This window comes from Centruroides vittatus, unplaced genomic scaffold (assembly GCF_030686945.1).
Source record: "Centruroides vittatus isolate TY-2023 unplaced genomic scaffold, ASM3068694v2 scaffold_324, whole genome shotgun sequence".
Classification (NCBI taxonomy): domain Eukaryota; kingdom Metazoa; phylum Arthropoda; class Arachnida; order Scorpiones; family Buthidae; genus Centruroides; species Centruroides vittatus.
Window position 1 is genome coordinate 4,751,537 of NW_027122701.1, and position 118,253 is coordinate 4,869,789.

At 30.6% G+C, this 118,253-nt stretch overlaps 4 protein-coding genes across 5 annotated transcripts; 3 read left to right on the plus strand and 1 right to left on the minus strand.

The window, feature by feature from the left end:
• Nucleotides 1-7,791: 7,791 nt before the first annotated feature.
• LOC136988171 (male-specific lethal 1-like 1) lies at nt 7,792-65,194 on the plus strand. Its single transcript, XM_067286001.1, has 8 exons — nt 7,792-8,202; nt 36,606-36,775; nt 39,732-40,018; nt 41,660-41,715; nt 44,644-44,711; nt 49,124-49,251; nt 53,740-53,812; nt 65,054-65,194. Exons 1-8 carry the CDS (start codon nt 7,900-7,902, stop codon nt 65,157-65,159), a joined length of 1,191 nt encoding a protein of 396 aa, XP_067142102.1. The 5' UTR covers nt 7,792-7,899; the 3' UTR covers nt 65,160-65,194.
• On the plus strand, nt 54,968-57,194 carry LOC136988228 (uncharacterized). Its single transcript, XM_067286082.1, has 5 exons — nt 54,968-55,313; nt 55,391-55,506; nt 55,896-56,043; nt 56,123-56,414; nt 56,521-57,194. The coding sequence occupies exons 1-5, from the start codon at nt 54,968-54,970 to the stop codon at nt 56,843-56,845; spliced, it is 1,227 nt and encodes a 408-aa protein (XP_067142183.1). The 3' UTR covers nt 56,846-57,194.
• Nucleotides 65,195-68,497: 3,303 nt separating the features above from the next.
• On the minus strand, nt 68,498-80,795 carry LOC136988291 (small ubiquitin-related modifier-like). The gene is made up of 6 exons (XM_067286177.1): nt 80,742-80,795; nt 80,601-80,662; nt 78,007-78,057; nt 75,556-75,633; nt 73,921-73,992; nt 68,498-69,265 (listed from the first exon to the last, which is right to left on the minus strand). Exons 2-6 carry the CDS (start codon nt 80,610-80,612, stop codon nt 69,182-69,184), a joined length of 297 nt encoding a protein of 98 aa, XP_067142278.1. The 5' UTR covers nt 80,613-80,662; nt 80,742-80,795; the 3' UTR covers nt 68,498-69,181.
• Nucleotides 80,796-81,030: 235 nt separating this feature from the next.
• LOC136988270 (tRNA (cytosine(72)-C(5))-methyltransferase NSUN6) lies at nt 81,031-113,632 on the plus strand. Of its 2 annotated transcripts, none has more exons than XM_067286130.1 (10): nt 81,031-81,276; nt 81,356-81,502; nt 89,760-89,958; nt 90,045-90,198; nt 97,341-97,501; nt 100,734-100,774; nt 105,596-105,758; nt 106,662-106,819; nt 106,913-107,038; nt 113,356-113,632. In XM_067286130.1, the coding sequence occupies exons 1-10, from the start codon at nt 81,187-81,189 to the stop codon at nt 113,518-113,520; spliced, it is 1,404 nt and encodes a 467-aa protein (XP_067142231.1). In that variant the 5' UTR covers nt 81,031-81,186; the 3' UTR covers nt 113,521-113,632. The 2 variants fall into 2 exon arrangements, with proteins under 2 accessions (XP_067142231.1, XP_067142232.1); XM_067286131.1 differs by lacking the exon at nt 113,356-113,632 and adding an exon at nt 107,826-107,872.
• The last annotated feature ends 4,621 nt before the right edge of the window (nt 113,633-118,253 follow it).

Genomic DNA, 118,253 nt, shown 5'->3' on the forward strand with positions numbered 1-118,253 from the left:
GAGCAGTGGCGTACCGTGACATTTGATGACAGGGAAGCTGTGTTTCTGTAAGAAGCCGACTTCCAGGGGCAATCAGTTAATTGCGCGTCAGTGATGGTCTAGGGCAGTGGTTCTTAACCTTTTTATACTCGCCGCTCACCAAATATTTCATAATTTTTTTGTGACCCCCATTTTTTAATAATAATTTATATTTGATAATTTGATAATTTATCTATAATAAATTGATTTTTTTATTATTGCTTTATTTTTTATACAATAAATGTAAATCATAACTTTATTATTTCATTATCTATTTAGATAACATTCAAACTTCACAATTAAACATGAAAACTCATTAATTTTTAACAGAAAATAAAATAAGAAACATGTCGATAAATCGATCCAATGTCGATGCTAAAACTAAACTAAAACGCCCACTTGTCGTAAGGATTTTGCATATCTTTTGCAAAAATATTTAAATTTTCAAAGCCTACTATTTTTCCTAATTATTTTTAAAATTCCAAGCATTAATAGTTTCTTAAAATTGCTTTGGAATAAAAGAAGTAAATACTGCGGTGTAAGTAGCATATTTACATTTATTTCTTCTGTACTAACAAAGTTGTATGTAGGAAGAAATACAAAATAAATAAATAAAAACTAAATAGGAAAACTTTATCTTTCTTATTTCACTTTTCAATACGATATTCGGATTATACATCAATTTTCTTTTTATTATATTCCGAAGGAAATTTTGCATAATTTGGCGGCCCCCTGCAAACTTCTTATGGACCCCCAGGGGCCGCGGCCCCCCTGTTAAGAATCACTGGTCTAGGGTCCATTCGTATTCATTTGTTCGATAAGCCAGTAAAAACTGTAGACTTCTCTAAATGTATTTTTAATATCACAATTACATTCTGAATCGCTAGCCACGATATAAGGGCTAAAATTAAAAATAAATTATAAAAACTTACTCGGTGAAATAAAATGTGCGGTGGATATACATACCTGGTACAATGTATTGTTCGATTGTATTAATATACTTTTAAAGAAAATTATAATTAAAATATAGCTTTGTAAAGAAACGTACATAAAAATGACATAAAATAGTCTTTACTTTTTAAATCTTAAAACAATCCACTTAGTCAAATATCTTGATACGAGTAGCTAACGGATGGAACTAGTGACGGTCCAGGTAGGTGTGTAGTGAGTGTGTGCGTGCCAAATCCCGAGGGTGCCGATACCGGTCAATGTCAAATGCCTCTTTTGTCGCATCACTAGTATATCTCAAAGGACGCCACAGGGCTGTTGTAAATTTTAAACGTTTCTCACCATAGATGTAAATATGTTAAACTTAATAGTCATTTGTTTTCTAACTACTGTAATTCGTTTTAGTACCAGGTGTACACAGAAATCAGTTCCCCACTGTACTGAGCTAGTAATTGGTTCGGTTAAGCTTTTGTTTAAGTAAAATTCTGGCTCTTTCAACAGGGTTTTATTTAATCTCTTAATTATTTAGTCACTTCTTAAGTAGAAATAAGTCGAAACCAGTTACTTTGTACCTGAATATCTGTAGTCTTGGGAAAACAGTGGAAAGACAAATTTTTATGACAACGGATATATAAATCGTAAATTTAAGGAAAATAAATTCTAGAGCTTTTTTTTTGTACCATTGTATGTACTGTACGTCTCATTCATTAAATTTAGTTGTAAATGATGCTGCCAAAGTAACAGTTAACTTTTAACACTGTACTAGAATTGTACACGTTTTTTCTGCATCCCCTTACAGATGGGACATACTAAATCGTAATATCACCGGTTTAACATCGAAATCCGTAAGTAATATAAGAGGGAGAGCGGAATAAACGCAGAATAAATATATCAAATATTTTAATGGAGTTTTTTTAAACTGTCAACTATACAGAACTATCATAAAAACGTGCCAGTAAACTCCTATCGTTTGGGTTGTTATAAATCTAGTCTAGGGTGGGCAACCCTTTTTATAACATGGGCCAGAATAAATTTTACGTTTTTTTCCGCGCCGTAGTAGTTAATTGACGCCTTCTTGTGACTCGTAATTTTTTTAGTCTGCAAATATGAAATAAATAAATAAAAAGTTAATTACTACATTTATTTCTCTTATCGTTTTCGAAAATTACAAAGAATTGGAAAAATAACTATTAATTAGTTATTTTTCCAATTTAATAATCTATTAAAGATCTCGCGGGCCGGATAGAAACTTTTCGCCAGCCGTAGCTGGCCCGCGGGTTGCCCGCCGTTGATCTAGTCTGCTCGTTATTCACATAATCGGGCGAGGGTGGCCGAATATCTAGCAGGCGGCTAACAGCCCACAACCGCTCCGGGATATAAAGTCGCGTACTCTTCACGCGTGTGTCGCTTCTACCAGCTAAACCGTGACGTTTGTGCTATGTAAAGCGCATGCGCCAATGCCTATAATCTGGCTGCTTGGAAGTTGACAGGCAGGCGGATAACAGCCCACAACCGCTCCGGGATATAAAGCTGTACTCTTTACGAGTGTGTCGCTTCTACCAGCTAAACCGGGTGAGGTTGGAGCACTGTAAACCGCATGTGCTAATACCTATATAATCTGGCTGATTGGAGACTGACCCGGTTTCGACATTCCTTCCGCCACCGAATTATTCGAATATACAATAGCAATCTTATCGTTTTTTTCACATGTAGTATAGAAATTTGTAAAAGATACATAATGCAGTTATAATAAAATATTAATTTTAATTAATTCAAAGTACGTTAAAATATGAAAATTTATATTTTATAAAATTCAAGGGAAGGTCATTGGAAGGTGGAATCGGCGCTTCCATCGCTTCCAATGACGGCACGCCACTGTATTTGAGTCATATTATCAACAGTGAAGGGGTGAGACCTGACCCTAGTAACGTCGAATCTATTGAACGTCTCGACGCACCTAGGAATACGAAGGGTGTCCGCAGCTTTCTTGGCATGATGGGTTTTTTTAGGAATTTTGTCCCATCCTTTTCGGAAATTGCAGCCCCCCTCACCGAACTCACAAAAAAGGGGAGGAGGTTCTTGTGGGATGCAAAATGTCAACGGAGTTTCGAGAAACTAAAAGAGGCGATAATCAATCCTCCCACCCTCGTGCACCCTGACTTTAATAATCAATTTTTTTTGCATACCGACGCTTCCGAGACCGCAGCGGCGGCCGTGCTTGAGCAGCGTAAAGAGGGGGGGTTGGCCCCGATAGGGTATTTTAGTAGACGGTTCCAAGGGGCGGAAAGGAACTACTCAACAATCGAAAAGGAATGCCTTGCCATTATCTTAGCCCTGAGACATTTCAAATTCCTGATATTGGGTCAGAAGACGACGATCCTTTCTGACCACAAACCCTTAGTGTTCCTAAGTAATATTCAGAATGGGAGCAAACGGTTGACTCGCTGGGTTATGGAATTGATGGATTTCCATATTGAGATCGAGCATGTTAAGGGCATAGATAACAAGGTGGCGGATTTCTTATCTAGGAATATTGACGGGGTGAACCAATTCAACGTAGAGTTCGCCAAGACTGCGTGCGTAAGCCGTGATGAGATTCGTTCATCCCAGGATTGCGACGATACCTTTGGCCCCATCAAGAGGGACATAACGCGAGACCCCGATAATGATGTTTTGAAACGGCATCTGCCTCAGTATGTCATGCTAGATGATTGTCTTTATCGAAAGAAATTTCTAAGGTCTCGTGACCAGTACGTAAACCAACTATGTGTAGGGAAGAGTCTCGCCGAAACGTTGGTCAGGGCGGTGCACGAGAATAAGTTATCTGGGCACTGGGGGGTGAAAAAAACTATCAGGAATATCGAAAAACACTATTATATCCAGAACCTGAGAACTAAGGTAGAGCAAGTCGTCAAAGTATGTGCTAAGTGCCAAAAACATAACGTGCATAAAGGCAAATCGCCCTTCCAAGAAAATGAGAAAGCTGAGTCACCCTTCCAGAAGTTGGCAATCGATATAATAGGGCCCATCCGCACGACAAGGAACGGGAACCGGTACATCCTCGTCATTATCGACATTTTCACCCGTTTTGTTGAGGCGCACCCCCTAAAAGATCAAACGGCTTGGTCTATTAGCAATACCATCTTTAATGAGGTGATCTGCAGGTATGGCGCACCTGAAGTTATTATCTCCGATAGGGGAACAAACTTTTTGTCCTCACTTTTCTCAGATTGTTGCAAGTGGTTGGGGATCCATCGTAACATCACAACTGCTTACCGGCCATGTTCTAATGGTATGTGTGAAAGGGTGAATAGATCATTAATCGAGATGATAGCTAAATCATCCGCCAGCGGGGGAGTGGAGTGGGATGAGATGGTTCCCTCAGCTTGTTTCACTTATAATAATTCCCATCACTCCGCTATTGGTGAATCGCCAGCTTTCCTCCTTTTTGGCCTCGACCCCCGCGTCCCGAACATTGATCATGTTTCCGAGGGTTGGACCACCGACGAACGAAGGGCATACTTGGTAACCAAGCTTCGTTCGTTGAGGGATTGCGCGAATATGCGGGCGAGGGATTATAATCGTAAAGGGAGGGACTACCGAAATAAAGGTAGGACTTTAACAAAATTTTTAGAAGGGCAAAGAGTCTGGGTTAGGAAGATGGGCGTTAAGAAAGGAAAATTTTCCAGCAATTATAAAGGCCCGTTCCGGGTCACAAAAGTACTAAGCCCAACGACTTACCGTGTGGAGGGTTGCGACTCGAAAGATGTGGAGACCATCCACGTCGATCGTATGAAGCCCTGTTACGATCGGATGATTGTTAGCAAGAGGAAGGCTAGGAGAAAGAAAGACAAGAAAGTAGAATCGGAGAATGAGGAGGAATTGTTTGACGACAGATTAATGCAGAGACGTGGCGAGACGGTCACTACACAGGGTGACCAACACGAAGCGAACGACGTGACTAACATCGAACCGCGTGTTAGGCCGTATAACCTGAGGGAGCGGGCAATTGACTTCCGTAGATTACACTACGGGAAGTAAGTTTCTTTTGGTGGGGAGATATGTAGTGCTCCGCCACTATTTGTTCGTTTTTTTTTTTATTTGTATATATTGTATATTATTAGACTTAATTCGCGTCACTGTATCGGGTTATTATCGCGTTATTACTGTATCGAGTTATTATCGCGTTATTGTGTATCGGGTATTATTTTATCGCGTTTTCTTTGTAACGGGTTTTTTTTCTTTGTTTCGTCATTCTTTGACGACACGTGTCCCTTTTTGTTCCACCTTTGGGGGACGCGCGCAAAAGGGGCCTTTGGATTGGTTGCCGAAGGATCACGTGGGAGACGGCAACAGCGAACGGTATATATAGAAGGTCCTGACGTAGAAGGGCACCTTTTTTTCCGGATCTTTGGAGGCCGAATGCTGTCCGTTGGGGAAGACCTGTGTCAAGCACGTGAGCGAGGATCGGGAAGCCCCGGAGAACAAAGGAGGAGTGTTTCAACAATCGAATTCCATCGGAGCCGTATGAAAGATTAATGAACTAAAGTGAATCAGTACAGACGTAGGACAGTTCAAGGCAGTGGTTCCCAACCGATGTTCCGCGGAACACTGGTGTTCCGTAAGCATCTCCCAAGTGTTCCGCAGATTTAGTCGCAAATCGGAAAGTGTACAATCGTATTCGAGCCGCCGAATATCAAAAAATTAAAATCATAAAATTTTCATAAACTTAAATATGTATGTACGACTCGTACTTACGGAGTGTACTACTGTTTCGAATAAGATAAAGGCAATGATAAAAACTGAATGAAATAGGTAAATAACGTCAGGCACAAGTTTCCCATTAAAGTTATTTAGGTATATTTTTTCCTGTCTTAGAATTGGCGTTAATAATATGAGTAGAGATTTTGAATTATGACTGCTCAATTCTAATAAAATAACTGATGACAAGCTTATGTATTTCATATTAACTTAAGTAAGTGTTCCGCTAAAGAAAATTGCTCACAAAAGTATTCCGCATCCTAGGAAAGGTTGGGAACCACTGGTCCAAGGTATCATCTTGAACAATTATTTTTTTTCTCCACGCGGGAAAATTGTCGGTACGCGTGATAATTGTATCTAGACACGTGAGGTTGGAAGGGAATTTGTATATAAGTTTTTTTTTTTGTTCACCAGTTGGTGTTAATTACAAATAAACACGTTTTTTTTGTAAGCCGACTTCTTTCTCTTTTTTTTTTTTGTAGACCAGTAGACCTCGGTCTAACCTTAGGGTCATAACAAATATAATCTAGGACCTTGCTTGTACCCGGCATTTTGTACTTCACCTAGCAAAAATATAGCTTTAAATATTTAATGACTTATATTTAAATCATCTTACCTTATAAGCAACTTAGCCAAATAAACAATTACAGAAATATTAACATAAATCACTTTGTTAGTTACAAAATTGCACGAATATTTAAGTGAAAACTAAACATGTGCACACATTGCTATAGGTAAACAAAGCGTCAGGTCTCATGCCAACTTCGCATTCCTGGCTAACATTGTAGAATAAGGATCTGACTATCCTTGTAGTATATAGTCCTTGGACTGGTGGCCTGTCCGTTACGGGACTATGTCGCCCCGGGGAAGGTCAGGTTACGCCACGTACAGTACAGTACGTCTCATTCATTAAATTTGCTGATGAGTAAATGATGCTGTCAAAGTAACAGTTAATTTTTTAACATTATACAAGAATTGTACACGTTTTTCTGCATCCCCTTACAGATGGGACATGCTAAGTCGTGATATCACTGGTTTAACATTGAAATCCGTAAGTGATATAAGATGGGAGAGCGGAATAAAATTATCAAATATTTTAATGGATTTTTTGAACTCCTGTCAACTATACAGAACTATCATAAAAATATGCCAGAAAACTCCTATCGGTTGGGTTAAGTTATAAATCTAGTCTACTCATGATTCACATAATCGGGCGAGGGCGGCCGAATATCTAGCAGGCAGGCGGCTAACAGCCCTGAACCGGTCCGGGACATAAAATTGGAAGCGTTATACGTGTGTAGCTTTCACTAGGTAAACCGTGAAGTTGGTGCTCTGTAAAGCGCAAGCGCCAATGCTTATAATCTGGTTGCTTGGAAGCTGACCCGGTTTCGACATTCCTTCCGCCACTGAATATTATTCGAATATACAGTAGCAATCTTATCGTTTTTCTCACATGTAGTATAGAAATTTCTAATAAGATAGATAATGCAGTTATAACAAAAAATTAGTTTTAATTAATTCAAAGTACGTTAAAATATGAGAATTTATATTTTAGAAAATACAAGGGAAGGTCATTGGAAAGTGGAAGCGGCGCTTCCACCGTTTCCAATGACGGCACGCCACTGTATTCAAGCAGCTAGGAATAAAAATGTATTAGAAAAACTGAAGGGAAATATCTAAAATGTATATAATATCTAGTTTATAGGTACAGTACATAAATAAAGAGATTATTCAAACGATCAAGACTCAACTAAAGTCGTTTACACAGAGCGCGTTGCCTAGCAAAGTGATTTTAATACAGTTGATAAGCAAAACCAAATAAATCCGTTTCATTTGAAACGGACTATCGCTGGCTTGCTTATACATTTGTATTAAAGCCTCTTTATTCTCATTTAATGTCTTTTTTTTCAATTTTCCATTAAAACTTATATCGAAATTAAGACGAATTAAGAAAGAAACCAAATGTTAGATAACAATTTTAATTATTAAATATTGAATTATTATTTGTCGTAAAATAATTAAGATTAAAAATTAATTTATGAAAATAAAGTTCTCAAGAAATGGTGTTTCAGAAATCGACCAATCAGAAGCGATGCTTACTGTTGATTAAATCATAAACGAAGTCTCGTGTTTATGTTTAGCATGGTTCTTATTATGTGAATTCGGAGTTTCATGACGACTAAAAATTGTTTTACAATGAAAGCGGAATTATTAATGAATCCCTGCATACAAGTAAAACCTCGACAACCTATACATGAAGTGAATATGCCGAGAAGTAACAGAGAAAACGACATTTGTTTACAAAAAACTCCGAACAACAATCAGTCTGGTACTACATCCGACGATAATTTACAGCAGCAAGTTCGTCGTTTGAGAGAAATGGTTATTTTACAATTGGATTTGATTCATCATCAACAAGAACAATTAATGAAAAAAGAAAAACAGTTACAAATTATGAGAAAGGAAAAACAAGCAGTAAGTTATTTACTCGATTTCATCCCTCTATTTGATCATCTGTGCAAAATCTATAACTCACTTGAAATATATATTATATTATATTAAATAAAAGAAATCTTTATATTGCTTCGTATAAAGTAATAAAAGATTAATAATGTAATCAAATAAAAGCATTACTTCTGATACACGTGCCGCAAAGTAAGGAGTTGTTTTTTTTTTTTTTTAAATAAAATTTTCTCAAAACCTGTCGAAATGTAAAGGATATTATACGATTTTACGTATAAGTACAATATAAAATTAATTTGATTTATGAACATGAATGATTCAGGAAGATTGGCAATGTTTTGATTCATTCAAATTATCCAAACAAAAACGTGTTTGTTCAAATTTATTCATTATTTTTCGTTCAGATAAACAATTTTGCTTTAATTGCATAATTCATTTATTTAATTTTAAAACAAGTATATTCTGTATTATATTATCTTCATTTAAAATTATAAGCAAATTTCACTCGGAAAACAAATTTTTTACAGTTAATTTACTTATGATGATGTAATATAATTTTTTGATACAATAAAAAAAAATTAATTTTTTGTATAAAGAAATGAATTCATATTATATTTCATATTTACAAAATTCAATAGTTTTTTTGTTTTTTTCTTTAGTCTGATCTTACTGTGATTCATATCTATACGAATCGAGAAAATATCGGTTAAATGACCTGTGATATAAATTAGTTAATGATTAATTATTGATTAGTACTTCAGTCGGTTATTCATTAATTAACAGTATTTCAAATATTTGTTGGTTTGTAGTAAAAAAATTAATTTGAATGATAACTTTAAAGTAATGTATAATCAATAATAATTGATTGTATTGAAATTTTCAATATCAGCATATTTTATGATTTCTTCATATACAATCAATCAATTAATCAATCAATCAATCAATCAATTTATCTATGTATATCAGTAATCTTTATACTAAAAATCAATGGAACTCTTTTTACTAATTTGATTTTTCAGAATTGTATAGTGAAAGTGACAACTAGATATAAAAATTAAATTCAGGCAACTTTAAAGATTATTCCTTAATTTTTTTCTATTTCTAATCATAAAATATCAAATATTTTCAGAAAGTCCAGAAAAAATTAACTTCTAAAACTGAAAATTTTAGCATTTTTTTCAACATGATTGCTATATATTTTTATCTATAAACAGGAAATGAGATGATTATTTCAAGATAGAAAACTATTTTATTTTTTCATTAAACATTTTGATGTTATTAAGAACTACTTCTGTTTTTAAAACAAAGATTTTTGTTAATAATTAGTATTTTTAAATATAATTTGTAATGAAATTTTTAAGTACAAACATACTTTGCTTTAAGTGAGGAGTGTCTTACTAATATGCATTTTTCAATTTATTTTCATTGCTTGCCTTTTACTTTTGGGATATTTTTATTTATTTTTGGTCTAGTGCCAGTACATAGGTTATATACATTACATAGGTGCATATAAAAGCCTATTGGCTTTTATATGCACTGACAAATGAAAAAGCTTGTGATTTACTTTAAGATGGATCTTGAACCTAATCTGCTGTATTAGCAAGATATGCCTATACAATAACAAACTTACCAATTTTTTGGTTCTGAGAAATTTTTCCTTATAATTTAAAAAATATCTTGTATAATGAAGAGTATATTTTAGAATCCATATGATCCTCAAAGTTGAAAGTCTTTAAATTTTAAATGATTAAAATTTTTTTCTGTATTTAGTTTTTATGAATGTGACATAGTTGAAAAGCAGTCCTCGATTTTAAAATCTTTCAAAGTTTATATAGTTACATTAAATTAATAGCGGTCCCTATCCCCCGCATAAAAACAGGTTTGACTGTATATATAATTTCTTTAATATAACACTTTAAAATTTACATTGAAATATTTTAATTCTTATTTTTATATATAGAACAATACTATATTACATTTAATTTTACATCTACCTCTAGTACCAAATTACTTAATATCTAATCATTAATAATAGTAAATTTATAGCTCAATTTATTAAGGTGTTCATTTGGTTGAGTATTTAATTTTACATTATTATTAAAGTTAATGAAATTATTTTTTTTACATATATAAATGAGTTCATACTACTAACATTTATACCGTAAGTAGCATTTTTCATTCAAGATTTTTAATGAATTTTTATTTATTTTAATCATTTTCTTGACAGTAGAAAAATAATAATAGATTTATTATATTTTAGTGTTATTGCAATTAGGGATTGCAATCCAGCAGTGTTTTGAATCCAGCTGGATTTTTGCTGGATTGAAATCATTCCAGCTGGATCCAGCATGGATGTATTTTTGGTGCAATAAAGTGTTATCTGTCTATCTATCTATCCTGCAATTTATGTTTTTTTAATGAAATAAAACATTTTTTAAAAATACTTAAAAAGCTTTTATTATTTAGACTGGTATAAATCAGTAAAACTTCTTACACATTTAGGTAGTAAACTTAACTTTGGTTCGGTTTAACATTTGAGATAGAGATAATTAACTTTAAATGTTTAGTTAGATTATAATTATAATGTAATCTTTAAGTTAAATAATAGCAAAGGTAATTCTACTGATTAATTTATATTAATATATTATAATAATGTAAGGACGGATAATCAGTGGCTAAGTGGCTATCAGTCTTACCAGTTTTCATATATAGGCTCTACATATTAGTCTGTAGTTATTTATAGGTATATAAAACTATGTACTGGAAGTAGAATAAGTTAAATAAACTACACCTTTATCAATCCAGCAAAATTTAATAAAATAATAACATTTTCAATCGTTTTTAACGATCTTCCTCGGTTACAAAAAAAAAAAATAGAACATTAAATATAGAACATAAAATGTGTTCGGAATAAATATGAAAATTAACGAAAAATGCCCAAACAGACAAAATATAGATAAATAAACAAAATAAATAGCGGAAAAAATATATACAGGGTGTTTTTTTTTAACTGACAGTACTCAGAAACATCTGTAGAGCAATCTAGCAGCCGGACTGTCACCAAATTTGGGAGAGTGACTAAGGACGACATGGAAAAGAGATTCCGTGAAGAAAAAAGTAGTACCTAAATTTGCCGGTAAAGGAGGATTTGGCGCTGTTGTAGCAAAAAGCTACCAGCACTTCACTGAAGAAAGGGTCATCAGCCGCTTTTTTCCACTTGCATGGCCGCCTCGCTTTCCGGATCTAACCCCGTGTTACTTTTTCCTGTGGGGTTACTTAAAGTCCAAGGTCTATCTTGGTAGTGTCCCAAACTTGATGACTTTGAAGGACAACATTTCTTGAACTGTGATGAACATTCTTGCGGACATGTTACGTTCGGCCATAGAGAACACGGTGTTCAGGATGCAATGAGTTGTCCAGCAGGACGATGATCACATTGAAGAAGGGAGAAGGTTATTTGCTGATTAATTAAACTTTCGTTATTACACTGAAACCTCTGTCTGATTATTCATTTGTGTGTTTGTTAATTGCAGCTGGATTTTATGCAGATTCTTAGCTGTTTTGCTACAACAGCTCCAAATCCACCCCTACCGGAAAATTTGGGTACTACTTTTTTCTTCGCGGAATCTCTTTCCCATGTCGTCCTTAGTCACTCTTCCAAATTTGGCGACAGTCCGGCTGTTGGATTGCTCTACAGATGTCTCTGAGTACCGTCAGTTTAAAAAAAGACGCCCTGTATATAAGATCCAATGAAACCAGCATTGTCCGTTAATAACATTAATTAATGTAAAAGGATCTCCACATGGTAGACAATGAGTCCGCATCTCTATGGTTTATACAACCAGTTGTCATGTGCGCCTTGCAGATTTCCAATTTCTCAAGATGTTTGACCGTTTGCCTATTCGTCGTCGTTTTTATAATTGCTGCTTGATCCCATTGAACGTTAACATCCTTCTCTCTTGCGTATGATGGCAGCGCAGTGTTGTCAAGGTTCTTACTGATTGTATATTTGTGCTCTTGAGCCTTTGTTTTAAACTGTGCATCGTTGCACCCACATAAACGAGCTTGGAATTGAAACGTTGGTCGTGTAAAGGCACCGAATATATACCCGTTGTTGAATTCCGAACCTCTTTCTTTTTATCGTTTCTTAAAACTTTGAAAACAGTGGGATTACGTCGGTATACAATACGAAAATTATTAGACCTGGCAGTACATCTATGTATCTTGTTTAAAAATGGAATGTAATTAAGCACTATTCTTTTTACATTTATTCCAAACACATTTTATGTTCTATAGTTAATGTTGTATTTTTTTGTAACTGAGGAAGATCGTTAAAAGCGATTGAATACGTTATTATTTTATTAAATTTTGTTGAATTGATTAAGGTATAGTTTATTTATAAGAAATTTAATTATTAGTGTTAGTAAAGTAGTAAGTAAGTAATTAGTTGCAGTTTAGTAGTTAGCAAAGCGGCAACGCGACGACGTAGACTTTTGCGCAATTATTTAGAAAGTTAATTGAGTATTTGCGGATCCGCAGCGCTGGATCCAGCACCAAGTGCTGTGCTGGATTCAGCAGGCCGAAGAATGCGCTGGATCCAGCTGGATTGCTGGATGAGGGATCCAGCAATTGCAATCCCTAATTGCAATCTTACATTTAAAAAAAAAACTTTTTTCAATGTTTAATACAAAAATTAATAGTTTTTTCTTTTGGGCTCTTTTAGACTGATATGTAATGATATCAACTTGAAAGAAAGGTCTAAAAGAAAGAATGGAAATTTTAATTTTACGAAATAGCAAAATCCATTGAATTTTATAATTAAAGGATAATTTTTGTCAGTGTGTCCTTTTGATAAAACCTTTAATGATATTAGATACCTGTGTAAACCAGAATTGCACAGTACTGAATTTTTTTCTATTTTGACATGTTTTTCTGTTTTGAACAGGTTTTAGTATATTTTTCTTTATTTAATCTTTATTTTCTCTATTTAATCTTTATTTAATCTTTAAATCTGGGCAAATATCACTTTTCTCAAATTCAAAACATTGACCAAATCTAGAATATTTAAAAATCTCAAATACACTGGGTGATTGATTAATGAACATAATTTGTTCCAAGACTATGTTTGCTATCTGAATTGTTCATTAACTGATTATTGATTTACCATAGATTTTTGGGAATTTGACTAATTCGTTCTGGAGACCCACAAAAATAAATAATTATATACTATCTTTCTATGTTTATTTACATGTAATAACAAACTAAAAGCAATCTCTTTATTTTTTCATGAATTGCACATCTTTGTTTCTCAGATGTGATTTTCGTTACGCCTTTATCAACTCGAGTCTTTTTGATTATAACTTTCTTAGCTAAGATTTATCTACTGTAGACCTGTTGAAGTCATCTGCCTACAATATCAGACATCTACCTTGGCTATTATCTTTTGCTTAGTTTCTATAGTGAACACAGTTCTTAACACTACACTCTTTTTAGGCCCCCTAATAATATTAGTTTTTGAAATAAAAGGTTCAGAAAAGCACTTACAAAAATTCAGAGAACAGAAATTAACTAGTGCAAAAAAGGTTATGTATACAACTGTGAAAGGCTCATTCCATAAACCACGTATCGATGCCATTAAAAATAGTTTTACAAATTTTATCGTAACCATTTATAGTAACCATCGTAACCAACATGTCCATTTATCGTATACATCTGCCACCTGGAAATGAACAACTCCTCAATAAAGTACGATGGATGTGCTTAAATAGGGCCATCAAAAGCACTAGGAAGTCACTATATTCCAACCTGGCAAAGCTTATAGCAACCGAAGATGCGTTATTTGCACAAAACCCAAGATCCTTGACTGTCAAAAATGCCAAATTATCCAAGATCCAGCAAAGATTGAGCAGTAATCTGAGACAACAATATGACAGGAAGATAAACTGGATATTCAGGTTTTAGGTTCCCATTGAATCAAAAATTAAAAAGTGTCCCTTTGTGCTTTGGGATGATATTTAAGTTCCTGACTTTGCCAAGCATGTGTTATCATTTGGGCCTTCATACACGGCTTAAACCTCCAATGAACCGAGCAGCCTTATCTTATATCCCGGACTTAGAGATTCTCTTGAAAGGACTCATGGAGAACCAAAAAGAGAACTATAGATGGATGGCAGCTTTTAAAATAAGAAAATCCAAAGAAACGAAAGAGGTATATCACTTCCAAGAACAGCTAAGGCAAACCATAAGATGGATAAAATGCAACATCACTATGGCTAGAGCTGACAAGGATAAACTATTAGTAGTGATGAAGCGGGATACTTATGAAAAGGGCTTAAAAGAATACATTAGCATGATTCGATGTACGGAAGTGCAGGGGGTTTATATAGATAAATTGCAATTGCGAGTCAAACATTTTGTGAACACAAAGCTGGCCAAGAGAATGAAAATGGGAAATATAATAGTCGATGCTCTGGAGACACCGCGATTATTTGCATTCGCAAAAACACACAAAAAAGCACAGCAACTCAGACCAGTGGTGGACAAGACTAAGGCCCCCACTTGTATTTTAGAATCTTTTACCCATAACTTGCTCATCCTGCACCTGGAACGATACCAATTCAATATAACCAACCCAGCAGAACTTATAGAACAATTGAAGATGATAGCAAAGCCAGCTTATGCTATGGTCTTAGACTTCAGATCGTTGTTTCCGTCGATAGAACTACCACCTTGTTTTTGCGAACTAAGGGACTTTCTGTTTTCGATAGTTGAGGACAACACAATGCACCAACATATTCTTGAACTAGCCCATTTGTTATGCTATAGCTCTCTTTTCCAATTTAAAGGGATCACGTACATGCAAGGCAAAAGAGTCCCAATGGGCAGTCTGCTCTCAGGTGATTTGTGCAAAATGGTAATTAGGAGATTGGAAAACAATACTCTACCGCACTTCTTGCCCAACATCTTGTTGTACAAACATTACATTGATGACATCATTATATTTTGGAAAGTGGAACTGGACATAAAATTTTTCCTCGAAGCCATAAACAGTAATCCGTACAGGCTAACATTAGAGGTGGAGCAACATGACTCATCGAGGGTGCACTTTTTGGATATTGATATCAACTTTGAAGGAACTAATATACTCACTTCAGTATACCGAAAGTCTAGAACATTCCACACATATATCCCAAGAAATTCATATGATCCTTTTCAATACAAAACAGCTGCCTTCCGAGCATTAGTGAGAGGGGCTCATATGCACTCCTCTACGAAAAAAGCACTCGAAACGGAGCTCCTTCATATCAAAAATATTGCTATAAGCCATGGATACAGCAAAGCTCTGATTGAAAAGTTGTCTAGAAGACATGAGAATTCCCAAAAGGCAAATAATCCGACAGGACAACCATTGAATATCAAAGAGGAAGAAAATGAAAGGATATCTATCACATACAATCCAGTGCTGAAATCCATCTACAACACTGTGGCCAAGCGACAAGGAATTAACATCGTGTACAGAAGATGTCAAACTCTCTTCAGAATATTAAGCAATGGCAAAGACCCACCAAACCCTGAAAGGCTTCTGGGAGTATATACGGTACCACTAGTAGATCACAGGTGCGATAGACAACTAACATATATTGGTTCCACGAAACGTGCGTTAAAAGTGAGGTTAAAAGAGCATGAGTCAGACATACAGCATGGTAGATACACTATGGCCCTGGTGACGTACGCATCGGAAGAGGAGATAATGGCAGACCAGCATGTGGCAAAATCATTATACCCAGCTATAACCCACAGCAATTGAAATGGCTAGAAGCCATGGAGATATTTAAGGCGGGATTACGTAGTACATGCGTTAATCATAAGGAAGAAATGATCCTATCCAGTGCATGGCAGGTTTTGCTAGAAACAGCGTTTAAAGGGAAGAGCATGGAGCATGCGCAATACGAAATATCCAGCTGTTGCACGTAATAATATGGAGCATGCGAAATATCCAGCTGTTGCACGTGATAATATTCGGAAAAGAAATTCAAATCGAATGTTGATTCGAACATTAACGGCCTATACAACGAAGCCTGAAGAAGAGCCCAGGAGGGGCTGTGAAAACGTTTGCAAGTCTAAAAATAGATTGACTCCGGTTAACAGGTTCAAAGAATTTATTTATTTACAAATTTTAAACGCAGAGTCGCTTCTTGTGTTTATTCTGTGAGGTGTTCATTATCTAAACATGTGTTTGTTGTTTGAACATAAGAATCTTTCGCAAAAGTGTTCGTTGTCTGATTTGTTTGTTATCCGAACTGTTTGTTAACTGATCATCCACTGTACTTGAATATCCTGAATACTTAGTGAACTTAATTACCTTATATAACTTTAGTTAATATTTATGTAATACTTATTATTTAACTTGTTTTATTTATTTAAATATACAATATTAATAAATTAATAAAGTAAAACAAAAAAGAAAAAGAAAAACAATTTACTAAAACTTAAGAATGAAACTTCAAATTTTTGATTTTGAGTTTTAAAATAGCTTTTTTTAGGCACTCTTATTTCAACTACAATAGATTAACAATTAATTGTTCTCATTCTCACCTACTGCAGATTTTTATTTAAGAAAACAATAATTTGAAAACATTCAGGATCTAGTCTGTTTCTTTTCTTGTCAGAAATTAAACCAGAGGCATTGTCTATATGCAGTGATGGATACAAGAGAATACCATTGACACAAAAAAAATTAAAGTAAAATGTATTTCAAATGTTTAAATTTTAAAACATTGTTTTTAAAAACATTTAAGATTGCAAATATGGTTTATTGGACTGTCCACAATACAATCGTTGTGCATATGTTAATAAAAGGTAATTATTAATTATCAAAATCTTTTTAATTTTTGAGTTACCCACCTCTTTGGTTAGTTCTGGATCTACTGCTGTGACTGTTCATATGGCATGCCATATGAACAGTCACAGCAGTAGATCCAGAACTATTATTGGAGGTATTTCTAATATTTTAATTTATTATTTTTTATCAATGTACTATTTGAGATTTAGAATCTCAAATTGCTTTCTAGCATTAAAATATTTGCAGATAGTATTCTCCAATCTCTAATTTAAATTGTCATTGGATAACCATTGGATGGTTATGTCTAAAGTTTTCAGTCTAAATTTGGTTAGTCCTAGTTGTAAGTTAGATTAGGGACTCAGCTTGGTTTCTGGTTAGGATATGATAGGTTAGGATTTGTTAGCTTTAGTCATCTGGTTAGGTTCGTCCTAGGTTATGGTAGGTTAGTTTAGTTAGTAAGTTAATGTAAAAAAAAAATTAAACAAATAAAAAAAAAGAAGAAATTTTGGGTCTTGCCCATTTGTCTCTGTCTGTTCATTTATCTTGTCTAGTTTGTCACTGTGTTTGTTTCCTTTTTGTGCTGTCTGTCTAGCTGTTAAGTAGTATTAAGATTTGCGATCACGTTCAGTTTTATTAGTATTAAGTAGATATAAGTCTTCCTACTAACAGCCACTTGGCACTAACTTCTACACTTAACTATTCCTGGCGGCACTCAGTTATTGGTGTTTGCTACACTCAGGTTTTCTTTTAGACCCTTTGGGGGACCATGACCTTGCGGCATAAAAACTGCACGCGAACATCAAACATAGAGGGTACTGTAGCCATACGTATGCCATTCAGAAGGCTCCTATCTTTCTCTACTGTCTATCTCCTCTTATTCGTGGTATTCTTGATGGGGCCGAACACTACCTTCTTCAATGCCCCATGCTTCAAGATACACGTCAAAAAATTATTTCACTTCTACCACCTGGCATGAACTGGCCTTGTCAACTGGCCACGCTTCTCCAGGAAAAAAACCTAAAGGAAACGTTTGAAGAACTGGTTAAAAGGTACTTTCAAAGGACAACTGTTAGGTAACGCACCATGGTACCAGTCTTTGCTGTATCCAGCTGTTCTGCTAGTCTTCATAGTTGCTGTCAGCGCTCCCCAACATCTTACATCTAGCTGTATGTTTATGAACCTGCTCAGCATGTGATCAACATGATAACAAAATGTATTTCATTATAATATAATTATAGCAATTTAAATATTGTAAGTTAATTGTAGCTTAATGGTATTTATTTTAAAACATTGTACTTTATTTGTAATTATTTGTTTATATGTACTACCTGTATTATAAGTGGGTAGAAGTACACCCACCTTCTGTATATACCTTCGTCTTTTTATCTAGGGGTGAACTCTGTAATGTATTGTATATTCCCCCTACTGTTCCTTTGTGTAACCTGTAGTTTTAAGTTTCACTCTTTGTTTTGGCGCTGAACCTACGAATTCAGCAGAGCACTTCATCGACACAACTTCTACTATGTAATTAATGTACATTTTTATCCTTTTTTTGTATTCTACCTCGATGATGCCTAGCGGTATCGAGGCTATTAATTATTTTAATTAATAAAGTTTTATGAAATGAATGAATGTCTATCTCCTCTCCCTCCTTCTTCCTCTTCCCTTTCCCTTACCCTCTTTTCTGCCAGCTAAACACTTCATGTACAGCCGATGTCTTTCTTGTATGTATGTATGTATATCTAAAGTTTAAACGTCTGGAGGGAAGAGTCCAGAAGTGTCTGGAAGGGAAGAGTAGAGTTGTTCAGATATCCAGGTAGCATAACTGGTCAGTGCACTGCACAGTAAGTGAAGGTTGCAGGTTCAACCTCCACTCTGGGCTGATTCTTTTCTTCCAGGCTATTCTAAACTATATTAAAATTATACTCCTATTCACATTCAGATTCTTTAATATTATAAAATCAACACACCTTATTACTGAGAAAGTTCATTTATTCTGCTAAACAAACACTTCGAACAACAAGTTCAAATTTGAACTTGTTGTTTGAAACGCTGTAGATTCGAATGTCTTTAACCTGATGATGGCCCATAGAATGGGTTGAAAATGTTTGTTTAGCAGAATAAATGAACTTTCACAGTAATAAGGTGTGTTGATTTTATAATATTAAAATTATAGTTTCTGCTTTTAATAAGAGATGCCACCTAATGTCTACCTCTAATTTCTAATTCTTAATTGTAGCGTAATATTGCCCAATTAATTTGGCTGATGGTTAGATGATTAATAATAGACCAGGTTATTAAGATGTTTATATATATAATTTAAATAGTTAATAACTACCTTTCATTAACATGGGCACAATAATTGTATTGCAGATGGTCTGATAAACCATATTTGCCATCGTAAATGTTTTTTAAAAATGTTTAGAAATTCAGACAAATAAATTAAAATTTTTTTTGTCAATGGTATACATCCACCACTGCAAACAGAGCTCTTCAGCACCTTTAGTTTAATTTGTGATAAGAAAAGAAGCAGACTAGATCATGAACACTTTCAAACTGTTTTTCAAAAAATTCAAAAAATACTACTTTAAAATTCAAAGTCAAGCTTAAAAGTTTAACATTTCATTTCTTAAAATTTAATAATTTGTTTTGTTCTTACTTTTTGTTTTACTTTTGTAATTTATTATTACTGTATATTGAAATGAATAAAACAAGTTTAATAATTTGTTTAATATTTATTATTTACTAAATAAATTATATAGTGTAATAAAGTTCACTAAATATTTGAGGTTGTCGAATACTCAAGATCTAGTTAATATTCAAATTCAAGAAAAGTGATATTTCCGGATCTGTCACTACAATTACATATGGCACAATTAAATATAAAAACACCTTATCATTGGGGTATTTAAATTTTTTTTTCAAACGGTTTTTGGCTCTATTTATGATCCCTCATCAGGTAAATTGTGTTCGAATTCGGAACAACATCAAACATTTCTTTTTAAAATTTAAAATGGAATTAAATTGTGTTTTCTTGGAAACTCATTTAAATCTTGAAAGTTCTTCATTCTTGAAAGCATCCCTGGTTACTTCTAATATAGACCTTAGCCTTGTTCATTTTATTCAGGAAGTGTACACTTTAACATCAATTTGATGTCATCTCTTCAGTTTTACATTGAACAAGTTTAAAAAATGACATAAAATTGATGCAAAAGTACATACTTTCTGGACAAAACAAACAATTATCCAGTGTTTCTGTCTTTTCATCACATGGACGTCATTTCTCTGAGAAGGTTCGAAATCATTCTCAGAATAATTTGTCATGCTCTGTGTTAAGTAAAATCTCCAGGTATATTGGTTATCTTTTTACAACAAGTGGAATCTTAATTTTCCACTTTATTCAGATTAAATTATGTTCTTTGTACCCAAAGATCTGTTTGTATGTTGGACATGTTTCTGGCTTAGAGTGAAATTTAACGTAAAATATTGTTCCATTCTGAAGTTTTTCATTTAGTCAGGTTTCCAGTTTATTCAGGTTTACTGTTTAAATTTACTAAAACATTTAAAAATTAATTTTAAAAATATTATAGATGAGCATAGAAGAGTTTACAACAAGAGATCTATCTACCATGTTTTAACTGTGTTTCTGTAGCTGTGATTGACATAAGATGAGAATTATTTTGTGCTTGTCTTCATTTAAAATATTTTGTAAATATTTCATCCTGGATATTTTAAATTTTTCAAATTTTTAAAAATTAATTTTATACTTCTATCATATTTTATAAATAACAATAACACCTTAACATTTATTCTCAAACCAAATGTTTTTGACTCACTTTATGAGCCATCTTCAGGTTACGTTAAAGAATATCATAAAAGAATAATTTAAAAATTGAATGCATTATAAACAACTGAATAGGATGTTCAAAAAGAAATGGTTACAACTGTTAAAAATACATTGTAAACAAATTCAAAAGATATATAAATACAAATAAAATTACAATAAATTACTAACTTCTTAGAATAATAAATAAAAAATATAAAAATACAGTAAAATCTATAGTCTGTCACTCACCAGTTCTTGACTATTTCTGTAGCCATCATCATTGGTAGATTGTTTCCTACTTGGTTGATACTGCTGGCTAATACTATACCAGACTAAGGCCATTTTAAGGCCAAAGCATAGAATAACCAAAAAAAGCAGTTATTTTATTTATGTGCTGTTGGCATATGTATTTGTACTTAAGAATTTTCTAAGTGATATGTGTTAACAGTGTTTTACTATGGCTACTTTCTGTAATGTTATTAATTGTAATTTCAACACCGTTTGTTGTTTCAACAATTGTTTACTTGAAAAAATTCAAGTAAACAATTGCTATCAAGTAAATATCAAGTAATTATTAAGAATGTTTTAAACCCTCTTGATAGGCCTGCTTCAGGTAGATCACTGTATTAGAACATTCATCAAAACTACTTTTTGAATGTAGGTGTGTTCCAGTTTGAAATTGTAAAATTAAATTTAAAATCATTAAGCAGCCAATAGCTAGTCACAAAATGCAAATAAAATTTCAAATTATCATTAAAATACATAAAAATTAAGTAAACAATTAATATTACAAAAATAAACTACACAGAGAGAAAAACAAACTTGATATACATCATACTTTCAAAAATAAATAATTCCACATATATAACAGCTATTTGAATTTTGATTTAGATCATTACATTTCTATCCCTGTTACTCTTGTTATCTCTCCTCCTCTTATTTTATGGGGTCATGTAAAGATTACAAAAGTGCATCTTTGTGACAGTGGTCTACTTGAAGTAGGTCTGTCAAGACAACCAAGAACATTTGTAAGTTCACGTAAACAGTTGCTGGAACAATAAGAAGTGTTGAAATTGAAATTATTGACATAGTTTCCAAGTATTACGCTTGTATTTTAATTGTGCTGTTTTAAAACTCCAGTACTCGTGCCTGATTTTTTTTAGTCAATTCAGGCTATATATTCATGTTTTTGTTGTTTGTAGTTTTCTAGAATTATTTTGAAATTAAGAGCTGGTCTTTTATTCTTTGAGTGTTTCATCAATTTCCCTTTTATTCCACTGAAAATAGATTATTTTCTTCCATGTGTTTCTGGATGACATCAGCTAATATCTGTCAACAGTTTGAAAAAAGTCAATAGTTATTTGACATAGCACTTTTTATGGGTCTTTCTGCAGGAGGTAAGTCTTACCTGTTGTCATTCAGTTTATTTTATTAAGCTAGATATAGTAGGTATGATATTAAGCTGCTTAGCTATCCTTGTGTGAAGACTGGTTTAATATTTTAAGCCAGAATCTATAAAATTGATTCTTTTCAGGAGCTGTCTAGTTTTTCATCTTTTTTATTGTTTTTTCACAAGTCTGGATGTTATCATTATAAATAACTGTAATTTAAACAGTACCATTCATAATTTTTCAATTTTATTTAAATAATTTTGATTATGTAACAAGGTTCATTTTCAATTAAATTTACTTTAAGTTTATAAATAATTCATAAAATTCCAGAAGTTTTTTTCTGCTGTTACAGCAACTTTAAATATGGAATCCTTTTTATTTTATTCATTTAAAATTTAAGTGTAAAAAGATCTTTAATTTTTTGTTGTAATTTTTATATATATATATAAGGCACATTCAATAGAAAACTGGAAAAGTGTCATTAAAAGTCAGGAGGATGAGCAATAGCACAGGAATTTTGATACATGAAATTTCCAAGTCAGAGGCAACAGTAATTGTGACTGACAGTGCTGTTGATGCACAAGAATGTGAGACAATAGACCAATAAAATGGCAGTGCCTTTCCAGCAGTGCATGAAGCAAGAGCAACATACTGCTGTCCAATTTTTGACAAAAACCAGTCGACATCCATTGGTACATGCATGTACAGTACATCAAGGAGACGACTACATGAGTTGCACACAAGTGTACAAGTGGAGTTCTAAAATTCCAAAAATAGCTAGTTCTGTGAAAGACTCTCTATGGCTGGGACTGCAGTAAATGACATGGAGAATCTTTTGAGGGACTGTGCTGTTTTTGAAACCTTAAAACTCCACTCATACACTTGTGTGCAACTCATGTAGTCGTCTCCTTTCTGTACCTGCATGTACCAATGGATGTTGATTAGTTTTTGTCAAAAATTGGACAACACTATGTTGCTCTTGTTTCATGCAATGCTGGAGAGGCACTGCCATTTTATTGGTCTATTGCAGGAATGTCTAACCCATGGCCCACTTGATATTTTTATGTGGCTCAATGCACCCTAAATTTTTTAGGTACTGTACATTCTCATTTATTTTGGTAAAGTATATCGCAAAAATTATTTTCATTTCCTTGGATACACTTTGATGTCATAATGATGTAATTGGTGACATAATTTGTAACTGACCAATCAAAAAATTGGTGGTATAGTCTGTCATTTTTATTGTTTCAGTGTCAAAAATTTTTGTAATGAAGTGATGTTGGTGATAAAGAATGGGTATCTTTCATCAGGCAGATAAAAAAAGACACATAATTCTTCTTTTCGAAAGAGTGTCAACCATTTTTAGTGACTCCAGGCTAGGCCTAATGCCAAAGTGGGAGGGGCCAATTTATTCTTTATTTCTATAAAGAATAAATTTTAGCCCCTTCTACTTTGGCATTTTTTCTAATTACAGGTATATAATACAGACATTAAGTCTATACACAAATTTATTTTGCTAATCTATTGATAATAATTGAAATATTTTCAACCTCCAATTATATTTATAATTGTTTCATAAACATTAAATTTATATATTTAATAACCCAGCATTTGGTCATGGCATCTAAAATCTAACAAAAGAAAAATAACAGAAGAAAAGAGAAAATTTAATATCTTTTGGCCAGAAAAATATTTTGTAATTGAAACATGCAATAACATTATCTGCCTTATTTGTCATGAAAAAATTGCAGTGTGAAATTGCATTTTCAGAGTTAATTAAAAAGAAAAGAAGAATTTCATGTAAACTTTGAAAAATATAGTAAATTATGTGAAGTTTTGTTGAAAGATTTAACAACCAGATTTTCTGACCTCTGAAAAATAGAAACTGAATTAAAATTGTTTAGTGAGCCATTTTCATTTAAATATGTGGAAGCACAGCCGAATACCAGCTAGAACTCATTGAACTTCAAAGCAGGGAATCTTTGAACACTTATCATAGAAAACATTCCCTTCTTGAACTTTAGAAAGTTCATTCTTTCAATGAATTTGATGAAATTGTCAATTTATCTAGAAAACTGTTATGCATGTGGGGTAGTACATACTGTTGTGAACAATTTTTTTTCATGCATGAAAAACATCAATGCTGCTGAAAGAAATAGGTTCAGTGATTTCCATTTAACTATCATTCTTAGAGTTAAGACTAGTATCATAAAATTGGATATTGACAATATTATAAAAGAAAGGATATGTCAAAAATTGCATTGAATTTATTTTTATTTTGTGTGAATATAAAATTTGATATTCACATTTTGAATGTTTTAAAAGCATATATTTATATAAAGTACTTTTGTGGCATGCTGAATACACCTAAATTCTAATTTGGCCCATTAGGAAAAAAGGTTGGACAACCCTGGCTTATTGTCTCACATTCTCGTGCATCAACAGCACTGTCAGTCACAGTTACTGTTGCCTTTGACTAGGAAGTTTCACATATCAAAATTCCTATGCTTGCTCATCCTCCTGACTTTTAATGGCACTTTTCCAGTTTTCTATTGAATGTGCCTTGTATACAGTGAAGTATTGAAAATTTAGACTAATTGGGACAAGACCCCATATGGATTTTCAAATATATATGTAAATTAGCCTAAACTCGAATTACAGTGTATTTACACTGTAATTCGAGTTTAGGTGTTCTAAGTTCAAGCCAGTATTTTACAAGGAATTAGAATTACTTATAAAGATTTCAAATATATTTTATAGAATCATTATATTTAAACAAAAAATACACTGATTATAATTTCAAAATTAAAAAATTACAAATTCTGAATGAATGTTAGAATATCAACAATGCAAGGCTGAAAGAAAATCAACAATGACGCTCTCTTTGAAAGAGTTAGTTAATATTTATTTTTCAATGGCCAAATTTTTGAAGTCTGGATTTTTGAAACTTCACTGTATATGCATTCTTTATATCACATAATTTTTAATTTTTATATACATACATTCTTATAAATTGTATAACCTGTTTTTTAATTTTTATAATTTATATGTATTTATTGTTTTTTGTCCTTTGATTTTTCTGTTTTCATGGGGTGTATTGTGAAGACCTCTGTGACATCTTATCACGGACCTGATATTATCTAGTATAATGTGGTTGCTACTCCCCTATTTAAGGAAGATGTGTCATTGAGGATGGCAAGAAGGTGTGAACTGGGTATGTGGGTAGTGGCATTAGACAATCAAGGCAAAAACTCTGTTTACAATTAACACTCGTTTATTAAAATACAAAAGACATCTTACAAAGGTTTAAGAGATTCCTTAAAACTAATTCGAAAGGATATAAGTGTGGACAATGTTGATGATGTTCTTGGTGATACAATGTCTCTGTAGTATGAGGTTCCTGGGGTTTGTCACACCTTCTTAAGGATGGATTGGTGTCCTAGATAGTGCACTCATAAAAGAATTGAAGGAACTGTCACACCAAAGTGTGAATGTTTGTTGCTTGTTTTTGACTCATATATATCACTTTTTCAAAAAAAGGACTGTCTTGATGGAAAAAGCCTCTGTGTCCTTGTGGAACTTTTAAAAACCCAAAACTCATCACCGATCAGATGTTCTGGTTGGTTGTGATCCCCTCTTCCATTTTTTGATTGGCCCTTAGTTTGTTACTGAAGCTATTCAGGACTGAATTTGGAGATTAGACACTGGTCAGAAATGTTTACTGCTTTGTTGCAATTTTCACCTGTAAATCAGAGTTAAGTGTTTTTACTCCAGTTATAAATATTGCCAGCTGGACTTGCATGAAATTTGGTTTCATTAAACACTTTATTCTGTTGTTTTTATATTGTTAGAGAAAAGGTCAAATTCCTGTTTGACACTTTCTCACAAAATGTTTTACCAACCAAAAACATTTGTATATAAAACAATTTTCAAAATTTTCTCTGCAACACTGGTTGTGTAAATGAATCAAACACTTTGAAACCTTTATATGGAACCAGTTAAGAATTTTAATTAAATATGTTAAAGGCAATGTTTTCAATCTACATCTAAGATCTGTTTCAGGTCATTTTTTCAAATATTCCAATTGGAATATTTGGAATTTGGAATATGGAATATTTGGAATATTGGAATATTCCAATTGGAATATTTGAAAAAATGATGACGAATTATGAATTTTTTTTTATAAGGTTATATTCAGAAATTGTCTGAGGACATTACATTTAAGAAATTCTGTGCAAAATTTATGTAATAGCTGTAGATGCAGCTGTACAGCTATTACATAAAGGTCAAATATTAATATAAATGTATTTATGATTTTATGATTATTTTCCATGAGTTGGATTGGGATTGTAGTAATATGCTTAACACAAGATGTTTTTTCTTCCTGAAATTGATGCATTTTCCTTTCTTGTCAGCTTTGAAAATTTTTAAGGCCTCTATTGTTCTAATCTTGCTTGTTTTTAACATATTTAATTAAAAATCTTAACTGGGCCTACATAAAGGTTTTGAAGTGTTTAAAACAATTTTCTCTTTTAAAACAAATTTTGGTTGAGGTTTCAGATTTCTGTTGAGATCTCACAGTATTAAGTGTTTTATTGGGGACAGTAATCTCATGCGGTTAATATATTGTATGATGTAATTAATGATTGTAAATAAATTTTATTAAGAGACAAATTTAATAAATTTATAATATATACTTTTGTAATGAATTACAAAGTTTATTAATGAACAATAATAAAAAAAAATCTGCTATTTCTTTCTTTTCATAACCATATAGTTTTTGGTTGTGGATTCATAACAGAATAAATTATTTGGATATGATGAAATGTCTTATTTTAAACTTTTAATCATTCAGTGATTCTAAAAATATATATTTTTTTAACTAACAACTTTAATTAATTAAAAATTTTTAGCGTACAAAATTGATCTTTAAAACTTAAAAATGTTAATTCATTAGAAAGAGAATTTGAATATAAACAGCTGAAAAAGATTAGTAAACATTTAAAAAAATAATTTTGCTTGTTTGGAATTTCTCATGAACATATCTATTTCTTTTAAATAAGTACTCGAGTACTGCACTGAGTGACAGGCATTCATTTCCTCACTTGATTTGCAGTCTATTCTATATGGACTTTACCCCCTCTTGAGGAGTCTTAAATAGGGGAACCATCACCTTACAGACCCAGTTGAGGTGGTTCTCTGTACCTTTCATTGCAAACTTAAACTTCAGATTATCAATCTGCATGTCCAAGTCATTTTGGGTAGAGATTATCTCTGCCAAGTTGTCTTTGCCAACATCTAGCTGAACATCACATATGGGCCAGTATTTCTGGTGCAATTGCAAACAACTTCCTCTTTCCAGCATCTGGGAGCTTTCTGTCAACTTCTTTAGAAATACTTTGATATGCCATTGGGTTGCATCCTCAAACAGGATGTAGGGTTTGGAATCGCTTAGGCAAGCGATTTCCACCCTGTTTTACTATAACGAACTTTCATAACGGAAAAACCGTTAGCAACGGCCGTTAGAAACGTCCGTTGGGAAGATCCGTTGAGTTTCAAGTCGACGACAGACGGACGATTGGCTGGCGGGAAATGACCGTTGGCGGCCATTGTGGAGACATTCAAATTTGATTGGCGGACGATTTGAACGATGAGACTATTTAAGCAGTAGTTTCGGCGGAAACGGGAGCTGGTATCATGAGTTCGTATCGGGATCGGCTGAGTTCGGATCGGGAGGATCGGATCGGATTAGGATCGTTGTTACCGAAGTTCTAACTGTCTCGCTCGTTGGACGCTACAGAAATCTGGGGAAAGTAACTCCAGTGTTTTAGTACGAACTTGTTCCTGACTCGGAGGTTTTGTTAATTACAAGTCTGTTTGATCGTAAGGAGTTCTTTCGACGAATTTGTACGGGAATAGTCGGTTGTCGTTGAATTATTGTTTGTGCATATTTAATTGTGACTCTAATTTGTATTATTTTGTACATTTATATTGTAAATATAAACTTTGTGTTTCGTCAAACCGACTGAGTGGTTATTTTGAACATTACTCAGGACATCATTCCTTCTGACCCAGTGGACATTCTTAATGCTCACCTTAAGTTTAATGGATTTGTATTCTTTTTTAAGTACTCTTGAACTATATTGTTAGGTCTCTTCCCATCCCTAGGGTACACAAGGAGAATTTGGTTTGGTTTATTTGGGTATGGCAATGCGACATGTGGGTGAAGGGGATGCTCCTGGGAGAACTTTCTGTAGGAAACTGGCCTCTATTCAGGTGTTACAAACATGAAGGAAACCTTGAAAACTCCATGTAGTCAGCTTGATGATGAGATTGTTATGTATGTAAACCTCCAGGGGTATGTGTAATCCACATTGAATTGCCCCTTGACCTAGTTAGGCGACCCCACACCCCTGACCTTTGTCATGTTCCTTTGTCTTCAGGCAGTCATGCATTAGCTGTAGTGACACTTAAACCTGGAGGCACAAAGTTACGTATATATTATCACAAAGTTACGTTTGATTGTAATAAAGTTAATTATATTCGTCACGGACATAACAATTGGCGACAAGGATAAAAAGGATATATAAATGAGTGAACTTACAAAATTAATTTCAATTCTAAATGTGTTCAACAAGAAACTACAGAGTCAGTTGGTGAAAATGAAACCAGAACTATCAGTTCAATGAGTGCTCCAAACGCAAGCCTTAACCTTCGAAACTTACAACGAAACTTCCGAGACCTTTGAAAACTAGGCTATTCCCAATGACTGGATAACTTTTTCAAAATCAAAGGACTCAGTTCTGGCCAGAAACAAATTTAACTTAAAAATATAATCACAAATGAAACAAACTTTTATTGTTAACTGTGTGAACAGTTAACAATAAAAGTTTGTTTCATTGGACAGATTTGAATATGTGGTGATTATATTTTTAAGTTAAATTTGTTTTCTGGCCAGAACTGGTACACTGGCCAAAACTGGTACATCTACCCTATTCCCAATGACTGGATAACTTTTTCAAAATCAAAGGACTAACCGGAACAGACGCCATTACTGAAGAAGCTAAAGTAATGATATTAATAATTGTCTTGGACTGAAGCATTATCAGCTACTGACCAACCTAATGGCACCGGAAATACCCTCTAAGCGAATCTTTGCTGAATTAATGAAGTTGCTACAAAATCACCTAACACCAAAACGAAATATCCTAACAGAACAGCATAAATTTTTGTCTAGAGTACAACATAATGGTGAGTCCATTTCAAATTATGTGATTTCATTAAAATAACTCTTGAAAAGCACAGATTTCTTCAAGTCTAGTTGTGACAATGTGGACTGTATAAAATCTGTCATAGATCTGATGTTAAGAGTACAATTCATACATGGTTTATGAGATTCCAATATCCGTGAGAAAATTCTACAACAAGCTGACCTAACCTTTGAACAGATGCTAGAAATTGCATTAGCCATAGAAGCTTCCAAAATTGAAAACGACGAAGTATATAAAAGTAACTACCTTGTTCACAAAATTACCAAAAATACTCAAAACAAAACTATGCTCACATTCTCAAACACAACCATCAAATTGGAACAGAAGCAGAATAGAAGGTTGCAGTGGAAACCCACCTAACCTTAAAGAACATCATTTAGAAGGACTATGCTTACATTGTGGGAAAAACAACCATAAATCAGTAAACTGTAGAGTCAAAGATTGGCTGAAATGTGAACGATGTCATAAAAAAGGCCATATGGAAAGATATGCATATCATCCTTAAGGAAACAAATGTCAATAATTAACAGGAATCATAACATCTACAATATTAATCATGAACGCATAATCGACTTTGATATAAACAGCATTCTAGACATATTTGTTAATATAATGGGAAATGATGACAGACTCCTCGCAGAAATTTACATTAACAGTACAAAAGTCCGTTTTGAATGTGACACTAGCAGTTGTGTCACCGTCATCAGTATCAACGAATTCAATTGTTTACAACTGAATGAACCCATAGCAAAAATGGAAGTGACCTTTCAAAGTTACACATGAGATATTTTCAAATCTGTAGGAGTAGCAAAAGTAAAAACTAAATATGGTGGTAACTACAGTATAGAGGGCTTGTATGGTGTTCCCTTCCAAAAAAATGCAACAGTAGGAAGAAATTGGATTTGAAGTTTAAAGATTGGCATCAATGAACTCAGCTAAACAACTAAGGTCAACAACATTTTGTCAACAGAAGTAGAAACATCCATTTCAAAAATCATAGAGCGGTACTCGGATGTATTCATTCCCACAGTTGCCCAAATACATAATTATATTTGCTCATTAAAACTGAGAGATGGTGCCAAACCAATGTTCTTAAAACCACACCCAGTTCCCTATGCATTGAAGGAAGAAGTGGATAAGGAATTAGATAAATTAGAAAGTGAGGATATCATTGAAAAAGTGGATTATTCAGAGTGAGGAACACCCATAGTCATTATCCTGAAACCCGATGGGACAGTACGAATTTGTGCCGACTATAAGATCACAGTCAACAAGCAGTTGCATAATTCATGCCACCCAATTCCACGCATCGAAGATATTTTCAATAAATTACAAAATGGATCTTATTTTTGCACTTTAGATATCCACAAAGCTTATTTTCATCTATCAGTTGATGATGACAGTGCAAAAATACAAACAATCTCAACACACCATCAAACCTATCTAGCAAAACAATTATTTTTTGGAATTAAATCTGTACCATATGAGTTCCATAAGTTTATTGATCAATTTACCCAAAATCTTGAAGGAGTGGTAGCTTATTTTGATGACATCATAATTCAAGGAAAAACTTATAAAGAATGCATGAACCATTTACTGAATGTCTTAGACAGGTTGAGAGCTAATGATTTATATGTAAACATCAGTAAGTGCAAATTCTTTGAAAGAAAAGTACAATATTTAGGACATAATTAGTGCAGAAGGTCTCCAAAAGTCTCCAGACAAAATAAAAGCCATCCAGGATGCACCAGTTAGTTAATTAATTTGAGTGTGATGCTATATTTAAATATCAAATATAGTTTTTGCTAACAAAACAGAAGAGCAAGTCATGTTTTTCATTAAAAAAATGTTTAACTTATTTATCTTATATAGTTATGGTTGCCAGATGTCCAAGACTGGATCAAAGGATTCTTAAAAGCGATTTTTGCTACATTCTCCAACTCCATTTTCTTCCATCCCAAAAAAGTAAAATTGACGATTTTTTAGTTAATGTCTAAATATTCTTTTTATATTTTTTAAAGTTTTGATTTCAAAATTAAAGTTTTCATATTGATTATAAATATTTGCAAATTTTAGTTTCATTTAGAATTTAAAATATTTAATACGAAACCATAGCTTTCTATGGAGAAGGCTATGGATTGATGTATAAGGGTGGGCAAAACACAGGTATTGAAAAATGAAAATAGAGGGCACATTGTGTCCATTCTTCAGTAAAGGACAAGGACAGTTTTAGCTAAAATAAAGGATTGTCCTTCGAAATAAAGGATGTTTGGCAATTTTATATACAGTGAACTCTTAAGTTATGAATCCAAATAGTTTACTGTACAGGATTATTTGGATTAGTGAAAAGTTCAGATTAGTGGAGTTATCAGATACATATAAAGAAAAGGAAGTCAAAAAGAACTGTAGACAAGTACTGTACATATACAGTATTTAAAAGCTTTTTATGCTATAAAATTAGACTCACTTCAACCATTAACCAGTGTGAATTACAATTAACTCTTGAATATCAAATGTTTTCGTAACCTTCTGGGTTCTTCCTCAGGTTTCTTTCAATTCTAAACCAGCCAGATCTTCTAAGACGTGAATATAAAATAGGAATATAATTGAATGGTGAGACGAAGATTTCGAATAACATGTTCTTATGTGCATGCAAATTTTATATTCACGTTTTAGAAGATCCAGCTGGTTTAGAATTGAAAGAAGCCTGAGGAAGAAGCCAGAAGGGGTTACAAAAACATTTGATATTCAAGAGTTAATCATAATTCACACTGGTTAATGGTTGAAGTGAGTCTAATTTTATATTCATTTCTGTGTATGGGGCAGATATGTTTTTATGCTATATTTAATGTACAGTACTGTATATGTTATGCTCAAAGATCAAATGATCAAGAAAAAACAACTATAGTGTGTTATGGCTTTACAGAAGCAGCTGAAAAAAGAAATTTTGCATCTTGACTGCCTGTAAAGAGCCATGACACATTCTGACATTTTAAGGGTCCATTTACACACAACAGTGATGTGCTGGGACAGTGACTGTTTCATAACATTGACGTCCGGCATGGCACAGTGATGAGTATTTACACACAACAGTGATGTGACTGTGCTCTTGGTGAGTGGTTATGGATTTTTCTGAGGATGAATTGGCTATGATAGCTATATGTTTGGATGAAGAAGGAAAAGAAATGCAATCAAGAAAGTGCCACAAGTGGGTACATCAAGCATGGATAAAAAAGATCAATGGAATGGGAGTTTAATGCTCTTTATAAAAAATAATGAGTTGATGAATCCATATTTTTTGAATATTTTCAAATGTCCCAACATGCATTTCATATTTTATTAAACAAAACAGAGAAATATTCATTTTGTACCCAATGTCCATGTATTTCAAATGAGATAAATCAAATAAAACAGGGTGTTGATGCATGATTTCAATTAAATGTTCATCATCCATTGGAAAACAAAATTTACCTTCAGTGAAAATATCGTTCAGGTCAAATGTACTTTCACAGTACAGTCATGCCACTTCCATTGCATGGCACTGTGACGGACGAGTCTGGACAGGGTGGTTTAAAACTAGGACGACGATTTCCCACTGGCAAAAAATCAGTGCACTGAGCAGACACTGCATGGTCACATCACTGTTGTGGGTAAATGGACCCTAGACAAGGTCGGTCAAGCCAATCTGATAGCATGCTTCACTAAAGTGAATCAAATATTAATTTTGTTTAAAATAAATTTTATAAATTCTTGGAATCAAGTAGTTGTCCAGAAGAATTTTTCACTGAATATACAGTAAGGGATATGGTTTATAAATTCCAGAGGAACTGGGTAGTTTTTACTATAGCTTATAGTGACCATAAACGAAAATGTTCAGTTCCCTTTTGCACATGCATATGGACATGTGCAATGAATGGATTGAACAGAACATAACTTAACAAAACAATAAATGGATTGAATGGAAGCATGACAAAGTACAATTGAATCTACTTGGTAAATATTTGCATACAAAAATTTTGTATATTATATGCTATAAAATGAAAATTGATTTTCAAATTGTTCTTTGTCATTAATAATCTTTTTGCATGTATTTACTTGATTTTAAAATGATCTCCTGGCAAAACTAATAAATACATTTGCTGTCAATTGCTGTCTCAGATATATAATGTCTGACAGACATACAAAAGTCTTAACATAAGCACTTCATGGCTTTTTATAGTGGAGCATGCCAAAAAAGCCATGATGAAAAATTTGTTTTGGCACTGTTAAAAAAATTGACCACAATGTGTTCCAGCCTTATTAACATACCACAATGCATTGTTGCAGAAGCAGTATGAGACATTTTTATCACACATGCATACAGTAATCTGTCATCTTAACTTCATTAAGAAAGAAGTGCAGAGCCAGTTCAAAGTTATCTCAGTCATTTGCCAGTTTCAATATGACATCACATCAGGAAACATATATGGGCTTTATCAGTTGAGTACCAAAGAAGTCCTACTTGAGCAGTTTTATGCTCACAATGAGTTTACAATTGCTGAGAACAACTTCATTGACATACACGATGTGCTCTCAAGTTCACTATCTCTTTAATCATTCTCAAATATAACATCTAGAAGTAAACAGATTTGTAAGCTGTATTGAGAGGTACTGCATCAATAAAAACTGCAAATGTTGTTTGAAAGATATCAACTATAATTTTGAGTGTCATTCTAACAGTTCCTGCAAAAATATCTGAGCTTAGCCTCTGTTCTTATTATTATACATATTTATTCAAAAATCTTGAACTTTTTATTTGTTGTTACAAAATATAAACAGGAATCAACTTTGAGGTATGTTGAGGTATGTTGATAATGCTGGAATGTTTTGTCATTTTTTTTTAACAGTCACAATATGAATTTCACATTACTTCATTTTTTAAAATGCCAGAATGCATCATGACTCTTTATAAGCAGCCAGGATGAGAAATTTGGTGTTGTTTCTGTAAAGTCATAATGCAATCTGGTCATTTTATTGGGCATTTTTGATCTTTGAGTCTAACATATATATTTATACTAATTTTACAAATTCAGTATGTTTATAAAAATAATTTCTGATTATTTTTTGTTTTTTGCTGGAACATTTTAAAAGGACAAACAGAAGTGATTCAGATTAAGTGGAGTTCGGATTAGCAAGACTGTACTTTAATAATAAAATTTCTTAACTGGAATAAATGTAAAATTAAAAAAGTTCCATTCTGTTCCAGCAAAAATTTTTAATTTTTAAAAATTTTAAAAAGCTGTTCTATTATATGTTCGTTCCTGATGATGACTGCATAGATATCCAAAAATGTTAGAAAATTCAAAATTTTTTCTGGAACAGGATGTAACTTTTTTAAGAATGTACTATTGTATTTGGTATGACATTTTGGTTTAAATATGTTTAATCATCCTTAATAATGTTTAAACATCAAAAACTAGATCTCTAATTATCTTCATGAATACTAATCTAATAATAAGACAAATATGACAGCTAAAGATGTTCTAACCGATTTAATATAAAATGGATTAATAAATGATTTTACACTTTAACTATGAATATATATTTGTTTATAATTTGTGTTTCTAATATAGAATGCATAAATTGTGATTATTGTTGGAAAAATATAATACTTTTATCTAGATTGAGATGAAGATAATTATCTCAGTTTTATCTAGATAAATATATGAAATATTTTATCTCATCTTAGACAAGAAGGTAAAGATAAAATGATGTTTTATCTGAGAAAGAGATAATTTATACTTATCAATATTAAAATGAAAAAATAATAGTCTTGCAGTCTTTGCAGTTAACTGAGTTTATTTTATGGTCTTTGTGGACTTTACACAATACCATATATAACAACTTGTTCTGTTTTATATTTAACATAAGCAATATTTCAAATAGTTTGTCCCCAAGCTGTTTTCACCATGTAATGAAAATCTGAAAATCAAAGCTAAACATTTATTCATTGGGGCAGAAGAAGGAATCCTGTTGCTGTATTTAAAAAAAAAAAAAAAACTTATAGAACAACTGGGAATTCTTTCAACACTTGTACAGATGTAAGTTTTGATGACAAAAATCCTAGATAATGAATCTAAATAAATTATGAAAGTTTGATTAACTTGGTTTATTATGTCATCTACGTCAGTTTTAAAAAATAACTAAAAAACGAGTGCTAGTATCAGTTGTCTCATCATTATTTTCTTCTGCTGCTTCATGCGCATTAAGGATGTGACACACTTTCAAAAATATTTCTATGCATATCTCTTGATACAGTGTTGAAAAGTAATTACAGTATTCTGAAATTTGGAATGTCTAAACTAGCCAAGCCAAAATGAACCATTTTGTTTCATCATTTGTGAAATCCAAGATAGAAAAACATTTATTTACACTTTTTTTTAAACCAGACTTTAATGAGTGGTTCACAATACTTCCATTGCTTTTGAAGGGCATAGTTTCAACTGTTTTTTTAACCACAATATTGTCATAAAACTACACTTAAATAACAATCATCTTCTAAGTCACAGCAGTTGTAATAGGTTCCATGATCATATTGTATTCAGACAAAAACTCGAGATCAACAATAGTAAATGATGCAAATTGATCATTGAAGATTTTGTTTTCTAGAACTGTGCTTTTATTTTGGTTGCAAAAGATTTTGAAAAAGCTAAAACATTTAAGACCATGCTAGTAAGATAAATGCATTTAAATTTGAACACAGCTTTCTTACTATTGAATATTCATATACTAGTCACCCCCATGGCAAATGACTTCTTCAATGCTAACAAAAATTACCTGTATCTCTAAAATTATATAAATGGATGAAATTTTTCTTTCACATGCACATAAACAAAAAACAAAGAAAATTATCTTAGTTTCTAAGGTAAAAAGATAGCATTCCAAAAGTTATCTAGATTTTTCTCAACACTAATCATCGTAATTTTTAAATATAATTATTTCAACATTTTTCAAAATTATGAATAAAAATATCAGTTAACTTAATTTATTTTTAAAATGTATTCTAAACATTGATTTATTATTAATAATTAATTAATTCTATTTAGCTGAAACTTCAAATTGAAAAACTGGAAAAACCTGTTTTCCATCAAGCTTCCATTAAAGAAGAAAACAATTTATTCAACAGTAATTTTAAAAAATCACCTGTTCTAAATCATGTTGTACCACATAGTTTTAATAAAACATCTACAAAGTCAAAAACAAAAGGAACAAAAAGGTAAGAAACATTTTTGTATATAATAATTTGTATATGTAAAATTTGCAAACTTAATTTGAAGATGTAAATGAAATTTACATCTTCAAATTACATATATACTATATATTTCATTTCTAATTTGTGTATAAAGTTTAACATATGAATAATTGGATTAGAATAATTTAAATAAAATGATACAAACTGATTCTTTTGCTTTAGTATACAAAAATGAGTAAAAGGTCATTATGCTCCTAATCAATATGCAATTATAAATAATTTGAATTGCTTACTTGTTGAATGATGGTGTTGAAGTTCTGTGCAACTGTGGAAAAATGTTTCCATTGATTGTGCAATCACTTTTCTTTTGATGAAAACAATCAAAAATTGGGATAAAAAGTTAGTAGTAGTTTAAATAAATAAATCACATTTTGAGTTTTTTTATATTAATTTACTGTTCTGGTTAGTATTTATTGTAGAAAAAAAGAAAATGTTGTTACATAACTGCCCCTTCAACAAATTCATTATATAACTATCAGGGGAAGAAATTTTCTTCATAGGCGCTACCACTAGAATGCTACAGTCCAGATCCTAGAACATTGAGAAGACATTAGAAATAATAGACCAGCAACAGAATTAGCAAAAAAGGTTCTAGACAAAGATTATCTGCCACTTTGGAACCACACTAAATTGCTCAAACATTGCAATGATCGTAGAGAAATTTTCATATGGGAGAACCTTTATATTTTCACAATATCATCATGCAATGCACCGACATTGGATATACCACAGCTGTGGATAACATTATTTAAACAAACCAAGTTATAATTTGCGTTCTAATTTTTACCACAGCCACACAGCACCATTAATAGCTATTTATGTATTTTTGGGGAGTTTACGTCATTACAGCACATTTCTATAAAAATATTTTATTATTACAATTTTAATGTTTTATTTTATATTCCATCCATGTGCATTATGTAATTTGAAAAGTCCGTTAAAAAGCCGATAATTCAATAATAAATGTATTAGATTTTCGCTTGAGGATGATGGCTGTAAGCTGTTGAAAGTACTTGCGAGTACATCTGAATTTTGTCATATCGCTGTTAGTAACACCGCTACATGGAAGTGTTATTTATTTAATAAATATATACTTTTGTACATGGATTATTCAGATTTGTGAATGAATAATAAATAAATAATTTCTTTTTTCTTTTTTTTTTCGAAGCCATATAGATTGTGATGATTGTGGATTAATGTGGCATTTTCTTGTACAGTGTGTGAGCATTATCCCATTCATCTAGCTAAACAATTCCATTTTTTTCCTTTCTATTTAGCTCCATCATGGAATCAAAGAAAGTTTCCAGAGCCAGCAACCCTACATACTGTTATCAACTTCACAACACTAGGACACTCCATTTTTCTTCAATTTAAAAAGTTTGGTTATTTTTTAACAGACCTCGTATTATTAAAGACTGGAGCTAGAGTTATATTATATGGTTTTAATAGGTTTTTACTTTTTTAAACACTGTGGCCATATAATTATGCCATTTAATGTTCATTTATTCTTTACATTAGTCTTTTATATTCATTTATATTAATTTCTTATTGTTTTTAGTATTAAACACTATATTTATTCTCTATAAAATATGTTTTTGGTATGTATTTTGGAGTGTCTAGAATGAATTAATTGGATTTACATTGATTCATATGGAAATACTGTAATTGCCTCAGTTTTCGCCAGCTTTGGATTTTGCTGGTTGTTTTTGGATGGATTATAGACAAAAACCGGTGTATCACTGTATTAGGGTCCAGATTAATGAAGTTCCATCATACTCCAATACCCCTAAATCACTTTCAAATGCTAAATTTGGACTTTTGTACTTTTTCAGCTGACAATTTTCAGCTCTCATGTAGTGGTATTTTCTGTGAGTTTTAGTTTCAGTAACATCAAAATTATTTGTGAAAATTTATTTTTATCATCTGTTTTCTGTTTAATCTATAGTTTTAAAATGTGTTTAAATAATGTTTTATGCATTGTAACATATTCACTGTAAAAAACTAAAACTTTCCTACCTTTAGAGATTTTCTAATTTCTTTTTTTAATGTAATTTTATTGAATGTATGTCTTTTTAACCCGAATAAAGATAAAAAAATCCGGTAGACTTCCTCATAGCTATCAGGTTAGATATTCCTTTATTGAAATTCACAAATGCATTTCGGGCTTATGTAGCATTTAAGCCCCGCATCAATGTGATGCTACAGATATTAAAAGTAACAAAAAAATAGTTAAATCACATAAAATTATGTGCGTAGTTGATCATTACAGACACAACAAAAATATTCTTAACATATCTCAGGAGGCAGAGTATCGCCTTTCAAATTTAACGTCAAACCAAAAAATCTTTGTACTATTGTCACCCAACAATGACTCAAGTTCCGTCAATCTTAACTGGAACGCTGGGCTTTTGTCAATTACACGTCAATTTGTTCTTTGTACTGTTGCCACCTGACATACACCCACATTCTTGTTTTTTAAAAATAACTAGTTGTAAAATATATGTTGTACCAGTTAAAAATGAAACCCCTGATTCCATTGAATTGGGGTTCAACTGAAACCCACCCACCTGAACAATATTGCTGGCACTATTATTATAAAAAAATGTTTGAATATGCTATTGTATGTCAATAAATCCAATTAAATATTATATTAAAATATTTAAGATCAAAAATATTAAATAGAAGTTATCAGTTTGTTGATTTGTTTTTGTATGGTATTTGTATTAAATGATTTAGAAATATTGTTAATATTATAACAACTAATTTTAGAACTTTCAAAGTTGAATAAAATGTATAATACTAAAATTTAACTTCATACAAAAATAAAATATAACAGATATTTATAACAGATTTATTATTTATTATAACAGATAATAATAAAACTATAAAATTTTACTAATAAAAAGTTTTAATATTATAGGCGATTCAATCAATCTGACTCTTTATTGTCAGAGTCCTCTGAAGTAGTTTCTGCAATTAATCAGTCAATAAATTCAAATATTCCACATACAAAATTTGAAAGTTCTTCCTTCTCTAAATTATCAAAGTCATTTACAAAAACAGAAATTTCAGAGAGAGTCTCAAAATGTCTAAATAATAATGCATTAACAAACTCTCTACAAACAAAAGAGTTATATTATTTATCTGCCTGTAAAAAAGAAGATACAGATCTAAATAATTCTAATCAAAACCAAGATGAAATTCAAGGTAATTATAATTGTATTTTTTTATTGTTAGAAATTATGCAGCATATTTGAATTTTTTATAATTATAGTTACAATACAATATAATTTTTGTAGTAATAGTATTATGTTTTAAAATGGAATATTTAAGTTAATTTTCTTGCTAATTATTATTAATTTATTGTAAGTTACTCAAAATAAAATATTAAAATTCCATTTATTAGTTATTGTTGGGATACACTGCAAATCATTTAAGAATAGTACTTATTCTTATTGCTGATTTTAAAAATATAGTTGACTCTTGATTTAAGGAACAAAAAAAATTCTGTCCTAAAGGAAAAATTTATAATTGTTCTTCATTCATGTGAAAAGACAGATCAATTAATAAATATAAATTACTCAATGTACATTATAATAATTTATTTATACTTACACATTACTAGGTATTTTCTAGGAAGATGAAACAGCTCTAACAACTAAACACTCATTAAACCCGATAATATTAATCTAAATTTATTTAAATTATTATAATTATTAATTTTAATAAGAGATGTTGCCTAACGCCTACCTCAAGTGCTAAATTTATTTATAATCTTTAATCGTTTATAGCCCAATTATTTACGACAGTTGGTGAGGTAATGAAACAGCTTTACAACATAGGTTTTTCTGCTTCAGATTTACATGAAAATACAAATGTAGAGAAATGCTTGTAACATTCTGTCTAAAGCAGTTTAAAACATGCAGGTTCTGGGAAGGATATGCATGTCTAATGTCAAAACTGACAAAAATGTCAAGAAACATTTAAAACACTCACATGTAGTTAGTGGTTTACTAACTCTAGCAAAATAAGTTACCATACATTATACAAGAAATAGGGTATAAGTGAGGAAGTCAACATAGACTATTAGTTAAATAGAAGATTAAGCTGTTTAACAAAGAACAGCCGTTCTTCCTAAACAAATGTTGAATCGATAATGTGTAGTATCTGCGAGTGCTTATAGGATGTGTCTATATGTAATTGTCCACTCTAAAAAAGTTATTCTCGTGCAGATGTTTAAAACAACTTATATCAGTAAAAAGGAAGAAGGTTTGTAGGCTTAAGAGACTTTATGAAGGCATGGACACTGAAATTACAAGTGATAACAGATGCTTGGTAATTAATGAGCATTGAAATCCAGATAGTTAACTATCAACAAATGAAGATAAGATCACAATGCATAAAAGAAGAAAATCAAGTGGATATTCAAACATTGACTTATTCCTAAAAACTGGCCAGGATTATAGCTTTAGGGCATTTGACACCCAAGAAGAAATTGAGATTCCATTCTTCTCAAAAGGACATATATATTTATAAAGGATTTGTCAGAATTTGATACAAATATGTTTAGAACTTTACAGAGCTTTTAGGTCATTGTCTTGAACAGGCCACCAAATGGACCCTTATGAGAAACTTAAACATGCCCCCTTCAAGAGAAAAACCTGTCAAGAATATTTTTTTTTTAGAAACCTTTATAATTAATTAAAGTATATTCTTTAACTTTTAATCAATAAACTAAATTTCTTTTGAATGTTCTCATAATATATTATTAATTTGTTGACTATTTAAATTAATATTTCCTTATTATTCCTTAAAAAAATACAATCAGATTATTTTATTTAATTTTAGTTCCATCCTGGAGGTTTCGACCAATACAAAGTTATTATCAATTAGAAGGAACAGAAGTAAGTTAACATATTTATAAACAAATTGTATTTTATTTTATAATGATTATTATGTATTGAGTATGCATGATATCAAATATTAAAAAAATGCTTTCAAATAGAAAACAATTTGTAGAGATGCATATTATAATGAAATAAGTCATGTATGTAGAGAAACATTTTCAATAGACTTTATGTTCTGCATTTTATATTTCAGTTATAAATGTATGAGAACTTACATATCTTTAAAACTTGGAATATTTGCTAACAACAAAATTATAAATATAATCCAAATGAGACTTGTCTACTGAATGAAAAATTTTTTCTTGTTTCCAAGAAGTTCCCAACAATATGCACATAAAACATTGAATTGCAAGGAAATTACATGGACATTGATACAGATTTGAATGTTAGATTTTTATTTTTTAATGTATATTTAAAAACAATTAATCCTTCTGTATCCACAATATTCTGTTTATAAACTCAGAAAATAATTTATCATCACAATTTTTTCTTTTTACTTATCTTAATAAGTGTATAAATGAATACTTTTTGTACATATGAAAATTTATTTTAATTAAAAAATAAATATATCTTAAAAGTAATAATGAACATCATGTTCATGCTAATCCTATTTTTGACTCAAGGTGTGGCTATTAAATAGTTTATCTAATACAATAAAATACTTTGAAAATATTAAATTTTAACTTTTGTCCTTTGATTACATTTCCCTCCTACATCAACTTACTGCTGCATTCTTGTCTATCATTATTTGAAGCAGTATTGCAGTTGCTTTTCTTTCAACTTCTTGCTATTTTTTATACCTGCTCTACTGATTCAAATATACCATTCTTTTGATTTGATTCCTTTTACTATGCTCTTCATTTTCAGAATAAGAAGAGATTGCAAGAGGCTACATTCGATGAATAAGATGGATGCTCATGCACTGTGATGTGTCAGCTAAAAACTGCTTAATAAAAAGTACATTGAGCTATCACATTATCATAATGGAGAATTCAACCATTCTTCCACAAATGTTCTTTTTTCTAACTCATTGCCTTGGCTTAATAAGGACTTTTTTGTAGTTCTGTTGGTTGACCACTTGTCATCCCTTTTTCTGCCTAACATTTTCTTCTGCTTTTAATATGCTCAGTCATCAAGGATGTTCATTGTCAATATTTTCTTGATATTCATTAAACCTCTTGTACCATTTAAACACTTGAGAACATGACATGCAATCTCTTGTACACTTCTTTTAACAGTTGAAAAGCTTTGGTAGAACATTTATTCAATTTTACAAAAAAAACTTGATATATTGTAGAATTCCATCAGATGGCAATTATGTTTAAAAATAAAATTGAAGATAAAGTCTGTTTAAGAAGAAACTACAATTTATTCACTTTCAATGGCAAGTCGACATAGGTTCTGACAAGTAAAGAATTTTCAGAGTTCTGTCACAAATAGGCTACATATTGATGATTGACAATCTGTGACATGCCATAATAAGCAAAAAATTAAAAAACTAATAAGCAAGCATAAAATAATAAATACAAATGTATTCTGACAGTTTATGGGTTAATAACTATACTTTTTATTTGCAAAATTTCCTCAATTTTAACACAAAATAAGAAAAAAGTGAATTTTTAAGAAATTTGCAGGATTTCCTGGGATGAGAAGAATTTTCTGGGTTAAAAAACAGCCAGGATCCCATTTGAGACAGTGACACATGGGTGCATTTTAATAAGGAACATCTATTACATCGGAGTCCAATTCTGCACATTTGAAATATTTAGGAGTGTTTGAAATTTACAATGCTGTTAGAAACTGGAAGGCAGTCATTTCAGAGAGATCGATATACTTTTTATAGCATGTTTCAAACTCCCCAGGACATCTGTTCTGTGTTTTAATTACTGTGCATATGCATATAAGCAATTTAATTTTAAATTTACAATTTTTAATTTATCTTGATAACACTGTATAACTGTGCACATGTGCACTTCAAACTACTTTGAACCTTTATATTTAAATGTATTTGATTGATTGTTCTGTTTTCCTTATGGTTGTTTACCTGATGATGATTGTTACAAACAGACAAAAACATTTGTATAATTAAGTATTTTTACTCCTTTTACTGGTTCTGGGTATTTGTGTGTAGTTTTTGTCAACAGGAAAGTTGTTGCATATTAAACAAGATGAATAGCAAATAATGTAAATTATATCTGTTGTAGGAAGTATAAAATTTCATTCTGAAATGACAGTTTATCATGTAGTAAAGTTGGCATCACTGTACTGTAAATAATTATCATGGGGTGTATTTTTAAATAATAATCATTTGTCATTTTCTTAGAAATACCAAATAGCCATTTTCTTCTAGTTAATGAGAAGTAATCACACCAGAATGCTGAAATGACAATCATTTAAGTTCTAATTAGTTGTAATTATAAATTAATGAATTTTTATATATACAATAAATACTTATACTATAGGATAGACAAAGTATACACCATAAATTTTAACCAGCAAAGAATAAAATTAAGTTATTAATATTAAATAAACAAAATATCAAAAATGTTAAAATCTATTTGAAATATTAAAATTGTTTGTTATTAAAAATATTTATTTAACATCAAAAATTGAATTTTCTTCTTTTTTGAGTACTTTGATCATTTGACTATATCATACGTCTTAGTATTGAGCTATAATAAAGTCTATTTAATAATTAGATATAAAGTAATTTCACTAGAGGTAGGCAGTTATGTGTAAATTTTAAATTGATCATTTGGCTTTAATTAAAAATTGTGTTTGTGCATTTTTTTTACATATATTTATCCTATAGTTTAATTATTATAGATCTCAATTTTAATTTTGGAACCAATAATTATTTTTACTTGCTATATGAATGATAATTATTTGTAATTCAGTTTTTCATTGAAAGAAATCATTTTTCAGAATATAGACGACGACACTTATTATAGAAGACATTTTAAATTAGAAATAGATGAAAAAAGACGCAAAAGGTATTTTTTTTAAATATCAGTTAATATTGAGTATAAAAGCTTCATATGCAATTATAAAGTTTTTAAGAATGATTGATAAATTCTTTTATTTACTTAATTATTTTATATTGATTTTGTAATTTTATTTTAAGCAATTTGTATTGAGATTGTTTTGGATTTTTGATTAGGCTTTTTAAAATCACTTCTATTTATAAATAGTTTTTGAATTTGCATATCCAGAAGCATTTAAATATATCATAATTTTGTACATGTAGCCCATAATGGTGTATAATCTACTGGGGTGTGCACTGGGGTATACCCTACAAAATTTGATAGAATGGAAATAATATCTTTATATGATCTTCATTAGTGTATACCCCACACCTTCAAAGGGGCAGTTGAAGTATGTCTCTTACAGTGGTGTATTACTAAAATAATAAGTACTAGAGTAGTACTTTCTAATCCACCAGTACACATTTTATTTAACAGAAGAATTTTTACAGCTTACTTTTTTTAATTACTTATTTATATATAAAACTTAATTTTGATTTATATACTTTATTATTAAACCAATATTAAGAAGTTGTCAATTTACTAAACGTTTTCAAAAAGAATCAATAATGTATTCTTGTACATTCTATTTTCATCTGTTGGTCAATAGCAGAATAGTGAAATTGAAGGAGATTTGTACTTAATTGTTTGGATTACATGTTTTTAGCTAGAACTGGCCTGATGGATGAGGTGATGAGGTTACTTTACTTTACAAAAGACTATGGCTGTACACAAAGTGTATAGTTGGGAAGGGAAGAAAGAGGGTGAGAAGATAGAAAGAAGAGAAAGAAAAGATCCTTCTGATTGGTGTACATTTGGGGTTATCACACGTTCTACATTTAATGTTGGCATGCAGTTTTTAGGCTGTAAGGTTATTGCCCCTGAAAAGTCTAAAAGAAAACCTGAGTTGTAGCATACACCAATATATAGTGCAGCTACATAAAAACTAGACAGAGAAAAGTTAATGCCAAGTGACTGTTAATGAAGACTTAAAACTAATTCATTAAACCAGAGTCATAACTAGCAAGCCCTAAGAGGCAGAATAATCTGTGAAAATGTGTTATTTTCTTTGTTAAAAGAAATACACGTGAAACCAAAATAAAAATGAAAAAGGTAAATTTTAATTTAGGTAAAAGTTATTAGCTACAGGTTCTTTTAGGATGCCAGTATATTTTCTGTCCCGACAGATGGAAATAATCATATGAGCGAACAATGTTGTACAAAAATTCCCCGACTCATATATAGCTCGTGACAAAGGGAAAATAATTAAAACTAATCTTATGCTAATGTTATACTGTAAAGTACTATTTTTTAGTATCTTAGGAAACCGACTATAATTACGGTCGGTGAAACTTCCGTTAACCTAATGGGTACTTTACGCGGATTCGAGATTAGTTTGCCAGGCCTGGGCTTTTAAGCGTGCACCGAAAAATTAGTAATAATAACGACAAATATCAAGTCAGATCAAAAGTTCAAATATATTTAATTAGCAACTAGAACGTACTACGTACAAATATCAATAATTCCAAACAAAATTTATTAATGAAAATCAACAAGTCAACCCGACAATAAACTTAGCTACTTAGCTTAACTTAATAGTAATTCCCCTTTGAAATTCGACAAATCAAATACTTAGAAACTATGAACAAAATCTCTTACTAATTAAACGTCTATCCGTCACCTCACTATACGAAGAAAACTATTTCCTCAATCCTTTCGATATCGTCAAATCGTCAATCGAACTCCTCTTTAACACCTTGGATCGTCCAATTATCAATCTGGACTTCTATCAGAAAATACTTCGCTTTCGAATTAACCTTGCTCTCACAGTCGCCTCGATTTGGAATTCACCTCGGTTTGGAAATCACCTCTCCTTCTTCGGTTAACGTACGGGTTTTATACTGTGAGGTGACGTCACACTTGAGCTGGGTTACTCCTCTTATTTACATACTTAGTTGCTAACATTAACTTTCTGTTCTGGCAGCTTTAAGTTTCCGACAAAGCTTATAAACCGTTTACAAAATATTTATCATAATTTTCTGGGATGTTTAAGACAGTTTATCAAGTATTTCTCTACTAGTGATTGTGGGGACTCCCCCCTCCATTTTTTTCTGCGGACTGTTACTTCCGCTGGGCAGCGCAAGTGCACAAGATGTTTCCTATGGCGCTTATTTCTCCGTGAGTTGTTTTATCTTCATTTTTCATTACTAACAAGAGAGTGGTGGGGAACCTTCATCCTAAATAAACATAAACCCCAAACAAAAGATAATAAAACGGAAATAATAATAAAATAAAAATAACGTTCGGACTCATTTCCTTACACACAAGTTCCTTATTACAAACACGAATAAAAAATGAAAATTAAAACTAATATTAAACTAAAGGAGGAGAATAAAGGACAGGTAAGAAAATGTAAGAAGTTAGGAAAGGGGGTACCCAGCATTGGTCTTTGAGGTCTTCGAAGAATCGGTCTCTTTTATAACGTCCTTGGCGAGGGTCTTACACAAAATATGTAGAGGGGATTCTCTTCCTTTCAGTTCATTTGCTTGTCGACCATTCAGATGCCAAAATTCACAGTTAATTCTCATGAATCGATCACAAACAAAATGGATCGATCACAACGAATTCTTTAGTCCGTCTATGAGACGCTAATCTTTCTCTTCTGCACACTGCCAGAATGCACCAGAAGCTTGTTTCACTCCCCTTTCTTGAGTCCGAATCCTTTTTGTTCTCTCATTCACGACCCTCCTGCCCTCTAGTTTCGTACTCGACCCCTCAGGGGTCACGCGCCCTTTCTTTGTTTTAGGGGATATATGATGACCATATAAGGAAAGGAATTTCGGACAGACATTCCAAAGAGGAAAAACAATAGGTAAAGAAAAGAAAGGGGATAAAAGCGTGAGAAAGCGAAATTAAAAATAATAATAAAATATAAACTATATACAAACACATGGCGTACAGCCACAAATCTAACTAACTGGATGAAGAAAGAGAAACAGTGAGTAAACAGTTAACTTAAATATATCTTATAACTAACTTATTACTATACAAGAATAGAGACAAGGACAACAACTCAGTCAGGCTAGAGCAGACAATGACAAAAGACTTACAAGCAAGATGCCAAAATGGTTTTTTTTTTTATAGTATATAAAAGGAGACAATTGAAATAAACATTGGAATAGAGACAAAATGGAATCCCAGGGACTACAATTACACAATGGACATAAGAGCATGACTATTTGAAACTAACCTTATCTAAACCAGTAAAAACAAGAAAAGCCATGTGCCATCTAGGCTACCAGGGTGAAAGACCACAAGGGCCTTGCTCTGGAATATGAATGAAAGTAAGTGATGGTACATTGTCCATGTCTGGATAAGTTGGTGCAGTGTGCAGGGCAAGTTGTACTCCTCGAAAATTGCCACTCTCATTAAACTATCCGTAATATTTGTGTACCGTACTATTGCAATGGAAAATCAAGTAAAGTGAAGTCTGTTCTTCGTGCAGCCTACACTTGTGGTAAAATGAACTCTGAAAACTATCAAAGGATGTTCTATGACAACTTAATTACATTTAGGCCATTAATTGGTGGAAAGTAACTGGAAATTGCAACAGAACAATGCTTCAGTACATACCTCAAAATCAACAAAAAAAATAAAAGAAAAAACTGAGGTAATTTATTGGTAATCTAGAAGCCCAGATACGAATCCCATCGAAAATCTATGGGGCTGCTTAACATTTGCTGTCTATGAAGGAAACAAGCAGTATAACAATGTAAATGAACTAAAATTGGCAATTTTGGATGCATGGAAGGCACTAACTGAAGAAAAAATTAAAAAATTAATAAACTCAATGCCAGATAGAGTATTTCAACTAATTTCATCAAAAGGTGGTGTTAGAAAATATTAAAACAATTTTTAATTGTTATTTCTTAATACTGTGTTTATAATTTTGTTACAGTCAAAATCTAAAACAACATCACAAAATCAGTTAGAATTAATACTATACTGTTTATTTTTTGTAGATATCAAAGAAACTTAAATTTTTGAGTCAATTATCATTTGTTCTTTTTTACTATGTTGTAGATCATGTTTTATCTCTTTTTCTACAGACAAATGGAAAAAGGATAAGCAATAGTTTGTATAGCTCGAGAATTACACTTTGTATAGCATATTAAATTCAAGATTACTCTCAATCTTTCTTTGTTGTTCTGCTTTTTAATCTTTTTTTAAATTTAAAATATTATAAAATAGTTCACTTTTTAAGCATTTTTATTTGCATTATATTAATTTATATTATTTGTATTGAGTTTCTATTATATCATATCATATCATATATTTGTAATTTGTATTGTATTTTATTTGTCTTGTATTTGTATTAATAGATGGGATATTCAAAGGATAAGAGAACAATGTAAGACAGAAAAATTACGACAAGGAAGAAACACTAGTAAAGATATTCAAAGAAATGATAGTCAAGATATTTCTTCATTTTATCCTGATCCTAAAAATGGTAATATATATGTTTATATTGGTCGCATATTATAATTTTAAGAGTTAAATGAATACTTTCTGAAGGATAAAGTGGGAAAAGTTACTTTCCAATTTCTTTTACTTATAACTTTTAAGAATGTGGTAAGAGAGAGAAAGTAAAAACATTATTTGAAGTTTCACAAACATCATGTTTATGAAAAGTTGTTTTGTAATGGCTGTCTCTGAAGATTTGAATAAAATTATGAATAATTTGCTGGAAAAGACAAGCAGAAGTGTTATGCAACAAAGGGGAAACTTTACAAATATAATTTTCAGAAATGTAGATAAAACTTGATTATGTAAGAAATTCAAAAATATTTTTTACTTCAGTATTTTCTATCACATATTTTTTTAAAATACAATACATTCTCACTAATCCAAACTGTACTTAATTTGTAACAATTTGATTTATTTTTTTATTAAATGTTTCAGCCAAAAACAAAAAGATATCATAAAATTAAATTAACTGCTACACTAAGATAACTTTTTTAAATTACACATAGATTACTTTTGTAAAATTAATTTGTCTCCAAACTTTGCCTCCCTGAAAAATTTTCTGTGGACACACCATGGCAATTAAAAGCAGTAAATTCAGTGTAAATAAAAGCAGAATTTCCACTAATTATAGTCTTATTTTCTTAAATGTTCATATATAAATGAAAACATAAATTGTTTTCTAATCTCTATCCATGTTACCATAAAATATGAAACAAAAGACAATCATTACATTTCGAACATGCTATATGGATGCTTTTGTTCTTGTCTCTTTTTTGTTTTGTTTTGTTTGTTTTTGGTTGTTGACTTCAAAATGTTCAATAATTTAAGCCTTTGTAAATAGAGGAAACATGACATGAGGCTGTCCTATGTATGATGATCAATAATTTTTCATATAATTCCATAAAAAGATATGATTAAGTCAGTTATTATAACCAAGGCTTGCCCATTTTGCTTTGAAAATTATAAAATTTCTTGGAACTTCTGTTCTTCAAACTGTTTTTTTACACCGAATTTTATACAACTATAAGACGTAATATGCACAAACCATTTTTTTTACAAGAAAAGCTATTTTACATTGTGAATTCATAAATTATAATTATAATTCAATCTATCATACTTAATCATACCTCACAAGCTAAAGACCATAGTTTCTATAGATTCTTACATGGAAGCTGCACAGCTTTTTCTGACATCTCTTACCTTTGAGGGATAATCACTTTAAATAAATAAGCAATTACCTATAAACCAGCAATTAATTCTCTTGTAAACAAACATAATCCATTAAAATGGATGAAAACATTTGTTTACAAGAGAATTAATTGCTGGTTTGTAGGTAATTCCTTATTTATTTAATTGTATACCAGTAATATTATGGTGATTGTAGGGATAATCACTTTGTTATATCAAAAAACAGTTCTTTCCACAAGTTTTGAAAACAGAGTTTGTAGCTAATATTTGGCTCCCAAGTTGGAAAATATAGGAAATTTCTCAGCAGTAGCTGGCATTTTCCAAAACTTTACAACTGAAGTGGCTTCATCTATCTCTTGAACACATTTAAAATATAGATTTCAACCCATGATAAGAGATAAAAATATTCAACAGTTTCTTTTACAGGCAAAGTGGAAAAGCTTCTTTTAGCATAATGAAAGATAAAAGATATAGTAAACTTCAGCAACTGCATACCTGGCTGAGTAAAATTTGGACCTTGACGTAAAACAATGGCAGAAATTTGGCTTGAATAACTGATGTTATCAACACATTGGCAAAGTTTGTTAAATATTATCTCAATGATTGGAAAAATACTTCCTATAAAAATCTGTTTCTTTTTAGAAAACAAGAATATTTCTCTTTGGCAATGAAATTAATCTAATGTAATTCACTTTTAATTTTTTTCATCTGCTAAATGAATTCTCACTTTACAAACTTCAAACCAGATAGTGAGTGACAACCCTCTAGAAGCATGCTAATCAATAAATTTCATATTTTCTAAAATAAATTTGTTATCAAGCATCTTTTCTAATTCTTTCAACTGTTGCAGAAATGATTTCATGTTCTATTTCTATAAATGTAATATATGAAATTTACAAGTATTTTTTTGCTTGTAAATTTCAAAGTGACTGGTATAAGTAACCTAACTGCTACAAATCATGTATTCTACTGAGTCACTGCAGATTTTGAAGGAAGACTTTTCTCTTCCAAGTGACTATTGTTGAGAAGTTAGAGTTAATCATGATAATATAACAAGTAATGTGTTAAACTCTACTCCAAATGTTGTAATATAGTAATAAACAAACACACTGTCAGATGGCATTAAAATCCCTTAATGAAGTTTCCTCCCTAAACTCTGTCTCCTTGAGTTGGTTTGCTGGATTAAGCAAAATACTTGAAATTGTTCTGATGTAGGTTCGGTGACAGCACACCTCCACACTCAAGATAGTTTATTTACATACAGTTTATTTACAAAATATATATAGACTATACAAGTTGGAAAACACAGTAAACACAGGATACACAAAGTGTGGTGCTTCACGTACTGGTTTGGCTTTTGGAACGATTAAGTTCTGGAGAGACCTCTGTCAGCCTGTGGATTGGCTGTACTGCATGGCTCATCCGGTTTCAGCACTTACCCGTCCCTGAGATATCTTGCAGAGAAGTATGTTCGCTCGCTCTCTCTAATCTCAGGAGCTTTCCAAGTGTTCTGAGACTTCTATGTTACCAGTCTCGAGCCCTTTCTCTCCTCTTCTCTCCCACTCGCCCTTCAATTTAAGGACTCTTTGGACAGGTACTTCCGACCAATTACAGATCTTCCTTCCAAACAGCTTTCACCCAGGTCTGCTTGTATCAGATGAGGGTGAAGCTTGCTTTTGCATCTGCCCACTTCCGATGTGGGTGGTCACCCATTTGTTTACTGCCAGGTGTTTGCCACTTGGCAAATTGTTTATGACCAGACCACTCTTGAATCCAAATAGTGAGGTCGGCATTTCCTTTGTTCCCTTTCTGTTTACAAGCAAATATTTTACATCCTTTTTTATAATACAAGTACTTTCAACAATACAAAATTGTCGTTATCAGGCTAAGGAGTATCTCGAATTTGGAACAGAATGTCACTAAGTGCAGTATAAAATTCTCTCAACATTTAAAATTGAAATTTTAATGACAGTGTGTTTACTTTATTATTATATGATAATATGAGCTTGCCAAACATCCCCTACTAATTAGTAATGTCCACATTGCACATCATGTGAATGCAGTTTGGAAATAAAATTTTCACTGCTACAAATGCTTTCTTTCATATACATAGCATTAGCCAAGAAAAACCTTGATGCGGTTTGATTTCATGTATATGTTTTTTGCTTTGTGCTTTTAGACATTGTATGATACAGGCAGTAACTAAACTTTAAATTAAGTACTGTCCATTTACCACTTAAATTTTAAACTTTGAATTGTTTCATTCTAGTTTGGTCAAAAGATTGATCCAAAGTAGAATTCTTTGAATTAATCTTTTTTCCAGAATTGTTTAAATTAAATAATTTTAATATTAAATTAATAAATTATTAAAATTAATACAAGATGGCAGTATAACCGACCACCTTTAATCCAAATTATGTAATATAGCAGGGGTGGGCAAGCAAGAGTTAAGTGGGAGCCGAAATGTAGGTTTTCCAAAATGCATGGGAGCTGCAGTTCTATACTTTGTAATTCTGTACCGCAGTTCTGTACCGCCATTTTATTATATAATATAAATATAATATAAAACAAATATTAAATTTTTTTAATAAACATATTTTCACAAAATTGTGGAAATAAAATAGTAATAATAATAATAAAAAGCAGAAATTAACACTTCCAGCAAGAGCCGCATGTAACTCAAAAAGAGCCGCATTTGCCCATGTCTGTAATATAGAGTGATTCACTCAGGACTGAACACTTATTTTGTTTAATACCTCATAATTGCACAGTCATATTTGAGTAACATGGAATGTAAAACATATCTTCACTGACTCATTATTTCAAGACTTTCATGACAATCATTGTTTGTGTTTTATGTTTATCTTTTCCTTTTATCTGGAGATATTTCATGTAATAAGTGTTCAGTCTTAAGTAAATCACCTTGTGTCTTTATTAATTTATTAGCCTAGTTCTAGCCCAATAGTTAATCTGATTTGATGGTTTGATTATGATGGTTATTAATATAATTCAGGCTTTGTTTTCTTTATAATGATACATTGTATATGGCTTGTTTACTAACAAACAGTAATAATTGAATTGTCATTTCCGTATTAACAACCTAACATTTAGCAGATTTTTCCTTAACTTAATAAAATATCTTTATATTAGAATAGTTTATATTTAAATATTTTATATCAATAAACTTTTCCATTACCTTATTTTATTTAAGAATTTCCATAAATTTTATTATTTACAGCTACTTAAAATGTTTTGAATTAAAAAAAAAATTTTATTTTATTAGTTTTGTATATTGAAGTGACTGATACAGTTCCTGTTTTGGCATTTGGCCATCCTATTCCTCAGTTTCAAAAGTGGTAGGTATTGCAATCATTCAAAAATATTGTTACATCTGTTTAATATTTAATCAGTTATACTTAATTAATTATAAAATTAAATATATTTAAATATATGATTGACTAAATTAAATATACAATAGAACACAATTGTATCAGATTAGTTAGAGAAGTTAAGATGTAATTATCAAATAAAATATACTATACAGTGTGTCCTAAAAGCCACCATACATAGGGAAAATGAACAAAGTTAAGCAAAATGTACCTTTAATTACAAAATATTCTCTAATATTCTCTACATATTGGCCATTTCTTTTGACAGCAGCATTCTTAAAACCCCAAATAAAATATTTTCAAATGTATGGTGACTTTTGGAACACCCTGTACTGTAAAACTTCAGTTCCATAATTTAGAAAAATAATACAAGATCTATTTGAAATTGTTCTTAAATATTTTACTGTTAAAGGTTAATCCCTCTTAAAAGCAATTTTTATATACTTTTGATTCTTATTAAGTAGTGGCATAGCTACATGTTCAACACCCTTTAGCAAGTAGAATCCTTGTTCCTCAGAAACCTTCAAAACATTTTTTTAAATGACTAATCTGAGTTGGTATGAATATTAATCATATTTATAATTTAAAAAAAAAAATGTAAAAGTTTTTTTATTCCATATTTTGTAAAAATAAACACTGTTAAATGGTTAAAGAAACCCCCTGAATATGTGCTTCTATTCTGTGTCGATGTTAATATAAGCTCGTGGGATTTCCCAGATACCAAGTCCATTTGCCCTTTGCAAATTGAATGACAAAAATCTTAATTTCATGAAATTGTATTTTATATATAGAAAATTCATGCTTTTAAATAAGAAAAATATAGAATAAAAGGAAATGAAAAGTAATTATGGTCACAATAATCTTTATGATTTTATGACATCATTGTCCTTAAGCCCTGGTCACACTATGCAATTTCCAGCCGCACAGGCAACCACAACTGCAACAAGCGCGAGTCTTCTTTTGGTCACACATTGTTTGTTGACGTTGCAATTCGGAACACGTGACCCTATAATAAACCAGTAAAATTACAGTAGCTTGTTTTTGTCTATTTTTGTGAATTTATAGACATTTTACGTTCTACTTCAGAGTATTTACAGAATTTTAATCACTTTTATTATTAAAATGGCAAGCAGTTCCTTTTCTGAAATGAATAAGAGAGAAAAGGCGATAATTTTGTTAGAGCTGGTGAGAATACACGAAGAGAAAAATAAGAAAACGTGCTCATGCTGGGTTAAAACTTGGCGAAATGAAAATAAACAGGCTAAACAGTCGTGCTTCCACCAGCTGATGAACGAATTAAGGCTTTCGGATGCTGAAGGTTATAGGGGATATATCCGTATGGTTACAAATACTTTCCAAAGTATTTTAAGGATGATAACCTCCATAATAGCTAAAGAAGATACACATCTTCGAGGTTCTTTTTCACCCGGAGAACATCTTTCGTTGACACTTCGTTATTTAGCTACCGGTAAGAATATAATATATTTTGTATTCAATTTATATTTTATGCAATCTTATGATTAAAATGGTTCATATATAATTTAGGTGAAATGTTTCGTAGTTTGGCACACCAATTTAGAGTGGCCCATAATTCAATATCAGTCATTATCCCAGAAGTTTTGGATGCTATTTATCAATCTTATAAAAGTGAATATTTGAGGGTAAGTGTTGTTCAAAGGAAAGCTTGAATGATTTAATTCATTTTTAATCGATATATTTTTTCTTTAATATAAGCATTTATTTTATTCAATTGTATATTATTAAATGTAATCAAAATAAATCTAACAATAACTTTCATAAATTCAGATTTGATCTATATTGAATATAGCATTTAACTTTAAATGTATTAAAACTGAGTTAATACAAATGTTACTATCAAGATATGTTTGACAAATATACAACATAAGGTATATCTCAATAATGCTAATTTGAAAAAAAATTGTAGAGAAAAAATTTATTTCAAATGCTCTTAAAGAAATTCATTTTATTTTGATTTTTAACTTTATTATTATATTGGCTACATCAATTTAAAATTGTTTATTTTTCTAAGGTACCATCTACAGTATGTGAATGGGAAGATATTGCTAGGGAATTTGATGAAATGTGGCAATTTCCTCATTGCCTTGGTGCAATAGATGGAAAACATGTACAAATCATATGTCCTAAGCAATCTGGATCGGCTTATTATAACTACAAAGGTAGTATTTTTGTTATTAGTCAATTATTTAAGGTTGTACTCAGTTATTCTGTTTGCTAAAACTATTTTTTCCAAATAAGGATTTTATAGTGTGGTTATGATGTCAATAGTGCGTGCAGATCTTTCATTTATATATGTGGATGCAGGAACTAATGGGAGACAGAGCGATTCTTCGATTTGGAATGCATCAAATCTGAAGAAAGCCATTAATGATGGAAAGTTAAACTTTCCACCAGATAGTCCTCTTCAAAGTGGAGGACAGCCAATTCCATATTTATTTGTTACAGATGAAGGAATTGGTATGTCTTCACGAGTAATGAGGCCTTACCCAATGAAACAGTTGACAGCTGAGAAATCCATCTTTAATTATAGGTAAAAGAGCTATTTAATATTAATTATTTAAAACAGTTTATTATATATTATTAGTGTATAACTAATGAAAACTGTTTAATTTAATTCAAATTGAAATTATTGTTAGATTATCAAGAGCAACGAGAGTTGTCGAAAATGCATTTGGCATCCTCACTTCTGTTTGGCGAGTCTTCTCTACAGTGATTTTATTATCCCCGGATAAGGCTGCAAAAATCATCCTAACATGTTGTGTTCTTCACAACATGTTACGGGAAAGAAAAATAAAATCTTATCTCACAGTTGCTACCAGTGACAACTTTGGAGAGCAACATCAACAGTTTACACCCTTGGAAAGCAGTCGTAATTTAAATCCATCAACAGCAATGGCAAAAGCAATCCGTGATGAATCCAAAACATATTTTAATACTGTAGGCCAAGTAGAATGGCAATGAGATGAAATTTGTTTATAAAATTATTAAATAATAAATGTGAAATGTAAAAATATTTAAAAAGTTTGGAATTATTATAATTATGTCATTATAAATGATACACTATTTTGAGTTAAGAAATACAACTTTGATACAATAAGTGAAAGATATTTATTAATTAATTATTATTCATAATATTTTTTTCTTCTTCTACAATAAGCAAAAATATCTTCATCTGCAAATCTAAGGCATTTTTCTGAGGAAGTGTTCTTAGTTTGGCAGCTATAAGATTGCCAAATTCATCAAACACATCCTTCCTCGGTTCATTACAGAGAGCCTGAAAAAATATTTAATAAACAATCATAAATGAAAAGGCAGATCACGTTTTCAGTCATATTATTTAATAATAATCTTTGTATTTGTGTAATATTTATAGTATCAGTTTCTAAAGTGAACACTTACTCAATAATTTTGAGTTTTTTAGTTGTTCACTCTGAGCTGTAAACTATAAATAAATAAATTATACATTTTTAAATAACTTACATTCATTGCACATTTGTAAAAATTGTCTCCTTTTCTGCCATCTTTTTTTCTTCTTCGGTGGCTGTGCATCAAATGTACATGGTGACATTGAAATACTTTCATTAAACATTTCATTATCATCATGTACATCTACTATATTTGTTTCTTCTGCCTCATCAGACATGCAGCCAGAAGTGGATTGTTGTGTTTGATTTAACTATAAATAGAAATAGGCTATATTTAATTAATTTTTACCTACTTTAATATATAAAAATATATACCGTATTATTACAGACTATAAGACACACTTTTTTCTTCGAAAAATTGCCTCCAAAATTCAGGTGCGTCTTATAGTTCGTAGTGTCTTATAGTCCGTAAAATACGGTATAACTTATATAATTACATCGTATGACGACAGTGGTGATATCGTTTTCTTGTATGAATTCAAAAGAAAACTCAGAGACGACCGATGTTCCCACATTGGTTTATATACCTCGTGTTCACCACATCCACTTCGCCTGCTGTCGTCTACTTTTTTTTTAATTCTCAGAAATGACATTCGAAGATGGTGGAATTTTTTACTTAGTTCTTTAGCTATATTTAAATCAATATTGTCGTTACCAAACTAAAAACAATCAACATTTTATATCCAGAAATCTAAAAATGGTACTTACAATCAATGCCGAGACTTTCACTTATCTCACTCCATGCCTGCGCTTTTTTATCTTTTCTTCGATAAAGTGAAGAATTAAAGTCCCACAGGCATTCGTGAGACTGGATAAGTTTGATCAACCTGGATTCTATACACATGTCATCCATATTCTTGTTATGCGTCATAATGAACTATTTTCAATGTTGCCACCGTATGACGTGGCTCAAAGGCATTTGCTGATTGGATGTGCATTTGCAACCGTTGCCAGTAGAACAAACTTTTTGTTTCTACTGGCAACGGTAGGGGCAGTTATGGTTGCAGTCATGCTGGTTTTTGAGGGGGGATTACTAGTTAATGAGACAGCCGTCATGGTTGCAGTTGCCCGCGCGACTGGAAATCGCATAGTGTGACCAGGGCTATATGTGTCCTTATATGTAGCCCAATCCCCTACAAAAGAAAAGATCTTGCATACAGCACACTACACTGCTTCCAAGTTGTGTTTTACAATTTTAGGTGTACAGGGAGTGCAAAGTAGATATACAGTTGTTGTTATGGGAAAAAAAACATACAGGGAGAAAATAAAAAATTAAATGTATTTTCTTCCTATGTACAAATTAAATCACAAATAAGGAATACGAACTAATAAAAGATAATAGAAATAATAATAATGAACACCAAACATTTGTATTTCTACTTTTGCATCCCCCTGTATAAAATGTTAAATTCATAATGTATATTTTCTGAAGCCAAAATTGATAAGTCAAGTGCATGCTAAAATATTTAGGTGCTTATAATCAGTTTTATATATCTAAAAAAATATTTTTTAAATTTTTTGTACATTTTATAGAAAATCTGGAAAATTGAAAAAATTTTTTTTACAAATGTTTTTACAAGTTTCTATTTTGCCCTTTCTAACTTGGCACCCTCATGATTTGTGCACGTGGAACAGTTTGCTCCAACTGCTCCATGGTAGCTATACCACCATTATTAAGAAATTATTAGAAATTTATTGTATATTCTTGTGGAAGTATCTTTTTCAACTTTCCAGTTAACTTTTTGGGTGTTCATCTTTTTATACCTTCTTTTAGCCCTATTTCTTTTAGTTTTAAGTTTAGAAATTGAAATTGTATTGCATTAATATTGGTTTTGATTGATTTGCATGACTTCATTTTAGCCAAAAACTATTGGAAAGAGTGAACCCTGTGTAAGCACTGCCATGCAGAAATGATTTGATATTCTGTGACTTCAAATGTGTATTGAATTGAATTAAAAAGTCACCTGAAAGCTTTATGGATCTAACTGGCAAAAACATATTTTTTCACCATTTCATTGTTTTTTTTTAATCCTTATAGAATGAGTACAGCTTCCTGGCCAATGAGAAAGTGAAAAAACAAACATTAGTTTATCTCGATATTGTATTTCATAGTTTTGCTTGGCAAAATATAACCATCTGCATATAACCCTGAAAAATTGTTAGAACTGAAATAAAACCATTCCATAATCTGCACCAGCATATACCACACTTCTCTGAAGTTGTTGTTGGAAACACAAAACTTACAAGTAAAATGAATACTTCCATGCACGAAAAGCTAAAACTACTCAAACCTTTCACACTACGTTTCTAGCAGTTTTAATTCATAAGAACTGTTCTTATGAAACGTAGTGTGAAAGGTTTTGTCTTACTTAAAATAGAATACTTGACACAGAATTTTCTTACCTGCACGAGTGTTGACAATACAAATGATTGCTGAACAACAGAAAGATTTTTTATTGTTTTTCTTCATTTCAATTTTTTTTTAATCAGAAAATATTAATAAATTATAATAAATGCTAACAGGTATCCATTAAAATCGACGATTTTATTCAAGTAAAATACAATCAATTTTACTAATACATACTTTTTTATTAGAGATTCTAAAAAATTAAAATAGTTAAGAATCACTTATTTTTGAACTAAATTTTATTTTATTACTTTAATGAATTTAAACACCTACACTATCTATTTATGTCAAAAAAATAATGCAAAAAGTCTTAATTAATGCATAATCAGCAAAAAAGCAGGAATTCAGGTTAAGAGCTAGGGCAATGGGTTGTTCTAACAGTAAAAAAATTAATTGCTAGAAGTGCAAGTATTTCAATCAAAAATAGTTGTTGACCTCCTGGAAGAGAGAACAGTCAATGATGACTAATTAATATTGGTCTACTATTAATATTTGAAAATGATCCATGTTGGATAGGTGTAATGGCCCTGCACATGATTGAAGTTGCTAACCTTAACATCCAAAACACTTCATATAAAACTTGATTAAATAAAAGAAATCTTATAAAAATGCTAGAATAATTGCTTTTATGTGATGATAGTGTTTAAATTTTGGCAACAGATTGTATAAACTATGTGGGAAGTATGTTTTCATAAATATTGCATTTATAGAAAAATGATTGAACTGCAATTTGAAAAAATTGTAGACCCATAAATTCTGACTGTCATCTGCTGTCTGTCTGTCTTTCCTTAATCTCAAGAAAGGAGTTAGTTAGATGAAATTCCAGATCAGATGTGGAAAGCTTAGGGGCAGGAGGCCCAGATTAACCTTATATGAACTTCCAAGTTGAACTGGAAGCTATGTTACTTGAATTCACAATTTTTCCCTGAACAGAGTTAGCAATAGAGTCATGCCAGTCATCTAACAGGAAAAGTATGATGTACAGGGGCAAGACCCCCACTGAATTTAGAACATTGTGACAAAAAGTTGCAGCTTGGCATTGTGACGATGCCATAATAAATAATTGCTTGTTAGAATTAGTTTGATTCATTTGGTTAGGCAGTGCAACGCACAAGCAATCTGCCAAGGGGATGCATCTTGGGAAGATTTTTTATGAGAAGCTGTACCCTATTTAGGTGTTACTAATGTGAAGAAAACCCTGTTGCCATTCAGAAATGAAAAAAACCTGAGTTGTTAGATGTGGAAAATGAAATACTTATGTACTTACTATAGAATTTTCACAGGTTAAAACTTTTGATTCCATGCAGGCAGTGGTGATATTCGGTGGGTTCGCACAGGTTCGGCCGAACCCGTTGTTAAAATTTTCAGTTTTCCGAGCGGGTTCGCCCGAACCCGTTGTTAAAATTTTCAGTTTCCCAAACCTTGTTAAACACACGGAACATTTCTCAGTGGGTTTGTTTTTTTTAAAAAAATATATTAAAATATACGTATTATACTCTGTAATACTACTAAACTAGGGCCTTATATATACCCCATTTGCACCGAGCATTTCAATCTAGATTGTGAGCAAGGTCAGGGAGTATGTCTTGGTGCGATCTCTCTCGACCGTTTCAATCGAGGTTTAATCGCGATCGATTCAAGAGTGTTCTTGAAAGTAGATCCAGTCATAAGAGAGATCCCAGAATGCCACGCGTGTGAGACAATACAAGATGGCTGTGAAACACATGTCGGGCTATGGACAGCGAAAGAAAAAGTATAATATATCTCGAGAGATGATGACATGTGCCTATTCCTAGAAGCGCCATATTGCGGTAAAGAATTTCTCTGCCTTGAAAAAAAAATAAAAAGAAAAAAAAGGTCGACAGCTCTAAAATACTATTGTTACCTGGCCTTCTCCCATGGCTCGTTACGTTCTAAATACGCCATTGATTGTTAGATATATGGTTGCAAGAAAAGGTATTGTATTTATTTCTAGCCAAAACTTCCATTTCGTTTGTCGGTGATTGTCAGGGAAAAATTTTCTGTTAGCGAACCCCTTGTTAAATATTTCGAATATCACCACTGCAAGCAGGCAAGTGCTATATGCTAATGTCTCATTAATGATATAGTGCATCTATTTCTTACTGTATCATTGTCACAGTAATTAAGTGAATATAATATAATTTTAAATATATATATATCCTTTTTTGTAAGAATTACATTTAGTTTATTATTTTGTTAAATTTTTTGCCAATAGATGGTGCTATGTGTAAATCAGCAAATCAAATATAGACACAAATTAATTGATTTATAAAAATCCAATCAATGTACAATATTATGTAAGTTAAAAGAATGTGAATGTAACTGCTGAGTTTTGTAGTAATTGGTTGAATGGCCTAGGAGTGTATAGTGAACGAACAAACAAACATCCTCATTTATATATATATATATAAAAATACTTATTCTGTGTTTGAAATTCTGGCAACTGATTGTTTGAGCCTTCATATTCCAAATTAGAATGAATTTTATTTCATGTATATGATTATATATGTATATATTTTATAATTAATCAAATATTAGTAAACTGAAAATTGTATAAAGTGAGATATTGAACATCAATTTATTGCTGTTTTTATAGCTACAATTATATGTAAACATTTAATCACTGCAACTTATTCTATATCATCCTGATATGTGTATACAGTTTATAAAGAATCAACATGCATTGTCTTTTAAGTTGTTGGAATTGTCTTTGCACTAATAGAAACACTTTTTGTAGTTTGACAAATCATTTTATCAGCAACTTAATACTGAGATTTCTAGGATAAGGTTTTTTTATAATTTATGCAATAATGAACACAACCAATTGCTGGTGTAAAGAAAGAAAACATTTGTGCAGATATTGTTTTTTGTCAACTCCCGAGTTCTTCAGGTGAGACAAATGTAAGGTGACCAGACGTCCTACTTTTTAACAATTTGTCTCGTGTCCTGTGGCATTTTAAAAAAGTCCCGAGTTTTGGAAAGTTTAAGTTTATGTCAATTATGTGTCATAAACTTATGTCTTGTGTTTAAGATTTGTAAAGATAATTTTATATCACACTTATCAGTACCAAGGTGTGCATGAGCATCAGAAATAAAGAATGTTGTGCCGACAAAAGCCTTTGTGTTCGTGGCAAAGACAGACAGAAAATGGTTTGGGGCATACAGCTGCAGCAACAGAGCAGCATGTGTTCACAGGCTGTCCAAACGAGCAAATATTTTGTTTATTGCATGTTATGTGGCACAGAGCTCGTCTGTTGCCGCCTTAGAAAGATAAACCGATGTGCTTACTCTCGCTCGTCATTGTATCGTTCTATTGCTAGCAGTAGGACTGGGGTTCATTTTGGGTACAACAATATTATATAATAAATAAATTACAATAATAAAGCGACACTCAAGGCAAATTCGGAGGAAAGTAATACAAGTTAGTATTATTATTATTATTATTTAGAAAGAAATACATAAGGATTAAAATAATTGTTAAAATATAGTTTGTTATAGGCAACAAAAATCTCAACAGAGAATAAATGGTTAGAAATATTTCATCATTTTGAAACAAACTATGTTCCATATAATAATGCATAAAAATTGTGGAATACACACTGTCCTTATCAGGAACTAATGCTGCAACTGAACGCGTTTTTTTTCCTACCATAAATAATTGTGATTTATCAGATGTCCACACTTGTGGACATCTGATAATTTAACAAATTCTTGCAAAAAGTTTCATGACATTTTAAATGATGACAACAATCTACTAAAAAAAATTCACTCAACTGAGAAATATGCTAATGAATAAATGGTTTTTAAAGATTTATAATAGTATATATATTTATTATATTTGTAAATTTTACATATGTTGAAATTTAAAAACATATTATACAATACAATTTTTGCATATTTTGATGATAAAATTTTGTTGCTCTAGAACAATTTTTTCAACAAGACAACCACTCCCCCTGTCAATTTTGTCCCACTTAACCAATGTTAAAATCTGGTCACCTTAGACAAATGGTTAGCTGGTGGAACATCGTTTGGAACAAACATGAATTTATAAAGTTTTATATTTCTTTTATAAACCTGCATTTGTTCAGAACGGCATTCCGTTGACTAAGTTTGATGCTATGCAGCACAATCTGTCTTCAGTTATAAAGCATAATATACCTAATGCGCTTTTTGAGTTTTGGAAAGGATACATGCTGTACAAAAAAAATTTGTAATGTGTTTGAAAATTTTTAAACATTTGATGTGTTTGGGGATGATGTTTTTAAAGTTCCATTCAGGAAGTTTTGAAGTAAAGAATACTAAATGTACAGGTCACTCAAAAGTTGTCACTGAAGAAAAATCACAGGAAGAAATTGTTGAAAATTGAAGACCACTACCAATATATATAACTAAACACATCAAAAATGAAGCAAAAAAAGCATTGAAACAAGAGCATTATGCGAGAGTGTAAGACGATGGGTGCACAACAGATTGCATTTATGCTTCAAGCACATTTTTTCATTTTGTATGCTGTTCAAAGTATGAGGTATCCCTGTATTTGATTAAAGTTAAGGACTTTTATTTGATAATGCAGAATTGAAAATTTTAATTACATTTCCTTCACTCTTAAAATAACTTAATACCATGTGTGTATGTTAAAATGCATTATAAGGTTAACACTATTTATTTTTAATCTGAATTAAAAAAATGCAAATATATTTGAGCATCAAACACAAGACTGTGTTATTTATTAAACACTTGGCACTTTTCCACCTCTATTAGTTGACTAATAGAGGTGGAAAAGTGCCAAGTGTTTAATAAATAACACAGTCTTGTGTTTGATGCTCAACATATAAGAAAACACGGTTTCAAGAATATTTAAATTGCAAATATATTTACTGAACATGAAATATTTTATAGAAGCAAATAAAACAAAAGCACAATAGTCTCAGAAATTAAATAAAAATCTTTATTGCATTCATTCAAATGTAATAAATGAAAAAACTGCTATAATTAAATGTTTCTCAAAGTTCCAGTCAGTAGTAAACACACATTATTTTTTGGATGTTGTCATTTACAAAAAAAATTCCAGCCATTCCGATGACACAATCATGTCATCAGTGCATTGTAATGAAGGTCACATTACAAGATTGCATCAATTGCAGTGAACATGTTAACAAAATTAAAAATATATTTTAGCTTATTAGTCTATTAAAATTTTTAAGTTTAATACTGAAATTGCTAAATTATCCTTAATTTGTTGATTTATGATAAAACTGTTCTGATATTACAATCATTATTGGTTAAAGAATATAATTTTCTTTTTCTTAACAGTGATTTTAACCTTCCTTGGTTTGAAGATGATGAAAAGCATCTCGAAAATTGTGATATTCAGTCAAAAATAAACAAAAAGAGTCATACCAAAAATGAAGATACCTGAGAAGAATAAGTGATACATCAATAATTCAATAATGATATGAGATTAGGTTCAATCAATTTTTTATGTACGAATCATCACCACAGTTTAAACTTCGGTATGTGAACCACAGAATTGATGATGATTAGCTTCTGTACATTCAATATTAATTTAAACAAACATCTTTTTGCACAAGTACCTGATCTAGATCAAATATAGATGCATTCAGTCATAAGACTCACCAATAAATGTTTATTTAATATATTATATTAATATAAAACAAAAGCAGCATTGGTACTTGGGATTAAATACTGTTGCAAATGTAAATTCAGTCCAAAATTATTAATTTTGATTAAGAAATAAGCTATGTTTTCAACATTAAAAATTATAAAGTATCAATTGTCATACAATCAAAAATCATGAAACTTTTTTATGAATTCATAAATTGTAAAAGTAAAATTTTTTAAAAAACCAAATTGTTAATCTTATGATGATATCAGCAAAAAAATAAATATTTTGATTTCACTTTATCAAATAGTTTGTCATTTATAAAAAGATTTACATTATAACTACATTTATATTGATAAACCTTCATACAAAACATTGCACACTAACATATTGCTGTTGAATGAGTGTTCCTAACACTTGGAGTTACCTGTAGGATGTGTAATCTAGAGGTATCTGTTGTGTTGCAGTTTATCTTGGAAAGAACACAGCAAGAATCCTGAAACTCCTCCCCTATAGGCACAGTCTAGACCAGTTATTCCCAAAGTGGGTGAAATCTAGGGGGCAATGGAGGCATGGTACTGAATGTGACTATAGGTGAGAGTTGGGGTCGCTGACCACCTTTCCTTTCCTCTGTTAAAACGTGTAAGATGAAACATTGCATTTAATGGTTTCCAGATATGGAGAACAATGTATGTACAGTAAGGACACAAAGTTAGAGATTTAGAGAAAGGCTTGGAAATATTCTTAGAAAAGCTTTTCTCACAAGGGAAAATGGGTTGGAGCATTGGATAGAAGTTTATGGAACCAAGAGGGCAATGGCTCAAAAAAGTTTGGGAATCACTGGTCTAGACCTCTAGGATGAAGTTTGGACATTTTCCATAGATTAATATGGGACTTCATTGAAACACACAATGATCATTATTAGTGAAAGTCCCATTTGCAGCACATACTGATGTTTTTTGTGTGATATGGTAAGTTCTAGAACTGAATTTAGGATATATTAAATGTCTTTTATCACAGATAATACAAAATGGCAACTAATCCATGTAACATTTTAGAACAATGAATTCTTTGCTCTAGAATGTTAATATTCAAAGTCAACTTGTTCCAGAGGACATTCCAGCTTTCATTCTTCTTTTCAAAAAATGGGAATTTGTTTCTGTTCTGAAGAAGGTTGTTGTTAAGATGACCAAAAACATTTGAAAATTAAAATTGTAATGCATTTCAAAGGTTTGAGTAGTAGTACTGTGGTTTAAAACAAGTGCAGTTTTCAGAGAAGTTCTTATCATAAAGACTTAATGATTTACAGTAATACCCCGAGTTACGTAACATGCAACTTACATAAATTCGTTATTACGTAAAATGTAAATCTCAAAAATTGGAAGAAAATCTGAGTAAAGTAACATTAATTTTCCAAAGAATTATTCTATTCCAAACATTCATTCAATCTATCTCCCTTTCGCACTGTACTGATTTATTACTGTACTTTATTGCTCTGCTAATCCTTTACATTTGATCTAATTGTATGTATGCAAGCATACTGGGCACTCTTTCTTGTAAATAAATTTTATACAAATACATAATAAATAAATACAGTATTGAGTTATTAATTACATAGTTATACTTAAGCAATTTACAAATTAAACTTATGTAAAATTTGCATTATGTAAAGGTCTACGGTCTGTATTTCTTACATAACTCTGGGTATTATTGTATTGGGAATATCATTTTTTTCTAAATATTAAAATTATTTAATAAAGATATTTCTAATTATCAGCAGAGACCTTAAACTAAGAAAAAGATGTTTGATGTATATGTATCTGGTTTATTAAAGCACTAGAAATAAAGCCCATTGAGCTTAATACAATGGGCATCTAGGAACCATAAATATAATCAAAATGTTGTAGAAATGCCTGAAAGATATTGGAAAATGTGATCTCCTTTCACATGATAACCCAGTACTTTAAGCAAATTATTTAAAATATTAGTGTGATTAAATATTACTTTGTGTTTCTGGCTTCATATTATCATCTGTATAAATACTTACTTTCAGGTAGCCAACTGTAAATTTTTATGAAGGAATGTTTTTGCCCTGTTAAAAAGCTGAATCTGTCCTAAAACAGGATGAAAATGTTCCTTCATGAAAATTTAAACATGAAAGCAAGCAATGAAAGCAAGCATTTTTATACAGATAATAAATTAGTGTCATGTTGTGTAAAAAGTTCCTCAATATGTATTTAAATTTAAAATAAAAACAAAAACAATTATTATATAAATATTTCCTTGTATACAATGTTGTTCTTAAATATTTTATCACAACCAGGAATTAATTTGCCATCAACAATTTTCATTTTTACATCATGGTATTGTCCTATCCAAGGATAGGGCAAGAGAGTTGTTTTTGACGAAAGCAGGTTTGGATAAATAAATACCAACTTTGTGGAGGGTTCAGCTTTTACAATTTGTTAATAGTCATAATAAATTCTCATTTTCATTGCAAGAAATGAGTGGTATGAATACTGTTTCACCAATAGCAGATCTGGTCAAAACTTTGGCTTAAGCTGTTTCACAATTAATCATATACTAAATAATCTGTATTTGGTATTCAGATTCCAAAGTAACATAGCAATTACACCAACTTGTAGCATGGCATACTTGATGGAGTTTGGGTTATTTAGAACTCAATTAAATCATAACTAAAATAAGATGTAGTTTCACAATCTGAAAGTTTCAAAAGTTGCCAAAACTTTCTTCCTATAAAATTATTTACCTAGTATGTAAATTCAACATAAAAGGCAACAGTATTATATTATTTATATATGACATTTGAATTTCAATTTCTAAAATTTTTGGGAATTGTTAGCATTGTTAGTCTGCGTGGTGCAGCACACCACAGATTGCCTCTTATAAGATGAACTACTTTTACAATTTATACTTCAGAACTTGTAACAATGAAATTTAAAAAGTGAATTCAAGTTACTCTCTTCAACCAAGAATGTTAAACCAAGTATATAAGCAAAATATTTATTATAAAATATTTTAAAACATTTCATAAAATGAATGCTCAAGTCTTAATAGGAGCATTCAAACATTTGAGAAGGAATTATGGTAAATTATTACAAAATGTCACTTTTAATTTTTTTTAGAAGTTTCAGAAAAAGACTTTTGGAATATTTTAAATTTAAAAATACTTTAAATGAACAAAGTTACAAATTAAATAGTAAAAATACTTTTTGTATTTCTGTCAGAATTAGCAAAAGGTAAGGAAAACAAAATCACACAGGAACTCTTTTTGAGTTGAAAAAGTAAGCTTATTTTCTATAATTTCATAGGATATGCATTTCGGACTTGATGCTCCTCTTCGGTTCTAATATTATAGTGACAACCGGAATAATAATTATTAAAACCATGGGTAAAATAAATAGAACTGTACAAATAAAATTACTTTGGTTAAATCATATAAAATTAATTTTAGCAGTTTTAATTGGTTTTTAAGGTTTTTTATGTTTTACTATCTTTTTAATCAAAAAACTTTTTATACATTTTATGAAATTATATTTATTTTTACAGTTTTACTTATTTTACCCATGGTTTTAAATAATTTAGTTATTCCAGCTGTCACTATAATATTAGAACTGAAGTAGGCATCAAGCTTGAAATGCATATTCTTTTAAATTATAGAAAATAAACTTACTTTTTCAACTCAGAGAGAGTTCCTGTGTGATTTGTTCTCAACAGCCACCTTGTGCTAATTCCAAAGGAAATACAATGAATTGAGAGAACAGTAAGTAAGCAATCAAGTACTAGTAAAAATATTGTCATGAACTGCTATCACAAAAGTTATAATTTCCTCCAGTTTGCTCTTGGTATACTTCTATAACATCATCATTTTCCATTTCAAGCTACATAAAATAAAAATAATACAAGTAAATAAATTTCAGAAATTTAGATGTATTTATGATTTAAAAAGTAAATAAATATACATGAAGTTTTTATTCTTTATAAAAACAAAATACAATTTTCATTCTTTTTGTTTACAATAATTAGAATATCTGTATTTTGTCTGCATTAATTGTTCGCTTAAGAATTCAAATATTGACTTAATCAATGAAAGAGCTTGGATTAGCGATTGGGCTAGAACCTGGCTAATTAACTATTAAGATATTACATAACCTGGACTAAAGGCAGTTTTGCTGCCATCTTGTATTATATTTAATAATTATAGATTAAATTAATTTAGACTATTCTGAAAAAAAAGATTGATCCAAAGTGGGACTCAACCCTGTGACTTCTGCTTCTTATGCAGATACTTTGCCAATTATTCTACTTAGACCTTCATCCAATCATTGCTTCAAGAGTAATTAATTTATGAAATAATCATACAGGACAATTGATGATGATTATATACCCATGACCATTTCTGGTTCTTGGCAATCCATCTGCATAGCAAGCAGGAGTTGCTAGTTCAGGTCAGGTTCAATATCTGTAATTAGTCAAGTTCTATAATTTGATTACTAGCATAATTTGGCCTTGATTTTCTATACAACCCTTAAGTAATAGATTATCAAAATAATCAACTTTACTTTTTAATATTTCTTTCTACCCCACAAATCTTACCAGAAAATTTTTTCATGCTATTGTGGATTTAGCTAGTCCAAAATAGGCTACATGGATGAAGGAGGCTCGACATCCAAGTCAAATTATCCAAGAATATTTTCAAGGATCTGACCCAGACTTGAGTCTAGATCAGTTGTTTCTCAACTGCTAGTCCACGGTCCAGTGCTGGTCTGCAGAAAAATAATCTGTCTGTACTGATGCTGACAGTTGATTGTGGGCAACATTTAAATAGTAATCTAGAATTACTGTACATACTTTGTTACGTACAGTAACTCTAGATAAGCATATATAAGTAATAAAATAAGCACAATTCATAGTCACATATAATTACTGATGCATATAAAATTACCCATGATTTTACCAGACCACAAAGAAAAAAAAGGTTGAGAAACACTGGTCTAGATCACTCAAAATGATGAGCTTATGCTTTTACCACTTTTGGTTTTTTTTTAATATTAATAATCAAAGGACATATCCTGATAATAATCAAATGATATCAAATCCAGTTTTAAGTAATTTATAATTACTTTTCGATTTCGTTACATTTTATAGTGTTTAATAATAATTTAAAACAAACTACATGCATTAAAAATATCCCTCCCCTAAGATTTACTTCTGAATCCTTTCAGCTCACATATAACAATAACAGAAGAATGGAAGGAAGAAAGTAAATAAGATTATAGAAAACAATTTCCACTACCTGCAGACTGATATTAATTATAAATGATTAAAGAAAATGTGTAATTAAATTTAAAAGTTAAATTACTACTAATTAATATCATAATTTTCTACCTTTAATCTGCAAATCATGTATAACAAATTATGTGACATTTGTGACAAATTATTTTGTTGTTAACAAAAACTTGAACCTGTAGATTAGATGCAGGAAATTATGGTAATTCACCCAGTGTTGTTTTCATGTGGGTTTTTTGCAGTACATCTTTCACTATAGCTAATGTATAAGTGTGAAATGCCATCAATTTAAACCACTTCTTTAATAAATAGTCCATTTTTCTTCAAGTTGAGATATTTAAGGGTTTGCATTTCAAATTGATTTTAAAACAGTGATAGTCTTCTAGGTTTGCCCATGTTTCTATAAATTTAAACACAGTCAAACTTCCATATTATGATCTTCTACACAGCAAATTTCTCTGTATAATGAATTTTTGCATTGTACACAGCTCTTTAAGCCAAAAATACAATTAAAATTGCTTTTAAATAACTAAGTTAAAAAAAATTTGTTGTATAGAAATTTAAAATTTGTAAGGACTACTGATCATTAAAAGTCGATTACTCCATCTGGATCGAGTCAAAATTTACGTTCAATTTCAGGTATCAATCTGTAAACCCCTTGTAAAACTGTCCAGGTATGAGAAATATTGGTCATTAGCTTTTAAAACCATGATATAATCTGCTGCCCATGTTGCTATTGGTTGTAAAGAAAGGAGAAAGATGTTATATGTCAACAAGGGCATTTGGATGAAAACAATTTACAATTTGAGTTAAATTTATTTATTTTAATACATAAATACTGTAATACCCTATTACACAGTATTTTTTAGTAATACTGTAACTTATAGTTAACATGTTTTATTGAAAAACAAATTACTGTACAAATTTTTGAACAACCTAAAATACATCCCTATTCACTTCATAATACAGTACTGTATTGCACTGAACAGTATAATGGATTAACTTTGTGCCAATTTCATTTACCCTACCTTCTCTGAAAACACATTCCTGTTATAAAATCAGGGCAGTCTGTACAATATGGATATCTGACATTTTTTATTGTGTACAGTACAGTGTTTAACTGAGAAAGCAGCAGGTGAGATGCATCATATCTAAATTGTTTTACATCAGGGATGTCAAACTCAAATTCCTTGAGTGCCAATTTTTTGTCTTGAGTATGGCAGTGGGCCAGATGTTTTGAGCTTTGTAGCCAAAAATTTTCAAAAAAGTAGCCCAAAAGTAGCCAACTCAAAAAATTCCTTTTTAATAACCCACAATTTGACAATAAAATAATAATAATAACCATTTGTACTTTTCCAGCAATAACTTTAATCACAGAACAAACATTTTCAGCCAATTTACAGGCCTGAAGCAGGTCTGTAAACTAATTGGAAAATAAGCATTGCAAGACTCAAAATACAAGCATAAACTGTAATTTACTTAATATGTTGAACACACTCATTTTATATGCAAAATAGTGCAAATTATGCAATAAATGATCTTGCCAATACAGACTTTAATTTTAAATTCAAAAGATGAAATACAGAAAACAATGTAAACAAAAATTAAACACAGAAATACAGGGTGTCCAAGAAAGATCTTTATCATTCTAAACATTAACAACAAAAATACTAACAGGTGAAATGAAATGCAGTTTGCTGCAAAAGAATGAAGAAATCTAAGAGTTTTTTCTGGTATCAATTACCAGTTGTGATAAGGAAAGAAAATGGCGACTGCTCAAGAGAAAGCGCAGTGTGTATTGTGGTTAGCTGAAACAAAATCACCGATAACTGTGCAAAGAAATTTTTGCCAGATGTGTACCATAAAGACCCACCAAGTGTGCCTTCAATTTATGCAAGGATGGAGAAGTTTAAAAAGACAGGAAATGTTGACAGGATACAATTAGCAATCCTCACTGTTACACCGCAAATGTTAAAAAACACTTGGGGGAAATCGAGTACAGACTCGACATTGTTTGTGCTACTAACGAAGCTCACGTACAGCTACATTGAAGGTACTGTAAAAAAAAACTCTTAGATTTCTTCATTCTTTTGCAGCAAACTGCATTTCATTTCACCTGTTAGTATTTTTGTTATTAATGTTTAGAATGATAAAGATCTTTCTCAGACACCCTGTATATCAAAATTTGTCTATGAGAGTTCTCAGAAACATTAAAATGGAAAAGTTGCATTTCAATTCTATTTTAATTTCAGGTTTGAGAGTAGACAGTTCCTATACTATAGTACAAAAATTCTGTTAATTATATTTTGAATCTTTTAAGTATCTCTATATTCCTTGTGGAATATTGGCTTGAATTTAGAACACACAAACTTGAATTACAGTGTTAATTCATATGCCTCTATGTCCTTATTTTCTACAATTTATTAAATGTTTGTCTATGAGGACTGAGCTTGCTTATTAATAGGACGTATTGCACTGGTGTTTTGGTTTTTGCAATCGAGGAAAAAAACTTATTCAGAGAACCAAACAATCTTTATTTTCACCTTGTATTATCTTCATAGACAAATATTTAACAAATTGAATTACAGTGTATTTGGAGTTTACAGTACTAAAATGCTAATTTATACATGTATTCGAAGATCCCTACAGTAACTGTGTGTAGATGTTTGAGTGATATACTGCAGCAATCTTGTCCGGCAGCAAAAAAGATTTATTAAACCATCAGGTTTATTTATTAACCATCAGGTTTTTGTTCAAAAAATTGAACATATACAAAATATTAATGAAAATCTAACATAAATAAGCAAACACTGAACATGTTTAAATATAAACAATAAAAATTCTATATTCAGCCATATCACGGTATGCAATGTCAAAAAAAAACAAGCCAAAAGAAAAGAAAAAAGTAACAAAATAAGTGTCACATTATGTTGTAAAGATCTCCAAACAAGATTTCCAAGTGCTCAATATTGTGTTTATCAATAAGATATCAATATAGTATTTGAAAATCTGGATGGGTCCGGTTTCAATGCATCACTGTATTTTCTGATGTGTTTTTATGTATACATGCAGAAAAAAAAAGAACAGAAAAAACAACTATTTAAACAATAATTATTTTGGTCTCTAAATTTTACATATGTAAAGGAATATTGTTTTTTTACATTAAAATGTATAAAGTTAAATTATCATCTTGTCAATTTTTAAATATAAAAACATTAAATGGCCTGTATGTATATAAGTAAATTACCTGTTTTGGTGTTTCATCATCATTAATTCGTCTTCCATCAAAAAGAAATCTTAAGGATGTCACAGGTACTCCCTGTAATAACCAATTATTTTGTCAACATTTCAATCATTTAAAATTACCCTAAAATATTTATAAAGGGTGTTTTTTTAAAGGTATACAAATTTAAAATGAAATAAAACATATAAAAATAATGTTAATAGCCATGGTGTTGGCTTTATTTAAAAGATAATTTTATGCCATTAGTGTTTAAACATGATTTCAGGCATATGGGCACCATGGTTGGCTCGAATGAAGCGCAATTGGGAAGTCCAATTTTTGACCACTTTATCGAGCAACTGGAGCTGTATATCAGCAATAACATGGCAAATGTTGACTTCCAAGTGGTCCAACGTCTGTGGTTTACTAGCACAGACTAGTGACTTCACATATCCCCAAAGAAAGTAATCCATAGGTGTGAGATCACACGATCATGGAGGCCAGTCCACAGGTCCATTATGCAGTCATTGAATGTTTCCCACAATAAATTGATGATGTCACACACTGTGTGACATGTTGTGCCATCTTGTTGAAACCAAAGCTCTGCCACATCAATACCATTCAACTGAGGAATGAAGAAGTCGGCAATCATGGCTCTATAGCGCTCTCTATTGACAGTAACATTCTGGCCAGCATCATCTTTAAAGAAATATGGGCCAATGATTCCACCTGCCCATAAAGCACACCAAACAGTGACTTTTAATGGATGTAAGGGTCTCTCAACAAAGGCTTCTGGATTTTCTCCACTCCAAAATCAGCAATTCTGCTTATTGACATAGCCGTTCAACTAAAAATGAGCCTCATCACTGAACAAAATTTTGCACAGAAAAAGAGGATCAAGCTGAATATTGTTTTCGGCCCATTCACCAAATGTATGGCATGCATAATGGTCACACGGTTTCAACTCTTGCACAAGCTGGATCTTGTAAGCTCGTAAGCCAAGATCTTTCTGCAAAATCTTGCGCAAAGTGGATGGGCACAACTCCAATTGCTATGCACAATGGCAAATCGACTCATTTGGGTCCTCTTCAACACTACGCTCCACAGCAGCAATAACTTCTGCGCACTGTATGGTGTTTTTGTGGATGCGTATTATCAACTAGCGTGTGCATGATGTGAAAATGATCCATGGTTTTCTGAATAACTTGCTCGGATGGACGATTATGTTGACCGTAAAATGGACATAGCGCACGGTAAGTTTGGCAAACTGAACTGTGATTCTCAAAATAAATTTGCACAATTTGCAAGTGTTGTTCTGGCATAAGTCTATTCATGGTGAAACGGCAAAACATACTGACCACAAATCAACTGTCAAATTGACAGTCACTAAATTTAAATTAAATTAGAAACAATGTTGGCAATTCAAAAGTTTTGTTTTTGAATTGCCAACACTGTTTCTAATTTAATTTAAATTTAGTGACTGTCAACTAAACCTCTGGAAACACTGTTTCGTTGGCATGTTTAAACACTAATGACAAAAAAATCTTTTTAATAAAGCCAACACCATGGCCATTAACATTATTTTTACATGTTTTATTTCATTTCAAATTTGTATACCTCTAAAAAGAAAAAAAAAAAACCATTAAATCATATACTTACCACTCTTTCACTATAAGATTTCTTTAATTTCCCCATTTGAGTTGTCATTTTCACTCTAAAATGTATTTCATTGTTATCCTAATAAAAGAAAACTTTTATAAGAAATGTGAAATGTCATTACAGATGATTAAAATAAATTTTATATTGCTGATTATTTAGCAACTCATGTTGCTAAATAATCAGCAATAAGCTAAAGGATATCATGTTTTTAATTTATCACATTTATGATATACAGTCAAACCCTGTTTATATACTTTTCAGGGAAGTGAGAAAAACATAAAAGTAAAACTACTTTTGAATTGATTTCAGACTGAATATAATTGTCATAAAAGTATGGTATGACACAAATTGACACTGTGCAACTGAATTGATATGTGTAATTCTTAACAAAAGTTTCAATTTATTCATACTATATGTATAATATATTTGAACAATATATAAAAGAACAAGCAATTATTTATTGTGACATTGTCACAATGCCAGGTTGCAATTTTTAATTGTATTATTAATTTATTTAATTTAAAATCTATGCTTTCCATCTCAAATTAGTAGTTTTGTGCCCCTGTAAATCATACTTTTCCTGATAACAACAATCATGCAGATTTAACTCCATTTTGGAAAAATTTTTTAATTGAAATCACATGATTTCTGAGGTAGACCAGAAGTCTGTTATATAGTTAATTGGGGCCTCCTGCTCTATGCTTTCCATATCTGGTCTCAACTTTCATATATATATAACATTGTTCCTGAGATTAAGGAACAACAGACAGCCAAACAGATGACAGTGGGAATTTATAGGCTACAATTTTTCAAATTGCAACCCAATAATTTTTCTATAAATGCAATATTTATGAGAACAAACTTCCCACATAGTTTATACAATCTGTTGCAAAAATATAAACACTTTTATTATCACGTAAAAACAATTATTCTTGCATTTTACAAGATTATTTTTTAATTTAAACTAGTCTATAAAGTCTTTTAGACTTCAAGGTTAGCAACTTCGATCACATGCAGGGCCGACACAACCTGTCTAACACGGATCACTTTTAGAATATTAATTAATGGTAGACCAATATTAATTAGTAATCATTGACCATCCTCTCTTCCGGGAGGAAATCAAAGACTACCTTCGGTCAAATTACTTCAACCCCCTTCCGCAACAATCCCTTCTTTCTATTGGACCAGCAGTATAGTGGCATTCAAACAGGAAAATTACATAATATGAGGTTACCATCCACCACAAAATATGTTTCAAGTGATTTTTGAGTGCAGAGTTTAAATATTTGGTCTGTTTTCTGCAAAATTTGATTGGTTGGCAGATTACCATTTGATGTTTGGCTGTGAATGGTACAGTTTCTTTGAGTTAACATTAGGAAAGAATGTAATATGTGAAAAAATTTAAGATATCATATTGTCAATTGCTGTCTACTTAACCAATGAAATTGTGCCATTTGGTATTGTCAAAGTATTGTGATAAATGTGTCAATGGTAAGCTGAAATAACCAAACTCCATATATGGTTTTCATTTTAATGTTTATATAGTATAGTGTAGTACTTGATTTATATAACTACAAAAGTTATCTTAGGTAAGGATTTATCGCACCAAGTGACCAATCTAACATTTTAAAAATTCTTTAAATTCAAATCTAACAGAATTTAAAGAATTTTAAAAATGTGTTAGATTGGTCACTTGGTTTGATAAACCCTAAGATAATCTTTGTAGTTATATAAATCAAATACTATAATCTAATATAATAGAAGAGTTAGAAGTACAAAATAATCTATTAATCTTCGGTGTTATTTTTTGCCCAGGCAATTCCGGACTCATCTGCTAGTTTTATATATTTCAATTACATTCCATGCTTACATGCATAAGGAACAATTTTGAAAAATGTTCTTTACCATTTGTATTCCATTTTTCAAATAGTAGCATTCTGTTCTCTGTATATGATAATATTGCCTGAAGAGGACAGTTATAAACTGTCAGAAGTATGGTATAAATAAATCTTTTCTCTACTACTGATAGACAGTTATGTTGTTAATTTTGTACAAAATCAAAGTTTGCATATTTGCATGTATGATGAAAATGTTTTCAGGTTTTATTCCAGAAGATTAAGCTGAATTTACAAATTGTTTTCTATTCTTAAATCAATCTGTTATACTATTAATAAATTTACCATGCTTATAACATAAAATCAATTTTTTTTTCTAAACTAAAAATATGAAATTTTACAGAATAAGTATCAAACTATATTTTTGAAAAGAATCAGAATTGAAAATTGTATAAAAACAAAACTTTTTAATGGAACTGGTATCAGTATCAGAACTGTTAGAAATTTTAGTATTGTTTCATCACTTAATCAAATACTTTCACATATCAATTTACACTAATTATCCAGTAATATGTACTCTAAAATTTATATAAAACACTAAAAATAAAAAACTTACCTGTCCAACTACTTTTAACTTTATATATTCTGAATCATTACTCTCTCTATTCTAAAAAGTAGAAAATTTTATAATTAGAATTATCAATTATGGTCAATTGTATTAAAAACATTAAATGTTTTTGCAAAATATTTACCCAAAGCAAATAAAAGAGAGAGATATATTTCAACAACAAAGCTAGAGAGAAATTCAGAACATATTTTTGCAAAGTTTTTATTTCTTAACATAAAAACATTAGAAAAACCAACTTCTATTCTGGTATAAAGTTTTTGAAAATAATTTAACTCTTTGAATTATTTAGCAGTAATAAATTCTAAATATATTTGTTACATAAATATTTTTTAATAGTTTGATATTGTGTATAAAGAGAATAAGAATCTCAAAGCTGAACTGCAGTGAATTGCAAATAGAAAATAAACAAATTTGCATTTTCCACTTACACTTTCAACAAAGAAATTTGGCTTTAAAAAAATGCTATCATATAATGAAATGTAAAATCAGAATATCTTTTACATATATCAGAAAATATAGTAGAAAGTTAGTTAAATTAGTCTTAATTGTATCAAAATTCATCTGAAAATCTAGGCCATTAATATGAATTAACATTGCTTCTCTGGGAGAAAATATAAAAAGCTAGAATACTTTGTTTTCTTTGTTAATCAGATACAAGAAATGTTAGCAGAGATAATTTATGGGAATGTGAGAAATATTAGCAGCAGTAGTTAAGCAGGAAGAATCCAAGTACAGTAGACCCCCTTATAACATGGGTTGATATAAGATGGATTCGTATAACACGGTGAAAAAATTGCGATTACGTTCGTATAACATGCTAAAAGAGGCTCATATAACACAGTAAAAGAACGAGACAGATTGCCACGGCCGACTCGTGTCTCGACAGGACTGGTCAAATCTGGACCAATAGCAGACATTGCACAAACTGTTGAGTTTAAACGAGCAGCAGACCTACTAAAAAACATTTATTATTCAATGGCCATAAAAATTATATTTCTATTAATGATGTCTCCAAAGTTCAGCTAATTCTTCACAGAAAGAATAACTTATCAGGAAACGTGTCGCCATTTAATGAGCCGTTCCGTGACAAGAAGACAAGCTTAAGCAATGGCGTCTTCGAACGGTGCACACTCGGTAAGTATTCATACAATTTTTTTGTTTATAGCGTAGTTTATATAGATTATTCTCAAAAAATTATACATGTTTTGGAAATGTTTGAGTCAAATTAGTCTAGAATCGATTAATTTTATGGAAGAAAACCTTTCAAACAGCCATACCTCCTAAGCTGCACAAGTGCTGGGCTGTGAACAGCTCATGTATTTATAAAATCTAAGTGACTCGTACAACATGGAATTTATATAACACAGAACGTATCTACCGTGTTATAGGGGGGGTCTACTGTACTTTTTTTTTTAAATAAATAATAATAATAAACACTTAAATTCTAATAAATTAAGTCCTTTTCACTTGTATTTACTAAAATGCTTTTCTCCATTTAATTTTATGAAACAGATTGGCAAACAAAAATTAATTTTGCATGTTTATTATCAACAAAAAATATCAAAATCTATTTAATAATCAGCATTAAAATATGCATTTTATAGATAAAAATTTTATCTTGAAAATCTTCACTTATAAACAAGTATTTAAATTAAAAATGCTTTCTCCGAATGTATTTTTTTAATGGCTCTTAAAAAAATGTCTTTCCATCTGAGTAAGAAGAGTAAAAATTTGACAATAAAATTTTTTAAAATAAACTTTGTAAGCAATTCAGGTATTACTCAAACATTTGTAATTGTTTTATTATAACATGCTCAAATTATAAATGTGTTGTAAAACGTCTTTAATACATAATAGTTCATGTAAATTATTTTTTTTCGTAAAAGGTTATAAAAAGCACAATCATCTTTGTAGATAAATAAATAAATCACTGCTAATTTCATGAAGCAGAAATAATCTATTATGGAATAAACCAGTATTAATTAAACAATGGGATAGTTATACTAATTTACAATAAGAATTTTACAGTGACTTCATTTTTTTGGGACATTATAACATTATTAATTTTGAATTTGTTCTAATTTATATATTCTATACTACACTTTTGTGAACTGTTAATTCTAATCTGAAAATGGTCAGATTTTGATTAAAAAAAAAAAAAAAACTAATAAAAAGTCGACTTCCTGAAATTGGAAGCGATTTCTTTTATTACTTTTCGATGAAAAATATTATTCAGAATAAAATGTGATAAACCCACGTGTTAACCCGACTTGTAATATTTATTAATTAATATTATACTGTTAAAAGTAACTGTTTTTTCTTGTTAAGAATCTTTACAGCTTTGGTGTTAATTATGTTTGAAAACACGTGGAAAAATGTTCAAATTCAGATATATCGTGAAAGATCGTTTTCATTGTACCGAATAAAACGCCATTATATTAATCTAACTTTCATTGACAAAGCAAATTGGACAGCCTCCAAATAAAATAAAATAAAAAAAAAGCATAGATTGATCATTCAAATTGCTCACGTGCGACTAAATGGACAAATAGAAATTGACAAATTTGAACTTAACACATTACCTGTTCTGACATGATTTGATACTTTCTTTCGAAAAATTTAAACGGAATATTAATCAAAATGTCTAAATAAATTCAAGCAATAAATTAATTGAAGATTGACTTAAAAAAAACTTAAAGTAACTCTTTCGAACGATAAATTTCGTTTGAAAATATCTTTCCCGATCGACCGTTAACGCATTTAAACTAAAGCTACACAGGAATCAAAAGGAAACAATGATTAGTAAGCACCGAGAAGATGCGATACTATTTATTTTATAAGCATTACATTTACAAACGGCTTCTTTGTTTTTCTTTTTTTTTGTAAATATATAAAAATTTTCCGTGGTTTTTATTTATATTAAAATTACTATATTTCGTAGCGACATGCGCAAATACGTAATTGAATGATGTGATGTCATCGATGACGTCGCGATTGTTACGTAGCGAGTGTTTATGAAAGTAGTAGTGTTACGTAGTGTAAAATGTGGTGCCGATAGAGAGACAATAGCGTGTTGTTATTGATGATTAAAACTTTTATTTTATTTGAAACGGTATTGATGTGAAAATATGTAGGCGTTAAAGTATATCATTTATAAATCGAGCGATTATGAATCCGGAACAAATGGTTATTAACTCGCCGTTTGAAAAAAATCCAAAATTGAAAGAACAATTAATGCAAGATCTATTAAAGGCGAAGGTAATGCAACTCTGTCAACCATTTAGTTTATTTTCAAATTTTAATAAAATATGGATTGATATATTCTCATATATAACAGGATAATGAAGAAGAAACCCCATTGTTTTTGTTTGAACAATTAGAAAAGTGGCTTACCAGTCCACCAGCTTACACTACTGTCAGAGTAAATACTGTATTAATAGATGTTGATACAGCACTAGAAAAGCTTAAAGCTATCTTGGTTCAGGTAAATTTATGATGTATATAAATACAATTTCGGTTAATGTTACCTATGGTAGCGAACACGGCGGCTCGTCTCTGAAACAGTGGGGACACACGTTCTAATCTAACCTAACCTATTCTAATGAATTACCATAATTATTGCCAACCAAATTATTAGAATAGGTTAGGTTAGGTTAGGTTAGAACGTGCGTTCCCACTGTTTCAGAGACAAGCCGCCATGTTCGCTACCATAGGTAACATTAACCACAATTTTATATCCAATTTCTTTTTAATTAAATGCAATAAAAGAAAATAATACCTTGCTATTAAGTTGAAGGAAGCCTTTCGTTAAATTCTTGATTAGATGTTTTTCAAGAAATTCATTTCATGTCTTCAGATTGAACAAATAACGGTTAAAACTGTTTTGAATCTGGAACATCACTGAGTTTTTTATATTTAAATCTTTAGAATATATGGAGGTGTTTAAAGAAAGGACTCTTTGAATGTAACAGCAAGGTGTTATTTTGTTTATCATTAAATATATTTCTTATTTAGACTTTAAAGTTAAATATATTTTTTACGTTACTTTCTAATTTATAGTGTACAGTGGCGTGCCGTCATTGGAAGTGGTGGAAGCGCCGCTTCCAGCTTCCAATGACCTTTCCTTATAGTTTCTAAAATATAAATTTTTATATTTTAACGTACTTTGAATTAATTAAAATTAATATTTTATTATAAATTCATTATAACTGCATAATATTTTATTATAACTGCATTGTATCTTATTACAAATTTCTATACTACATGTGGAAAAAAACGATAAGATTGCTATTGTATATTCGAATATCAGTGGCGGAATGGAAGCGCTTACAAGACAGCTTACACGGCGAGAATAACTGAATGGTGTAAACCAGCCAGAGGGCATTGGCGCATGCGCTTTACAGAGCACCAACCTCACCTGGTTTAGCTGGTGGAAGCTACACACGTGTAACGCTTCCAACGATTCATAGAATCGTTGGATAGGGATACCCTTAGCGACTGGGTAGGGAGCTCTCTGACTAAGTGAATTGTTTAAGATTTAAAAAGTAAAGAGTATTCAATGTTATTTTTATGTACTTTTTTTTGCAAAGTTATATTTAATTATAATTTTTTTTAAATTAAACTGTAATTATATTGACAGATTTTCAGACACAAAATCTTTAGAATTTTTATCACTTTTAGATGTTAATAATTTTAATATTATGAAAAACAATTTTTCCAAGCGTGTTTTAATTCTTTGAATTAAGTAAATTTTATGGAAAATTTTTTGATTTAACAAAATTACTTAGCGAATCGCAATATTTATATTCGTGTCCGGACTATATTGACGAGTAACTCTTAAACATAAAACATATTATAATTAAGGTCGATCCGAACAAAGACATACTAAAAGAATTATATGATTTAATATCATTAATTTTTATGGTACCATCTACCAGTGCGTCTGTCGAGCGCAGTTTTTCAACCACGAAGCAAATTCATACATTGGCCAGGAACACTTGGTTGGAGGAAAAATTGTCGTCGCTAGCGTTGCTTTCGATAGAAAAAGAGCTTTCAAATACGTTAATGGAGTCGACGACCAGCGACTTATATGATAAAGTAATTAACGACTTTGCGGAAATAAATCGCCGAATAGAGTTAGTTTATAAAAAATTAATAAAACAAGTTTTTCTATCATTGTTTGTATTGTATCAATTTGTATTATGTATGTATTATTTGTATTTTTAAACCAAAATACATAAATTGTTTATTTTTGTCATTTCCAATATTTGTTTAAAACTTTTTTGGAATTGTGAGGTTCCGGACAGGTCTGACCCATCACAAAAGACACGAAAAAATGATTAATTTAGAGAAAAATTTATTAGTTTATAAAAACATAGGTAAAAGTCGTTTGTAGTCGGACACCCATTGTTTATATCAAACTGCCAGGCAGAAACCATAAATCGCGGATGGAAGTCGTCCTATGATCGGAGGAAGATCGAATTCATCTTCGATTTAGACTTTTCTCGCGCTCCAGGTAAGAGTCTTGTTACGTTTAGTAACTAGGGACCAACCATTCGGGAAGTGTGATTGAGGGAGAACGACCAATCAAATGGACGAAAGAAAGAACTGAGATTGATATAATCTCCGACAATCGAGGACACCTGGCACTCGGTTAACGCTCCGAATAACCAAAACGCAGTGTGTCAACGCGCAAAAAAGAAAAAAAAAAAGTACAATTTCTTGTCTATTGTGCCAACCTGTAACCCGTGCCACTTCGGACTTAGACCGTGTCCCCGACGCCAACAGAGGAAGTCTCCCCGTGCCCTACAGACTTGTCAACGCCACTGTCCCGGGGCCACCTTCGATCGACCATCAAAGAACCACATCGACGCCCAGGATGTCCGAACGGCTGATTGTCCTAAAGCAAATTATTTTCTACATAGTATATGTTTATTTTATGTTTCTTTTTAGTCGGTTTTTGTCAGATATGTCTCTTTTGCCACCACGCACGTACGAATGGACCCTAGGCCATCACTGACGCGCAATTAACTGATTGCCCCTGGAAGTCGGCTTCTTACAGAAACACAGCTTCCCTATCATCAAATGTCACGGCACGCCACTGATAGTGTAATTTCTTTACTCTTAGTAATTCATTTAACTCTTAAAATCCATTATGTAATAAAAAATACCTATCTGTAAATCAATGCTTGTATGTTTTTTTTTTATTTTGATGATAAATTTTCTAGATTGTGGTTTGGATGGCCAAAGTTAAGATGTCACTGCTCTGGGGACTGAAGATTAAATTTAGGTGGTCAAAACACTCTGGGAATTTTTTTGGGATGATCTGTTCCAGATATGTTGGGCCTTGTCTCTTTCCATCTGGTTGCCTCCATTGTGGGCCTGGCTAAATCCATGATGGGTATGATTAAAAGGCCCTCTTGGTGCCTACAGGGCAGAAAGATTCAAAAATGAGGAAAAAACTTTGTGGGCTGAGCTGCTTCTGATGAACCATGTTCTTTCCATGTTCATTAGAAACAGCTCTGAGGTTGGCGGGAAAAAATTTAAATGGGAATGTAGGAAATGCACCTTGACTGACATATTGTAACCCAGTGTTTGGTAGGACATTACTAACTTCTCCATGATTTCCTCATAGTTGTTCTTACATTTCCCAAAAAGTTCTTGTTTACATTTTTGAATGCACTAAGTTTTTTCTTGAAACTAGGATCCTTCAAAAGCTGTCTTACTTGGGGACCAACAAAAATTCCATCCTGTACTTTTGCATCACTCAGATGAGAAAACTTTTGCTTCAGGTAAGCAAAGCCTTCTTCTTCTCTGTCCATACATGCCACAAAATTTTTCATCAAACCAAGCTTGATACGAAGTGGAGATAAGAGGATTTTGCTTTACTTCACTAGAGTAGGAAAAGCAATATTCTTCTGACTTTGTACATTTGCTGTGCAGTTGGGCCACTTTCTTGCCAAGTAGTGACTGGTTCTTGCTCAACTGTCCCATTTACATAAAAAAGCAGCAGAATTTAGTATATCCTCCTTGAGGACCTGTTATCATTGCAACAACTTTGAAGTCAGCACACACATTTCACTTATGCTCATTGTATTTTATCTTGTCCTTCATTACCTTCATGTTGTCATAAGTTTCTTTCATGTGAACAGCATGAGTAATCAGAATGGATGGATGTTTGTTGCCATTGTGCAGCAAAATTCTTTAAAGGCCAAACTTTGATAAGTCAATAAAGAGTGTCCACTCTGCAGGATCCTGTGACAGCTGAAGCTCCTCCAAGAAAAGCGGTATATTGTTGCAAAAAATGATATTGTCCTCTGTTGAAAAAATTTTACATTTCCTGATTCTCTTTTTCTGACAATTCTTGACATTAATCAAATGTAACTTCTCTGATTTTATATGTTATTCAAACAATACTACCAAGTGTGTCTAAGAGGCATTTTTCTGCAAAAAATGGTATTTTTAAAAAACTGTGGGTATTAGAAGATTTCAGACTTCAGATTCATATTCAGCACACTAAAATACATAAAAATATCACATTTTCTTTTATGAGAGGGTTTTGATTCAGAACAGTATAATCAACCAAAATTCAATCTGGTAATGTGAAAGTGCCACAATGCATTGTGGATGCTTATTAATGCAGCCATGATGTAATGTGATAAAAACATCTGTGTAAAAATAAGTAACAGATTTCTTTATTATTTAGAATAAAATCAAATTCTAATCTACATTGAGAATTGTACTGAAAATAAACAGTTAGCCTCATTAATCTTATGCCTAAGCCTTAAATTTCTAAGACAGAAACTTTTATTTATCATTATTTTTTACTAATATTAATATAGAAATTTGTTTGGAGTTGGTCTCTTTGTGGAAATGTCATTATTGAAAACAAATTTCTTATTTGACTTAAATCTATAATTTTTTAGATATCTAGGATTTTAAAGTACCATTTGTACATATCAAGCATTCATAAACAAAACAATTGACAACAAATTGTCTTCTGTGAATTATAAAAGACAATAAGGAGTTAAATTTATTATACTATGGTTCTTTTAATTATATAATGTTTTGTGATAGGAACTTTTACTGATGTGTATTTTTCTAATAATAAATGTTGTTCAGAATAAGTCCTTTGATGGAAATACATAAATTATTTATTAAAAATATCTGTGCAAAAATTTGTTACTTATTTTTGCTCAGTACAATAATACCTTGGTTATCATAAGTTTCGGTTTTCATTCATTATTTTCGCGAAAAATTCGTCTCAGTTTTCATCAGCATGTCCATGTGACCTCACTGCTAATTTCACAAAATCAAAGGGCAACTCATGCATTTTCCTGCTCAGTGTGGCATTGTTTCTTGTTGAGTGAGCATTACTGCACATCTAGCCAAACAATGGGCAAATTCGAAATCTCAGCATGTAGCCAGCACCTCTCAGCATTTCTGTTCAAAATTTCAGATGACTTTCGTTGCTGCCAGCATGCTTCCAGCAAACTGCAAGTGTCCTTTTTGGTGCTCGATACACCAGCAAACAAGACGGTAGCCTACATGAGGCTACTAAGAGCTCTATTTTGCATTGACAATTTTGAATTTAATTTATTTGTCGATGAATAAATCCTGAATAAATTAAATATTTAGTTAGTATATTAATAGAATATTTTAATATACTAGTATATTTACGTAAGACATCACATAATTTTTTTTAGTTGTTAAAGTGTAATCTTAGGATTGATTTAATTATTTAAAACTCTTATGGAAACTTAAAAAATCTTCATCCATATTTCTCTTTTTGAAATGTTCATTTTTTCATTAAGCTGTTCTCATTAAATAAGTTCAAAAATAAATTTAACATAATGTGGAAGTTCACATTGTTTGCCATTTTTATTGTTTTTCTCTCCTGAAATTCTCAGCAGTCAGCATTTGTATTTTCTAGAAAACGCCAGCAGTTGCGTTACTTCTGGTAGCATCTTACTGGATTGATGCTGAGATTTTGAATACACCCAATTTCATTGCTTTCCTTTCCTTTTAGCTTCATCATGGGAAATGCCATGTTAAATGTTCATTTATGCTTTACATTAGTATTTTATATTAATATCTTATTGTTTTTAGTATTAAACACTACATTTATTTTCTATAAAATGTATTTTTGGTATATGTTTTGGAGTGTCTAGAACAAATTAATTGGATTTACATTGATTCATATATGGAAATAATTGCCTCTGTTGTCATCAGTTTTGGATTTCACTGATTGTTTTTGGATGGATTATCAATGAAAACCGAAGTACCACTGTATTTTTATCACATTGTGTCATGGCTGCATTAATGAGCATCTACAACATGTGGCACTTTCACATTGCCAGACTATATTTTGGTTGATTATTAAAACAATGTCAATATGAATTTTGCTTTGTGGTATTATTGAATATGTCAAAACTCATTGTGCACATTTTTGAAAGTGCCATGACATGAAATTTGCATTGTGCTGGATTTGAGAAGTCAGAATGTATTGTGATTGATTTTTTGCTCAGTGAGCATTTTTGGTCTTTGATCCTAGCAGCAAGCACATTTTTTTTCACTGTGTACAGTTTGAATGTAGAAGCCTCATTTGAACTCTGGATTGAATTTCTCTTGAATTTAACATTCAAACTCTGGAACATTTAAATTATGAGGTACCACCATATAAAGTATGCAAATACTTGCATTTTTGCATACAATATTTTCTAGTCTGTTTTTTTGTGATTTTAGAAATGTGGTTAAAAACTGTGTTACTTGTTCATTACAGGTACTCCTCGCTTTACGATCTATCTGTTTAACGACCAATCGAGTTTCAACCTGCAATTCGGGGAATCCCCTTTCTCAGCTTGAGTGTCAATCAGTGGCAAATGGTGACATGCTCACGAAGCGTGCTATAATAGGCTAATAGCGTACTATAATAGTCTTTTTATGAATAAATTTGAAGTTTGTTGCATAATTTGTATAATTTTACAATGATCCTATATTCCCGGTGCAAGCTCCTCGATTATCAACCAGTTCACTTAATGATGTAGTTGTCGGAACGGAACTCGGTCGTAAAGTGAGGAGTACCTGTATGTAATTAGAGTAAATGATATTAATTTTTATTTAAAAAGAAAGAATTTATGATGAAAGTCATAAGAAAATATGAGGTGTATCCAAAAAGTAAAGATACATTGCATATAAGCAGAGATCTAATATTTTAGTGCATAAGTTGACAACTGTCAATTTGACCTTGAACCTTTCATGGTCTTTTTGTGATAGTCATTGCTACGTTGAGTCTGGTTCAAGTAGCACATGTGTATAATGGCTGCGCTGATTCAGAAGCCTGTCAAATGTGAAGTGTGTTCCATCATATGTTTTCTCAATGCAAAAGATGAACACTCAGCAGATATTCACAAACAAATTGTTTCTGTTTATAGTAACATTTTGAATAAAAAAAATGTAAGAAAGTGGTATTATGCATTCTCTGGAGGCAGGACCAATGTTTGTGATGAACACAGGAGTGGTAGGCCATCTGTGATCTCTGATGAACTTCTTCAAAGAACTGAGGGAGCAAATCATGCAAACTGGCATCTCACAGTAAGAGAATTGCATGAAATCATTCCAGAAGTGTCTAAGTCCACCCTTCATGAAGCTATGACTGTAGCATTAGAGTATAGGAAATTGTGTCCATGCTGGGTACCCAAAATGTTAATGGACAAACACAAAATGAAATGGATGGACTTTGCATTTGACTTCCTCACACTCTATGCACACGCAGGAGATGAGTTTTTCGACCACATTGTGTTGGGTGATGAAACTTGGATGTACCACCATACTCCTGAATCTAAGCAACAATTGCTGCAATGGAACCATATGCATTCCCCAAAACCCAAGAAATTCAAAACTTCAATTTCTGCAAAAAAAATCATAGCTTCTGTTTTCTGGGACAGAAAAGGCATTCTTCTGATTGACTTCATGCCTCCTGGTACCATAATTAATAATGCTGCATATTACCAAACTTACAATGCCTTTGATTGTCATTCGAAACAAATGGAGGGGAATATTGACAACTGGTGTCTGCCTGCTTCATGACAATGCTTGGGATCACACAGCGGTTGTCACCAAGCTTCTCAAATGATTCAAGTGGAAAGTTTTTGATCATTTGCCATACAGCCCAGACCTTATTCCCAGAGACTTCCATTTGTTTCTTTAAAGAAATATCTTGCAGGACAACACTCCCACAACAATGATGAGATCAAAAATGAAGTTGAAATGTGGTTCCAGCAGCAAGGATAGAGTTCTACAATCCTAGGATAGTACCCAGACTAACAAGTGTTTGGGCAATGGCAGCAGCAATTATATAGAAAAATAATGCATGTACCAGTAAATAAGGTGTAGGGTATGTTTGGTCAAATAAAAATGTTCTGAATGAATACTAGTCATTGTACTTTTCAGACATGCTGCATATATTTAAGTATATATAACAAATGTTGTCCCAGTGAAAAGTTTTATTGTCATACTTATTTTTCTTTGCATTATGCTTTTATGATTTTTAATAATTTTTTAGATATAATTTGTCTGTAATAGTTGTAAATATCAAAGCTTACTCAGTGTTTGATATCAAAAATACTGTAAATCCTTATTACTGAATGTAAACTTTCTTGGATAATAGAGAAATTACTTTATCATTATAGAATATCTGTACAGAGCTAATTTTACTTACTGTTTTCAATATTTTATTTCAGCAATGTGTCAATAGACAACTACCAATGCCATCTATTTTTGTTCATCCAAGTCTTCCTGATTTATTGGTTATTAATTGCCCTCCTGTTACAAATCAAAAAGAACCTAGTAAACATGAAGTTATTGTTGGATGTGAATGTGGTATGTCAGTACTTCGTGGTGCTGATGTGTATGCACCAGGTGTTATTGCTTGTCCACATGGTATGTCTAGAAATAACTAATTATAAATTACATATAATAATGAACATGAAAATGATTTAGATCATATTTTAAATGTTTGTTTATAGGTTTAAAAGTTGGAGATAAAGTTGCAATTTATGCAGATATAGATAATACTTGTAGAAGAGGTTTTGTAAAACCTTTTCTAGGAAGAAAAAAATTTGTTGGAAATGGTGTTTTGGTTGTAAATAGACAGCAAATATTTTGTGTAGAAAAACCTTAGTAAGTGTAGTTATAATAATTTAAAATACAATAGTTCCATAAAGTTTTTTAATTTTTATTTTAGTAGAAATAGTTAATCTTTTATGTGAAAGTGTATTTATTCATTAATTCAGAAAACAATGACAGTATTTGCTCATAATATTAACAAATCTTATAATTCAGAAAAATTGTTTTAGTTAAATTTTACATTATTATATCTTATTGGTGTTTTAATTAGTGTCACAAATGTAAATACGGTAAATAAACAGCAAGATATCACTATAATATTTGAATTATCAAATGATAAATAATGCACTGTTTTTAGACTATGCAAATATAATAAATGAAAAACTATCAAATATTAAACACTGTGTTTATATAGTGAACAAAAAACTTATTTGAATGACACAAATTTTTCAGTTTTAACAGATGAAACAAAAAAATACAGTTCAAAACTTTCTAAAACTTACATTGTATATTACAAAACATATTCTACAGGGTGTCTCAAAAGTCTTTATATAGTGACACAAATCAAGCCCACCAGTGACCAAATAAATAAAACCATTGAACACTTGTAGTTGGTTATTTGTTCATGCCTGACCAATGGGCTGGCCACCATGCAGTGTTCTGGGTTTTCTTCATGTGTCTAACACCTAAACAGAATCCAGTTTCCACATAGGAAGTCCTGCTAGAAGTTACCCCATTGGCAGATCACCCATGTGTTCCATTGCATTACTCCATCAATTCACTAACACAAATCTTAATGCCGATATCTTAATGTTTTGTGAATAAATTTACAACACACCCAACAGCCGTAAGTGAACGGGTTAATTTTAGTAGCGCCATCTCTTGCGCAAACTAATAATTAGAAAAATTTAATTTAGAATAAACTGGAAGAAAAGAATTGGCCCGAAGCGGGACTCGAACCCGCAACTCCCGCTTGCCATGCAGACGTGTTGCCAGTTACACTACCAGGACCTTCATTCCAATCTCCTCTTCCAGCATATATGAGTCACGACTGGGGACGCATCTGCGCCCACGGCCTGCAACCTCCACACAGGCAACATATATGCTGGAAGAGGAGATTGGAACAAAGGTCCGGGTAGCATAACTGGCAACATGTCCGCACGGCAAGCGGGAGTTGCAGGTTTGAGTCCCGCTTCAAACCAATTCTTTTCTTCCAGTTTATTCTAAATTAAATTATTCTAATTATTAGTTAGCGCAAGAGATGACGCTACTAAAGTTAACTCATTCACTTACGGCTGTTGGGTGTGTTGTTACTTATATTATCGGGTTTCGTTGGTGTTTATTTGAATAAATTTACATTTTACCTTTTGTATGTATGGAAACTTTTGGGACACCCTGTATATTTATATACATTTATTTCTATTTTAAAATAAATACAATCTTCAAAAAAACATCACAAAACAAAATACCATTGAAAACTATGCAAAAAAATTATTGGCATGGTACTGATTTCTTTGTTTTTATTTTTCGTAAAAAGGAAACTGCAATTATTTTCAAAAATAATGGAAGAAGCAAGATTGTTAAAAGGTAATTTATGATTTTAAGTCCCTTTGTTTTTTGTAGTGCTGTAAAAAATATGAGTGATTTAGTGACATTAAAAATTGTGTCTTTTGATAATATGAACATAGCATGTCCTTGGGTAAAATTGATGAAAACCTTGGAATGCCTGTCTTCTGTCAGAAATATTGTTAATAAGTTTAAATCCACTGGGAAAGTAGAAAATAAGACAGGAAGAGGAAGAAAGAGAAAAAACAAATTCAGCACAGGACAAAGTAATTGAGAAATGATGTTGTAAGTACAGTTAAAATAGCCAATGAATTGGAAATAGGAGATAATATCAGTGTTATACCTCAAACTGTTTAAAGTAGATTGCATGAGTTTCCACTGTGAACAGTCCGAGCATAACTCTATGAAAATATATAAAGAGAATATAGAGTTGCTTGGAAGAAACCGTGGATAAGCAAACAAAACAAGAAGAAATTACTTGTTTGGACTAAAAAGTATCTTTAATCTCAAGTACCTAGAGCAGGGATGTCCAACCTACAGCCAGCACGCTGCACTGCAGCCCACTTAATATTTTTATGTGGCCCACTGCACCCTAAATTTTTTAGGTACATTTTCATTTATTTTGGTAAAGTATGTCGTAAAAATTATTCTCATTTCGCTGGATACACTTTGATGTCATAATGACGTTATTGGTGCTAGAAAACTATTATGCATGTGGGGTAGTACATATTGTTGTGAACAATTCTTTTCGTGCACGAAAAACATTGAAACTGCTAAAAGAAATAAGTTGAGTGATTTCCATTTAACTAACATTTTTAGAATTAAGACTACTACCATAAATGCAGATATTGACAATATTATAAAAGGAAAGCAATGTCAAAAATTGCATCAACTTTATTTTTATTTTGTATGAGTATAATTTTTTTACTGTTAATAATACAGTATTTTTTGTAATTATGTATATTTGTTATTAAAATTTGATATTCATATTTTGAACTTTTTAAAAGCATATATTTATATAAGGTACCTTTGTGGCCCGCTGAATATAAGTAAATTTCTAATTTGGCCCGTAAGGAAAAAAAGTTGGACAACCCTGATCTAGAGTCTAGTTATGTTTTGGAATCACGTTATTTGGTCTGACAAAAGCAAATTCAACCTGTTTGTACACAATAAAGTGCTAAAAAGTTTGGAGAAGCAATTAATCAAATGTGTATTAGATCAACTGTGAAACATTGAAGTGGTTTGGTGATAGTATGTGTATATGAGCAGCAAAGGAATTAGAAACCTGGTGTTTATTGATGAGACCATGAGGAAAGAATAATACTTAAAAATATTGCATGAAAATCCTTTTATTTCAGCCATTAAATTAAGACTAGAAACAAACTTTTGTCTTTCAATGTGACAATGATCCAATGCATATGGCTAAGGTAGTGAAAGAATATTTGAAATCTCAGAATATTATCACTTTGGATTGGTGTGGATCTAAATCCCATTGAACATCTGTGGAAGAAATATGAAAAAGAAAATTAACCAAAAGACATCAAAAAGCAATGATGAGTTAAAACAGATGATACAATTGGCATGTAATGAAATTGACTCTAAAGTCTATGAAAAACTACTTACAAATATGCCTCCTCATTGCAAAGCAATTATTAAAAAGAGGAGGCTCTTCAAAGTACTAAAAAGTTTCAATATGACAAAATTATTTGCTGTATTTTGTTTTGTGGTGTTTTTGAAGGTTGTATTTATTTTAAAATAGAAATAAATGTATATAAACATAGAATATAGTTTGTAGTATACAATATATGTTTTAGAAAGTTTTAAACTGTACTTTTTTTGTTTCTCCTATTAAAAGTAAAAAATTTGTGGCATTTCAATAATTTTTTGTTGACTGTGTGTATGTATGTGTATATATATATATATATATATATATATATATATACAATATTGATATAGAGTTTCCTATCCTATTTCCTATTTGATTGAATACTTCTTAAACTTCTGGGCTCTTAGCCACTAGAGACATAGACATTAGATAGAATTATTCAAACATTTAGAGTGTTTGGACATTCTAAATTTGAATCTTGTATTTCTAGAGAGGACTGGTTTTCAGCCACTACAACATAAAACATTCCATTTAAACTATTTCTGTTAATTTATTATAGTTACAAGTCATCCCTTTTGTTACTTTAATTAGTTTTTGTGTTATTTTGATTAAAACTTTGTGTAAAGTGTTTCATCAAAATAAACATTTTTTTTTTAATCCTGAGCTATTACAATAAATATACAGGTATCCGTTGTATAACATGGCAGTTATATTCTGAAAAAGTGCCGTGTTAGGCAAATTCATGCTATACGAAACTAAGGAACTATACAAAACAAAGGGGTTACATTCCAAAAGTTAGCAAAAGTATATGATTTTTTTGTTACTAAGGGAAATATGATTATTAATGCAATTAATAATTTATTTCTAAACAATAATTAATTAACAATCACAATTAAAAGTACTGTATTACTTGTTAAAATTAATTTTGGTTAAGCAAGGGCATTTTCTTTTTATAAAGTATTGTCACTGTCTGAGCTTTTTTGTTGATCTTGATCAGAATTATCAGCAACATCTTCATTTTTTATTTTTATCATAAAATTTCTTTACATATGGCAAAATAAAAATGTATTATTAATTGAAGATGTATTTTAGCAAGTTACATTCATTCAATTTAGAACCAAATTATTTTTTTCCCTCAGAATTTGTTGGAATACTGAATTATTCAAGTCAGGAACAGTTTCATTATCGAGATACCACCATATTTTGTTTATAATTTTTACAAGTGATTACTTACCTATGGTTAAAAAAAGGTTAATAACACTTACGTAAAAATGTTTAATGTTAAATGAACTTTACTGTGAGATATTCTGGGCTCTGGTCGCCCCTGTCACACATTGGTGATGACTGTTATTAATCTGAATGATCGGTAAGATCTCTCAGAGTCAGGATCCCTGACACCACTTAGTCAATTCTAAGGACTAAGACATGAATGAAATTAGAAATCTGTTTCCAGAATTCATAGGAGGGTCTATTTTTAATGTGAGTAAGACAATGGAGTTAGGCATAAGGAATCAAATGAGATAATGATTAAAAGATATATTTAATGAAATAATCAAGATCCTCTGTATACATTTATAATGAGAACTAAATCAAATGATTGAAACATATTAAAATGATAACAAAATATCTAATTACAATTCTTCCTTTTTTTTTTTCTTTTTTTAAGGAAACTCAAACTAATATCTCACTAAATAAGTCGTTAGGCTGAGAGAGAGTTTACATAATTATATTACCTAAATGACATGCAGTTTTCCATGTGAGAGTTGAGCTGATGTCTTGAGAAGAGTATACTGAGCTATATGACTGAATGTCATAAGTCCAAACTTGCCTTGTAAAAGGTCAAGTGAGCTGAGCTATGTTGAACTTAGTTACTAGCTGTTAGCTGACGTTTACAGGTGTTTATAAGAAATCTCCTCCAATCAAATCTTTTAAAATAAGCCCTCCATGCTTCCGACATGAGACATAAGTTGGGCAGTTTTGCAGATAGTGTGTGAAATCATACGCTAAACCAGTGGTTCCCAACCTTTTCTAGGATGCGGAACACCTTTGTGAGCAATTTTCTTTAGCGGAACACTTACTTAAGTTAATATGAAATATATAAGCTTGTCATCAGTTATTTTATTAGAATTAAGCAGTTATAATTCAAAATCTCTACTCATATTATTAATGCCAATTCTAAGACAGGAAAAAATATACCTAAATAACTTTAATGGGAAACTTGTGCCTGATGTTTTTTACATATTTCATTCAGTTTTTATCATTGCCTTTATCTTATTCGAAACAGTCGTACACTCCATAAGTACGAGTCGTACATATATATTTAAGTTTGTGAAAATTTTATGATTTTAATTTTTTGATATTCGGCGGCTCGAATACGATTGTACACTTTCTGATTTGCGACTAAATCTGCGGAACACTTGGTAGATGCTTACGGAACACCAGTGTTCCGCGGAACATCGGTTGGGAACCACTGCGCTAAACTATCACTTACAAGGGAAGTGATGTTATTCTCTTTACAGAAAGGATGTTCCTTTTTCAACTTTGTACAATTGTTAAAAAACAGATAAAATTTTCTCAATTAATTTATAAAAAATCTTGTTATATAATTTAACAAATTTAAATTATTAACCTTGAATTTGCCCATTACTAAATACAAAGATTAATCTATAAAAACAAAACATAGTGACAGTCTTAGAGACTAAAGTCTGAAAGCAACAATGATGACACCTGGTTGATAGGAGAGCGATGACAAGAAAGAAAAAAATTGCACTATCAGTTTTCATTAAACTGATGAAAAACACAAAAGAAATTGAAAATTTCAATATTGTAAAATCTGTGGACAAATTTGGGACAACACATGCTTACTTGAATAAAGGAATTTGCACTTAAAAGTTGTGAAATTTTGTACAGAGGATTTCCCAAACCGTATTGTAGAAGTGATGTGTTTTATGATGGATAACTGTATGTTTATTTACTTATTTATTCACACATAATAAAAACTTCACATAAAAATGATAACTAAAAGATTTGTTAAATTTTTATTGTATAATGTGGTCTATAGTTTTTAGAGTGAAGAAAAAGCTACAAATATATTCTTGATAAATTAATTAGTTAAAAGTTTTTGTTTTCTTATACAGATTATAATTTTTATTTAGTTCTTTTATAGATTTAGTTAATATTTCTATAATTTCTTTTATAATTCATAATAAAACTGTTTAATAATAAAGTGTAGACTCTTGCTAATCTGGCCATTCCTTGCACAGAAGCACATTGGATTACCGAGTGTCTAGATCTAAAGTCTACATAAAAGTAATGATCTGACCTGTCTAGTGTTGATTCTGGCAATCTAGTTTTAGTAATACATGTAAGAAGTGTTATGGTGCTGCTCAGCAATATATTTTGCAGCACCACAGTTGCAAATCTGGCATAGGCAATCATTGGAAGATATGCCAGATAATTAAGGACTAGATTAGCAAGGCTCTGCTGTAGTAATGTAAATAAAAATCATTTTCCTTTTTATAAACTTAAAACGTTAAAAATTTTCAACTATATTCTTAAATTATAATGTTTTCAGTCTTCTTAATTAACCTTCTTCAGGAGATATTTCAATTTTACAATTTAAAAAGAACAGTTTTTTTTAAATTGTAAAATTCTAGTGTTAATGCTAGTGCAGTTATGGAAAGGAGAAATACAGTGTAATAATGAAACACTAACCTTTAGCTTCAGCTATTTTAACTTTTCAGCTTCATTTCAACCTTTTTGGCTTCTTATTTTTATTGTATTGTATTTGAAATTCTTACATACAAATATTTGACTTTATTGATAATTTTCAGACATTACAAAAGATCTTTGGCTACTAAATTTTTATCATTAAAATATATTTTTAAAAAAATCTGGTTTTTTGGAATCTGTTATATAAATAAAATTAATTTTTAATCATATCCAAAGAAAATAAATTGCTTTTAAAAATTAATTATTTTATTCCTATTTATACCTAAATTGTAAACACATATTTTCATTTTAGTGGACTAGCAATAAAAATTGATGAACCATTGTATAATTGTTGGTCATTTAAAGATATTCTTCCTGAAGATTTGTTTCTTCAGAATCTTCCATCTGTTCTTTGTAGCCATGTTTTAGCTCCAAAACCTGGAGATTATGTATTAGATATGTGTGCAGCACCAGGTAAGTTTATTATTATGTATATAAAACTACTCAGAACAGTGGCACACTCGGGATTTAATTTTGAGAGCCAAGTTGAACAGTTAAAATCATTTTTAATATAAATTCAGTAAAATTCTCACATTTGTCACTGCTAATTCAGAAGTATGGTGAAAATAGAAGACATGACACAATATAAATAAAAAACGAATTTTAATTAAGAAAAGATTTTTGAAAAATTTTCTAGTGTTTGTTTTTCCTTTTATTTTTTTCTGGAGGGTGCCAGGGCCCTTTGACCCTCCATATGGGTGTGCCACTGACTCAGAATTGATTTGTGTAAAATATTTAATAATGAAAATTTATAAAATTCTGAGAAATATAAATTTTTAATCATTTTTCTTTACTTAAATGTATGTATAGTTTGTTAAAAGAAAATCTTGTTTTATTTAGTAAAATAAGTTTATAATTTTGAATTATTAATAAAATAGTGAGTAAAGTTCTAATTAAGTTGTAACAAACTTATCATAGCAGTTAAGTTCAATAGTTAAAAATATAATAGATATAATAAAAATATAATAATATAATAAAAAATATAAAATATATTTAATCAAAAATCCATATCAAATGTTTATTTTATCATTTTATGCAAGATAAGCATATATTTAATGATTTTCAAATGTTCGACCACTCCTCACTTAATGACAGAGTTATATTCCTATGACTAGATTGTTAAACAAATTGGTCATTAAATGAGGAGCTTAATCATTTTTATTTATTACAATAAAGAAAAGATCTAAAGGACCTCCAGCTTGATAACTTTGTTTTAATTTGCATTTTTTACCTATTACAGAACATAAAAGTACAGTCAGCAAAAATTATAAAAATGAGTTACAAAACAATTAAAGTTTATTCATAAAAAAAAAAGACATGCAGATTAATATTTTAGTCATTGAATCCTTCAGATGGGATAAACAATAAAGTACAACTTTATAAACAAAATACAGTAGAGAGTCGTTAATCCAAACCCCGGTAATCCAAATTGCTGGTTATCCGAACGATTTTCAGTCGGACTGTGTCATGCTGAATCGAACGTTTTTGATACTAGATTTACTTCTAAAGTATGATTTTCATGTTTTTATATTCTTCAATATATTTATTTTGTTTGGACAAAATAAAGAAATAATTTTTAATGATACAATAGCCTCGATTATTATTATAAAAATTTTCGTTAGGCTTAAAATTGACAAAAATTCAACAAGAAGCGACACGCAACAGAGAAAAATTTGAACATCGGACAGGTTAATATATTTTTTCATACATAATCGGTTATCCGAACAAATCACTAATACGAACAACCCCAGTCCCCAATTGATTTGGATTAACGACTCTCTACTGTATGTAGTCTTGGAGATAGTGAATGCTTCACGTACAGAGTGAATACTGACAGACTGTGGGAACTAGACTGATTAAGAGGGGGGATTCCCTGTGCTGGAGAGCTGGGGGTTGATATTGAGTAATTGGAGAGTGGATAGAAAGTGCTTACCAATACCCAGGCAGAAAGACCTATTAGTATGGAATATGCTTAAATAGCAATGCAGCACTCACAATGTTGTGGCAGGCTCATTACCAACTGGCTCAGTAACTTTTTCTAGTTATCACCACTGGAAATTGTGTTTATTCTTAAGTTTTGGACAAATATATATTTTCATCTTAATAGAAATGAGTATGTTCTTATCTTTTCATTTTCAGTTAGTTAATTGCTTAATGAATATGTTCAAGTTTGTTGAAACTTGTGAAAGATTTAAAAAAATCTTATGCCAATCTTTCATCTTTCTTGATACACTTTCAAAATCACCATAAAAGCATATGCCTTAGAAATTTATTTATAAAAATTTAGAGATCACTATAAATTGCTTTGCTGAACATTGAAAAATATCATAAGTTATTTTTTAAACATAATTTCAGAAATGCATTTATTAAGACATTTTTGTTACAAAATTGTTTAAAAAATTAGAACCTAGATTGATTAAAATTAGAAAATATTTTTATTTAATTGCTATAAAAATAAAGTATTAGATTTGTTGATATTTGTATTTTCCTAATATGTATTATATATGTAGGTCACTTACTAAGTCATGGCAAGAATTTTTATGCAGGTAAATGCATTGTTATACAAACATTTCAAAATACACATATGAAAAAACACAATGTACTCTATCAATAATGACTGTTAGATGGGTTACTTGGAAAGTATTGTAGACAAGGAAGGAAAAACAAAAAACAGAACTGGAACTAGTCATTTCACTTATTGCATATGCTTTATAATGTTGATGCACAGTTGCCTGATAATACCTGTTTGTGTCACCAACTCCTGCAGAGATCATCTTCTGTTGTCCTCTAAGCATTGGGCAATCAGCATGAGCAACATTGGTACGAACAGTCATAGAGCATCTGGTACGAGACATGTCGACAATTGCTACTCTTCCATATACAAAAGCTGCTACCCACCTTGCAACAGTTTTGTATGGGAGAGCATGCTCACTGACAGCTTCTATGGGCTGTGCATGACATTCCCTCTTGTTTTGCCTGCAAAGTACTGCAATTTACATACACATGCTGTTCCAGTTGACTCACATCTATACTGAATGACATACAAAAACCAATTGACTTTGCACTCTGCTTCTGTTGTTGTTCTTGAACATTCACACCATCTAGCAGTGTTATTGTGCAACATTACATCTCACTGTCATGGATGAACATTGGAAAATGTGTGTTGCGGCATGGGATTCCACAGAAAAAAAATGTTGCCATGACTTAGTAAGTGACTCATGTATATTATATATATTAATTGTTACCATTATACATTAATATTTTAGCATATTTGATTGATGATTACAATGATTAAGCAATTAATGTTAAGATGTAAAAAATGTTGTTTATAAGGACTTTATTTTTATTATGCTTTATTAAAAATAAATATGTTAGAACTTAACAAACAAAAACATTTCTTGTTTCTATAGGTAACAATTTAAACATTTTTTTTAAATTTTAAATTAAACATTCTATTAATTTATAATCATTATTAATAAATAAAGAACCAAACTTGTCTTGAATTTGATGATAATATATTTGCCTAATAACAAATGGGATATTATAACCCTAGTACTATATAATTATTAGCAATTAAAAATTAAATTTTAAGTTGTTAGCTTTTAATTTATTTCACTTCACTTACAGTATAAATTCAATCTTAAAGGTGGAAAAACTACTCATATTGGAATTTTAATGAAGAATAAGGTAATTAATAAAATTTTACTTTTCTATAAAATAAATAGTCATTGAATATTTAGAATAGATTGCATGAGACATGTTTTAAAAATAAGGTTTGCTAGACAGAAACTTTTTCATATTTACAGAAGTTACTTCATGTGGGAATACAGATGTAATGACATATTATTAACTGATCTAGTTATACTTTTATTTTAAGTAAGATAGTTTTTAAAATTATGACAGCAAGTAGAAATCCATGATGATAATTTTAATTTTTATGAGCAAAGAAGTCGCTTTTTTGATGAAAGTTGTAATTAGTTGATAGACAATTGCATTGATGCTCTTTTCTAACTGCACTTCATAATAAACAACTAAACCTCGAAAAAAACCTTTAAAATTCAGCTGTTTTATTATCTTTTCAAATGTTTTCAGTCATTTTCAACGACCTTCATCAAGAACAACAAAAATCGAATGATTCTGATTTTTTATACAACAAACTATGCTTCAGAACATTTTTAAATTTGAATTTTCTAGTGTGCAATCTCATAGATATAACAATTCAATATATATGTGATAATAACATGTAAAAACATACAAATAAAATAGATACAAATGAATAAATAAAATATGTAAAGGAAGGCATTGAAAATAATTGAAAACATTTGAAAAGATAATAAAACAGCTGCATTTTAAAGGATTTTTTTGAGGTTTAGTTGTTTATTGCATTGATGATCATGTAATGTGAAATATATTCATACATTGTAATGAAATGAAAAATTACATATGCAACAACCTAAATTTTATTAAGAAAGTTTTTTTAATTTAATAGGAAAAGATATAGATTGTATTACACTTCATTACGATATTTATTATAAACATAATACTTTAGTTTATGAAACATGAATACAGTCAACTCACATTAATACAAATCACTAGGGGAACAGTACTTTATTGAAAATTCGTATTGACAATTTTCAGGGTCAAGGTCAAACAAGGTTGTATAATTTAGGGAGTTAACTCTTAATAGGCAGTCAAAATCTCTAAATTATATTCTGTATTAATTTACTAAATAAAGTTAAATAAAATTTATTTACAATAACAAATTAATGTTCTAAATCAGGGATGGCATACCTTTTTGAGTCCGCGTGCCATATTGTAAGCATACTTAGCTTTAAAGATGTTAATGCGTGCCAAAGTCTTAGACTTCAAATAATGATATTTAAAGAAATTAAACGAATACGCTTTAATTCGAATAAATGTAAAAAATCTGATTGAAAAAAGGATGATCAGGTGATAAACAGAAAGGATAATTGAAAAGGACAGAAATCATATGATGCATTATGTGCCAGATGATTTCTCTTACATGCCACTTTGGGCACGCATGTCATAGGTTCGCCACCCCTGTTCTAAATGATTTACAAATCAAACAAAATCAAACTTTGCTATTTAAGTGTGGAGTAGTGTATCAGAGTGGTTAAACAAAACAAAGCTGAAAGAAATCAGTGATTTTTTTTTTCTGTTGAAAATTGTTTGAAAACATAGAAAGTATTAATTGGTGCCAAAAGAGTAAAAAAAAAGGAGCCAAATTTGGCACAAAGTAGCCAAACCTATCATCAATATATGCACTTCCTGATCTGCAAACTAGCACATTTGCATGGGCTGCATCTATTTAAAGGGATGGCATCTATAAATTTTCACCCATAATTTTTGAGTACAATAGAATGATCTGCTAAAACCAGTTGTTTGAATTGTTCTACATTTGGAGGTTGAACCCATCTTTGCTTACTAGGAAAAGAAAATCTATTCTACTCAAAATGGAACATTTATTTTACAATACAACTTTTTATTGTTTATGTTGAAAAGTGTAAAAAGCAATCATTATTGGAAATAGGGTTGTTTCTGGGGGTTGTAAAGGTAATTTACAATTTGTTATAATGAATTCTGGTAAAATTTTTGTTAGCTTTATTGCATGAAAATTAACATTGTGAGAATGGTGTTTTGCCATGGCAATGGCAAAATTTGCTTTATCAGTATTCATTTTAAGGTGAGTTGATGGTATTTATTTATTTCTTGTGCTAGTAATAGAGTTTATGATTCCCATAAAAATATATTTTTTAATAAAGAGAAAAAAGAATAAGTAGTTTAAAAAAAGATAAAAAAATAAAATAATATACAAAGCAAAATCATCTTATGTATTTTAGTATCCTGATATATTTAGAATATATTATATCTGTATATATTTTAGAATAGGGAACCTTAATTTTCTGAACACATTAAGTATATTTAAACACTTCTTTCATTGTTGACTTAATTCAAAAGTAATATGTGTAATTATAAACTTATTACTTTTGAATTAAAGCATGAAATTATATAATTTATTTCATAATTGCAATTTTCAATTTTTTAATGTTCTAATTAATTTGATAACATAAATAATTATTAATTTATCGGATGTATAAATAATTATTAGTTTGATAAAATAGTAAAATTCTTATGGAAGAAGTTGTGTTATATATGCAATCTTACATTATAGATGAGGCTGACTTGATAGCTAGGAAAGGTTAAGAAATGAAAACAATTTATAGAAAATTTATAATTTATGGCTTCATGTTAAAACAAATTGCAAAAATGCTGGAGAAAAATGTTTATGATTTTATTCTTATCTTCAGTTCTTACACAAACAAGTAACAAATTTGAAAAGTGTTTGTAATTCTAGGACAAACAAACACTTTTCAAAATTTAGAACTTTCTTCCACATGTCCTGAGAATAAAATTTAATCAAGTATTAAAACTAACAAGGGGAGGGCACGACCTGGGAAATTCACTTTGGGATGAGACTTGGTATATAGGTAGTACTCCTTTAGGATGTTCAATCCTCAAAACAAGAAAGTGCAATGGCCAGCCAATTTTAAGAAAAAGGCCTTTAAAAATTCGAGCTCAGCTTATGTACTAATAAGTTTCGCTAGGTCAGCAGCTACCGAGCAGCTCAGTTGACATCGTTCTTGGTACCGCCAAGTTGTTCAGGGTTCAAATCTCGGTCTCAATTAGTATTTTTTTTTTCTTTCTAAAAATTTTTAAAAATAAGTATTTTGAATATATATAAATATTAAAATTTTATTTAAAAAAATGTTTAACACATATTACATGTCATTTTAATTATAATAATACAAAATAATTAATAATAATAGTTATAAATAATTAGTTATGGAACAACAGTTTTCATTTATTATTCTATTGTATCAAATTTTTCGAAGGTTACTACTCTTATTAATTCTCACCGCTTAAAAATAAAAAGTATAAAACATTTCTTTTATATTCATCCTTTACTTCCATTTTAACAAAAATAAACAACTAAAATGTTTCCAATTCCAACAGTATTATATAAATGAGATCCAATTTAACACTTCAGTGTGAAAAGTATCACATTAGACTGACATTTTCAACAGCAAAACAGGATTTTTCTCAAGGTCATAAAAATAGGCATGGACTTATGGACTGACCTGATATTTGGAATGTCAGTTTACTTTTGGATTTCGAAGAGATCATAGTGTTCTGTAATATATCACACCATATTGAAACTATTTGTATTATTTTACAGTAAAGTGTCTGTGAATGAAGATACTATCAGTTTACCAACAGTTAATGATGATTATTAATATACTTATTAATTATTTTGTATTATTATAATTAAAATGACATGTAATATGTGTTAAACATTTTTTAAAATAAAATTTTAATATTTATATATATTCAAAATACTTATTTTTAAAAATTTTTAGAAAGAAAAAAAAAATACTAATTGAGACCGAGATTTGAACCCTGAACAACTTGGCGGTACCAAGAACGATGTCAACTGAGCTGCTCGGTAGCTGCTGACCTAGCGAAACTTATTAGTACATAAGCTGAGCTCTAATTTTTAAAGGCCTTTTTCTTAAAATTGGCCAGCCATTGCGCTTTCTTGTTTTGAGGATTGAACATCCTAAAGGAGTACTACCTATATACCAAGTCTCATCCCAAAGTGAATTTCCCAGGTCGTGCCCTCCCCTTGTAAGATAATTGATATAAAATCAATTATTAATGCTATTAAGACTGAAATACATTCACCAATGTGATTTGGATTCCATATTTGCAAAGAATCATATCCATAGTTCAAGAACTAGTGATTTTTTTATTTTATTGGCACCTTTTAGATCATATTTAAAATTCGTAAGATGTCCAGATCATATCATTTCAACAGAAAATTTATGGGTAACAAGTAATGCCAGATGTTTTCTAAAGCCTACTCTATGAAACCAAATCACATCTCATACTTTAGAAATGCTTATATTCTTCTGTATTTTTTTTCCAGATCTGTCTGTCTTAAATCAGAAATTAGTCCTTAAAATTTCAGTAAGGACTGCTTTGTACTTATAAAATTTGAATTTTTTAGTGAGAAATCTTTTGACTGTATTTGTAAAACATTCAGGAAAATCTAGTTTTAATACTTAATTAAATTTTATTAATTCTGTAATATTTTAAATTTTCATGTAAAGTCTTGTGTAGAATTCTCTGAAGTTTTGTGATCTTAAATACTTACTATGTTATCATTTCATAATGAAATTAATGAATAAATAATTTCACATATTAATTATCAAATTAATTTTCACAGATTAGAATTTAGGCAATATAAAATACAAATTAATATTTAATATGTAACATTTTAATAAAACTGTTAAATTTCTATATCTAACTAATAATTAGAATAAAAATTATCAATATAATTAATGAATAAATTATTATATATTAAATTATAAATATAAAAATAGTATTTTGTTTGAAAATAAATTATTTTTTCTATTACTAATTCAGGGCCATGTTATTGCACTCGATAAATCTTCATCAAAAATACAAAAAGTAATTAAAAATGTGAACCTTTGTAAGCTTTCTTGTGTGACAGGATTTGTTTTTGATTCAACTAAAGCTGTTGATAATACTAAGACTGCTGAAGATGGTGAAAATATCAGAAAATCAGGTAAGTTGTTAAATTAATGAAATCATGATGACAGAAAAGTGCAATTTATTATTATTTAATAATTCAGTTATTATCCTTATTTTTTAACTCTGTTATGTATATTATTGACTAGCTTGTTACATCTGGCTTTGCCTAGGTTTATAAAGTACCCATCAAAGTAATTGTTACACCAAGTGTTATTAATAGTAAATTTTAAAAATGTATATAGTAAAAACCCATTTTAAGAATATTATTAGAATACCTACAAACTATGCAAAGTATCTCCTTATAAATAGTGAGTTTATAGAAAAATTATTCAAATTAGTTTGGTTTATTTGGTTACAGCAACATTAGCAATTCCAATTTTAAATAATGCATTTAGTTTTGTGTATAAGAATTTACAGAACTAATGATGATATATTGTTTAGACAAACTAGTGTGTTTCTAATTTCAATTCAAAATTGTCAGTAAATATGAAAAGTAAAGTAGTTTTTAACTTGGGATTAGAAGCTTAAAATCTTAATTATACGAGGCTTGATTTGGAAAGCTGTTGGAGAATACATCATTAGAATTATTTTGTAAATGTTTTATTATTATTACAATAATAATAAAATGAGTTTTATTCTTGTTATGATAATGTCCAAAAACAATATCTAAATAATAAATATTATTTAAATAATTTAAAGTTTAAAGCTTTGAAATAATATTTTATTTAGATGTATTATTATTAAAATAATTAAATGCAAATAAAGTAAATGTTGTTATAAAAATATATATGATATTTATTGACCAAAATAATTTTAAATTTATTTTTCACAAATAAATTTTCTCATTTTAGAAATAATAAATTTAAGTGATTAATTTTGAAACAATATTTTTAATAAATATGAAAATAAATTATTGTTATTAAATATATTTGTTTAGAAAGTATATCACCACCACCTTTTCCAATTGAATTGTTTGATTGTATTCTGCTTGATGCACCATGCAGTGCTTTGGGTCAGCGGCCTCAGTTATCTAACCTGATGACACCAAAAGAATTGAATTCATATCCTCCTTTACAGAAAAAGCTTTTTAATGTTGTAAGAAAATATTCATTTTTTCTTATCCAAAATTTTTAAACTTAATAACAATTATTGTAGCTTTTTTTAATATGAAATAATACAAACTTTCAGGGAGAAAAATTATTAAGAAAAGGTGGTGTGCTTGTTTATAGTACATGTACTTTAACAGTTTCTGAAAATGAATCAATTGTGCAATGGGCTTTGGATTCCTTCTCAAATTTATCTCTGGTTTCTCAGGTAATTAACATAGAAATTAGAATATATATGTAAAAGAAAATATAATAGAAAATTTTTTAAAGTACTTGAAAAAAAATTTTAAATATATATAATTTCATACTTGCCAATTTTGATTTATAAATGAGGCTGACTTGATAGATAGGAATGGCTGCTTTTGGAATACAAGGTTTATTACTATAATATAAGTTTAAGAAAAATCCAATTGTGTTAGAAGTTGTACAACTAAAAAACATCTACAAAAAATACAGGTACTACTAAGGAGATAAGAACTGATGAAGGGTATGACACCTGAAATGCATTTTCTTGTAACTGATATCAATAAAGTCTAAATGTCTGATATCAAATTCATTCCTGTAGTCACCAACATTTCCTGTATGATAAGTCTGTAAAAAGTGATACTATAAGCTTTGAACTTTTTTTTAACTAAAATTAAAATGGAACAAGAAGCTAGAATACATCAGAAATTTAAAGCTTCCATTGATAGTTTCAGATGCTCACGAGAATTATCATGTTTGCCAATATCAAACTCAAAAAAAATGTTAATGTTGAGTCATGTTCAATAACTCAGTTGGCTAAAAGATTCTATCAGTACGTCATTAGATTTATCTTTTTTCTCTTATCAGCAACTGGCTAAATTAGAACACATTTTTGATTGAAGACTAACTCCTCCCACCCATCAGCAGCTAACAAAATTATTCAGATATATTTTACTTGTCTAACTTACATCTTGCCTGATCTGCCAACTTTTAGTTCAGACAATGTTAAAAATGCATTTTCTGTTTCTCAGCTAGATACCTAACTCCGCCTATTCTATAACATCATAAGTCCATTCAGCTGGCTGAGTTACTGAACATGGCTTTGGTGAGTGGACAATTTCTAAAAACAGTCATGCAAGTAAACTTTAGATTTTTAGTACTGGTTGTAAATCTATGTGAAGAAAATGCAATAAAGATGATGTGTTATCTCAGAATGCAGAGAATTCCTAGTTCAGGCTGACAGACTGACAACTGCTTCTAAAGGTAAGATCTCGGTCCAAAGACAGAGGGTTAGCTATGTAATTTATAACTGTCCGATTGTTTTATTATATTATAAATAATATATTTAAATTGTTTCTTACAGAATATTAGAAAAGTCTTACTATAATATTGCTATCTATTGATGAATTAGGTTCTACAATCTCAATATTTAAATTATTTGATCAACATAACTTAAACATTGAGATAAGCATAACTTCACTGTATATACAATAGTAGCAATTAGTCATTGCAATAATACAAAACAATTATTGATGAATTATTAGTATTTTTTACATTTTTTGAGTTACGTTAATGAAAAATGAACAAATTATCCAATTGAATAATTTTTGAAAATGGCCATAACTATTTAGAAGTTGTATGATTAAAAATTTTAGGAGATTTTCTAATACTAATGTTTTGTGTCATAATACTATTTATAATTTAGTAAATAAATTCTAAAAAACTGATTTATTAGCAAGACATAGTAATTACAAATTTTTAAGCTATTCCTTTGTAGTATCAAAATATATTAAACTTTTTAATTTTAACAGTTATTCTTTAATCATAATTTTTTCAAAGCTCTATTAATATGAAAGTAAGTTAATAATGTCATTTTATTAATTACTAATGTGAAAAATTTATGTTAAAATTACATACAACCAAGTCAATGACACATTACATATGATGTTATATCTGTTATATATTGCAGTTTAATATTTATTTTCTTGTTTAAATATTTTCTAGAATGAGATGTTATGACATAGAATGACATCATGTTTCATTATGTGCCAGGCTTTATTATATAACTAATTAATAGTCAATAGCATATGTTATATTGTTTGATGTAGCTAATTATGTAATTAGCATTTTATTACAATAAACTGGAAAGTAACACATTTTAAAGTTGTTTATACAGAAATTCCTTGTTAATTTGTAATTGCGCTTTTGTCCTCCTGGCCAGGGATATAGAGACAGGTGTTAAGGAATTCTGTTAGTTCAATACAGCTACTTCAAAATTTGAAGTGAAAATTCTGTCCGAACTGTGATATGCATATATTAATTCATTTGTTTAGATCAAAGTGCCTCCATACTGTAAGAGAACAATAGACCAAGAACAACTCTAATCTCATCAGCATGGCTTTTCTTTCACAGTAACACATTTTTGGGTGTCACCTTACCCTCGGACTTCCCTTTTTTCTCTTATCTCATAAAGAAAAATATGGCTGGATTTTGGGATTGCAAGATTGGGCTACAAGTAACAGATTGAGATATTTGTAGGGCTCTAGACTACTGCATTTGAGCAACTTACTGGGCATATTCAAAATCTCAGCATAAATCCAGTGAGATGCTTCCAAAACTGATGCAACCACTGGCATTTTCAAGTGAACACAAATGCTGACTGTTGGGAATATCAGGAAATAAAAACAAGAAAAATGGCAAATGATATGGAATTTATTTTTGAACTTATTTAACAAGAACAGCTTAATGAAAAGTGAATATTTTGAAAAGAAAAGAAAGATAACGATTTTTTTAATTTCTGCAGGAGTTATAAATAACTAAATTAATCCTAAGATTAGTCTTTAATAACTAAAACAAATTATGTGATGTCTTACATAAACATAGTATATTAAAACATTCTATTAACGTACTAACCGAATCTTAATTTATTCAGAATATATTCATCAACAAATAAATTAAATTCAAAATTGTCAATGCAAACTATAGCTCTTATGAGTTTCGTGGTGCTGGCATATTGAGCACTGAAAAAGAAGCTTGTAGTTTGCAACATGCTGACAGCAACTGGAAGTTGCTGGAGATTTTGAATACACCTATTACTTTTTGAGCCTCTTTAAAAATAATTTGGGCAACATTTTGAGAAATTCTGCTTTAGTTTTTATAAAATCTATCTGACAACTTGTGAGGTTCTCACTTGGCACATGCTGTTTACCTGCAGTTTATTTACATTATTATTATTATTAATTATTAATTAATGAAAATAGTATTCTGTATATGTAGTTATGTTCCATTTGCTTAATAAATTACATCAGTTACATGGCAGTTTGGCTTATTGTTCAGAAATATGTAAATCTCGGATAATTTGAAGTTGTAATTATTTTGTCTCTTGAGTTTCAAATTAACAAGGATTTCCTGTAATTATATTTTTTCATGCAAATTTATTAAAACTACAAAATTTAGTGTAATCTAATATACCATGTGAGATTTTCAGAGTATATCATTAAATGCGTCATGCAAAATATATTTACCATATTTTTATGTGGATAATAGCAGATTATATGTGTTTTAAAGATAATTTAAAAGGAGGTATAGGTTATGTGCCATTTTTAAATTCTGGTCATGAGTTAAAACAAAAGAAAATTAATGTTTAAACAAATACTAAAATCATTAACTCATAATAAAATTCTAAAAATAAAAAAATTGCTCATTTGCCAAATCACTTAACTCCACAAAACAAAAAGTGGAGAAATTGATAAAATAAAATACCGAATAAAAGGATAAAAAATTCGCCCAGTGTTTTTTAATTCACGTCACTACATTGTGTCTACAAAAGAAAGAAAGAAAATAAAATACATTTTTTTTAAAATTCCTTTTAAAATTTAAATAAACATTGTAGAATGTATTATTACAGGTATAGCTTTTATCTATCAACATATAAAATAACAACAATTATTCCAAGGATATGCTATTTTTATGATTTTTTGCTTACTAAGGGATTAATCAATTACGGCTGTTACAGGTTAATCAATTATGCCTGTGATTGAGTCAATTGATGATGCATTACAAAATTAAAATACTGAAACAAGTGAAACTCACAAGGAAATCCTGTTTAAAAGTTAAATTTTGAACAAAATTAAACACAAAAATAACTTTAATATCAATAATAAAATTATTTTTTGTTTAATTTTTTTGGAGTTTATTTTATTATTATTACTGGACAAAGGAAATTAGTCATAAAAACAATAAATCGTATTTATTTATTTTTACATTTAATTTGCATAATTGGGTAAGTTCATAAAACACTTGCAATCAAATTACAGGTGTGCCAATGAGTATAGGAGTAAACAGATTTCTACATACCTGCTTTATTTTTAAACTCTAATATACTAGGGAAATGATGTGAAGTGAATAAAGGAGAATTGCACTTTGAAATATGGTCAACATTGATGGAATTAATTTTAAATGATGCCATAATAAGCAAACTTGCCACTATAATGACCATATACATAAAATATATCAATAAATATACAAAAAGTAAATAGAATGATGATGAGACTATTGAAAAAGAAAAATTAGGTAAAAAAACTGGTGATGAAAAGATAAAAATTGCAGCAATATTAACTAATGGAAACCAGAACTGTTTGTCAACTGTGTTGCAATGCTTTAATATTATAAAGGACTTCCATTCTTATTCCATTTAAAATGTTCATTATATTTTCACTGAATAGCTTCTGAAAAAATTGAAGAAGAAAAAAAATACTTGGAAAATACTTCTAGTCAAGTTTTTTTTTTTTTTTTTTTTTTTGCAAGTTTGATTCCTTAATGATCATAACAACATGTATTATGTTTGCACTGTAAAAAGTAGCTGTCACTAATTGCATTTCTGTTACATTTAAAATGTATTTTTTATTTATTTATTCTTTAGCCCTTGGCACTTTGGTTTTTATTGAAATTTTAAAAAATTGGCTCCTGTAAACAAAAAAGCTTGTTGATTCTGAACTAGTTTATTGATCCATCCTGAATTGAAACTCAAAACATACTTATACATGCAAATACTTAATCTTGGGAATTTTTTGAAAAATTTTCATGTAAAACAGTGCAATCTTATATCTCACTATGAAGTAAAATTGAAAACAAAGCTATTTTATATTATATGTTTTTTAAAAGTATTTTTAGGAACTAAATACAGTAGCCCATTGTTATATCTCTCTTGTTGGGAGACAGAAAAAGGTGATATAACGGAGTACTAAAAATTTTGGGCTTTTACTAAACAGGTGATACATGCTATGGAATCTCTATCCTCTGTTCTTTCATCAACAAGTGTTTCTGATATATAATAACCTTAGTTTTGCAATACTGAACTTTGTGGTAATATCATATTAAATGACATTTACATAAACATTGATACCATTAATGCTCATTTAGCATTATTGTTTCTTTAATAATGACATTTAAAGACAAATATTGTGATATATAAACAAAATTTCAAGAAAAACATACCTTTAAAAATCCAGCAAAGAAATTTACTAATAAAAACGTTTTTGATTAGTTTGACCAATCTTCCTCAGTTACAATGAAATAGAATGTGAAAATAGAACATAAATTTAAAAACAAACGATAACCAGAATTCTAAAATAAATACATAAATAAATAACTAAAATGGTAGTTGCAAATAATAAATAAATAACTACAGAAATAAAATAAATGATCAAAGATGTTTTTATTAGTAAATTTCTTTGCTGGATTTTTAAAGGTGTGTTTTTTTGTTGTCTAATTATCCAGTTGATAGAAAATATAACAAAATATCAGTTGTGATTTTATTATACAATACTATATTTCATAATAAATTGCTTATTAAAAATTTGGGATAATTGAAAATTTAAAAAAATAAATATTGAACATATAATAGAACATCAAAACATAAAATTACAGAGTAAAAATTTTCTAAAATGCAAAATAAAGTTACTACTGTATAAAAATTTTAGAACTTTGTTCAGAAATAAAAAAGTCTTCTCTTTACACGTTTTGCAGTGAATTTGAAATTTCACATAAACTTGTAAATGAGGAACCAGTACTTAAAACCAATAAATAAACAACTTTTAATTTCAAAATGAAACATGATGATTGATCTGTCCATCTGTTTTGCTTATTAAGATCTTGATGAGTTTATTGTTTCACCTGCAATGGTAGTTTCAAAGACAATGGTAAGAATAAAATACCGTAGTTGGTTGCAAAAGGAAATTCAATGGCAATTGATGTATTAAAATTTATTGACTCCAGTGCTTTTAAAATTTGGGGACAAAAAAAAGCACAATATATCCAAATCTGCAATATAACGAGGGGCTACTGAACATTAAATAAAATTTATTTGTATTGCATTTTGTGTTTATTCTAATTTAATTTTATATCAATAAAATTGATTTTTATAAAATTATACTAGAAGAAAAACAAAATACAATCTAATGTAATTTTATAAAAATCAATTTTATTGATATAAAATTAAATTATATATATTGACTGTGAAATAATTTTAATTGTATTGATTTTCTTGTTTTTATTTCATAGATTCCCCATATAGGTGGAACAGGAATATCAGTAGTAGGTCTTAATACAGATCAATTAAAAAAATTACAAAGATTTCCAGCTACATCTAGCATCAATAGTGAAAAATCAGATGTTAATACAGATACAATAGGATTTTTTATTGCAAAATTTCAAAAAAATTGTTAATCATTGTTTACAAGATAAATTTTTTTTATGTATTACAAGCAAAATTGTTTCTAAGTTGTTGGGAAAAATTTGTATTTTGTTTTATAACAAAGTCATTAAAAAATATTTATTCAAAAGATTTAATAATAGTAAATAAATTTTCATATTATATTTTTACAAAAGCAAATTTGAAATATCTGTAATTTTATATTTCAAAGTCAAGACTAGATCGGTGATGAACAGGATGATGCATCCTCTTTTGGATGCAGGCTGCAAGTGAAGTTCTGACAGGCCACAAGCATTTTTTTCATGGAGTTGCAGACTAAGCCTGCTCAGTATCAATATACTCCATAACTACAGTATGCTAGGTACTAAAAAATATTATATGCTAATATGCAAACTAATGATATAGTTTATTCCAATCTTTTCACTGGTTAAGTTTAGTTTGAATGTTGTTCATCACAAATATCAGCTTTAATTAGGTTGCATAATGACTCTAGGAAAATAACATAATGCAGAAAACAGGAAAATAAAATAACACTGCCAAAGCCTGAGGGACTGCATAATAGTGAATGCAATAATATGCATTACTTGTTAGTGTAAACTGCAGTATAACCTATAGAACACATTTCTTTCTAAACTTTAAATATTCAGTACTAAAATCCTTCCAAGACTTAATATCAGCAGCATTAATTTAATTTTTCCTCTCTACTGAAAGTTATTTACATACTAATATCATTTAATAATCTAACAAAACATTTAGCATTTTGTTTATGTATCTATCACATGAATATTTGAATTGCCAGATAACTTTTTAAATGATTTTGTGAAGATATACAGGAAAAAATCATCAGTCAGCATAATATTCCAGAGTTTTCAAAACAACTGTCTGTATGCAAAATGAAAAGGTCATTGCAGTGCTATTGCATTAATGTAGTCCTCAAATAATTCTTTACTCATTTTAAAAGCTGATAAAGACCAGAAGCATTTGATGATGATATTTTGAAGATGATATTTTCAAAATAGTTTTACTAAATCAAAGGATCACCACAATTAAACAGGCTATTTTTTGCTACAATTAATAATTAGAAATTAAGTAATAATTAATAAGATGTTTATATATACAAAATAGTTTTTTTGTTAGGAAACATTGCAAATCCGTCAATTACATAGTTATATATAGTAAACTTGATAGATTAAATGACTTTTCCAATCTAACTCACTAGTCAGTGAAAGAACTGATGAACATCTTCAGAGATGGATGTCAATGTCACCTTTATAAAATTCTGTCAAATTCTTTAAATGTTAATGCTTTTGGTTTTCATTTACACATTAACCAAAGAAAATTGTAAAAATGTCAACAATCTGTAGTAAAATTGAGCTCTAAAGTCTGCTGGTTGATAGCCTACTGGCTATACAGGATGTTCACTTTAGCATTTATCAAGGTGCAAGAAATTTTTTTTCAGCGTTGCACAAGTTTATGCATATGGTGCATTAGTTCTACTGTGATGTTTACAGTAAAATAAATCATTCAAAAAGGAACATGTAAATCACACTTTCATTCTGCAGCAGTAAGACTTATTTGGCTTCAAAAATTATTACATGACTATCTATTTTTACCGAATTTACTAATAAAAAATTTCAAGTTACCAGTATGCATTTTTACCTACGTATACATTACCTAAGCAATTTTTAACAGATTACAGACAATGCAATTCCTACTCTCCTTCATTAGAGTTCACATTACTTATAACCACAAACATAAATTTTGAGAATACATATGTTAGGCTCAAAGAACGAAAACGCTCATTAAGTGAAAAAGGCCCACAACGCGTTGTAGTCTGTTTAAAATCATCCACAACGCGAAATTCGCGTTGTGGCACTTGTAAAAACAGTCACAACGCACTGTGACTAACTCAAAAAGACCATAAAGTGAAATTCGCGTCGTGGCTTTCGTGATATTTGACCACTACGCGTTGCGGTGATTAAGAAAAGCCATAACGCGTTCTGAACCTTAACTGCTCAAAGAACATAAAATGCAATTCGAAATGTCACGGTAATAGTTCTTGTAAAAATAAATAACTGCAAAATTCTTCACTCTCATAAAATAAGACTTATTAATAAAAGTTCTTCACAAAGTAATTATTTTTTGTAAATTAGTTGTTAGAAAATGTTGACATCTCGAGCACCGCAGCAGATTTTCACCAATGATTAAATGTTGTTGAAAAGTAACGAAGTTACATTTCTGTATGTGATGAATAATTTTGTTACCTACTTATATAAGATGATAGAGAGATAAACTTTTTTTCATTATGATTTATTTATTTTCTTATCATCACCTCGTTATCAGGTACTGTACGTGTGTGGTGGCTTTTTTAACCATAATAAAAATCCGTCGCACAGTGGTTTTTAACTTTAGCAGCTGATTTTTATGTCATTGTATGGAGTAATATCAAGTACATCCTTATTCTACTACCCAGGTTTATATGGAGACTAGCCTTGTTCGCTTTTTCTCCGAAGTGCTGCCGTGTTGATCGCTAAGCGACCGATGAGCCGGCCTTAGAATGGTCAATACGTGCGCGGGGGAAAAATGCCATCCGGGAGGACTTTTACGGGAAACTGGGCCCTATTCAGATGTCATCGACGTGGAGAAAACTCGGAAAACTCCACGTGGCCAACTCGTGTGAGCAAGGCACGAACTCACGACCAAACTCCCAATATTCAAGGTCTAGTCCACTCAAAGTGTGGGGACGAAGACCGCTCGGCCATGCCTACAAGTACACGTAGTTTGACCTTTAGCACTTTTAAACAAAACAAAACAAAAAAAAAAATCACCAAATGTGTGTTTTTCTCCATGCATTTTATATCTTTGAAATTTTTTTCAGTATGAAAATTAAGTTTCTAGGGAAACTTGTAGAACTAATGTTGTTTTTCATTAAAAATTGTAAATAGAAATGTTTCGAGGCTAGAACCCATATTTTAAAGTTACAAATCACTGTGCGTGGTATCACCCTCTATCATGGTCGCATCAACTAACATTCAGAACGCATTATGCGAGTGCCAAATGCCAAATGTCAAATGCCTCTTTCGTCGCAAGTGAGCGAAAAAAGAGGCATTTGACATTGACCGGTATCGGCACCCTCCGGATTTGGCATTCACACTCTGCACACCTATCTGGACCGTCTCTGATTCCATCCATTAGCCACTCATATCGAGCTATTTGACTAAGTGGATTGTTTTAAAATGTAAAAAGTAAATAACATTTTATGTTATTTTATGTATGTTTCTTTACGAAGCTACACTTAATATACTTTTAAAGAAAATTATAATTAACACAATTGAACAATATACAGTAATACCCCCGGCCGATACCGCCAGCATACCACCCTGGGGGACCCGGGATCGAATCCGAACGGGTTGAATAATCCCCAGGAATTTTTTGGTGGATGATCCGTTCGGATATGTCGGGCCCGTCCCTCACCACCCGGTCGCTCCATTGTGGGCCTGGCCGAATTCATAATGGGCCTTCTAATAGAGGTCCTCTTAGTGCCCACAGGGCGGAAAGAGTTTTAAAAAAACCGCGTAAGTCGGGGTCTAATTTCGCATATAAATATAATACATACAAACTATGTTTAATTGGGGCCGGAGACAAATAATAATCAAATAGGAAACATTAATTTAGAAAAAAATGTTTAATAAAATCTTAGATAATACATATGTATAACAAATTATATTATTAAAATCGTAAACCGAAGTTATTTTGATGTAGAAGGCTTCATAAAATCTAACAAATTCGTCTGACGGCTCAAAGATTTTTTTTCTCCCGCAGAATTTCCTCGTAACATGCTAATAATTTTTTTATTTCTCGTTTTGTAGAAGAAATGCGCTCTGCGTTGGAGTCTATATTTTCTAAAATTTGTAACCCCTTTTCATTTTTGTATCGAAGTCTTTAATAATGTTAACTTTACATTCCAAAGATAAAGTTTTTCTTTTCTTGTTTGATGAATCAGTTCTACTTCGTTTGGATGACATGGTAGAGTCTCTCAAGTCTCCGTAGATATAACAAAAACAGAAAAAAATAACACAAAATAAATTGTAGCTATGCGTCGATTCCGCGCGACACGTCCGAACATGTAAGCTGAGCAATAGTGTGGGGGGAGTGAGTAATCAATAGTTGCGTGGCGCTCAAACAAAAGACGAATCGACGAAATTTAAAAAACGCGTAACTCCGAGTTCGCGTAAGTCGGGGTAGCGTAAGTCGAGGTATTACTGTATTGTACCAGGTATGTATATCCACCGCACATTTTATTTCACTAAGTAAGTTTTTATAATTTATTTATAATTTTAGCCCTTATATCGTGGCTAGCGATTCAGAACGTAATTGTGATATTAAAAATACATTTAGAGAAGTGTACAGTTTTTACTGGCTTATCGAACAAATGAATACGAATGGACCCTAGACCATCACTGACGCGCAATTAACTGATTGCCCCTGGAAGTCGGCTTCTTACAGAAACACAGCTTCCCTGTTATTAAATGTCACGGCACGCCACTGTAGAAGATTTAAATCGGAAAAGCATGAAGGCCAAGCTACTGGTCCTTCTTTTCCAATCTATTTACTGATATATAGCTGAATCTGTCTATTTTGAATCTCACAGGAACGAGCAAAAAAATTCGTGATAGACAGGTTTTGAGATATAGAGATTCCTATATAGTAAACAGTAATAGGTTTGATTAGAGAGGTACGGAATTTT

What these genes read in the sequence shown, in the direction of transcription:
- LOC136988171 (XM_067286001.1), top strand. Translation starts at nt 7,900, where the DNA reads ATGACGACTAAAAATTGTTTTACAATGAAAGCGGAATTATTAATGAAT. An exon ending in AAACCAAGATGAAATTCAAG is followed by an intron (nt 40,019 to 41,659) that starts GTAATTATAATT and finishes ATTTAATTTTAG; the next exon opens with TTCCATCCTGGAGGTTTCGA. An exon ending in GATGAAAAAAGACGCAAAAG is followed by an intron (nt 44,712 to 49,123) that starts GTATTTTTTTTA and finishes TTGTATTAATAG; the next exon opens with ATGGGATATTCAAAGGATAA.
- LOC136988228 (XM_067286082.1), top strand. Translation starts at nt 54,968, where the DNA reads ATGGCAAGCAGTTCCTTTTCTGAAATGAATAAGAGAGAAAAGGCGATA. An exon ending in ACTTCGTTATTTAGCTACCG is followed by an intron (nt 55,314 to 55,390) that starts GTAAGAATATAA and finishes TATATAATTTAG; the next exon opens with GTGAAATGTTTCGTAGTTTG. An exon ending in GGCTTATTATAACTACAAAG is followed by an intron (nt 56,044 to 56,122) that starts GTAGTATTTTTG and finishes TTTCCAAATAAG; the next exon opens with GATTTTATAGTGTGGTTATG.
- LOC136988291 (XM_067286177.1), bottom strand. An exon ending in AGTTAAAAGTAGTTGGACAG is followed by an intron (nt 75,634 to 78,006) that starts GTAAGTTTTTTA and finishes TTCTTTTATTAG; the next exon opens with GATAACAATGAAATACATTT. An exon ending in AATCTTATAGTGAAAGAGTG is followed by an intron (nt 73,993 to 75,555) that starts GTAAGTATATGA and finishes TGGTTATTACAG; the next exon opens with GGAGTACCTGTGACATCCTT.
- LOC136988270 (XM_067286130.1), top strand. Translation starts at nt 81,187, where the DNA reads ATGAATCCGGAACAAATGGTTATTAACTCGCCGTTTGAAAAAAATCCA. An exon ending in TTAAAGCTATCTTGGTTCAG is followed by an intron (nt 81,503 to 89,759) that starts GTAAATTTATGA and finishes ATTTTATTTCAG; the next exon opens with CAATGTGTCAATAGACAACT. An exon ending in TGTTATTGCTTGTCCACATG is followed by an intron (nt 89,959 to 90,044) that starts GTATGTCTAGAA and finishes GTTTGTTTATAG; the next exon opens with GTTTAAAAGTTGGAGATAAA.